The sequence below is a fragment of the Rattus rattus genome, chromosome 2 (assembly GCF_011064425.1).
Source record: "Rattus rattus isolate New Zealand chromosome 2, Rrattus_CSIRO_v1, whole genome shotgun sequence".
Taxonomy (NCBI): Eukaryota; Metazoa; Chordata; class Mammalia; order Rodentia; family Muridae; genus Rattus; species Rattus rattus.
Window position 1 is genome coordinate 87,014,611 of NC_046155.1, and position 144,179 is coordinate 87,158,789.

Genomic DNA, 144,179 nt, shown 5'->3' on the forward strand with positions numbered 1-144,179 from the left:
GGATTATCTTCAAATGAGTTCCCAGTAACATTTTTAGAAGCAAAATGTACTTCTGTCAGAAGACAGAATTTAAAAATAAATTATTCCAATATGAACTTTAAATAACATAACAGTTTAGAGACTTGATTCTGATAATACATGCCTATGAACTTAAACACACTTATATATTGTTTTCTGTAGGATAGAAAGCAACAGAATGAATACATTTCCATAGGATGTAAAACACATTTTAGAGAAATATACATATTGGATTATATAAATGCAAATTCAATAGATTATCAGTTAAAATTTTATTACTTAGTAATAGATGCTAGAACCAGTTTACAAATCATGTGGTTGTGGTAGCAAAAGTGACATGAAGGAACTCAACCCTCAAATGTTTAATAAATAAAGTGTAGTGATTCATTAAATATGGTACCTGCAGGGTCAAAAATACCAGTATTCCAATCCAACTTTAACTGCGGTCTTGTAGACAACCTAAATAACTAGGCAGGCAAGAAATTCTAGCATCACACTATATAGGAACCACTGTAGAAACTAACAGTTAACTGTGCACAAAGTTCAATGGCTCTAAAATATTGTATGGTCTTAAAGGATCAGTTGAGAAATCAGTTAACCATCTTGGTATCATTTTGGTTGCTTTGTATAACTTCAATAATTTTCCACAATTGCCGTACTCTAATGAGGTTATATAAACATAAATGTTGTCTTTTTCTTAGTAAATTATTTATATGTACTTTATGGAATTGTTTATTGAACTATTCATAGCATTTTAATGTAAAAATTAATATGAATTCCCATCATATACATTACTTCAAAATTCAGTCTTTCTGTGGGGCTGTAGTATTACTACATAGTGATGTGTCATCTCTGCCATTGTACCCTTGAAGCAGAAAGGTAGTAACAAAAATTGTCAGTTTTACTATAACCAGACACAAGAATACAAGACACCTAAGACACATATTTAAAGATAACTAATTATTTAGGCAATACCTTCAATGGGTTTTGTTTTCATTTGATTTTCCACTAAGGCAAAAGATAGTCATCTCCTTTTTCTTGGATTAAATTAAAATAAAATGGTGCTCATTTCATAAAAGGTAACATCAATATTAGGACAATGTTTTTTTTTCTGGCAAATCTATGCCACGTTTATAATAATTAATGTTTAAAATTATGTATCCTGAGCAAGAATAAAAATAACAGTTTTGACTAAAGAATAAAGTTCCTTCATTGTTAAACACTTTTAAAATGCAACCATGGAACAAAATCAGTAAGAACAGAATTCAGACTTCTGATGTCCACAGCAAACCTGAATACTTTCGGCAGAAATAAAACACTTAAGTAGATTATACACAACAGTAAAAAGCATCAGAAATTGATGCATCTGGGTTTTGTTAAGTATAACAAAGGTCCTCAGTCCTTCACGGATGAAGCTAGGAGAACCACATGGAACAGTATACTGCCACGAGCAGAAATCATTCAGAAAGGCCATGATAAATTCCTTTTTGGATTAAGCATAGAAGTTTGTTTCTTGCCCCATCCCACCCCCAAACAAAGACATAGAAGATATATTTGGAAATACCCGAGGTATCCTGTTTTCATAAAAGAATTATGGCCACTTTGAAAACCAAAGTCACTTGACTTTTCTGTGTTAGCCCTCCCTCCTTCCCTCCATCCCTCCCTCCCTCCCTTCCTCCCTCCCTCACCATGACAAACGAGAGCTCACTACCCAGCAAAGCAGCATTATGACACACTATTTACACACCAGTGAAGGCTTGGAGAAGGCTCTGCAGCATCACTCAACTGCAGAAAGCTCTAAGGTCAGTCTCTAGTCTGTAATCAAAGTGCTTAGGAGTGAGAACTACCAGGGTAGCAAGGATCCCCTCACAGTATTAAGGCCTGTCCACATGGGAATGGTCAGTTGAGAATCAGTACGGTGAGCATTAGGTAACGACCCTGGGAAGAGCACCCCAGGCTTCTTCAGCATGAGTTTTCTTTTCATTCAAACATTTGTTCTTCCTCTTCATCTGCTTCTTCAATGACCTGAATCTCATCTGCCTGAGGTAAGGAGGCATTATCCACCTGCAGTTTGTTCCCCTCAGCTTTACATTTTTCTTCCTCTTCTATGATTTCCTTCCAGATCTTGTGGTTTTCAGTGAGGTGGTGCATTAGTTGGCAAAATATTCGCCGCCTGCCTTTCCTTCTTTGTGGTTCTGTGAAATATAAAATAAACATTTATACCAAAGCAAATAAAACCCAATCACTCATTCAATAAATGGCTAAGTACCCATTACATAAGCTCTAAGGTTATAAATGTGGACATTTATAAGAAAAAATTATCCACACTATGGAAATCACATCCTAACAGAACAACATAGACAAAGCTATGAGTGATAGGGGTTGTCTTGGATAGAAACAACATAGAGACAAGGAAAGAGAATACTGGGTTGGAAGAGAAGCTGAAATTTAAGAGGAAAATCATAATAATCCAAAGTTTAAAACTCGTTTGTAATGTCTCAATGTAGTAAATTAAATGTAATTACCAGTATTTGGGGAGTATTATTTTGAAAAGTCAGTCAACTGACCCCAAGTTGGCATAAGATTCTTCTCTGCCTTGCTAACCCCAAACACAGGCATTTGTGTCAGAAGTGTGTAAGGTACTTATACAAGTAGAGCCCCCTGAAGAATACTGGCTGGAGGACAGCATCAACAGAGAGGTACCTCCACTAAATAAAAACAAAATTCCCATTATGTTATAGTCTTGATTCCTAGTAGTCTTAGGAAAAAAAGTGTCTAGCTAGGTATAATTTAAACCTTACTTTAAAACAAAGAGGAAGTGGCATTTCATTAACAGTTTCAAAGACCAGATTTAATTTTTTCCACTTAATTTCATTGTCTTATTCAAAATATATGTTGCTCTGTAACTCATTCTTAATATCAAAACCTTAGTTCTTCTCTCAGGCCAAAGGCCCTATCCTCCTTTTCTCCACGCTATCTTGACTTCTTTCCTGAGTTCATGGGAGGGTGCTGGGAAGTCGTGCTCCCCAGGTGTTTGGATGTTTGAAGAGGGTGAGATGAGGAGTCTAACTGCTAGGACTCACTTGAGAGATGCTCAGATGAGCATTCACTGGAGGACAGCATCTTAGAAAATGCTCCTTTCATTAAATAAGTTTCCACTGTATTATAGTAAACCTTACTCTTCAACCTGAACACTTAGATAGGAGTTACTCTACATATCTGTACCTAAGATGTAAAAATCTAAATACAAATTAAGTGAACATTTGTAATTAGTAGCAATAATCAAAACAGTTGCCTTACTAGGATTTAGATTGTCTTCTGTTTCTTCATCATCTGAATCTAACTCATCATCATCATCATCATCATCATCATCATCATCATCATCATCATCATCATCATCACTTTCTGTATCATCACCCTCTTCCGCTTCTATCCACTGACCAGGCAGCAAGCCAGCAGCATCATAGGAGTTGCACAGGGGACCCACAATGTGGGTGATAAATGATTCTTGGAGTTTTGCTAGTTGAGGAGAAGAACGATCCATGAAGGGACTAATAGGTAGACCCAGGGTTGCTTCTTCATCTCCCTGAGAATTTCAAAAAGAAAAAATGCATTTATAGCTACTAAAAATATAACCATTAAGTTTTACTGTTAATATTATCTTGAGGGTTTTTTCTTTTTATTTATTTTTTGTGTTTTGAGAAAAGAACCTCTCTACATAGGCCTGACTACCCAGGAACTCGCTCTGTAGAGCAGGCTGGTCTTAAATTGACAAGAGATCCACCTGCCTCTGCCTCCTGAGTCTTGGGATTAAAGGTGTATGCCATCACACCTGGTATCTTGAGGTTTTTAAAAACAGAGTCTACATCAAAATAGTCTTTACACAAAACATTAATGGCTCAGTGATTACTGTTAGGATGGAGTGTAGCTTGATGGTAGTGTAGTCAGCTGGTGTTCCTGAGACCTCCATCAGCTACTAGCAGAGGGGGAAAAAAAATCACCTTGTCTTTTCTTCATTTGAGAAATCTTAAAAATTAATTCTCATATTTGTTTATATGAACTAGTACAGTTGATATTTACTGAACATGAAAGATATATTTTAAGGTAAATAGTAATAATTTTACTCTCAATCTACAACATTCTATATATCAACATTGTTTATAATTAATAAACTAATGCTAAATTATTTGATTTGGAGTAACCAATGACAGTTTAAGGTAACATGTAAATGCATTTTCTATTCTAATTCTCAGTGATAACAGGTTACACAGTATGGTATTTTGTAACTCCAAGGGTGCCAAAGACAATGTACCTTTATAATAAACCATGGGGTAAATATGCATGGCCTGACAAGCTCACCTTCATTAGTGCTATTTTCTAAGACAGAGGAATTTTAACGTTGTAAGCATTTGAGTATTCATGGCTATTAGGGCCAAGGATTCCAAAGGAATATAGTATAGTGTGTGGTATTTGATATTTTAAAGATAATGAAATTTGGTTTGTAGGATAATCAGCTGTCTTCAACACTATGGGGAACCACCCTCAAAATGGTACAGACTCTGCAAATGGGTAGGAATCTTTGAAAGCCAAGGTTTTAAAAGATATAAAAGAACAGTATAATTATAACTCATCTTAGAAAGCCACTTGCAACTTCTGAACTCACGTCTATCCTTTCATTTATTTTCTGTCAGCACTCCTGCTCCCACAGATGCTTCTAATGCAAGGACAGTCTTTCTATAACAAACTTGAAAATGTCTTTTAATGATTATGTTCTGACAAGACCATAAAATTCCTTAAAAACTACTTCATTTGGTCCTTCCCACTTCTTACCAGAAGCTGAAGATGTGAGAAGCTGCACTTCAGCATCTTTACAACCGTGTTTAAGGACTTCCTTCAGTAGCTTCCTGTTTGGACTCTCATTTTGGGGTGTTACAGAACCTTCAATGTCTCTTATTCTGTAGTCATCATATTGCTGGCCACTGGGAGTCTGACCATGTTCCAATACTGGCAACATAAATTGCACTTGGGAGTTTGGGGTTTTTTATTTGTTTATTGTTTTTGTTTTTTGTTTCTTTTTAGTTTGGTTGGGGGTGGAAGGGTGGGAGGATAGACCTGGGAGGAAGGAGAAGCAAGTGTGATAGGATTCACTGTATGAAATCATCCCTAATATTATGTTGGGGACAAAAACTACTTCGTTTGGAAATCACCTCTTTTTGAAAGTGACCTTGAAGACCAAAGTCTATCCTTATTTATCCTGCCAAAAGTTTAATCAACTCATTTCAGACAAGTAATAAGCTATGTATTTTTGTTTGCTACTTTAAATGTTAAGCACCAGTGGTTAGAGAGATGGTTCAGTGGTTAAAAGCACTGGCTGGTCTTTCAGAGGACCCGAGTTCAATTCACAGAACCCACATGGCGGCTTACAACTGCCTGTAATTCCATTTCCAGTGGATATAAAGCCCTCTTCTGACCATTACAAGCACCAGGCACATACATGGTGCACAGACAAACACATGCAGGCAAAACATCCATACACATAAAATAAATTAAAAAAAATATTAACAGCAAAGATAGAACTGAGAAAACACTAAGAGCTAGGGTCCACATAACATCGAGCCCCTTTCAGGGCAACTCTTATGCTTCCTGTAGCAATGGAGGCCCCAAAGGGCTTCTTCATATGGCAGCTCTTCAAAAGCCTGACAGTCTCATGTTTCATCTTACCTGCTCATAAAACTCATTCACAATGCCTTCTGTCCATCTCAAATGGAGATCCCGATCTTTTGCTGGGCCGTTGATATCTGCTAATTTGATGCACACCTGGCAGACTAAGAGTCGATCGTTTTCACTGCTCCATTCTATACCGTTACTATTTACATCATTGGCCTATTTTGGACAAACAGAATTGTTTTAGGTACTGAGGACACAGAGTTGCTAATATTTGTTTGTTTTTAGCAACTGCCTTAAAATTGTTTTCTGTCAAAAGGACAGGGAGAAATTTCAATAGCTGCTTCCTTAAAATCAGAATATACTATAAATATGGACCTATGTGGTAAAATGCCCTACTGAAGTAATAATAAGATTTTCTTTCAAAGGCAGCATAGCTTCTTATTTTAAAAAAGCCAACTTTGGTTTCATTATTTGTGATTATCACAGAGAATAATAATGTATATGTAGGTATGTATGTATATATAAATGTAATATATATTAAATATATGTACATATAAATCATAAGAATTATAACTAATTCTACCTAAAAGAAAGGGCACATCAAAGAGATAAGGAAAAAAATCTGTTCTAGCAGCAACAGGTGGTAATACAGTTCAAAGACACAAGTCTTAGAAGCTCAACTCATAGTCTAAATCTGAATTCACAAGGATATTAACTTAGCATTTAACCTATTCAAGGCCATCTCTTTTTCTATAAATAATTGGTGGTAATCTTGTCATACACCTCTATAAAGATAAATCAGTGCCTGGTTGATAATAAAGGCTAATTCATAAATATTAATTAGCATTATTTAAGTAAATGAAAATATCATTATTAGTTGGGCACATTTAGTATACTTTTTACTTCATCTTGGAGGAATCAGCACTTCCTATCAGCCAGAAATAAAGACTCGGTATAATTCTTTCAAGAAAGTAAAGCAATGATCCTCAATTTTTTTCTATTCCATGGGACACAATGCCATTATCATTGTTGTCAGAGCAGATTAGTGATTCTAGACTCCACAGTGAATATGAATTCTCTAGGTGAAGGGGCCCTGAGCCGATCGTCCCCATCCCACAGCACAGAGACTAAATACATATGGCAGTTTTAATAGATATTTGGGGATGAGAAATGTTTTGTCACACAGAAGAGACACTGCTCTTCTGCCATGTCAGCAGCAGAAAATTACTAATACAAAGGTGTGAAAGTTGTGGCAAAGAAGACATAAAATGACATCTTAGAAACACAATTTTAATTTAATAAAATGTCTCACTTGACACTGAGACTCAAATTTTGCTATAAACACTTTGGATATAATTATTTGGTTTCTTGCTATTTGAAATAAAAAGCCACATTAAAATACATCTCCCTATCAAAAGAATGCATAGCAAGCAACAGTATTTTAAGACATATTGACATAATAATAAAGTTTATTTAAACTAGTATATTATTTAATATCAGCTATTTATTCTTACTTCATATATTATGTAATTCCAACTTAACATTAAAAACCACTTTTCATCTATAACACTAACAACAATTTTCCTTTTTAAAATCAGGCACTAGTTTATATAACAAACCTTGGCATTAAATTCAGCAAGGAAATCAAAATGTTTTTTGAGATCTGTAGCAAGGATTGCTTCTATGACTAAAAATCGAAAACGCTTGAATTCCATGTGATCAAGGTTAAGGAGGAAGTTGTATTCTGGGCGAGAAAGATACAGATTCCACGCTGATGCGGCATGATGATTTTCTAGAACAGATCTGTCATTGTATAAAACTGCCTAAAGAGAATAAAGAAAAATGAGACATGCATCTCACACTGGAACTTTAATCACACACAGTCAGAAACAATTCGGAACACTGAATACCTACTACAAAATGAGGCACAGTAACAGGATTTTAATATCTATGATGAAAGGTTGTTAATATTTTAGAGACATAGACCAAAGTGCAAAGAGGCTAAGGACACCTTTCCTTCTGATGTGCACATCTAAAATAAAATATTTGTCTTCAAACACTCTGCTATACCATGATGCCTCCCAAATGATTAAATGAATAAAAGGTATTTTTGAAGTAAATATTCAAGTTGTAAAGTTTCTAATAAAAAATTTATTGGGATACAGAACAGGGTTAGGGTACAGCTCTGTTCTGCAGCAGTATAGAGTTAACTAAAGAAGAAATGGTGCCCCAGGTAAGCCAGAGACCCGCGTGTCTGAGGACACAGTCTATATTCCCATCCTGACAGTGCCTGAGTGGTAAGAGATAAATAAGCATGTAACAGGTACCATCACAAATCTCTCGAATTCAACAGTATGAGCTTGCTTTTCTCTACCTCATACCAGTGCAAGGCCCTGAGAGGCATTCAGAACCGGTAGAACTTAGAGTTTATGTTTCTACCAGCTCTAAAACTAAACATTTTCAAAATTACTAAAGAAGCAGTAACTAAATTCTTTTAAAAAAATTCCATATCAAGTTGTGTCAAAAGGCAGGGATTAAGAAGCAGAAACAAAACTCTGTTCTTGTTTTCCTGATCCTTACTGCCTAGTGGGAAAGGAAGGCAGAAAACCAGGGGAAGCAGTATTAGGCAAAACACATGTGAGTTTGATTCCTATAACTGTGATCTGAAAACTAGAGCCTAGACGTGAGCATGCCTGCACGCCGCCATTAGACCCGTATGTATATAGAGTCCTCCTACTAGAAACTTCAAATACACAGGAAAAAAATAAGAACAGGTTGTGGCAGGCCTGAGTCAACTGTTGTGTTGTAAACAGCCTTTCTCTGGGGTCACACTGACTGCTGAGTCTCTGAAGGAGAAGAAACTGCAAGAATATGAATGGGGTGGGTGGAGGTCTGTTCCCTAGCTGAGTGCCACGTACTACACGTCTATACTGAGACCTACTTTCCTCTGAAGTACTGATGCCTATACTAGTAACTCATCCTCTCCAGGAAGCTTCCTCCAATTAAGAGATGACTCCTCTGCCTGGAGGAAAATGCAGGACTTAAGTACTGGGCTTGCCTTTGAAAAGGCCTGTTGGTTGCCAGTTCTTCTTTTTTTTCACACGCTAGTTTCCTTAACACAGGAGTTTGCTTTATTACCCACTCCTCACCATGAGTTACATCCATACAGGCCCAAAAGCAATGTGACCCACTGACGTAAATGGAAACTTTTAAAATGATGAGCCAAATAAACCATTCCTTTTAAAATGATGATTGCTTTAGGTATTTCATCAGAGTAACAAATTTTTTTTTAGAAACATCCTTTTTATATTAAGTTGTCTCTTTTTACCCTTAATATCACAAATTTTTGTTCCAGTGAAAAACTTTGTGTTATACATACTTATTAATGTAAATGGGTAAACATGTGCCTGCAAATGCATGTGAAAGCCAGAGGTTGATAGTGTCTTTTCTTGATCACTTTCTATCTTTATTTTTGTTGGCAGTCCCTCAGTGAACACTCTAAAGCTCACTGTTTGGATAGACCAGCTAGTCAATGGACTTCAGGGACACCCCACTTCGCAATCCCTTGCCCAGTTCTGGGGTTATAAGAACATGGTCACTGTTGTCCAGCTTTTTAACATGAGTTCTAGGGATCTTAGTTCCTCGTGCTTTGGACACAGACACTTTTAAGACGTAAGCCCTCTTCCAGCCCCAGAGGGATGAACTTCTATCTTCATTCACACAGCTCAGGAACACGTGTGAAACCAGAAATCAAATACAAACCTCCTGGTATCAGATCTAGTGCTTTTTTCAAAGAATTATGATTTAGCAAATAAGTAAGTCAATCAAAGTGATGTGAAGGTTAGAATGGCCTCTGAATCTGTAGAATGAGACTGCAAATATGTAACCGTGGGCAGGTAGTTTCTCCCAAATATCACAATGTGCGCAAATCTTATATTCATATTCTCTCTCTCTCTCTCTCTCTCTCTCTCTCTCTCTCTCTCTCTCTCTCTCTCTCTGTGTGTGTGTGTGTGTGTGTGTGTGTTTCTCTCTCTATCTCTAACACATACACTTCGACTTGAGATTAAAAGAATTTTTCTTCTGCATTTATAACAGATGGCCTAATTGAACAAGACAGAAAGAGGAACAGAAAGTGGCTACCAATGATAAAAGGAACTAAAGTTAACACTGAATACTAAAGTGAAGAGAGATGAATTCATCAGAAACAGTAGCAAGTCTCTATGTAAGGCATACAGTTAGAAACATACATATCACACTGCAGCAGTCTGCAATACAAATATCTCAAACCACATTAAATTCTTCTACAAACTATGTTTAGTTACACGGTCTCATGTTTAAAACTACGGCAGTTAAAGTATTCATGCTGGGAACTCATTCTACTTTATTTAGATTGTGATATGACCCTAAAAGAGTTTGATACTTTATCAGCTATATTCCTTCCATATAAAATACTATACCAAAATAAATTATTGTCTATCTTTGATCACATTTGTATTTACATATTTGTTTGTGTGAGATGAGGATACATTTGCATACCATGACACATGTGTGAAGGTCTGAGGACTGCTTTTAGTAACCAGTTCTCTCTTTCTATCAAGTAGGCCTCAGAGATTAAACTCAGGTTGTCATGCTTGGAGTGAGGTGCCTCTACCTGGTAAGGCGTCTCACCACCCCAAGAAAAGAAACTGTTAGTACACTAACATGTTCACAGCTAAAGAACAGAAGGTAAAGATATTAAGATAAATCATAGGAGAAAACCAAAAAGAATAAACCATTAAGGCTTTCTTAAGCTATTAAAACTTTTATCTATGCTATAGACCCAGTTAGAAAGAACAAAGATCCAATCAGAGTTTTAGATAAAAGACAAAAATATTTCAATCAAGATCTAGAATTCATGAAACATGGAGTTATTCTTTTTATAGCTGAAGAAACTAATTTTTTAAAATTTCCTTTGCATTCATCATCATGTGCTTTCATCAGTTAAGCACAATGAAGGGTTTACAGAAAACATGACTCACAAGAAAGACAGACTGATATGGCATGGGTTATAAACAACTTTTGGAATTATTCTTAAGCTTCTGAAAAATTCTTTACTACCTGAGGTGCATTTGTAGCCACTAGGAATGCATTTGTTCTTCCTGGGTGATCATAATCGTGCATGGCAGCTGCCACATATAAAGCCATCAGTTCTAATGCAGGAATGTTTGAAGACAGGCAGCCATAACTCTTATCTGGAATACAGCAACTCTTCGAAGAAAGGTAAGCAATCTGTCCAGAACTAAGTCTAGCATCTGAATCTGTGTGGCAATAAAGAGTAAACAAACATTAGCATGTAACTTCCTGACAATTATGCTAAGAATGGAGTTTCTCCTAAGTAGCACCAGTATTAATTTATGGAAGTGGACTCAAAGGACTTAAGAATATACTTTCCCATTGTTTATCTTGCAGGACACTGGAGAATTCTGGCACCAGGTTGATGCTTTTCAGACTAATAAATTCACAAAAACTTTAAGTTTATAATTTTCTAAACGTTTGCTTTTAAGGGTTAAACAGAGTAATCATACAAAATACTAGCACCAAGAAGAGGAAGTCGACAAAGTCCTGCCTATAACCAAGAAGCTACTTGTAAATGAAACCTCCTGGGAAAGGGAAAATCAATTTTCTCCAATGGTGTATAAGTAAGTATGCCAATCACACTCCAGAACAGGCCCTATGCCCAAGGGTAGTTAACTAAAACTAAAACAGACTAGTGTGTGTGTGTGTGTGTGTGTGTGTGTGTGTGTGTGTGTGTGTGTGTGTGTGTGTGTGTGTGTGTTGTCTTGTTACCTTTGACTAATTTTCTTTTTTCAAAGTTTGTTTTGATTTTCCTTTTGTTGTTTTTTTCTTGTTTTTAGAGAGAGAAAGAAAAGAGAAAGAGGGAAAGAAGGAACAGGTAGTTGGGTAGGTAGGGAGGTGAGGAGGATTTGGGAGGAAGGGGGAGAGGGCAAAGAATATGATCAAAATATATTGAATGAAAAACTAAGTATACATAGTAGATATAGAAAAGGATCTAAATGGATAAAACTTAGGAATAAAATTTGATTTAGAAACAATATGAACATGAGGAAATTTAATGTGTCACCAAACTAAGCTCTTCAATAGAAATGCTACTTTTCAAAATTCATCCAGAAGAACTGCTTCACTTTCTGTACTGACTACAATTTCTCTTCCCCTTCCTCTCCCTCCTATGATGCTCTTTACAGTGGAACAAAACAAAAAATATGAGCATATGAAGGCCTGAAAAACTGAGAACTACTTGGGTACCACTCCTCAGTTTCCTTCTGATACAAACAGTGTGTTCTTCCTTCTCCGTGATTCTAGTTCCTAATACCTCACTATATCTTTATATTAGCTAAGACTAAATGGTCAAACTATCATTGTTGCTAAAGAGACTGGAAGAAATGACAGAATGTAAAAGGAGTTATAGCAGGCAGCATATAAAATGCAAGGTAAGAAATATGAGATGTCCTCAGTTGTGCTCATCAGTTAGAAATATGCCTTGTCAAAGTCCAAATGATTTCTTCATCATAATTTGAGTCAATATATCACAAGGATTTTTTAACATGATGACTTTAAAGTATAAATGATAGTTTAATTTTATTCATTATTTTGTTAATTATTTTCATATTCAATATATATTTTCAATTATATTGCATTTTAGAAAACTGTACTTTTAACACTCCTTACAACAATTGTTTAAAACAGTTAAATATACAGACAGGGATTATGTAGGCAAACTGTTACAAGCAAAACTTTAATTATGAATATCATGGTCAATACCTTGAATATTTCCGTGTTATAGCCACCGTGGATTTCCCCTTAAATTACAAACTAAATTTTAAAATTCAAGGACAGCAAAATATACCCCTATTAAACTAAAAAAAATTAGTTAAGAATAGTGATACAGGCCTATACATGCCAGCACTTTAAAGTTCAAGTAATAAATAAATCTTATTATTTTGGGTAATAAGATACTGTGTTAAACAAATAAACAAAACAAACAACAAAAATTTAAAAATGAAACAAAACAAAAACTCAGTAATTACTTGAAACTTAGACAGTAGATTCTTGATAATAGCAGTACATATAGCAGAACATAAAGAAGGCAATGTTTTACAAATTGTTCTGCAGATTCAACACTATATATAATCAAAATCCAGGCTGACTTTTTTAACATAAAAATGTAAACTGAACATACAAGTAATGTATAAATACAAGAGACTGAATGGCCAAAATCACCTCAAAGGAAAAGAAAATAGAACATTACAACACTGAGAACTCATACTTCCTAATTTCAAAGCTTACTACACAGCTCAAGTGATAAAGACATGTGGTATTATTATAGACATAAACACAAATAAATGAAGTAAAACTGAAATTCCTGTCTGATGCTTCTGGTTGTTGATTTTCATTCAGGATGCCAAGAGACTACTGAGAAATGGCTATGCACTATGTATGACACTGGGGACTTTCTCACATGTTAACTCATGTTCACAGCATTTTTATAAGGTAAACTCACTGATATCATTGCATTTAGGAATCCACTATATTTAAAATGTTTGAAGAACTTTTTAGTAGATGCTACTAAGAACTCAGGATTGTAGCTCAGTAGAATGCTTGACTAGCACCCTCAAGGTCCTCAGTTCTTTTCCTGACAATACAAGAGAGGGGAAAGGGGAGAGGGAGGGAGGGAGGGAGGTAGTGAGGGTGGGAGGCAGGGAGGGAGGTAAGGAGAGAGGGAGGGAGGGAGGGAGAGAGAGAGAGGCTACTGAGACAACTGGATATTGACACATAAAATAATATTGTCCTCTTTGTTATACCACATCTCAGAATTACAAATAGATCACTAAGCTTAACTATAAGTAGTATGAAATGCGGGCTGGAGAGATGGCTCAGCGGTTAAGAGCACTCGACTACTCTTCCAGAGGTCCTGAGTTCAATTCCCAGCAACCACATGGTGGCTCACAACCATCTGTAAAGAGATCCAATGCCCTCTTCTGGTGTATCTGAAGACAGCTACAGTGTACTTATATATAATAAATGAATAAATCTTTAAAAAAAAGAATTATGAAATGCTTTAAAGAAAATATATACCCACATGATCTTAGGTTAAGGAAAGACTCCCCAAAATAAGACACAAAAAAGCATGAGCAAACCATAAGAAATTAGATGTATTTCGGGCATAGGAAAAAATACCATATATTGGTCACTGGCTCAGAAATCAAACCATATCTTATGTGACAGCCCTCTAATTCCAAAACAATGTTTATATCCAACAAGTGCCACATTGGAGTTTGTAATGTGCCATCACATCATTAACTCAGTCTGGCTGTGTGGTGGTATGATTTTGGAGAGATCAATAATTTCTATGGACATAGAAAAAGCCATCCTTAAGATGGCTTTTGTTTTATATAGGAAAATGAGTTATTTGACCTGGCGTAGTACTGTCTATAATAACATAATAAATAAAGCACCTAGCAAACTCATTAATGATGACAGTGAAGGCAACTCTGTATCTGAGGAAAGAATGCTTTGTCAGCCTGGTGCAGTAGTACACGACTTTAATCCCAGCACTTTGGAGGCAGAACCAGCCCAGTCAATAGAGAGTTCCAAGACTGACAGGGCAACAAAGAAACCCTGTCTCAAACACAAACAAAAAAAACAACAAAAGACTAATCAAAAAAAAAACAAAAAAAAACTAATCAAACAAACAAACAAGAATACTTTATCTTCCACAAAGAAAGAATCCACTTTAATAAACCTACCACTAGACATGGCTGGATCCCCCAGGGAATGGTGTCAAATTGAGGGCTTATCTTTGGTCTCTGCTATTAGCATGGTGAGTATTCAGCAGAGAACTGAGCCAAGCCAACGTCAATAAGAAAAAGCCCAGGACATTGAGGCTGTACACATACATGCTTTACTCTTACTATATCTGCTACTATATTCATAAGCCTACTGAATGAGAACTGGAGTACAAAAGGTGAGGGATTGATAATTAAAATGGGAAGACATTATTTTGTCCAGCTGATTACTGAAAACCTCCACAGCAAATAATGTTAGGTAATTTTGTCAATTTTCTCATGGAGAAGAGACAGTTTGCTACCTGCTCACATAGAAAGTCAATATCCCCCATTCAATACCTCCCCTACAATTCCTTGCTAATTTTCTAATCTTCTCTATCTAACAATGACTTCAGATCCTTTCTCTAAACTTTTCTTTTTATTGACCAAATGAACAAGAGTCTCTTCTTAATGCTGTATTCACTGGTAATTTTACTGTTCCCTACTATCCAATCAACAGACTCCCTTGTCTGAGCCTATAAAGTTAAACATATCTATTTTGAGAAAGCAGACAAAGATCCATCTGTAAGCCTAGCCTTTTGGCCCCCTTCAGTTTGCTGGTTCCAGCTTTCCTATGAGGCTATAAAAAGGTATAAAGAATGAAAGGACCAGAGAGTCCTAAGTAATTATCAGCACATCATTTAGTAACCTAGTTTCTATGGCCATTTTTCAAAATGCACCAGAATACAGTAATACTCTATGAACAAAAAGAGAAGAGCTATCTGAGGAAGACAGCTTGATTTTATCTAAAAAGTTATAGATTTATATATTATAATTCCCATTCAGTGCTCTACAGAGGCTCCATAAAAGAAACCTATCTGCAAAAGATGCCATGAGCACAGGTAGATTGGCCAGTCATCTTGAAATGCAACTTACACAAGTGGAAACCATTTCATGTAAGTCCTCATACTCTGGGTATCACATAAAATTCATCTCCTTAAGTGTTAAAGGACTGTGGTATTGGGATGGAATTAATATTCAGATGTGGTAACTTTGCCATCAGAACTCAAAGATCCTTCTAGGTACTGATTTTCAAATTCATCAGCTGTCCACTATTTTGCAGGCAAAATCTTAACTGAGTTTAGAGCCCTCCCTAGAAAACTCTGCTGAGTAGAGAGACAATTTCTCTCTTTCTCACCTCTGTCTCTGTCTCTCTCTCTTATCCTCTCTTGGTCAATCTGTCTTTCTAGCATCTGAACTAACCCTTATTGAGAATCTAAGATATTCATTGATTTATTTGACAGACAGACACACAGAGAGAGAGAGAGAGAGAGAGAGAGAGAGAGAGAGAGAGAGAGAGAGAGAGAGAATGTGTGTGTGTGTGTGTGTGTGTGTATGTGTGTGTATGTGTGTGTGTATGAATGTACTCACGAGTTCTGGCAAGGCCAAAAAAACCCCAAAAGGTGCCTTGGAGCTGGATTGTGAGCCCCCCAACAGGAGTGCTAAAAATGAACCTGAAGAACAGCAGGCACTCTTAACTGCGAGTTCTCCAGCACACATGCATGACTTCTTAGTCAGCAGGAGCTACTAAACATTATGTCCCCAGTGTTACAAGTAAGAATGTGTAACTCTGTATTCCACACAAAATCTACTCTGGTGTATATATTTTACTAGAGTATTTCATGACCATAAGTTCAAGTAAGAGACACAGGAACTTTATAATACATGAAGCTAATTTAAACAGTGATGGATAGTATTAACTTGTTGAAACACAATTTACAATGTTTGTAAATATTACATAAATACCCCTATGAAAATATTAACTGTATCCCTTTTGTTTGGTATTATTGTATATTTTAAATACACATAATAGACCTGAAACAAAAAGTATCAAAATATCCAAGATAATATCTATCTCAGTACACTGAGAAGAGAGGTAACATGCTACACACTGGATCATGATCTAGATCTTAAGATGTTAACAAGTTTAAAATTTTATATCATGTTAAGCATTGTAACTTACACAATCCTTTATGTGTACCAAAGCCTAATTAAAGAAATTTTTAGAGATTAGATGTACTTATATAAGACAACTTAATTTATTATTTCTAGTTACATAATTAAAATAAATATTTGTAGGAGGAAGTACCTGCTTTGGTTTCTGTTTCATGGTTATTATGGAGCTGCTGTAAGCCAGGAATTGGTCGTGTTGTCAAATACCAAACAGCATGTAGGACATCTGTGGCATGCACACGATTGTGATCTGAAGTTAACAAAATACTTGATTATAGCATCATTCTGTTTAGGTTTGGCATAAGACATTTGAAAGTGAAGAAAAATTTCTAGTTATACTATATCCCAACAAATAAGGTATTTCACATAATTTTATTTTAAGATATTCTGATATAGTAAAAGTACTCTTTTAATATAAAAAAGGTACTCTTTTCAAATAAAGTACAAAAACATAGTAAAGGCCCAAAGAATATACAGGAAGACAAAGATAACTGAAAGGTATTGAAAAATTATTGAGATCTCTGTTGTGATTATATTATAATGTGGTATCTGGATTATAGAGACACAATATAGAATAGTTTGGGTAACAGAAAAGATGACCCAATGGGTAAGAATGAAGATTTGAATTCAGATTCTGTACCCAAATGGAAAGCAGGGCATAATCATATATACACTGCAATCCCAGTGCTGGGAGGGGCTGCTGCAGGGGGACCTGAAACAAGAAGATAATTGGAGCTTCCCTGTCTGCAGCATAGATACAGGTTCAGTAAGAGACCCTGTGTCCAGGAGAGTGATCCTCAGTCATCCTCAGTCTCTCTTTGAGTACAACGGTGGTACACTTGTACACACATGCGCGCACGCGCGCACACACACACACACACACACACAAATATTTTGCTCACTGAAGAGTTATATAGTCTATATACCTATGTTTTGGGCCAAAAAGTGAGAAATACTAATTTCTTCGGTTTCCTATGAAGACAAATGGAAATGAAAGCTTGACACACTTTAAACTATAAAGTAGTATTATTATGCTAATTTAGGAATAATTTACATTTTATGTGTTCATAAGGAGGGAAACTACAGAAAGGTCTAACACATAAAAAATCATATATTTCATATTAGAAATTCAAATTATATTAGTATAAAAATTAAAAATCATTCAAAAAGTCATTATGAAATTTAAAATAGAAAATTGTGTGTAAGTGAACAATTTTCTGAAATTGTTGATTTAACATTCATAAATACAAGGCATACAAGTAAGTGATATACTGTACACACACACACACACACACACACACACACACACACACACACACACACATACATACATACACCGGGCTTGTTCAGTCAGTGAAGTGTTTATTTTGCAACCACAAAGACTTTTAATTTGAGCCCTAGAATTCAGATTAAAGAGAAGAAAAAAAAAAGCCAGGCCCAGTGGTGTATACTTGCAAATCCAATACTGGGACAGACAGGGACAGAAAAATCCTTGGGACTCACTGGCTAGCTAGACTGGCCTATTTGCTGAGCTCCAGGAAAAAGTAAACCTCAGTTAATTTGTCCTACATATGCATGTACACACCTATAACACAAGTGCACGTACATACATACACACAAAATAATAGGTACTACACTACATTTAAGTGAAGAAAACTGATAGATATATATTGAATTATGATCCATTTTATAAAAAGATTAATAAGGAAGGCTTGGAGGGCATATATCAAAATTAACAAGTCAGTTAATACCAACTAATAGGATATAAATATTCTTTTAAAATATCTATTTGAAAATTTCTCAAATGTGTATTTCTAAAATTATTTCAGGACTTATCTAAAAAGAAAGACAACAAGTTTTTAGAACTTAAACAGGTATGCAAATACTCACATGGAATATCTCGGTAGCCATTTTCTAGTGCATGAAAATAATTCATAAATTCTTGAGTGGGAATTTTAAATGTTTCCAATAAACCAGTATCTTGAAATAAAGTATACATAACCTAAGTGTAAAATAAAATGAAGTTCACTTTAAAAATCAGAATGTCTCTCTGTAGTTCAGTTTATGGTAATTTAGAAATATGACCATGCATGTATTTTATTTTTCTCATGGTATTGGGATTGAATTCCAGGCCTCCCAATGTTAGATAAGAAGTCTATTTACTGAGTTATGAGACCTTCTTGGTTTTTAGGGCAGAGTCTCTTTTAGTTGTCTAGGCTGGCCTTGAACTTGACATCCTCCTGCTTCAGCTTCTCAAATAACTGGGATTACAGACTATGGCGCCAAACCCACCATACTGATTTAATTTTACCTGTGTTTGGGAGGAGGGTATGTGTGCAGGTTCCTGAGGAGTTCAGAAAAGGTTGTGGGATTCCCTCAAGCTGATGTTACAGCAACTTCTGAGTCACCTGACATGGGCACTGGGATCTAAACTCAGGTCCTCTGGAAAAGCAGCAAGTGCTCATAATTCCTGAACCATCTCTCCAAATCTCTCAGTGTATTTCTTTAAGTTTGTTCATTATTAACTTCTCAAAAAATATTTTCCCAAAAAGTAACATTAAGTATCCCTTTATGTTTTGTATCTCATAGAAAAGACATTAAAAGAATTAATCAGATTCATATTTTAACTTTTATTTGCCTGATGTAACTGTTATCTTGGATGTTTACCACTGAATGAAGTTTCTAGTTCTGAACTCTGGCTGGCTGGTTCAAACTCTTCTCCAAGCTGACTGATTCACTCTGGCTTCTCTCAACTTCTCATTAAATTGCTCTGCTTGGCCTCAAACTAACTCTGGCAATTTGTTTTAGTCTTATGGCTCCCTCTTATTCTCTGGCCTCAGCTGCCTCACTGACTTGTACTGAACTGCATGAACTCACTAGCTGCATGAACTACACTCACCGCACTCCACTCACTGCACTGCACAAACTGCACCCACCACACTGCACTCATCTCACTCCACTCGGTGCACAGCACTCAGTGTACTGCACTCAGTGCACTCCACTGCACTTGCTACACTGCCCTCACTGCACCACACTCACTGTTCACCCTCACTGCATTGCACTCAATGCACTGTACTCACTACACTACACTACACTCACTGTACTGCATTAACTGACTGCACTGTGCTCACTACACTCACTCACAACTCACTGACAAAGTGACTGACCTGCACCAAACACAATTCCACTCAACTGAACTGAACTGACTCCCAATAGACTCAACTTCCAACTCACTGATGAACTCACTGAATGACCTTCACTGTCCCAGCACTGCTCTTAAATAGCTTTTCTCCTGAAAGTTGGCCATCATCTATCTCTGACTCATTCGTCACTTTGTCTGCCCTTCAATTAGACTGAAGGTGTATACTAAAGACATGTCTGCATTTCAGCCAGCTCGTACAGGCCAAGAAGTTCTTTGGATGTGATCAGAGCAGCCATGTTGCAGAATTAAAATTTTTCTATATAGGAAGGTCAATTGTTATACAGAATGATTAGGTAGAACTCTGACTCTTGGTCTATTTATGAAATGAACTAGTCACCCAAGCTCTAGGTAAGAAAGGTAAAAAAAATACTATTCACATTTTAGTAGTTAGAACTAAATCATCTTTCAGGTCCTTTCAAATCTCAAGAATCAAGAAAAAGTAAATCTTTATTATTATGTTAGCTGAGCTTAAATCTCATTAATATACTCGAATTAATGATTTTCATATATATTTATATATATATCAAATGTACTTTGTATATCAATAATAGCATAGAATATAAAACACGTTTATCATGTACATTTAACTGTATGTTTTCAAGGCTACTTGAAAGATAAATTTATTGACAATGCCATTTCTGAACTTGTACTTAAACCGGTAAAATTATTTAGATTTTACTTTTATCAATAGCTGAAAAAATATAGTACTAAAGTAGAGATATGAAGACAAACCTGACTGAGAATCCTTCCTGATTTTTCTCCCATTTTTTCTACAAGCTCAAAAATCTGAAAGTTCCAGTTGCTCATCTTTTCTATTAATGAATCATAATCTTCCACTAACATCGGGTCCAATAATACTTCCTGGTCAATCTGAACAAAGGAGAAAAAACAACTTTACTTTTTACAAATATTTCTTCTTCAGTGAACTTAAGCCATATATTGTCTTCAAACCAATACATCTAAAATATTATCATTTTAATATATAGTCAGTATAAAATTATTTTTAAAAAAATTAGTATTATGTGTGAGAGCATACATGTTTTTAAATCCATATCTAAATGAAAATGCTTAAGGCACTAACAGTAGTTAGCCATCATTTCTGTAGTGGTTTTCCCAAATATTCTTTTATCTTGTCTTCTATTTATTCTCTTTGTTAAATGCCATATAAAGACTTTAAACACTTATATATCATTAATATATAATTAAGCTTAGCTTCAAATGACTACATAAATCTAAAATCCATTATTTTCATCTTAAACATTATATGTACCAAAGCAAAAGGAAAAAAACCTAAGCTTATCTCAGAACAGTGGTACTTCTTACTAGAGTAGTAGCCCCAAATAAAGAATAGGATTTTTTTCCTACAAATTTCAATACTGAACTAGAGAAAAATGGTAATCATTCTGCTTTTAATATTTTGTGTGTTTGCATTCACACATGTGACAGTGTGTCTGTGAATGTCAAAGGATAATTTTTTGGTGTTATAGTTCTCTCCTTCCACCATGTGGACTCAGGGATCGAACTCAGATCACCAGGCTTGTCAGCAAGCACCTTTACCAACTGAGCAACTTGCTAGTCTGTTAAATAATTATTCTCTTCATTTTTAGTAACTATGTACATGTCTCTGCATTTTAAAAATATAATAACAGAATAAAATATATCTACTATAAAATTATATAAAATTTTCATAAAAACATAAATCTTTCTGTTCACTGGAATTGACTTAGATCTGTTATTAATAACCCAAGCACTATTCCATAAATTGTGATTTCTCAGTAAAAAAAATTAAAATTTCATTAAACTGGTAATTATGCTGTTTAACAATAATGAAGCAGTGCTAACTTGTGTCATACTTCACTCTAACATAATGATATTGAAAGTGTCTTTTACATTTGGTTGCTGGGCCTCTTCCATTAGGTGATTATCACCTTCCAAAAATAATTCCCTGCAGTCTTTCTTCACTGTCTCTTCTTCTTGAGTTTCCACAATGTTCAATCGTTCTTTTGAGAACACAGTGCTGTCTTCTTCACCTTTCAAAAATATATATAGTAATAAATAGAAATAAGATGTGCCTTAAACATGTAGCTTATTACAAAACCTGGTCGCTGATGTAAAACTGTTTTGATAGAGTGAACCATACTCCAGCTCAGGTTAAAGCATTTATTCACACCAGACTCTATCTTGCTGACTCTGTGTACTGGGGTCTTATGCTCAGACAACACAAACATTTCACATTTACGCATCGATGACAGGAAGGGGTAGATATCTCTATAAAAGTGAGAAACAAAAGGATAATCCCTATCAACACACTTCTTGCCAATTTAGTATAAATAATCCTCACATGAGATTATGAAACAAAACCTCTCAATTCATAATTATATGTGCACACAATTAAGAAATATGTAAAATTTCAACCACAAAATGACAAATTCTGAGTTATTTCTCTGTTTATTTGTTTAATAATATTCTTTTTTCAAGTTACATGGAAAAGCAGAGTAACACCAGTAGCCAAATAGTATTTATTCATATGTTTAAAACATTTTTTGTTTTATTTATAATACTCTAAACAGGAAATTTTCCTGTGAGAGATTCATACGCTAGTAAGCAACAAGAATAAATGTAATTACATACAATGTGAGTGAGTTTGTAAACACAAAAATGATCAATGAAGAAAGGCAGGGAGAAAGTCCACATCCTGCTATTCTCCTTATGAAATGTTCTTTTAAAAAGTCTCAAACCTGTTACTTCACCCAGTGAGCTGGCCACGCCTGTCACACAGCCTGGCCATCTGAGTTCAATCAGGCATACAAACCCATATACAGATGGAAAGAGAAAACCGACTCAGCGTTGTCTGATCCCCACATGCACACCATGGTATGAAGGGCCCCCCACCCTCAACCTGCCATCATTCACAAACACAATCCATTTTAAAAGTTTTATGATATGCATGAGTGGTATACACAAGCACTGAAAGACAGGGAAATCATTTACCTTAGGGGCACAGCTGCAAGGGTGCATAAAGGGAAATTTTAAGATAACATTTAGTTTCTAGATCTGGGTACAGATTGTACAATGTATAAAAATTCATCAAGCTTTAAACTTAGGTTCTGTATGTTCTTCAACAAACAGGATTTTAAAACCTTTGTTCTGTTTATTTACTGAGATGGCATCTCACTAAATTGCCCAGTCCCCTCGACAACCAATCCCCTCACCTCAACCACACAATAGGCCTGGCTAGATTTTTAAAAATAAACCTAGGCTTTTTGTTTGGTTTTTTTTGTGTGTATTGGAGGAAATGTCCTCTGTGTGTGTGTGTGTGTGTGTGTGTGTGTGTGTGTGTGTGTGTGTGTGTGTGTGTGTGTGTGCGCGCGCGCACATGCACATGCGTGCACATGTACACACATGGCCTAGCCTAGAACTGTAAATTTGTGGCTCAACCTGGGCCTTGAACTCACAGCAAGCCCCATGTTTCACTCTTCCAAGTGCTGCAGTTACAGACATGAGATAGTATGCTGCCTCTTCTGAGTTCTTGAGTGTCCTCACTAAGCAGGGCAGTGTCCCATGCCTATAATCCTAGCAACCAAGGAAGCTGATCACTAAGTAGAAGCCATCATGGACAACTTAAAGAGCTACTACTCATAAAGGTTAAAAAAAAAGATAATAAATGTAATTACTGACGTTAAACTTCAGAAGTAGGTTCAAAACCTGAGGTTTGTACTTAAACTCAGTGGCAAGAGTTCTCTTCACTAGAAAATGTTGACAGTAACTAAACCAACTTACTAGACCTTAAACATAAAATGTGATTTAAAGATTTAATCAATTCTTTGCCTAACGTACAGGAATTACAGCAAACATTAAGGTTAGAAAGTACTATTGTTTATAAATATTATTTTCCAAATAAAATACTCATTACTTCATTCAAAAAGTGCTTCTTTATCTGAAGCCCCACTTTCCAGTGAAAATAGAAGCCAGGGGCACGTGAGCCAGCCAGAGAAGGTTGTTAACAGACACTAGGAGATGAACTGGGATGGCAGAGTGAGAAGAGAAGACAGCTGGCGAGAGCTGAGCCAGGAGAGACTGAGCTGAGCAGAGAGGCTAGCACCACTGTCTACAGCGTGGGGCCACTAGTACTGGGAAAACTGGGAGAAGGGACTGTTTCAGCAGACTGTTGGAGAACTGAGGGAGGAATGGTGGGGAGAAAGCTTTGAAGGGGCTGGGCTGGAAAATGGGAGAAGGGCTGACCTGGAATTAAGAGAACTGGTTACTGTTTATAAGAAAAGGAGACATTAAAAGAAACATTCAAGAAAACAACACATATTTTACATCTCTCTGTTAACCTGTTGCCTCTAAAAGACAAAGGGTACAAGGGGCTATCTTCAGATGTCTATCTACTAGGTAGTCCACTAAGCTCCCAACTCATGGTTAAACACATACACCTGCTTAGACTCAGTGGGTCACAAAATACAGACATTACAACTGGGAAAGGGATCTATGTGGAGGAACAAGACGGATGAGAGGGGGTAAATGGGTGTAGGGTTAGTGTAATCTATTATGTATGTATATGAAACTGACAAAGGATAAATCTAATTTAAAAATCACTGATATTTCATGTGTATTACTGATTTTTTTTTAATGATTTAAACAAATGAAAATTCTGGGTCCTTTCTTGGCAAGAGTGCCTAACTTGGATTTTATGATGGATGCCTGTTGGCCTTCCCATAGACCAAATTTGTTGGTTAAAATCTGAAAGAGGAGGAAATGGAAACTTGCAGTCTGCAATGTCACTCCATATTCTCTTTGAGCAATCATGAGACTTCTTGAGAGTCAATGGTATTAATAAATAAGCTATTGTAATGCATTTTAGAAATCTGTGGGATAGAAGTGTTGTAATCCTCTTTAGAGAAGAAATTGCTTCATCTGTAACTGAACCGGTAATAGCCAAAAATTGGAAACAACTTACTAGATGTCCCCAAAATAGAAGAATGGATAAAGAAAATTTGGTACATTTACACAATATAGTATTACTCAGCCACTTTAAAAAAAAAAAAGGAAATCATGAAATTTGGAGGTAAATAGATGTAACTAGAAAAAAAAATCATCCTGAGTGAGACATCCTAGACCCAGAAAGACAAAAATGGTATATAAGGGCTGGGATTTAGCTCAGTGGTAGAGCGCTTGCCTAGCAAGCACAAGGCCCTGGGTTGGTCCCCAGCTCGAAAAAAAAAAAAAAAAAAAAAAAAAAAAAAAAAAAAAAAATGGTATATATTTGCTGATCTGTGGATATCAGCTGTTTTGACATGATAACCAAGCTATAATCCACAGAACCACAAAGGTTCTATGTAAAGGACTAAGGGGTACAGAGAGATCTCAATAGAGAAGGAAAATAGAATAGATAGTAATGAGTGGATGGGAGTTAAAACAGAAGGAACCAGTGGGGAGCTTGATGGGAGAGGTGGTGTGGAGAGATAAGAGGAGGGAGGGAATATGAGGAGAGACAGCTAAGATTAAGGACCATTTATGGAAACCAAATACAGTAGAAGCTTGCTTAGAACATATACATATATACATAAGTGAAATTGCCAAATAATGGGGAAGACAAAGTCCCAATCAGCCATTTCTTGTCACCAAGTGAAGTTTCCACTGCTGAGATTGCATTACATATAATTGCTGTTGGCCACAGGGGTCTCATGAGAATCCCCAAACATCCCAGGCCAAGACTATATATTTGCTCTCCAAATATTAACATAAGGCCCTATTGTTGTAGACAACACCTACACAATTCATTGAATATGGAGAAGTCAAGCCAGTGCCTTCATAGAGCCTTCAACCCCTATGAGTTGGCGTCTTTGTACAGGAAAGATTTTTGTGTGCTACCAAAGAACTGTAGAGAACATTAAGAGCTACAGAAAACTGTAAAAACCAATCCGGCCACACACCTTTGGATGGGCAATGGTGTTCTGCCTGCAAGGTATGCTACAGTGATCATGCCACAAGCTGTGGGAGTAACCAAACAATAACTGATTTGACTTAAAGCCCACTCCACTAGATGGAACCTATCCTCAAACTGCTTGGGGAACCAAGAACCAAGAACTAGATAGCCCAGGGAATTAGAGGAAAATCAAGAAGTACTCTTCTTTTCAAAAAAACTGTAGCAATAAGATGACTCCTAATTGCATTCTGTATATACAGATTAATGCCTTACTCAACCATCATCAGAGAAGCTTCTTCTTGTAACAGAAGGGACAAATACAGAGACCCACAGTCAGACATTATGCAAAGGGGGAGAGGTCTTGGAACACTCAGCCCTAAATGGATGTCTCCATCAAATCCCTTTCCTCAAGCAACCCCATAGAAGAGAAGGCAGAAGGAGTTTAAGAGCCAGAGGGACTGAACAAAACAAGACCATTTAAATAACATCATCAGAGCTCTTATGAACTCACAGCAATTGAGGCACCATGCATAGGACCTGCATGGATGTGCACCAGGCACTCTGAGGCCTCTGCGTATTTATTATGGATACCAGTTTAATGAGTTTGTCAGATTCCTGGGTCAGCTAAGAAGTGGGTCTCTGATTCTTGTGTCTTGTCCAACTCTGATGTGCTAGTTTTTGTTTTACCATATCATTATCATATATTATGATCTCTTAGACTTTTTTTAAATAATGAGAGACAGAAAAGGACTGAATCCAGATGGGAAGAAGGTGGGCAGCAACTGGGAGTAGTAGAGAAAGGGGAACCATAATCAGGATATATATTATTTGAGATTTTAAAAATCTTTTTAATAAAAGAATAAATAATTTTTAAGAATTTCAACTTACTCAGATAAAATTAAAAGTCCTCTAATCTCACAAAACATGAAAATTTACAGCATAAAATATTTAGCCATTTAAGTTCAAGATAAAAGAAATATATTTTTTAAGATTTATTTATTATATATAAGTACACTGTAGCTGTCTTCAGACACATCAGAAGAGGGCAACAGATCTCATTACAGATGGTTGTGAGCCACCATGTGGTTGCTGGGATTTGAACTCAGGACTTCTGGAAGGGCAGTCAGTGCTCTTAACCACTGAGCCATCTCTCTAGTGACTGGGTTTTTGACTGAGTTTCTAGAACATAAACCACCCCGTGCTCTGGTGGGAAACAGAAATTACTCTATATGTTGAATATAAAATTCATGAACATCTGAAGCCTGCTAACTACAGATATAATGCCATAATAAAGAAGAATTTCAAAAAAGTCAGCCTGGTAACACTTCACATGATTGCTGCCTACCCCGGTCACATGTACTCAAGTAGGAATCTATCCTCTAAGACCAATCATTCCACAGAACTATGAAAAATAGTAAAACAATTATTTCCTAAAAGCTGTATTAAGTGTAATTGCATGCATTTAAAACTCACCACATCAGATGAGGACACTATAGCAGAATATCTCATATTGGTGGCTTATGAACAACATTTTTTTTCTCACAGTGTAGAGGTAAGAGTGTCAGTGCAGTGGTATTCTGGTAAGGTTCTCAAGTTTCAGAAGGCCAGTTGCACACATAGTAGAAAAGAAAGCTACAAAATTCTAGTGAGCCCCCTCTAAAGGAAATAATCTCACATTCACGGTCTTATTACCTCCCAAGGGCCCCAACACATTCAGGTGTTAACACCTGAATTTGGGTGAATAAAAGAAAATTCAGCTTGTACTCAAGTATACAAATAAACATGTATAGTAAATGTAAGGTTACACAATGATCATGTTAACCTACTTTTAGAACATTCTCACCATCTACAAAACATCCCTCATGCATGTTTGTTGTTAATCTCCACCATGCTTTTAGATCCCAACTGTTCTGAGATTGCATTTATTGCCCTTTGAGAATTTCTTGTAGATGTAATAATATAGTATTTTATTATATGTTAATATTATGAATGTATAAAATGTAAATATTTTGAACCTGGCTTCTTTCACTTAATACAATATTATTTATGTTGTTGAACCATATATCAAAAGTCCATTACTGTAACTGCTAAACACAATTTACAGAAGTCATATACCTCTAGCGTTTATTGACTCAGAAGCTGGAGTTTGTACTGCTCCCCCGCCGGCACTATGACTAAGGATGCACTAAGTGTGTTTTCCTGGTATTCGCTGGACTGCAGTATTGCTGAGTCAGGTAAATCTACATGTACTGAACTAGGACCTTACTGGTGGTGGTAGGTAAGAGCTCTCCCACTGAGCTATATCCTCAGCCCCCTTTTTAAATTTTAAGGCAGAGGGCTAGAGAGATGGATCAGCAGTTAACAGTACTGACTATTCTTCCAGAGGAACTGGGTTCAATTTCTAGCACCCATACGGTGGCTCATGGTGGTTATCTGTAACAAAACTTCCAAGGAATCTAACGCCTCCTTCTGGCTTCCGTAGGCAATGAATGCACACAGTGCACAGACAGACAGACATGCAGGCAAAACATAGACACATACATAAATTTTTAAAAGTTGGAAGTTCAAACAGGTCTCATTAAGTTGCAGAGGATGCCTTGAGTATATTGTGTAACTAGGCTGGCCTTCACTCTGTTGCCCAAGTAGGCTGTGTACTTGCCTCCTGAGTAGCTATCAAAGCCTGCCCCAACAGGTTTAACTAATTTGCTTTTTCTCTCTATCACAGGTGGTAAAATTTGTACTTGAAAATGATTTTTTTCCAAAATCTCCTTTTTAAATAAAATTTAAGAACTCTAGGAATGTAGCTCAGTGGTAGAGTCCTTGTCAAGTATTCACAGGGCTCTCAGTTCAAATCATAGCAACATCAAAAATAAGTTAAATATAATAAAAAATTTAAAAAATATTAACTAGTCCTTTCCCATTATGAATGTTAGCTGTGAATATACCTTATATCAAGCTGAGGTACTATCTAGCTGTTACATGTTCTGATTTGGCCACAAACAAAATAGTTATTGCTTCTTTTCTCTTAAGACTATCATGTGGTTTGATGTATATTATTTATTAAACTTGTCCCATGATTCTTGCATTTTGGAATACCATGTGACCACAGGGGACTTTTTACATTTCTAAATTCAGTCTGCTCATATTTTGTTAAGAATACTTCTGTCTCTGCACTTAAACAGATATCAGCCTGCTGCCTGTTCTTGTGATGACTCTATGTGGGTGTAGCATTGGAGTAATGCAAGTCAAATGGGTAAGCTGCAATGTTGTACTGCCTTTGTTTTGGGAAACGTGTGTATAAAGGATTAGTCAGTCTTCTTTTAAACAACCCTATCTGGTGTAAATTATATAAACAAATATTTATTTTTAAAAACCTGTTAAGCGGTATACATTTAAAAGTGATTTTTATATTCTAGGAAGGATTGATAAGAGCCTATTTCTCTGTTACCCTTTTAGAGTTTATGCATTACATTTAACAAATTTTTTTAAATTATGGAATAGCTAAAATTTCATCAATAGCATTTCTTGTCTGAGGATATAAAACGCTTCATAATGACACTAATCATTTCTCTCAATACCATAAAACTGCACAATCCCTTTCAAACATAAATCATGTGGTACAGGTTTCAACATTACTAATTTCACTATTTATCAAAACTAGCCATAACCAAAGACTACGTTCATCTGTACAACACATTTCTTGCTCTTCAAAATATGCCCAGCACCTGTCACTTGTAAGTCATTCTTAGTAATTCCTGGAGAACAAGAGAATACCACTGTACTATTCAACGTGGAGAAGTGGGAGCTGTCATGTAATCAGTGTGGAGCATTCACTCAGCACATGTGACTCTCTTGAGTATCACCCCAGCACCACAGAAAAGAAAAACCCAGAAATGTACAACTAGGTAAATGGATGTTTAAAAAAGCACTGTAAAACTAACCTTGAACTCAAAATACATATAACTGACGCACTCTCACCTGATTTTTCATTGTGGTGGTCTGTACCATCAGGTTCACATGTTGAAACATACTTGAGTATTTGGTGTCCACAGCTTATAGAATAAAACAGATAAATATATATGATAAAGGAAGCTTTGTTTTATTTTACCTAAACCTAACTAGGAAATCTGCCTGATTTTTGAATGAGACCTCAACTGTAACACATCCTAAGACACAAATCTGTATGTACACCTGAATGATACCATCTAGGAAACTTCTGTGTCCTTCAAGGAAACAACATACTTTTGAAAGTCAGTAGTGGAGTCTAAGTTAAAATTAGAAACCTGCATGTCTATCAAAAACAAAATAAGAAGAACAAATCAACAAGGAACTGCAAAATAACCACGAAGTGGTGTATACTAAATAATTGTTTACTGAAACGATATGAGGAGTAAAATTCCATTGTATTTCACCTCAGATAGAGATTACTTATCTGGAAACTAATAGCACTGAGCTGAGAAAAACTTTATTTAAAACTACTATGTATATCAAGAGGATACAGTTTTAATCCATCCTCCACTTATAATTCAGAATCAGAAAACTGCTAATACCTTTAAGAGAACTTGTGTTCTAAAACAGAAACAAGGTGGGTGGCTCTGGTACTTACCTGCTACACAGACTGCTGTCAGAGTTCCTAAGGTACTGATGGAAATCTGCTGCACTGGATACACTGCCCAGTGATCTATGTAAAGTAACACTTGGCTTAGTAAGAAAATCACTGGTATCAGGAAATCCTATGGGTGATCGATTAGTTAGACAGCCAGCAGACACGGGTACATGACTTGAAGAATTCAGAAGACTGGGGCTGGGCAAAGCACCTAGAAATTAAGAGAGAGAATATATAAATATGTGAGGATTTATGAGTATGCATTCACTGTATGTGTTTTGAGTTTTCAAAAAGAGCCTCCTAAAAATGTTTTCAATTAAATAATAAGTTTGAATCTATTTGGGCTTTGATGCAGCAATCAGTTTAAGCAATCAGTGTACTTGTCATTATTGATCACTACTACGTGATTAGTGGCGATCAGCTTCTGGCCTAACCACACACAGTGGTAAACACTGAGTTCCTTTGAATGTCTGACTGCACAGCAGAGATGTTTTGAGTTCACATTCGTCTTGATCTTTTATATTTTATGAAAGGCCTATGATTTCAAGAAAAAAGAAAAACAGATCAGCTATCTTTTATATTCTATTAAAAAACTTTTTTGTCCACATGACAAAAAAGTAGTGAAATTTTTGCTTAATTCATAATACTCAATATTGAAAAACTAAAGTTCTTAACAACATAAGAAAAAACTAAAGTTCTTAACATTAAGAAAATTGATAAAACTACTCAAAAGGCTGGGGTGGAAGGAGCCCGAGGGTGCAGTCAGCCTGTACAACACTAAGACTTTTTTTTTTTTTTTTATTTAACTTGAATATTTCTTACATACATTTCGAGTGTTATTCCCTTTCCCGGTTTCCAGGCAAACATCCCCCTCCCCCCTCCCCTTCCTTATGGGTGTTCCCTTCCCACCCTCCCCATTGCCGCCCTCCCCCAACAGTCTAGTTCACTGGGGTTCAGTCTTAACAGGACCCAGGGCTTCCCCTTCCACTCGTGCTCTTACTAGGATATTCATTGCTACCTATGAGGTCCAGGGTCAGTCCATGTATAGTCTTTAGGTAGCAACACTAAGACTTTTTGTAAAACAGGATGATCTCTTACCAGCTCTTCTCAGACCTGCATGGTGCGTCAGCGACACAGATGATGACCTCTGCTTTGGAATTGTCATAAGATTTGAACTAAAAGGCCCATTTAGGTGGCATCCATGACTAAAAAAAGAAAAAGGAAAAATTTTTAGATCATAAAAAAAATTCCCTTCCTTTCTATTTTCTCTTAGCAAATCAATTAGCAAATTAGTACTTCTACACTCCAACATAGGACTTCTGCGTCAGACCTAGAGGAGATCCAGTAAAGCTTTTCTATTAAAAGGGCAAAATAATATATGCCTTATATGACTTTCCTGTTCATAATTTCTCAATGTTGCCACAGTAGCTAGGAAGCCTGTGAATAAACTGGTACAAGTGAGTTTCCTCATGGCGCTTTTCACAAAACATGATGGATCAGGTTCAGCCCAGCAGGCGTAGTTCATTTATCATTCTGAAGGTAAATTATCACCTGGAAGGCTTCTATAAACAGATTCTGGTTCCATCTCCAGTTTCCAGTTTGGTAAGTCTTGGATAGGCCAGGTTAATATGGTTTTCTAACAAGGTTTCAGATGATGCAGGTTTGCTGATCCAAAGTTCTCACTGAAAACCACTGGCCTAAGATAAAGCTTTTCTTATTTTCTGTTCTCCTTCCTCAGAAAAACTATCATTAACCTAGGTGTTTTATAGAATTGAAATATTTACTGTAGGTTCTAGGGCTTTCACTACCCATATGTTGCAAAGTATATGAAACACATGGTTGTTACATCTTCTTTAATTTATATATTTACTGGCCTACTCTCTTCTATGGATTGTCTCCAGACGTGACCTCAAACATATACTGTCACTCAAAATTCAATGATTTAGTGTCATATTAGACACAGTCCAAATGTTTGATATCCACAGGTCGCTAAAGGCCACAACCTCGACAGTGAGGTATAAAATACCTGTCTGCAGGCATGGATCCAGAGACTTGTATTAGAAAAGTGTGGTGGTCGTCTGTTTTACATATTCTTGGCTGTCTCAGTTATGGTTTCTATTGCTGTGATTAAATGCCATGAGCAAAAGCGACTTGGAGAGGAAAGGATTGATTTATACAGCTTATAATTATTAGGTCATACTCCATCACTGATGGAAGTCATAGAAGGAACTCAAGGCAGGAGCCTGGAGGCAGAGGCCTTGGAGGATCAGGGCTCAATGCCTGCCCTGCAGGGTTTTGCCAACTTATTGTCCCCAGGACCAATCAGACCAGGGGTGGCACTGTCCACCGTGATCTGGGCCCTCACACATTAATCAGTAATCAAGAAAATGCCCACCAGCTTTGCCTAAGATGCCTGATGGAACTGAGGTTCCTCTCCCAAGATGACCCCAAAAAAGCTTGTGTCAAAATTATATAAAACTAGACAACACATTATGTTGTCCCAACTATGTATAAAAAACATTTTGAAATTTATTATGGAGAAACTCCAGCTTCTGTATTCTAGAAAAATTATATATTTCACATTTAATATATATATTTAAAGGAGACACACATCATAAAACTGATTACTTTTTTGGCCAATTTTCTAAATCTTTGATGAAAAATATGAGTCTATCTGAATATGTTAACTGAGTCCAGAGAGTCTGTGTACATCATAAACGCTTCTCAATTGAAGGTGAACATTTATCTAGACCATTTTTTCTTATAATTATCTGAGGCAGCACACTTAGATACAAATGAGTGGAATTTAATATGGCAAACATTTTTAACTGAAAATATATTGCCATACTGAAAATGTGAAGAATAAAAACAAAAACTTAAACTCAATTAGGTATTTTCAAGATGATCCCTCCCTCCCTCCCTCCCTCCCTCCCTCCCTTCTTTCCTTCCTTCCTATGGCAAAGGCTCCTAAGTCTGTAGCTCACGTCCCCTTTCCTAGTTCCTACTGGTCTGTGTCATACCTTCTTTTTAAGAAAAACAACTATCATCATTATATTCAAGACAAAATTTTTACTGCTTCTCATTCTTCTGTTCTATAAAATATTCATACTTCACTCTACTGTTCTATATATTAAAGTTTTATGAGAAAGAAATTATTTTGATCAAACAACAAAATTCAAGTTAACAACCCATAAAAGAATGGAAATTATAATTATCTGAGTATATTTCACATATAAATCTTAACATAAAGTTTAACATATGAATAGCTATGTACCAATCCTGCCATCTACTGTTTCAAATGTGTAATTTTACACAGCTCAAATTAACAGTTTAGCTTGACACCTGCTCAGTAGTAAGACAGTGTGGCCTAACATGGAATTTCCATTCATTACACTTCTACTAACCTACATAACTGACTGAAAAGAAGTTTCTACCCCCCCCACACACACACACAAAATCATCAGTATTTTTCATGGCTTTCAAAAGATTTAAGAATCAAATCCTCTGTGTTTGGGGAAATGGTTATTTATTAATATTCATAAAATTTTAGTTCCTCTATTTTCCCAGCCTCATTTAACTGTGATTCCTGATTTGGCAGTATTTCATTTCAAGTTCTCAAGGGATTATAGAATGTGTGCATAGTCTTGTTTAAGTAGGCACAGAATTTGGAACATTCTTGCTACCTTAAACTAGCAACTATGGTAAGTCTAGAGTATATGATTTGTCTTTTACTACACAATGGATGAGTGACTACTTCCATAATCTGAAAGACGGCCCACCATAATAGCAGAAAGAGTGCCTAGCATGTGAGAGTGCTCTAGGTTTGAGTCTCTGCAAAAGAGGTTACAAAGATCCAAGAATACAGTACGCTAAGTTGACTTTAGTTGCCCTAAGCCAGTGGTTCTCAACCTGTGGGTCACAAACTTCTGGGAGTCAAATGATCCTTTCACAAAGGTCACCTAAGACCATCAGAAAACACCTTCACACTATGATTCATAACTGTAGCAAAACTATTATGAAGTAGCAACAAAAATAATGTTATGGTTGTGGGTGGGCAGGGGGTCAACACAACATGAGGAATGTATTAAAGGGTCACAGCATTAGGAACACTGAGAACTATTGAGAACTGAACCCATCTCGTGGCAATATATTTTCAGTTAAAAATGTTTGCCATATTAAATTCCACTCATTTGTATCTAAGTGCTGCCTCAGATAATTATAAGAAAAAATGGTCTAGATAAATGTTCACCTTCAATTGAGAAGAGTTTATGATGTACACAGACTCTCTGGACTCAGTTAACATATTCAGATAGACTCATATTTTTCATCAAAGATTTAGAAAATTGGCCAAAAAAGTAATCAGTTTTATGATGTGTGTCTCCTTTAAATATATATATTAAATGTGAAATATAATTTTTCTAGAATACAGAAGCTGGAGTTTCTCCATAATAAATTTCCAAATGTTCTTTATACATAGTTGGGACAACATAATGTGTTGTCTAGTTTTATATAATTTTGACACAAGCTGGGGTCATCTTGGGAGAGGAACCTCAGTTCCATCAGGCATCTTAGGCAAAGCTGGTGGGCATTTTCTTGATTACTGATTAATGTGTGAGGGCCCAGATCACGGTGGACAGTGCCACCCCTGGTCTGATTGGTCCTGGGGACAATAAGTTGGCAAAACCCTGCAGGGCAGGCATTGAGCCCTGATCCTCCAAGGCCTCTGCCTCCAGGCTCCTGCCTTGAGTTCCTTCTATGACTTCCATCAGTGATGGAGTATGACCTAATAATTATAAGCTGATATAAATCAACCCATCTCATGGACATGGTTTTAAAAGGTTCCAACATCCTCTGTACCCAGCTGACCTAAACTTTGATAAATTGTTACCTTATCTTTAATAGTTTCTTGATTATAACTACTATTGATAAGGTAGGCTACACAGGCTTAATAAAAACAAGAGGTAACCCAGAACTGTCTGCTCCCACCATGCATCTGAAAACCCACATGAAGACAGAAAAAGTAGTAACCCTATTCCAAAGAAGACTCCAACAATCTCTGGAATTCTCTGATTTTTTTTTCTTTACTCTGGAATAATACTTTGAACAATACTTCCTCAAATTAAACTTGCCCATCAAGCTAGCCATAGTGCTGCTCTGTCTTTAGAGGCCTGCATTCACCGCTCGAGTAGTATTTCTCCGCCTTATCGTTACCTTCCAATACTTTGTCATTGACAGAGACAAGAACTAAAACACTAGCTAGAGGTCTCAATATAGTCTCTGTATTTGAGGCCTTTTCAGACTTTACCACATTTAAGAATTACTACCTATGTTATCCTAAAAATTCTGCAACAGTTCTTTCTTGATTTTAAGACTATTTCAAACTTTGTCAAAATAAGAAAAGAGAGAAGGGATGTTTCATGTTGCAAAGGTAGTCAGCTTTACCTTGAAACACTGAGTTCTTGGTAAGGTCTTTTGCCACTGCTGCGATCCCACCGTGAGTGGTGCTCACTGGTCAGCAATGCTGACGCTCCTGAGCTCCTCCTCAGCTGTGCAGTTGGGAAACTGGGTTTACTACTCAACCCCTGTCAAATAATTCAAAACAGCTAAATTATCATCCTTTAATATGTTACATATACTGGCACATCAAAATCAATATAATGAGTACAGGTAAAACAAGCTTCACTCTGAAAACCATCCAACTTTATACTTCCATTTCCAAATTCCACATTTGATATTGTTAACTATTTATTTTTTCTTGATCAAAAAGCTCCTGAACTCTTATGACAAACTACACTTTTTAATTTTTACATTTTATTCATAGTATCAAAAGTGAAAAAAATCTTAAAAAATGGTCATGGAAAACTGACACTAAAAATCTACTTCAGAGTACAAGGTAGGGCCCAGGGCAGTCACAACTTTTTATATTTTCAGCAAAAGGTAAATAAGTACACGATAGCTAATGTGGAAAAACTCCAGGTTCTCAGTTACATTTAAAAATTAATGATTAAATTAAGTGCAGAGCATCTTAAATACTATTTTACTGTAATTTTTGAGTATATTCTCAATAGAGCTAAACATTTAAAGGAAATAATACTTTTCTTAAATTATTTTAAATAAATGTGCCCATTATATACATCTAATATAATGTCTACTTTATACATTTCCCCACTAGAGACACTACAATAATATCAGAAAGCTAAATACTCTGTTTTCACAACAACACTGATTCTGCAAAAGTTGGTGGTAAGTTAGATACACTATAACCCTTGTTTACTTTGACTTAGGTTCAAATAATCTTTCTTAGTTTGTAATGTATGTAAAGAACGTTTCTACTGAGTTATCTGTCCCCTGTTGCCTGCCTTTGGATCCCCTTCCCCTAGCTGGTCAGACTCGTAGAGCCTCAGTGTGAGAGAACATGCTTAGTACTGCTGGGGCTTGATGCACCAGGGCAGGCTGGTACCCATAGGGAACTTCCCCTTCTCTGAGGAGAAGGGGAGGAGTATTCGGGAGAGGAACTAGTGAGGTTAGGACTGGGGGGCGGGGGGCTTTGATCGGATATAAAGTGAATAAATAAATTAATGAAAAAAAGGAGTCATTTGTCCCTATCCCCATTCCTTTTACTCATTTTTTTCACAAATTCTGAGATTCTTTTCTGATTTAAAATAAATCTTTGTGTTTATATGCTTTTCCAAAATCAGAGACAAATTAGATATGAAATTCTAATACGGAGTTTAAAGAACACAAAGAAAAGGCAAGATTGTTACTTCCTGGTTTTTAAATGAATTACATCAGCAGATTCCAGCACTCTAAATTACTATAATTAACTACAAAGCTTAGGAAATGAGCTACTTAGACATTCTGCTTAATTAATACCATGTTTAAAGTGTTTTTTAAGTCTATAAGAAAACTTTTCTGTTCTAAATACAACAGCATAATAATGTTTTCAGTGGGGCTTTTTTTGATTACAATATTTTGTTTTCTTTTTTAAAGTTTTGGGCACAGTCTTAGTATGCAGCCCAGTCCTCAGTGTCCATCTCCCTAGTGCTGCAGTTCCAGGACACAATCCAGTTGCTAATGATTACAACTTTAAAGAACTACTCTATTTAAAAATCACTACCTTAGACAAATAAATGTGAGTGGGAAATGAAAAAGAAAAACATATTGGGTAAAAACTCAAGAATAACTTAAGAATTATTTTGTTAATTACTTTCATCCCTTTGGGGTGCTTGTAATTATGTGGTGTACTAAAAAAGTCACAGGAATATTGATCCATTGTGAACTGATCGCTAGTGAATATGGGCACTATTTGCTAGACGTTTTAAAAGCAGAAGCATCAACTAACTATCTATGACCCAGATGATAAAAAGTTTTAAAGTCTGTAACTGTCCTTGCTTAATTTTTCAACATTTATAAAGCCTAATATTGAGACCTGACAGAATCAAATTAACTCAAAAACTTCATATTTCCCTTTTCTAGATTCTGTATAAACTAGTACAATCTTTAAAAAATAACTTATTTGAATTTTATCTTTTCTTGGTTAAGTTTTTAGCAACTGAATTACAATAATCCCGAAAACATTTTTAGCTTTAAAGCTTATGATTTAAGATACTGGAGAGGTGTCACAATTTAACAATAGATAACAGCACAATAAACAAGCTAATAATATGTACCAAGTTAATATATCCTATATGTCTTAATTTCTAAAATAAGTCTTATTTTTAATTACAAGACAAAATTAACTCCATATCTAATTATGGAAAAGCCAGTGCTCACTGAGCTATAAAAATGCCAGGAAGTAAAAAGAATCAGGGTTTTAAATCTGTAAAAATCATTAAGTAATAATGATATATTATGATAGTAGCCATTGTTCTTGGTTCGACCAATGTAATTCCTGGAATCTACAAATGAAAAGAGATTATGATCTCTTTTATATAAGCCTAGAATTAAGTTCATTGCTGCTTTCTACTTCCTACTATAATGATTTCAAACCATTCTTAACATATAAATTGTTACTGCTAAATATAACAGTGATACTTGAAATAAAAAGTGCTAGAAGTGTACTTGAAATAAAAAGTGCCATATATGTAAGGCCCTGGGGTCAATCCTCAGCCCTGGGAAGAAATGACTGAAAAGTGAGTACAGAATTGCTATCATTCATAACTGTCCATAAAGCAGCATTATATAAAAGAAGCTGATCCCTGGAAAAGAAATGGTGTGTTATATAACACTTAGAGAAATATTTTAATAAAAATGAATCATTAAATAAGATAAATAAGGCTGGATGATTACTGTATTTTAACCTTGTGAAGTTTTCGATCGCCTTTCTCTACTGGATCTTCTACTTCAGAACAGGGATAAAATCCAGGAAATGGTGTGAAAGAATTAATCTTTGGCCTACAGGAACCTGAGAAAGCACCCATCAAGCTACTGATACTCCACAGAGAAGAAATGACTTGTGGGGGAAGGCTTGGGTCAATCAGAAGGTCTGACACCATATTGCGAGCTTCATTTAGCACTGAAAGATCAACTCCATTTCCACCTCCAGAATTCTAAAAAATAAAAAAAGGAAAAATATGTTATTTGTTACACAGAAAGTTTAACACTAGAAAGAAAACTCCAATAGTAGGCAGTCACAGGCCATCTCCTGCAGGTGGTGGCAGGCCTTAGACTAAGGTACTGCACAACATGTGTGCCTCACTGTGAATTTCCAGAGCACGGTGCTCTGTACGTGCTTCAGCAGTCAGTCCAAAGGGGCTGGAGGACAAAGCACGTCTACTGCTTGCTCTGCATCCACTTCTATTTCTCTCTGAACTATGAGTCTTTGCCCTTTCATGCTCTGAATACTTGGTTATGCTGTGTTGCCTTGAATGTATGCTGTAGTATTTAATTCAGCTTTTCCAGTTCTAGGCCAGAGTTGGTCTGACACCAACTACTCTCTCTTATTGGAAATAATTTGAGAGAGAGTATTACTGCTTTCCACAGAGAACTGGTTGAAATACTATCTTTCGACATATCAGAACTAAAAAAGATGTGAGCTCATGTTATGTAATTTCAATAAAATAAAGTATTAAGCACCTCTGAAATTATTATGTAAGAATGATCAGAGATGCCCTAAGACAGATTGGGAATGTTAATTCTTCGGTATGAGAAAATACTGTATGTGGGGTATATTTCCCTTCCCATAATCCTCCCATCTACCTTCCAGTGGTTCCCTTTATTCCCATGATAGTTGTGCTTCCACTTTATTTTTAATTAATTAATTAATTAATTCACTTTACATCCCAATATCAGCCCCCCTCCCAGTACCTCCTCACTCAGATCCTCTCCCCATTTTCTCCTCTTCATCTCAATAAGAGAGACTAGACTAGTTCAGTATTACACAGTAAGATATAAACATTTTAATAAAGAAAATTAAGCAACAAATATCTGTGTCATGATGAAAAACAGAAACAAAACCTCAGAGGGCGGAATGATGACTGCGCAGTTAAAGCACTGACGCTCTTCCAGAGGGGCTGCTTCACTTCCTAGCACCAGCATGGCGGCTCACAGCTGTCTCTAAGTCCAGACACCCACATGGCGGCTCACAGTCGTCTGTAAGTCCAGACACCCTCCTCTTGTCTTTGAAACATGCACAGGGTGCACAGGCATACATATACATATAGCAAGAACACAAATAAATAATAAAATAAAATAAAAACATTTAAATACAAAACAAAAATCATCCATTCAAAGGAGCATTCATTTTTTAAGTTGGTGTTGAGAGAACTAGTGTAATAAAGCTAATGATGACTCAAATTCCTGTAACAGATAATTAAATACTTATGGTCCCTCTCACTGGGAAAAAACATGTTTCAAAATGCCATATGAAATGCAAATTTATAGAGTAGATTATATATGTAAACATTAGTAATTCAAAAAGATCTACCAAAATGAAAAAATTATCAGTTAGTATAAAACACAATAGCATGTGTTTCTAAGTTATTTTTCTCTTTCTCCTCATATTCTTATTTTCATTTTCTGATAATGATATATAATGCTTACATGACAAATATGAACTTAACTTATCCCATCTCCATTTATACACACATGTATAAAGTGTGAAAACAAGGAACAGTTACTAGAAGTCAAGACAGGGATTCTCACTGGAGTACAGTGGGGTGAGGTTCTGAGGCCCCAGTAACGCTCTTTGCTTTCACATAGGTGCTAGTCAAACAGAAGGTTTAATCTGTGGAAATCCACTGAACTGTACAGTTTTCTGTACATATGTTAAAAATCTGTAAGAAGTATTTTTCAGAAATGAATTAGAGCATTTTGTTTCCCTAATAAAATGTTCTACCAGTTGATTCAGTGTTTCGTATATCACCTAAAATCAGTTTCTCTCCCTTTGTACATCAGTGTTCACACCAAAAAACAAACCAAAACCAATACATAAATAAATAATAAAAAATAAATTAACTCATCCTTATTAAAAAGATATTAGTTAATTTTGGTCCATGATTTTATTAAAAGTACTTTTACATAAAGTATAATTTTTTATTTTCTTTTTCTTTTATATTTAATAAACTTTTACAAATTTACTTCTATGAAGATTCTGGTTAACTTAGCTCAGATAAAGAGCATTTTATTATACAGAATCCTAATTTTGACAGGCATTGGTATTGTTCGTACTCACCTGGTAATGAGGTTTACACCACTGCTTCAAGTCCCAGTCCCAGAGAATCATCTGTAAAAGAGCACTGGGTTACAGACCATGAACAAACATGCAGAGGCAAGCTGCAGCTCTCCACCAAAGATCCTACGACAGCTTCGATATCAGAAATGGAATGGAGAGACAAGAATAAAAATAATCTGTTTATAGATTACTTCATTAATTTATATACTCTACAACTGAGCAATCTGAAAACTAAACCATTTTCAGAACAAAAGCACTACAGCAATTTATATTAACCTTCAAACATTTATTATTTGGCTGGAAAGATGGCTCAGAGGTTAGGGGCACTCGCTCCTCTCACAGATCAACCCAGAACCAAATCCCAGCACCCCCATCAGGCGGCTCACAACTGCCTGAAACTCCAATTCTAGGAGATCCAATGCTCAGCTCTGGACTCCATGGGCATTGCATGTACATGGCACACATAAAGACCAACACATTCACGTAAGTAAATATAAAAATATCATAAAAAAGGAAAAACAGATCCAACAGTGTTTCACTGAAAATGTAAGAAAAATTAACTGTAGACACACCACACCCACCCCAAAAGGGTCGTCATAATCTTAAGCTGGAGTCTGTATGTGGAGCTATTTCTTATACGGACAAACTTCCAGAATTTCTTGTGTCCTGGGCTAAATTGTATTTAAGGAAACTGTTTACAAGAATCAAAGTATACTCCTTTCAGTACATGGACAAGTAGTGCCTGCTTTTGTTTCTTTCAAGATGACTGGTATAACTCACAGCCCAGCCTTGCTTTCTCTGCTTCTTCCTAGAAGGCTTTCTGCCTACCTGGCTTGTGTAATACAGGAGTCTCTGCATTCAACAAACCAGGGTTAACCTGAAGTGACTGAGCTATCGTGGCCATGACAATCTATTTCTATGAACTGTTTTGAGTTAATAAGTAAGTTCTTCTTTTGGCTTAACTAATTCCTTATAAATGCCATTTTCTATAAGGCTTTGAACCCTAATATTGAATTGGCCTAATATTAAATTTTGTTTTAAATCCTAAAATGTTCTCTATACTTCACTACTTATATTGTTTCTTATCCTTGGGCTTTCAAAAATCTTTTTTAAGACTTGTTTTAATGACTGATTCGTGTTATATATCACTAAGGCCATTTTCTGCAGACATGGTCTCTTCTTTCTTGTTACATGTGGATGTATCCAGGTATATGTGGGAGGGGGTTGGCTTTAAGAATCCCCTTGTTTTGTTTGTTTTTGTTTTTTAAACACATCTTTGGTAGGCTATGATACGTCCAGTGGCCAAGCTTAAGTTCACAGTGTCTTCTGAGAAGCCAGGACAGGATCCTCATCCTTCTCATCCAAACTACCTTCTCAGGCGTTCGCCCAAAGGCATTCTACTATGCTCGCACACATGCCCTTCCTCCAGCCAAGGTATATTTTCCTGCTATCAAGCTTGGAATGGACAGTCGCAGGCTTATAGATGATAAAGCCCATCTTTGATCAGCTTCCAGATCTGCTGGTAGGGACCAGCAATGGCAATTTCACTAGTCTCACTGGGGTCCATCCAGACCTCCCTTTTGCCTCAGCAGAGACCATTTAAAAAAGCAAGCCTCTCCTGAAGCCTGAGCATACTCATGGCTGTAGTAGCAAAAATAAAATTATTTGGTCACTACTCCAACATTTACCTGATGGTTGGGAAAGCTATTTTTGTAAAGAAACAGAGTACCTGTGGTCTCTTACTTGATTACTTTTCTTTTAAATTTCTTAAAATATAAAAAAAATATGTTCAGAATCAGGCTGATAGTAGGATAGTCACAGTGGGCTATAATTTGGTGATTCATATTTTAGAAAGAACACCACCTCCAGTCACTAAAAGGTACTGTGGTATTGTTGCTATCCCCTCATCAACATCTTTCCAGAAAGTAAGTTCTGTTTCCTACTAAAGTCTATTTGTTTCCAAAGAAGATTCAAACCATACTATATCCACTATATGCCCAAAAGTGACTGTAGTGTAACAATAAACAAAGTTACTTTTTAATAGACAGGATCATTACATTTATACAATTGTTTTATATGGCCCTAAGTATAGCCTTGTTACAATCACTTCATGTTGTAACTTAATAAGCATGAAATCTGGATTGAAAAGACACAGAGGACCTCAACATTGCTAAGAGTCTCTTGTACTTCAGACTGCTCCGACCCACTCTTTGCATGCTGTCTGTATGGGACTGGCTCTGGAGGTTTAGATGCACTACATTAATTCTGTCCTTACTTTAGTATGACAAAGCTCCTTAACAATTGATGAGATCAACTAGTCACCATTCCTTTATAGTAGCACAATCACCTCTCATTATGACTTTTATAAACCTGGTGTTTTTCCCAAGTTTACCAATAAAAATTGCTATTTATTGACATTTATATTAATGTTCAGATCTAGTATTCTTGGTGGAGGTCTTCAATAAATCTTAATTAAAGGCCATATTACATAAATAGATATATGCTGTATATTTGTGGTATTAAAGGATCTAGGAAAGAAAGAGATCAATTGCAAAAAAGAAAAATATCTAAAAAGCTTCCTGGATTGAAGCAGAGAATTATAATGAAAATAGGTTGAAATGCATTGTAATGAAGTATCCCTGCTGCTTGCTTATTATAAGATTGATTCTGAGTTCAGACAAATCCAAAATAGCCTACTCAGAAGCCACTGTAATCCACAAAAAGGGATGAAATACTGTCTTTTGTAAGATATGATGGAGCTAGAAGACACCAATTAATCGAAACAAGCCTAACATAGAAAGACAAATGCCACATTCTCATTCATATGTGGAAGCTGAAAAAGTTATTTTGTAAAAACAGAATACAGAAAAAGAAAAGTGGGTTGGAGGAAGGACAGGGAGGAGTTAAACAAGGTATAAAATCACAGTTACTTAGGTGGAATGATTTTTAATGTTCTACAGAACGGAAAGTGGCTATATTTCTCACTCATTATATATTTATATATTTTGTAAGGACTAGAAAAGTTCAAACTTTTAACATAAATACTAATTAATTACCCTGATCTGGTAGGTAGAATTACCACTCTTCACAATTACATGTCAAATTGAAAGCTTTTTCAAGAACAAAGATTTCAGAATTGTGTTTCATTTGTGTGGGAGGTGGGTGAGTGCGTATATGCATGTCTCATTAGGGATGAGGAAGTAGGAAGACATCTTTCATGGGCTAGTGTTCTTTCTTTCCACTGTGGGTTCAGGGATTAAACCCAGATTGTCAGGCTTATATGCAATCACCTTTATCTCTTCATCCATCTCATCAGACTTTAGAAATTTGGCATTGGTCAGACGTTTTTATTGTCCTTTATAAAAGCTTAATCCATAGCAAATTTAGTGAAAATACCAAAGTTTGATCTTTTGCTATAATGTGACATCAGGAGATAAAAATAAGAATCAATGCAAAACAGTTTAGGACAGGAAAAGGCTAGATATAACACAAGTCATCAAAAATTGAAAAATGCATATTCATACATGCACTGAGAATTAATAAAATATAGCTACAACTATGTATGTGAATTGAGGAGACTTGAACAAGTCAGGAAAGTATAAATTTACTCGGATAAATGAAATATATAGTATTGAGGTGTACCTTTGGAAATATTATTATATGGGATACTGTACAGGCCTTTAAGATGGTGACTACCTTTTTAGAGAAGAGAAGCTATTCAGACTTATGGCAAACAGGAAACGTTAATTCTAACATTAACATTCAAGGTGGAAGGTAATGGGGATAGAAGTGGAGGTTGGCCTAAAGAGTTAGATCCTTGGCATTTTCCACTCCATATCAAAACCATGCCTTAAAAATAAAAGAATGTGTTCGGTCCCCAGCTCCGAAAAAAAGAACCAAAAAAAAAAATAAAATAAAATAAAAGAATGTGATAGTAGATCAATGATGCTTGTCTTTAGTCTTTATATTTTATGCATATTTTAAACACTTACTCTGCTTTGGCCAAAAAGAGATTAGAGAGACAAAGAAATAGAGATGGTTATTAGAGAACAAGCTTAAGAAATTATGACAGAAAGGCAAGAGTAAATGGATTCAGTATCAGACACTTTACATGGCACGTTCTGTGGCATTATTTGTACTTGATGGTAGAAGAAGTAACCAGACTAGACACAGAGGGGAGGCTAAAAGAGCAAACCATTTTTTGCAGTGCTAGGTAGAACCCACACTGCATGTATGCTGGGCAAGCACACATGAGTCACAGCCACAGACAAGGAAGGAACATCTGATGAAAGGGTCTCTAATGTGCCTGTAATATCAAATTATGTATGTGTAATTAATACATAATACATTTATAATGATGGAGAAAGTTTTAACTAGAAAACAGAAATAATATCAGTCAATACTTATCAAATTATGATCTTTGACTTACTTGTTGTTCCACGGTATCTAGAATACTTAGAAAGTAAAGAAAATACTGTATTTCGTAATTGTGAAATCTAAATTTAATTCTGAGTACCATATAAATTTCAGTATTATCATCTTAAAAGTTACTAACTTTATTTTAAAAAATGCTCCATAGTCCAAAGTCTGCTTATTTGACAAAAATACATATTAACTGAAGTATTTAGTATCATTCAAACATTATTAATATCTCCTAAATGTGTGCTCTTTCAATTGTGTTGCATTCTGTATCTCATGGAGAACTAATAAATGGCTCAAACTAAGTTTCCTAAAAAATATTAGCATTATAAAATGTAGTGACATAAATGTCCGGTCTAAATGGAGACTATCACAAATGATACAAATCTGCAGTGTGACAACACTATTAAACTCATGAAAGCACTTATGGAGGCAGAAGTGCCACTAGAATATGCCACGGCTCCTTTCAGAAAAGCTGAACTGTATTTTAACTGGCAATCCATTCCCCTATGTGCTTCTGAATGTTGTCTACTTTGAAACTTTGTCAAGTAATGATAGGAAAACAGAAACTTTTAAAGAAAACATTAAGACCTCTTTGATAAACTAACATTTTTTTCTAGAACAAGAAAATCTTTTCATAGATGAAACAAAGGACTTTTATTCTGAATTAAAAAAAAAACTATCAAGGCACCACTCATACTGTGAACCCCTCTCTGCCAAAGCATGTAAAGGATGAACCATTGCTGGTAGACTCAGACACTAGACACAAGGAGCAGCAACACTATGCTGAGAGAGAACAGATCAATTACAAAAATGTATAGATCGTTTCACAGCTCAAGACAACACAACACAGGAAAAGCACACAAGCAAAGGAGTGATTGTGCAGACACTGTACTTCTCTGCTGATGAAAATACTCAGATTCTAAGTATAAACCATCCCTTGGTAAAGTATAATCCACACACGGAACATCAGCAGCTAACTTTCTATATGTTTATCACAAAATATCCATGTTATAAAAGCTGGCTTGTTTCTCTTTAGTCATTGTTTTGTAAACTTTAGAATCGACTTGAATATGTGCACTGGAATCAGGACTGTTCCTAGACAGTCTCAGATATCTGAAAAGCAAACAGCTTTAGTAAGAAATAAACGTGCCACACCAACACATGCCTGCATGCTGCCTTTCCTTAGGTGAGCGTGAGACAGAGCCATGCAGAGCAGACCACGCCGGCCTCAACTTCTTGAGCTTCTGATCCTCCTTACTCCGCCTCTAAAGAGCTAAGATTATTACAGCCGTTCATCATGCCCAGCTACCCAAAGCTTTACTTGCAGAAAGCAACTGGTACTTAAAACATGATGAGCAAGATTCAATATAAACAGCACAAACGTAAATGCAATTTTCGCTATAGATTATTTTTTATTATTCTTTAGAAAATGGAGCAACCACTAAAATGTTTTTAAAAAATATGAAATAATTCTATTTCTCAACAGTTAAGTATGATGTGTCTCATCAAATTAATAACTAGAAACAGAGAGTAGACATTAGTGAAAATGTTTATAATTTCAATGTCTATGAATGTATAGAACCAACAGTAATAAATAATACATGCCTCCCCTTGTTTAATTGTGGTTTCATTTAAATGAAGCAGAAAGGGATTAAATGTAAACGAACCTAAAACATGTTATTTACTTCTCATAAATACCTATTACTACAAAAGAGATTGTTAAAACAAAAACTCTGTGTTTTTACTTTATGAAAGTAGTAAGAATTTATTTTTATAAATTTACCTAAAACTGGTGGGAGGTTACCAAACATGCAGAGTATACAATGCATGGCAAGTATAATTTAATATTTTCAAGTACTGGTCTAAGTATTCACTTCTCCTACATAATATGTAGTTCTTCTGAAATCTTGCTTCCAGGTAGACAGTCACTGCTCTGCATGAACACTGTCCGTGTCAGCCAAGCTGAGGCATCTAAACTTCAATTTCCATAGCACTAGAACAGCAAAGACAGACAAGTAAAGCTAATTGTAGATCACAATAAAAGCATCACGGTAACTATATAAAATAATTTTAAATATTTATATTTATGTCCCTCAAAATGCCAGTACTCATGCATTATCTGAAACGACTGAGTCTTTTCACAAACTATGAATACACATTGAGGCTAATTTTAAGAACACTACTGCTTTTTCTAGGTTACATATAAAAATGTATATTCTTTTAAAAATTTTTAGTTGGTTTGATAAAGTTGTACCCATGACTGCTTTTATTTAAATTCATCTTTTCTTTGTGGTTAAAAGTTGAATTCTGATAAAAGTTTCTGTTTGAATATGTTTATAAGTCTAACATGCTTTACAGAGTTCTACAAAACCACCAAAACCACAGTGAATCATCAGCAGTACAACCAGGAGATGTTATCAAGTTCAATTACGTCAATGAGGTTTTACTTCATTTTTCTCTATGCAGCCCAAAAGAAAAACATATATGCATCCTCAAAAACAGAACTGCAGTACTCATGTCAAGCTTAAAAGAATGTGCTGTGGGGTGTTCCCATGTGAACTGTGACCCATGCCGTGTTCTTATTTTTTGAGCTTCATGTTTTTCACATCTATGCTATTGAAACTGAACAAATTTCAGTACTTCCAATTTTTCTAATTCTGTGCCCAGCGGAGACAATCATTTAACTTGGTGTTTATTGAACATAAAAGCATAAAGTATAGACAAAATGTTAAACTACAGCTGTAGTTTATAATAGACTCTAATATATAAACAAAATTTGACCCCTATGAAACAAAAAAGAGCCCCATTCAGGAAATCTAAAACGGGGTAAAGGGGTCTGTGAGGGACTTAGAGGTAGGGAAGAGACTACTATTACACTACTTTTTTTCTATTATTCGTACTATTATGAATCAACTAATTAATCAACTAATAGAATCTATTATTAATCAACTAATAGAATGATGTTCATGACGGACTCTGACCACATGCTATAAAGCAATACAATGTTAGGCACTTAATATATATTGTCTCCTTTTAATATTTACTGTAATTATCCATATTCCTGAAATTCTGGGCCTTCTCCATTTCACATATGAAAAAGTATGCATGCCAAAATCATGCACAAAATCTAGCCACATTTTAGATTGAATTCTAGTACTTTAGGAATTGTTAGGCATTAGGAAATACCATCTTATTCTTACAGTTTACTGCTGTGTGCTGACAATGTGCCCACTGCTTGGGAAAGCATGTAAAAAGCCCAGCAATCTGACATGCTAGCCTCCTTTTCTGTGTGAGAAGAGGAGGCATGGAATGGTGCAGACTACTCTGCTTTGGCCTCCCAGGCCTAGTATTTGTTCTCCTTTGAACCATAGTGAAATCAAGCCCTGTATTCTGTGTCTGCTGAGCAACATTGCAGCTGACTTACATAGTAGGAGTCAACAGCAGGAAACCAGAGCTTATTCAGAGGTAAAGCTTAGGTTAATTCCTCTATGCAGCTTCCCTGGATCTGAATACCACTCCTCCAGCAACAACTTAGTCCTCCATAACTACAGGTTTTCACAGATGATTCTTCAAGCCATAGGTAAGTTGCTTTCTACTGTTACAAGTCTCTGGTCGTCTAGCCTTCTCTTAGCCATATTCTTAACTGTTTTCATTATCTAGAATATTTGTTATTAAAACATTATTATTTGAACCATCTTTGATGGAATTCAGTTTTATGCTGGGCACCAAAGTCATACAAGGTTATCATAACTAAGTTTTTTCCATCACTGCATAATGACAGAATATGAAGTTGGGTTTATTTCCTCTGACTTCAATTCATTTTCATTCATACTATGCTAAATAGGTAATGATGTTCTTTAAGTTATGCTTTTTAAAAATTAAGACCTTTAATTTTTTTAAATCATCCATCTAGACTTGTGACTTTTATAAATAAAGGCTGTTCTATGTATTCATACAATAATTCAGCCACTCTATTGTTAAAATCAGACTCTCTATAACATACATAGTTACAACATCCACTGATATCTGGCACCCACAGATTAAGGAAGCCACTGTAGCAACTCTGAACAATGCACACAACTAAAGATCTATAAACAGCTCAAACAGTCAAATAACACAAAGGAATTGCCTGCCCTGGGTATACTTAGTGCCTAACAAAATATACATAGCACATGTTTCTGTTCTGATTTCCTGAACCACTGGAAATCAAAACCACTGGACTTACTGGTAAAATAATCATATCCCTACAGAAGGGGAAATAACACCAAATACAAATGTGTCATCTGCTAGAAGTCCTTTCTCTTAGGAATTTTGCTGATGGTGTCTTGATATTTGTATCTTTTGATATGTGTAATCTCTACCCAAAAGCAGTACAAAAAAAAGACAGCACACTCCACTCCTCTGTGGGGGCAAATATCAGTAATTCCCTATAAGAATTCAACTGCAAACCTTTCACAGTCTGCCATCTTGAGCATAGGAATTATCAATGATAGTTACAACCCAGATACAGAAAGACTGCTAGGTTTCCATTTATAGACACAGGATAGAAAGAACTGTAGGTAATACCTAAATATTATTGAGGCCATAAATTTGAAAGAGAAAATACTGTGAACAGATATGCTAGTCAATTTTTTTTATGTCCTCAAATTTGAGTCTGATTTTTATTTTAAAAAGACTGAGTTCAAAGAAAAGAATTCAATCCAAGTCTGGCAACAATAGCATGTTCACTGTGCTTGGGGGTGCATGCGTGCACACACATGCACATGCACACACACCCAGAGAAGAGAGAGAGAGAGAGAGAGAGAGAGAGAGAGAGAGAGAGAGAGAGAGAGATGAGATGAGATTTATACAACATTAGTAATCATGAAATCACAGAATCAGCAATGTTGTTTATGATTATTATAATAAAATTTAGATAAATTAACCTGTTAAATGGATAAATAACTTTAAATTTCCTCTCTCCTTTCCCATTTCACTCTAATTCAATCAAGATTTGTCTTGTTTTTCTATTCCCACATTTATTTTTTGCATTTAACAATATATTAACCATATTTTTTACCTCACTTCACTTTCAACAACATGTAATTCTCCTTTTACAATTCTAGTCTCACTTTATACAATAACATCATTTTGCAAATAAATAACACTAAGACGAGAGAAACTGATCTTCCTTGTCTTCATAACTCTGTGTCTATCCTTACTTAAAAGAAAAATCTGTATATAGACAAACATTCAAGTAAATAAATGAACTATTTCTTCATAGGTCAGACAAACCTTCTACAAAGAAAAATATAAATATATAATTATATCAATTCACCTTCCTAACCAGTTACCTGATAAGTTTTCCAAGCCTATTTGGTATTTCTTGCATCCTATTCACACACACACACACACACACACACACACACACACACACACACACACACACACCCTTTTTCCCTTGGTTTTTTACTCTTTTTTTCCTATTTCTTTACTCTCATTAATTCTTCTATCCACTTAAAAAAAATACATATATCCCTTAAATTATAAAACTTTTTAAAAACTTCCAAATTTAATAAGAAAATAATAAGAAACTAGGCTGACCAAGTATGTTCTCAATATGCAGACTGTGGACCATAAAAAGTTGTGGGTGCTCAATGATTTTGTCAAATTTCCTAAAGAAATAAAAGGCATTTCTTCCAAAATGGACTATGTAGGAAAAATAGCAGAGTATATGTAAAACTGTTTTCTTAACACTTCATCTTATGGGAGTCTTCTCACTTAAACATCTACCCACTCCTTACAGGGCATTAACAATCCAAAGTATGAATGAACTGAAGTCCATGCTGAGAAACCATTTGAGTTTATTGGGCTACTTACAGAACATGAATAAGGGTTGCTTACAGAAGCAGGCTCAACCCCAAAGCATCACAAAGTTTTAACAGAGCATAAATTCCTACTTTTCCATAACTTCATGGATGGAGTCCCCATTTTCATAGTCTACTCTAGCAACCACAAGACCATGTGCAACTAGGGCAGAATGATAAATGAATGGGCAGGACAAGGAGGTACAGAAGGGAGCAGAAAGAATCCCAAGAGAGGATTCAATCATCTACTTGAACCCCTCCTTTCATGAAGTAACCTCAACAGACAACAAAATTAATAGTCACAGCTGTTTTGATGAAGATGATGGCTGACATACTCAGAGAAGAGTGGTCTGGAACACTTGTGAGAGTTTAAACAACTTCTCACAGCAAAAAATCTTGTTTTGCTAAGACGAATTTACTTTGCCATCAACTGTCTTTATTTTAGAACTCAATGTTAAATTTAAAAGATGTCTATTCAAAGTTTGGAGCAAAGACTGAAAGAATGGCCACCCCTGCCCAACATGTAGCCTGTTGATTATATACACACACACACACACACACACACACACACACACACACACACACACACACACACACACACATATATATATATATATATCCACCAATATATTATATATATATATATCCAAAGACTAGATTAAGATTGCATGCTAAGAAGGAACTGGATATAGACCTCTCCTGAGAGACACAGCCAGAACATGCCAAATACAGAGGCGAGAGCTAGCAGCAAACCACTGAACTGAGAACAGGGTCACCCACTGGAGGAGTTAGAGAAAAGATTGAAGAAGCTGAAGGGGCTTGCAACCACATAAGAACAACAACACCAACCAACCAGAGCTCCCAGGGATTAAACCACCATCCAAAGACTATGAACTGACCCATAGCTCCAGCTACATATGGAACAGAGGATGGCCTTATTAGACACCAATGAAAGGAAAAGCTCTCGATCCTACCAAGGCTGGACACTCCAGTGTAGGGGAATGTGGGGGGGCTGGTTGGGGAGGGGAAACGTCCTTTTAGAAGGGGAGGAGGATGGAATAGGGGACTTATGGCCAGGAAATCAGGAAGGGGAATAACATTTGAAATATAAATAAAAAATATCCAATAAAAATAAAGGTATACTAAAGAAATGTTCAACATCTTTAGTCATAAGGGAAATGCAAATCAAAACAACCCTGAGATTTCACCTCACACCAGTGAGAATGGCTAAGATCAAAAACTCAGGTGACAACAAATGCTGGCGAGGATGTGGAGAAAGAGGAACACTCCTCCATTGTTGGTGGGATTGCAGACTGGTACAACCACTCTGGAAATCAGTCTGGAGGTTCCTCAGAAAATTGGACATTACACTACCTGAGGACCCAGCTATACCTCTCTTGGGCATATACCCACAAGATGCCCCAACATATAAAAAGGACACGTGCTCCACTATGTTCATAGCAGCCTTATTTATAATAGCCAGAAGCTGGAAAGAACCCAGATGCCCTTCAACAGAGGAATGGATACAGAAAATGTGGTACATCTACACAATGGAATATTACTCAGCTATCAAAAACAATGCCTTTATGAAATTCATAGACAAATGGTTGGAACTGGAAAATATCATCCTGAGTGAGGTAACCCAATCACAGAAAAACACACATGGCATGCACTCATTGATAAGTGGCTATTAGCCCAAATGCTTGAATTACCCTAGATGCATAGAACACATGAAACTCAAGACGGATGATCAAAATGTGAATGCTTCACTCCTTCTTTAAAAGGGGAACAAGAATACCCTTGGCAGGGAAGAGAGAGGCAAAGATTAAAACGGAGACAGAAGAACGCCCATTCAGAGCCTGCCCCACATGTGGCCCATACATATACAGCCACCCAATTAGACAAGATGGATGAAGCAAAGAAGTGCAGGCCGACAGGAACCAGATGTAGATCTCTCCTGAGGGACACAGTCAGAATACAGCAAATACAGAGGTGAATGCCAGCAGCAAACCACTGAACTGAGAACAGGACCCCCATTGAAGGAATCAGAGAAAGAACTGGAAGAGCTTGAAGGGGCTCGAGACCCCTTATGAACAACAATGCCAAGCAACCAGAGCTTCCAGGGACTAAGCCACTACCCAAAGACTATACATGGACTGACCCTGGACTCTGACCTCATAGGTAGCAATGAATATCCTAGTAAGATCACCAGTGGAAGGGGAAGCCCTGGGTCCTGCTAAGACTGAACCCCAGTGAACCTGATTGTTGGGGGAGGGCGGCAATGGGGGAGGGTGGGAGGGGAACACCCATAAAGAAGGGGAGGGGGAGGGATTAGGGGGATGTTTGCCCGGAAACCGAGAAAGGGAATAACATTGGAAATGTAAATAAGAAATACTCAAGTTAATAAAAAAAAATAAATAAATAAAATAAATTTAAAAAAAGAAATATAAAAAAAATAAAGGTGTAAAAATGTTTTAAAAAGATGTCTATTAAACAAAATCAACACTAAAGCAACAAAGCTTTTATGCTAATTAACCAAGAAAAAACTTAAAAATCAAATTCTAACCAATTAATCTGTCAAAATAAAAATTTGACATTTTCATTTGAGATTTCTATTGGTCAAACAAAATTATTCAAGTGACCAGCAGTATCTATTTGACACTGATATTAGCTGAGTAAATACATTTTGTCATGGTAACCAAGCTTACATTTAAGCAAGCAAAGTTACTAGTTCCATAGCAACCTGACTTTAAAATGAAAATCAGTAATCTCTCTTTGCTTAGAAAGATCAAATTCTCCAAAGACTGTCTTGGTATCTAACAGTTATAAAGCAAAATATGCAAAAAGTTTTATATTTTACATAAGTAAAGACGCTTTTAAAAGAAGTCTTATAATTGCAGATAAATTTAACATCATCTTTCAAAAAATCTTAACAGAATAGAAAACCACTAAATGCTAATTTTCCATATGTAACAAAAGACTGGAATAGTAAAACCCTAGGAACTATTAATACTGGATTGATGGTTACTACAGTGTGGTTAAGACTCAGCTAAAGAAGGTGGCAAATCAAAATACTTCAAGTAACTTTTAACTAACACATCTAAATAGAAGCAACTCAAATTATTTATTTTTCCAAGCTGATCTTTCTGATAGTAGCATTCAAATAAAAATTAACATTTATAGCTCTAAATCACACTGAAAAAGAAAACCACCACATAGTTGTATTAAGGTATATCAATAATCAGTGAATTCTTTGATCTTTTTCTTCGAAACTATAGCTGGTCACTTATTAATAGATAAATCCATTGGAATGTTGTGTTCTGCTGAGATTAAAGAGTCTAGTGCAGTGGTAAAGTGTTCTATTTTTTTAAGCCATCGAACTGTTAGAAAGTAAATTCTTGGTTTTTGTTGTTATGTTGAGAGCCCACAAGGATAATTAAATAAACCCATGAATAGCATGCATTTAAATGCAGGCCATTTTTAAAACTCAACAAATATTAACACAAAACATAAACAAAGTCTGCAACCTTCATCCTGCAGGATAAGGTCTGTTTTGTTTCTACTGGGATCTTGAAAAGAAAACACCTAGTATGTAATAGCTGCTTAATAACTACTTATATAATAAATTAATTTATAATATATTTTCAATTAAGTAGTTTAAGATTTGATTAGAGTCTAATGTTATTATGGTAGCTAATAGTTATCAAGAGTCACTATATATCGTATTACTTCACTTAAAACTTGAGAATCAATATTATAGCTTTCCCTATTTTTTATAATAAATTACGCCTAAATGTCTTAGCAACTGTGTGACTTTATATAACAAGTAAATAAGGAGAACAATAATTTAAACAGATCTTGATAACTAAAAAACAATTCATCTTAATGACAAATTTACAACTCATATTTATGCCATATACAAATTTCCACTATATCAGCATCTTTCATTTTATAAAAAGATCAATTTTACAAAAATATTTCAGAAAAGAAATTTTCAAGGAACAAGTGACTGCAACATATCTTCCTAGCTTTTATGGTCAGTCTCCAACCAAATCAGAGTTCTTGCCTCTAAAACATCTGCTTCCGTTGTAACATCACACACAAAAGTGTACTGCCAATTTACAACACCGAGGACCAAATTACTTTCTACCAGATATCAGTGCAGAAAAGAACACACTGTCTCACATTCATTGTGCAGATGAACTGTGTTTTATGAAATGTAAAACACTACAAAAATGCTCAGAATATTGTTGCTAAGGCACTGACTTAAGTACATGTTGTCTAGATTCCTCACAATTAGAATGTGTTATTATTATAAGATATAAATAATCTTCCCTCCTAGGCTCCATCTGTCCTAAAGACTCATTCTACAAAAAAAAAAAAAAAAAAAAAAAAAATTCATTTCTCTACAATGTTAATCTTTTTGGACTGCTATAAAAGTAACTCGTCACCTGGATTTTGGAGGGTTTAGGATTATGTGACACAAGAAGACAAGACAGAAGAATGAAGTCAGGTTGCTGATAAAGGAGAACTAACCCCTTTTTAGCCAGCACGGGCTGTCAACAGCTGGATAGTCCAAGAAAAGCCGCACTTCCTACTGGTATGGCCCTCTGCCCTCTTACACCTTCCCTTTGTCTCTCCTCTTCAGGCCTTTAGTGGCAGGGATTATTTCCCATAGGTCTCCTCAGACTTGAAAATAGTTCTTTGTCACATGATCTTCAGTGACTAACTAGAGTATGGCCCCCAATGACATACACACAATTTTCTCATATTATTCTTGGCATTCAACTTAAGTATTTGTATATAAAGTGTACTAGAAAAGACACTAGACATAAAGTGAGAAATTTTTCATTCTGTTTCCAGTTGGACCAATAATAATGTTCTATTAAACTTAAAATTCTTTTTTTAGACTTTATTTATTTTATGTATGTGAGTACACCATCACTGTCCTCAGACACATCAGAGGAGGGCATCAGATCCCATTACAGATGGTTGTGACCCACCATGTGGTTGCTGGTTGAACTCAGGACCTCTGGAAGAGCAGTCAGTGCTCCTAACCACTGAGCCATCTCTCCAGCCCCTAAACTTAAAATTCTTAAGGAATGTGTTCTTGGTTAGAATAAATGATCATCTAAAACCAATTTAAGGAATTATGGGGATTTTTCAATTAATAGTTAAAACACTACCAACAGGAAATTTATTTCTAGTATTTGATAAGCACCGGCTCTCTAAAAAGCAAATGAAATTAATTTTAGTCCAGGACTGACAAAATGAATTATTTCCTTTCAGCTGGGTCTCACAATTCATGTTCTTCATCATAAAAGTCAACATGCAACTGTTCACATGCATATCCACTGACATTTCATGTGTTTCATTTTTAAAAATCTCCTTTCAGACAAGAGATGTTGTCAGACAAATATCCCACATGTAAATGGTCTCAACTGAATAGACTCTATGTTAGGGAAGTGCTAATAAACTTCTTGGACTCCTCCTGACACTTGCCTTTCAGCAAGTTGTTACACTGCAGATAATCAGTTGCAATTGAAGATTGTATGAAATCACTCAATACCACAGTTAAAATCAGAAATACGGCAAACTCTTTAATAAAGACCTAAAATAATAAATATAAATCAATATAAATATAATAGATCTAAAAAATGCATGTCCTACAAATTATGAAGGAATGTGATCTTGGTGATATGGGTTGTTGATCACACCATATGATACACACAGCCCGGTATTCCCTGTGGTTTGAGCATAAACTACCGTCAAGGCTACTCCACCACAGTACACCTTACCCTTCCATCTGCTTTGCTGTTAGTTTGCCACAGGTCAGACTACACGCATCCAAAGATGGCCTCAAATGTGCCTCTGCGTTCCCTGTGGTAAGACTGCAGATGTCAACACTTTGCCTAACTTTAAATTTTACATTTTAGGTGCTAATGAACTTTCTCCCCAAACAATATATACTACTTCACTGCCATCGTTTGCCTCCCAAACTGAAGATAGGATACAGTTGCTGAAGATACCACACATACACTTGGAACACAGAACTTGGAGGTATCAAGATGGAATCTTTTCTGAAGACGAGCTCACATAGTAGCCAACAGTACTCTGTAAGCTGTCTAGGAAGAAAAACAATCAGTAGTCCTACACACCTCTAAAGCCGATGGCTCACAACAATGACCAGCACGGCCAGACTCTCAAGGGTGCAGTGGTAGCACTAATATGCTGAGGTTAACCAACAGCAATCTAAATGTGCTTGAGGCTCACTCAATAAGAGGGAATTCGTGCCTAGTAGTGTAAACCTAGCCAATTACCCGTGTCTAGTTAAGTCATAAATCCTAAACCAAAGTTACTACTGCTAGTTTTCTAAACCAGCAAAATTCCCACACTCTAAACAACCTTTTACCCACTGATAATTTGCTGATAAATTACTCCTGTTCTAGAAAGCTTCTTTCTGCAGCTGATGAAGATCATCACAAAATCCACAACTGATTAAAATGTAAAAAGCAATTGTGGTTTTCCCAACCCCGATTGTTATGTCTAACCATACGACCCTTGTACCTAACATGGGGGGGGGCGCGCACGAGTAGGGGTTGGAAGCAGGAAGATTGTCAAACCAGAAACCCATAATGTTTGCTGTGAGATGGAAGTTGACAGGAAGAAATCTCAACAACATGGCTTCCCAAAGAAGATGTGAACAATGACACATCAACTGACATGCCATAGCTGAAGGCCATTAGTGGCTGCTAAGAGGAGAAAACAGCCATTTCTAGTAATGAGCCCCCTAAGAGTTTATCCTAGGTGGTCAGCCCTAACATACACATATATGTAAGCAACACCAAATGGCCTCAGGAGGTTTTACTTATACTACATATGTATATATAACAATAATAGTTAAAGATGTGATTTGAAAAGAAGTAAACCAGCACCAGAGAAGTTCAAGGGGAGGAAATATAATGTACGAAATTCTCAAAAATAATAAAAAACTTGATAGCTTAATAAAGAAAATAGCTAAGAAAGTATAAAATTAAGCAATAAAATAAAAACTAAAATTTTTTTTTATTAACTTGAGTATTTCTTATTTACATTTCCAGTGTTATTCCCTTTCTCGGTTTCTGGGCCAACATCCCCTTAACCCCGCCCCCTCCCCTTCTTCATGGGTGTTCCCCTCCCCATCCTCCCCCCAATTGCTGCCCTCCCCACAACAATCAGGTTCACTGGGGGGTTCAGTTATAGCAGGACCAAGGGCTTCCCCTTCCACTGGTGATCTTACTAGGATATTCATTGCTACCTATGAGGTCAGAGTCCAGTGTCAGTCCATGTATAGTCTTTGGGTAGTGGCTTAGTCCCTGGAAGCTCTGGTTGGTTGGCATTGTTGTTCATATGGGGTCTCGAGCTCCTTCAAGCTCTTCCAGTCCTTTCTCTGATTCCTTCAACGGGGGTTCCGTTCTCAGTTCAGTGGTTTGCTGCTGGCATTCGCCTCTGTATTTGCTGTATTCTGACTGTGTCTCTCAGGACAGATCCACATTCAGCTCCCATCTGCCTGCACTTCCCTGCTTCATCCATCCTGTCCAATTGGGTGGCTGTATATGTATGGGCCACATGTGGGGCAGGCTCTGAATGGGTGTTCCTTCTGCCTCTGTTTTAATCTTTGCCTCTCTATTCCCTGACAAGGGTATTCTTGTTCCCCTTTTAAAGAAGGAGTGAAGCATTCACATTTTGATCATCCATCTTGAGTTTCATGTGTCCTGTGCATCTAGGGTAATTCAAGCATTTGGGCTAATAGCCACTTATCAATGAGTGCATGCCATGTGTGTTTTTCTGTGATTGGGTTACCTCACTCAGGATGTTATTTTCCAGTTCCAACCATTTGCCTATGAATTTCATAAAGGCATTGTTTTTGATAGCTGAGTAATATTCCATTGTAAAAACTAAATTTTAACTTCTACAAATATCTATGCAATTCCAAAAAGAACTAACCCATGGAAAGTGGACCATATCTATGCCATGAAATATTTTCCTGAGTTTTTAGCTACCTGAGCATAGCAACATCGCATACTCGCATTATTTTACCTAACATCTTAGTTGTTTAGAAAAGTTTTTTTAACGTGTCTGCTATTTAATATAATCTAAACAGAACAGGAAGTTCCAAATACAAACTTCCACAATCAGTCTATCATGTTCAAAGATAAAAATAAATAAACCAGTGAGATTTCTGTTGGTGTGGAATAAACTGTTTCTATAAAAGTTCTGTTTTCTAACTTTAATCATCTAATACCACAAGTGCAGTTTAAGAAATCTCCAGTGTCCACTTCAGTTTCCAAGAAAAAGCAGTGATTAAGACCCTGCATACACTCTGCTTGCTGAAATATTTTGGCACTCTAGTTGATTGAAAATAGGACAGAGAGAGATGTATTCAACAGGAATACATGCAAACACCCCATAGAAACTTGCTTTAAACATCAGAAAATAAATCATGCATTTGTCTGTCCAATTGTGTGTGTGTGTGTGTGTATGTATGTATGTATATATATATATATATATGTATTAGAGCTATAACCCACACTATCTCCCATTTCTATATTTCAGTTTATCTTTAACAATAATGGATTTTGTATAGACATTATGATTTCACAATATCCAATCCTTTCTTATTCTCAAATATTTTCCTCCTCTTTATGTTTTCAATGCTTCTTCCTCTTGTATTTTCCCCTTTACATTCTGTGCTATTTCCTTATATTCTCATTTTCATATAAGAGAAAATTATTTTTAGAATATCCATTAAAGAAAAGTTCATTAACATGTTTTTAATTCTAAAATTGCTAAGAAGAAATGTCTATGTCTCCAAATAACCCAATAACATTTCACTTAAGCAAAAAATTAAGTTTATTTTTCCTCTGAGGCAGCAGCTGGTGGATGAGGGAAAGTGTTATGTTCCTGAGGAAAGACAATTATACTATACATCTCTCAAGCACCGCCACACCTTCATCCCTGAGCACCAAGTTATCATCCTATCACACAGCGGTACTGAGTCAGAATCACAAAGCAATGGGCAAATGAGAATATGAGAGAAAAGTCCCAGTGTGAAAGTCAGTATATTATACTAGACTATTAGACAACCTTTAGAAGAAAAAAAACAAAAAGAAGAATAGTGGAAGTTCAGCTCAGAGTTGAAACGGTCAAAAATAAAATGATCCTTAACAGTATTAATTTCAATATTTTCACAGCAACAGTCATGATTTCAACCTAATTTAGTAGCTAATGAAGAACATGGCTCATAGCTGACAGGGAGATATAAAAAAGCCTAAATGAAACAAATAAATGCTCCCAAAGAAGAAAACATCAGGGAAGGATGGATGGGAGGGAGGGCTTTGAGGAAATTAAGAGAAGCAATTTAATACATAACCAGAAAATACAAAAAAAGACCAATTCTCAAAATTACCTATCATTAGAAAAAATGTGAAAGATGACAAAATTGGCTTATATCAGAAGATAGTATACTAAAAGCAGAAGGAAAGCAAAACTCTTTAGAACCTTGACTAAAACACTCTTCTCAGGGGAGGCTGGAAATAAAGCTCAAAGCAGGAAGAGTCCAAGTCCCCAACAAATCACAGTCACAGGATACTGACAGAGCTAGCAATGAGGTTGCTAGTGTTTCGTGGCTCCCGCAACATATGTAGCAGAAGACTGCTTATCTGCATCAACGGGAAGGAAGACGCTTGGTCCTGTGGAGGTATGCTGCACCAGCAAAGTGGGATGCTAGAAGGGTGAGGCAGGAGTGAATGGGTGGGTGGGGAAGCACCCTCTTAGAGGCAAAGGGGAGGAAGGAGGGGGGAGGGTTTGCAGAGAGGAGACCAGTAATGGGGACATCTGAAATGTAAACAAATAAAATAATAAAAGAGAAAAAGAAAGAAAAGCACAAAATGGAGTAGCAATTAGTAGATACTTGTATCAACTCACTAAAAAGACAGTGATCTTTTCCTTTTTGACAAGAACAACTATCAGATATCATATCAGAAAAATGAAGTCTAAATTTCTCAAAGCAAGGCTGCTTAACATGGAGAAGGGGCCAATGTGACTACAGAGTGTATAGAGGCATTTGCCTTTATCTTGTCAGAAAACCTGATTTGGATCCCTAGGACTCGCATAATGAAAGACAAGAACTCAAGATAGCCCTCCCTCCACCTCTGTCTGTGTTTCTCTCTCTCTCTCTCTCTCTCTCTCTCTCTCTCTCTCTCTCTCTCTCTCTCTCTCTCTCTCACACACACACACACACACACACACACACACACACACACACGAGAAAGAGACAGAAACAGAGACAGAGTCAGAGACAGGCAGAATGCTACATGGATCTTGTTTAGCATGAAGCTAGCATATTTTAAGGCATCATCATTTTAGTATAAATATTTCAACAATGATAGAAACATTTTTGCCCCTTTAACTAGAATGCCACTGCTTTGGAAACTGTCCAAAACTATAATGAATGCTTTAAAAAAAAAAAAAACCAACTAGAAGGGCTGAAGAGATGGCTCAGCTGTCAAAAGTACCTGTTGCTCTTGCTGAGGACCTGGGTTTGGGTCTCAGCTCCCTTATCGAGTGGCTCACAACCACCTCTAACCTACCTCCAAGTGCCAGGGGATGTGTCTTCTCTAGCTCTCATGTGTCCTTGCACATGAACACACACACACAAACACAAACACATACACACACACAAACACACACACATACACACACACAAACACACAAACACACACACTTAAAAATAAAATCTATAAAAACAATAATTATTAGAATTATTAGATAAGAGTTCCCTTTGAAATAGCATTTGAAATTTTGAAATGGTTAAAGTTTGAATCTAATAGTCATTCTGTTTAGATCTGAATTAATATTACTTTATATGAAGCATATTGTAAAAATATAATTAATACCTGTTTACTTCAGGTCTGTTTGGAAATAAGTAATTAGTAATTTCATAAAACTAAAATATATTACATGCAAAGTCCCATTTAACATATATTAATTACATGAAAATTCAAAGAGCAAATGACTTCAAAATTACTTTGTACTGAAAAGCCTTTAGATTTCTGGGAACGATTTAAAATTACAGGAAAAAAGAGTTAGTGTTTTAATTTATGGATGCTGCCTCTTCAGGCCATCTGCCTCAAAGCAAAACAGCTGTCAATGATCAAACATGACCGTGTTTAACCTGAAACATAAACAGCCATGTATCCAGGAGAACAATTAATGAGCACAAAACAGTTATCCATTTAACAATTTCAAGAATGAGGCTCCAATGTGAAATACTATAATATATCCTAAAGTGATCCTCAGTATCATGAAATTTAATTTTAAGACACATAATCTATTCTTACAAGTATAATCTGGTGGTATATTAAAGAATTTAAGTTAAATAATTTGCTTATAATATTAATTTGCAATATGTTAAAAATCTCATAAAATGCTACTGTATGCACACTACCACTACTAGTAGACTTTGTTATACAAATCATATATTCAATGTTTCTTCTAAAATTTGTATACATCAAATAAAGGTACAAAATAAAAATCATGACCTTCCCTTTTGTCTCTTGGCAGAGCATTCTGTATGGACTGCTTCTGACTTTCCTAAATATAGCACGTACCCTTCTGACTTATAACTTGCATATTTGTAAGTTTTGATAACATTATTTTTCACAGTTTTGAGACATACAATTTGCATTATGTTGTATAAATCCATTCAAAAATGACAAATTGGCTGCTTTACACTTAGTTATATACCACTCCCTCTAAATCTAGTGGCTGCCCCCAGAGAAGCTAATGAAATTCTGTGAAGTTAAATCTTTGCAACATCAAATACAGTCCTCCAAATGCTAACACTGAGCATCTACCCATGCTCTTTCTAAGCACACTCAGGACTTTTCTGGGTCAAACACCACTCATTTATATATCTATATGAAGACTGACACTTTAAACAATGGCTGACAGAACCTAAAGCTCTTTAAAATGTCTCAAAAACATAGCATTGTTATTAAAACATCATTTCATATAAGGCAAGAATAAAAACACATGGATATGTTTTTGTAATCAACTTTTAAAATTTACTAGAAAGGGAATGGTTAAGACATTGTTTCCAAATTGCACTGATTTTGCGAAGGATCTAGATTCTGTCACTCCATATCCGTAAGTCATTTAGCATGCTGTTCACATTAAAGAGTATCAGCTTTGAGAAAGACTCCTTAAGGAAACTCAACAATTTCAGGGCAGCACTCTCTGCTGACAAGAAACAATTAAACAATTTTCCCAGCACTTCGGAAATAAATGTTTCAGTCCTGAGGAGAAGCTGTTGACAAAGTAACAAAGAAAGCAAGGCTAACAAGTGCTGAATATTCCCATTCTTTCCCTGACTCATTCAGATATCCATTCCCACAAAATCAAGAGAATCTAGAAAATGAACCCTCATTTTGCTCTAATTTCCTGCCAAACAAAAGATAAGCAGCAGTTGAATATACTGAGTATAGGTTGAGTACTCCGTATTCCCAAAAGTAGTGGAGATATTACTTCACATTACAATCAATGGCGTCTAAAGGTTGTTTTTCTCCTTACCCATCTGTTGTCATGTTGATAGCCACGCTGACATGTGTCGAATAAACCCTCAGTGTAATTTTGATTTACATTTCTGTGATACCTAAGATTGAACATATTTCCATATACTTACTTACTGGTGACTTGTATTTTTTTCTTTTGAGAACTGTGGGTTCAATAGCCCATTTATTGGTTGAAGACTAGCCTTTGGTGTTTAACTTCTGGACTTCATTACATATGCTAGATAGTAATCACCTGTCATCTGTATAATTGACAATGTTTTCTCATTCTGCAAGGTCTCGTTACCAAGAATTGTATGCTGCACTGTGTAGGAGTTTTAATATCATGTGATCCTACTTGTCAAATCTTGCTATTCCTTCCTCAGCTACCAGAATCCTTTCCATGGAGGATTTCCTCTTGTTTTGTCAATAAATTTTCGGTATCCTTGTCAGAATCCAGTGGTTGTGCACACATGAGTCCTCTTCTGAGTCCTCTGCCCTATTCCATTGGTCTACATGTTTGCTCTTCTGTCATGTTACCACCTTATTTTTGTTACTATGACTTAACAGTACAATCTGAAATCAGTTATCATGGTTTCTACAACTTTGCTTATTTTGCTCAAGATAGTTTTTGGCTATTGTATTAATTTTTTCTTTCTCCTTACTGATAGTCTCCATTTACCATATGCATTATTATTATTCTGATATCCTTGTGAATTAACTAAGTATATTTAAGCACTTGATAGTCTATAGCTATAAGTTTAATACTGTGCTTCTTCTTAGACATTGTTATTTCATTTGTTTTTGTGAATCAGCTCTGCTTTCTTTGCATGTCTCATACTTTGGTGTAACTGAACATTTTAATATAATGTGGCAGCTCTAGAGATTGGATTCTCTCCTTTCCTTAGTGTTTTGCTTCTGCTGCTGCTGCTGCTGCTGCTGCTGCTGCTGCTGCTGCTGCTGCTGCTGCTGCTGCTGCTGCTGTAAACTCATACTGTTCAAATAACTTGCCTTTTAAGGGCTAAATATTCATGAGCAGGACTTGAACCCATCTGACTTCAGGGTAGGTTTTCTAACTCCTATCATTGATATCTGTTTTAAACTTGAGCAGACAGAGTTCCTATCCTGTGTCTGCCCAGTGCTAATGTAAGAATGTCCCCACTATTAACACAGAGTTAATCAGATCTAGCTCTGAATGGCTTATACAGCTGTGTAGTCTTCATCCTGCTTTTATTAAAAAGTCCAATGTGGGAAAATAAGTTGTATCAAAACTTAATCAAAACAGCCAGTCCAGAATGTTATCATGATCACAAGAAAGTGATAGTGTCATGTTTCTCACATGTGCAGAAATTACGGCATATTAGATTAAGGTACTTCTAGAGCCCAAAGCATTGGTACTATCTATAAGCCCTTAGCCAAGTCAACCCATGCCCATTTATCTACCTTATCTACAGAAACGATGCTATATAAAAATAAAAATATATCAGCAAGGTGCTTGTTAAAAATATTCATAATAATCAGGAGAGGTGTGGCATATGCCTGCAATTCCAGCATGTGGGAAGCAGAAGATATTTAAAGATACCCAGGAAGTTCAAGGCCAGCTTTGGAGAACTACACAAAACACCACCTTTAAAAGAAAACTAAAGACCATGATAGTTTAATGTTTAGAAACTAACTACTGAAGCCCTTATAAAAATTAAATACCACAGAATACATTATAGTTAATCTGGTACATATAAAATAGACTTCCTAAAATTTTTCTATAGAATTATTTAAAAAATTGTCATGTGTTCATAACAATTGTCATTATTCCTGGTTTTGAAAATTTAGAAACGATAACTAATGGGAATATGACTCAGGATGAAATAGTATTTGTTAAAGAATTCCATTTATGTTTATGAGTGTTTTGACTGCATGTACATAAGAGCACCATATGCCACCAATATTCAAGAAAGTCAGGGAGGGTACTGGAGCCCCTTGGAACTGATGTTACAGGTGGGTACAGGCTCCTACTAGGTGCAGAGAACCAAAGCACAGTCCTCTTCAAAAGCAGTAATCTCTGAGCCATCATATCTCCAGCTACTAAATACTTTTGGCACTAAGTATAACTGACAATTCTTAAGAGTTCAGGAATTTAAGAATACAGTTAAATGGAACTAGTAGTTTTAAAACCTAATTTTACATGCTGACATGAGCCAGATATAGCTGTCTCCTGAGAGGCTCTGACAGAGCATGACCAATACCAAGACAAATGCTCAAAGCCAACCATTGAACTGAGAATGGGGTCCCCATTGGAGGAGTTAGAGAAAGGATAGAAGGAGCTGAAGGGGCTTGCAACCTTTTAAGAACAACAATACCAACCAACCAGAGCTCCCAGAGACTAAACCACTACCCAAAGACTATACATGGACAGACCCATGACTCCAGCTGCATATGTAGCAGAGGATGGCCTTGTTAGGAACCAATGGGAGGAAAAGCTCTTAGTCCTGCAAAGGCTGAACCCCACCCCCAGTGTAGGGTAATGTCAGGGTGGGTAGGCGGGAAGAGGTGGGTGGTTGGGTTGGGGAACACCCTCATAGAAGAAGGGGGAATGGGATAGGGAGTTTATGGACAGGAAACCAGAAAAGGGAATAACATTTGAAATGTAAATTTAAAAAACCCAATAAAAAAAACCCTAATTTTAAAAATACTCTGTAACAAATAAAGACTAACTTTGACACCCCTGAAAAATACTAATTTCAATTGCATAAAATGTAAACACTAACATGTAATTATTTATACATAGACAAAACTACATTTTTAGGAGAAAAGAATGTTTTTATAATTATATATATGTAATATGTGTATTCTCTATTAATGTTTTAAATACAAAATATGGCAAGGGAAAAGAAAGAAAATCCCTGAGTAGTTTTAAAAGTCCCTATTTTTTATCCTAGGAAATAACATAGAGAGCTTTCGTTGCTGTTATTTTCTTTTCCTGGATGATTGCCTGCAGATTTTCTAAAAGACAATAATGACAAACACGTGTTCAAGAAAACAGACATGCCACAAACTGAGGAAGGTCAGACTCATTACGTCAGAAATGAACTTTGTTCCACAATGGCACATTTCAAACATGAATACCATATTTCAGAAAACAATGGATGAGACAAATTTGTCACCCTATGTTTGACAGAAGGAGGCTAGAACAAAGTTTGACTTGGCTTCCACGATATTTAGAATCTTCTATGGCTAGCCAGCACAAATGATCCTCTCTCGATGCAGAGCACTGCCCAGTCCCTGTTGCCCCTGTTTGCTTCCCATGTTTCTTCCCTGGACTTGATTGTTATTTTCTATTTTCCCTACCCCCGCTATGCTTCAGACCTCTAAATGATTATCTTGGATGTTGCTTTGTCTAGCCAATGTGCTTGAAGACAAGTACATTCTTAATTTCTTGTTCCATTAATATTGCATCTTATAGTCTTCTTGCTATAATTGCCATGAGTTTAACTTTAATTTCAAGAACAAAAATTCTACATCATTCTCATAGAACCCATTATTTTTTAATGACTAACAAAGCTTGAAATCTAATGAATAAAAATTAAGATGTTTGAGCATTTCAGAAAAGAAATCCGAGTAACATTTTTCATATTATCATTTGATTAAGTAATAGACATACTAATAGTGAAAATATATGAGTTTCCTGAAACGAATTTCATACTAAACATTTTTAAATATTGTAAGAATATTAGGGGCAGGGAGATACTTTAGTATGTAAGGTAATTTGCCTTGCAAGCATGAAACCCTGAATAGTCCCCAGAATCCACGTAAAATAAAACTGGACATTGTGGCACATTCTGGGAACCCCAGAGCTAAGGAGGTGGGGAGAGGCAAATCCTTGGGGATGATGACTGACCAGCCAACCTAATCAACTTCATGAAGTGCAAGTCTGTGGGAGAACCTGTCTTGACTATAAAGTAAAAGACTCCTGAGGAATAATACCCAAGGTTTCCCTTGGGCTTTCACACACACACACACACACACACACACACACTCCACATCCATGTGCACTTGCATATACACAAACAATTGACAGATCAGACAAATACGATGGATAGATGGATAGATAGATAGATAGATAGATAGATATATAGATAGATAGATAGATAGATAGGGAGGGAGGGAGGGAGGGAGGGAGGGAGGGATGGATACAAACATAATTGTGTGCCTTATCATTGGGAAGAGGGCAAAGGATCAAATTTCATTATACTTGTATGACACAATGCACAAAATAAGTATTATGTTACCAACAATCTAAGATTAAGAAGCATGCTAGGAAGAAACAGAACTACAAAATGCTAACCTAAATGATATATCGCAGTGTTATCCTCCATGGTTCTCGCATAATGGCATTACCTTCCTCTCAATCAAAGTAACTATTCAAAAAACTGTACATTAAAAGAACGTAGGGGGTGGAAGAGAGCTAAGTGATTGAAGTATTCCCCCATTCTCCTGATTGTCTTGAGTCAAGCTTTAGCGCTCACCTTCCTAATTTTGTCTTCAACAATCCTACTTAAAACTGCAATGCCCCACTCTCTTTTAACCTTTGCTCCTTAATTGGGGGAGAGTTTTTGTTGTTGTTATTCATTTGTTGGTTTCTTTTTACTGTAGTTTCCCTTCCTCCTACCTCCCATTCCCTCTCCTCCATTTCCCTATGCACCTCCCCACCATCCACTTCTCTTCAGAAAAGTACAGACCTCCCATGGATATCAACCTGCCAAGGCATATGGAGTTGCAGTAAGATCAGGCACTTCCCTCTCCTGTTAGGGCTGCACGAGGCAACCCAGTAGGAGGAAAGGGTTCCAAAAGCAGGCACCAGAGTCAGAGACAGCCTCTGCACCCAATGTTAGGAGTTCCACAAGAAGACCAATGAATGTAAAACGATGGGGAAGGATATAACCAATGGTTATGATTTACTATATAAACAAAATTCCCCCCCAAAATTCTAAACATAAAACCCAAGGAATTCAAACATACTGGCCAAACATACTTAGCTATTCTTGTAAACAAGGCAAAATTAGGCACAAATGGAACAGAGTTATTCAAGCTTGGTGACAAATGTCTACTTGGTGATCCATCTCACTGAATACTTAGGATGAGGTAAAAAATAATTAGGCAAGCTATGTGTGTGTGTATGTGTGTGTGTGTGTGTGTGTGAGAGAGAGAGAGAGAGAGAGAGAGAGAGAGAGAGAGAGAGAGAGAGAGAGAGAGAGAGAGAGAGAGATCCTAGTACTTTGGAGGCTGAGACAGGAAAATCTTGAGTTGCAATGTGATTACAGGGCCAGCTTAAACTACCAAGTAAAACTGCACCACAAAAGAAAAATATCTACACTGAGAAAAAAAAAGAGTTAATTTTCTGGCTACTTTTAATGATCTAAATTCATCGATAAAAACAAAATTAATGTAAGGCATATTCAATATGGTTTAGTTCATATGTGGCTTTTGTCCATTTACAGCAGAAAAAACTCCAAGTGAAGGAGGTGCGTTATGAGGCTTGCTAGCAAAGGGAAAAGGAACAACACTGTCGTCAGTAACTGCCACAGCAACATCGCACAAGCAGTGAGGAGCCGTCAGCCACAATAGAAAGGCTCGATATGTATGAAACAGACAACACAGGACTATCAGGACAAGAAAAGGCCATTTTATACCCAAAATCTACTTGTGTAGTTACACAGAGATAACTATATCTCTTAGTTACACAAAATAACTATATTTTATAACTGATATAGCAGTAAAAATCAGATGTCACTTCCGAATATAAATCATTTATCCCACACTAGTTATACTAGACAAATGTTTCAACAGAACCTTTTTGCTTAAAATTGAAATAAAGAAAATTATAAAAAGTTTGGTGCTATTTAGTAGTTTTTTTCTGCAATCAGGAGGAATAAACAAGGTAGCCGTGGAAATGTGAGTTGTTTTCATTAGAGGAAAACACCTCACCATGGAGATCTGAGAGACAACTGGCCTAGTTCTACACAGGATAGAAGTTTATTGCTTTTGGCCAGAGGTCACTGGGAGCACAATGTAATCTTTGAAATGTTAAAAAATAAAAGTCAGTTAATCTCAGAAAGGAGCTATCACATACCACACATAACTATCATTTTACGTGAAATTCTTAAAACATTTAAGCATGAATTGATCAGTAACTATAATATTTCATTTGCTCACATCAGTCAATAATGTCATTATTGTTAGTGTTCTAAGATATATACAAGGGAAAATATGTCAAGCTAATATCAGATCTTGTCCAATCTATCAGAAACTATGACCAAAAAAGCAGAAAAGGTTCTCAAGCCCTGGAACACTTACAAAGGCAAATGAACTGAATGGGAGTAAAGATGAGGTTGTTGGTAAACAAAGCACAGTCTAGAGATATCCTATCATTACGTACATTTGAAAGATCTACTTTAAGTATTTTTAATTATTCTACAGCACTTTGGTAGATATGTCAATACATAGCTTAATACAATTGAGAAGACACACTAACTAGAGGCAATAAAATATTTTGAGTTTATGACGAGAGAACAAAATTTAAACACCTCAATTCAAAAAAAGACATTCTGCTATGACACAAGAGGGAAGAGGGGTGCTACTGGGGGTGAGGAGGACTGAGTGGGCAGGTGGGGAAGCACCCTCTCAGAGGCAGAGGAAAAGGTGGATGGGTGAAGAACTCAGGAGGGGTATGGGGAGGGACAATATTTTGAATGCAAATAAATAAAATAATTGAATAAAAAATATACTCTGAAAGGGCCCAAACTTGGGTATTAAATAGACGGTATTTTGTTTAATACTTGCCAAACTTTACATCTGTACAGTAAAAACAATAATCCTTACATCGCAAGGCTTCTATGAGAATGAACTAAAAATGTGTATAATGCCTACCACTGACCTGACTAGAACACAAAAGGCACTACGAAACACTGTAGCCTCTCCGTTTTCTCCCTGGGTCTTCTGCATTGCCTCAGACATTCGTTATACTGTCATCAAAAAAACAGACCTTTCAAAATTGTCACAGTAGAAATACTTTCATTAAGTTATGAGTAAATAATTTTCAGAAAAAGCATAAAATATGTTTATCCTATCACAGTTATAAAATAACTTCATAACACAATCAACCATAGACATTTTGGCCAATTATCTGAAATGAAGGAGTTTTAGTTTATAACTTAAAATTTTTAATTCTGACATTAAAATAACAAAGACTTAAAGCCACGAACTCTATTTGCAGCTTAAGTATTTTACTAACAAGAACTTTAAATACATATTATAATTCTTACTAATACACAAATTACAATTTCCTATAGTAGACAGAGCTCCAACAGAAACAGTGCTGGCACTCACTAATGATGCCTGGGAGCATGCTCTTCAGCCCTGTCAGATTGGAGTGCCATAGAACCAAGAGCGTGTTTAAGCAGGTAAACTGGTAGCCTGCTATGTCACTCTAGAAATGGTTAACCATATAAAGAATAACAAAACAAGAAATGGATGCGCTCATTGCTATGAGTGCAGATACATTAAAACTCAAATTCACTGCTTCACTCCTTCTTTAAAAGGGGAACAAGAATACCCTTGGCAGGAATAGAGAGGCAAAGATTAAAACAGAGACTGAAGGAACACCCATTCAGAGCCTGCCCCACATGTGGCCCATACATATACAGCCACCCAATTAGACAAGATGGATGAAGCAAAGAAGTGCAGGCCGACAGGAACCGGATGTAGATCTCTCCTGAGAGACACAGCCAGAATACAGCAAATACATAGGCAAACGCCAGCAGCAAACCACTGAACTGAGAACGGGACCCCCGTTGAAGGAATCAGAGAAAGAACTGGAAGAGCTTGAAGGGGCTCGAGACCCCATATGAACAACAATGCCAACCAACCAGAGCTTCCAGGGACTAAGCCACTACCCAAAGACTATACATAGACTGATCCTGGGCTCCAACCTCATAGGTAGCAATGAATATCCTAGTAAGATCACCAGTGGAAGGTGAAGCCCTTGGTCCTGCCAAGACTGAACCCCCAGTGAACGTGATTGTTGTGGGGAGGGCGGTAATGGGGGGAAGATGGGGAGGGGAACACCCATAGAGAAGAGAACAGGGAGGGGCTAGGGGGATGTTGGCAGGGAAACCGGGAAGGGGAATAACAATCGAAATGTAAATAAATACTCAAGTTAATATAGATTAAAAAAAAAGAAAAAGAAAAAGAAAGACAGACAAAGAAACAAAGTATAAGGAGAAAACTGGATGCTGTCCTCTTACTTCCAAATGTGCATTGTTGTATTATATGCCTATGGTGGGCCAGAACATATGGGTGGGTAGGCATGGGTATGTCACACATACAAATCAAACAACAAAGTTTAAACATTCCTCAGTGCACAGTGAATGTCATTACGTTATCTAATCACAATTATCACTATCACTGTCCCTCAAGTTTTCTCTGACAGCTATACAACATAGGAAAGCAGAAGCTCCAGCAGTCATCATGCAAAGAAACAGGAACCATTTGCTGAGGACTTTAACAAAACGAAAGAACCATAGTAGACAGAACATTTTAGAAAGAAGCTGATCTTTCTCTTCCTGAAAAAGGCATTAGGAATCAATCTTCCAGTTAATAGAGGATTAATAGACTTCACTTTAAGAGAGAAGACCACAGCAAGGATAGATGCATCCCAAGTTCAGGAGTACTCTAGAGAATACAAAAAAGAAAAAAAAAAAAAAAACAACAAACAAACAAACAAAACAAAACAAAAAAAAAACCTCTCTACTCACGAGAATGCACTTCCTCCTCCTCATCAGTAATCATTCAATTCTCTGTGTCATTTCCCAGAGTACCTAAATTTCTCAAAAAGATCCTCTCTTCCTCCTCTTCCCAGTGACTGTTCTGTCTACTCTGACCTGATTTCAATTGCAAAAACTCTGCTGAAATAACTTTTAAAGGACAAAAACAATCCTCACTTTGCAAAATCCTATAGCAATTTAAAAACTACCTCTACATCAGCTTCTCAACATTATCCAATCTAGGTTGTAGCCTCAAAACCTTTTCCCCCTGAGTTTTAAGTGATCTCTTGCTTCAGGGTTTCCCTCCTATTCCTCAAGTCCTCTTCCTCTGGTTTACAATAGAATAGTTGCCCAATACTTAAATCTGAGTCCCCTTTTGTGCTCTGGATATACTCTTCCTTGGCAAGTTCACCTATCTACTCATATGGTTTTAAGTGCCATCTCTATGATGTTGTCTTTAAATTTACATTTCAAGACTGAAAGCTCTTCTGTGTTACAAATATATATTCAGATAGCAAATATTTATTAAACATTCATTATGGTGCTAGGAATGCAGAAATAAGACAAAAATCTTTGCACCCAAGAGGGGTGAGAGGAAATAATAAATGCACAATAAGAGAAGGGGAATAACAATCGAAATATAAATAAGAAATACTCAAATTAAAAAAGAAATATAAAATGATAGTCAAGTATAGAAAGGGGAGCTCAAGGAAAACCTCTCTCGTAAGGTCCCAGTTTAACAGACTATTTAATGAGGACGTGAGTAATGTGACAATGTGAAGAGCACTCCAATGGAAGAAACAGCAAACACAGCTGGCCTGAAACCAGGAAGAATACTGACCCTGGAAGAGACAGCTGACAGTCCTCACCAGGCGATAAAGAGCACTCCAACACGAAGTCATGGCTTGAGCTATGCAAGAGCTTTCTAAGTATTTAAGATTTTACAGGAAACTGGAGGAGTTGAAAAGAGAAGTGAAACGATTAAGATTTGATTTTTAAAAGATGACTCTGGCTGCTATATGTGACAAGATTACAAGGAGATAATATTAATAGTAAAAAGAAGAGGTTGTTCTAATTGTCTAGCTAGGAGGAAATGGCGGCATGAACTAAAGATATAGTACAAATAATCAGAGTAATCGGATTGGTACACACATTAAGAGTAGACAGGTTGGTGCTATGGTTTGTAGTGCTCACGGGAGTGTACACCTGAGCAATCCTGGCACAACTGCATAAGGGTACCCAATCACTCTCTGACTGGACTGAGGTTATCTCTACTGGAGGAGGGTGGATGATAGGAATGGGAAGGAATTAAGAGGGAGGAGAAAAAAATAAGAAAGCATTACCAGTCACTTTGACAATCAGACATCTCCAAAGTAGACTGGCTAATGAAAAGTCCTTGGTTTTCCTTATTTCTCTTCTAATCTCCCCCTCTGGCTACCACAGGACCCTCTTCTGCTTCCTTCTGCATCTGTTCCATCTTAGTTAGTTAGCTAGTTAAATACTGCCCACTCTGCCACGGTACAGACTTTATGTGTGGAGCTCGAGGTGCCGGGAAAAAGTATGCCTGTGTTGAAGTTCTGCAGACTGAGTCACTGATTAGAAATTCATGATGGGAGAGAAACAGAATGATGCAGATCAAGAGGTGAAACTATTTTGAATTACCTTTAACGCCATAACTCCCATTTACTACCAACCTCTCTATCTGACCATTTTGTTGACTATTAGACAGATAAAGCTTTTGGCAAATGATGAGCTCCCATCAACCCAAAAGCTATGAATGCTGTAACATCTAAAACCTACAGAAGAAATTCCTGATCCTCTATAATATACCTACCTGATATCCCCACCAATATATGTGGCAAATACACTGATTTATGAGTTCTCTTTGTTCTGTGATTATAACTGTCTGTGTAACCTCTTCCAACACATACCTTGACACGTAGGGCAATTGGAATCCATGTTCCTGGAACATAGTTGCCCACATGTGGCTCAGAGTAGATCACCTCTCGTTTCCTTTGGACCAAGAGCTATGTTTTGTATTGATGAATGGATGTGTGAAGAGTGAAGAAATCTCCTACTATGTCCTTTGTAGGCAACGGTCTCTTCTGTCTGGCCAATTGGCATACAAATGCCTCTTTCTCCTCACCCTCTGTCATAAGGCATTCAATTACAATCTATTTTTATATATTTTGAACCTTTTTATCAACGACCTAGAGTTTAAGATCTTACATATTAGTACTTCTCAACATTTCAACTTGAATGTTTCAAAGGTTTATCAAGTTCAGCAAGTGTTAAGTAATCAGTGACCTTTACTACCAAACTTGTCTTCTTCCTGGTGTTTTGTGTCTTGACTAATGCCACCATAAATCCAGACAGACAAGTCAAAATTATTTTTGTCATTCCTGACAGAACCTTCTCTCATATACCTCTTTTTGATATTCAATCTTTCTTACCACCTCTGCCACTATCCAGCACTATCCAGATTTGTGGTAATTCTGGTATTTAACTCCTACCCCACACCCAAAAGGCTATATATACAGTAACGGAAACACCCTGAAGTGTTTTTCTTTGTCATCTTAACAAGAGATATCCTGTGTATTCAATAGTTCTGACTCTGGTGTGTGTGTGTGTGTATATATATATATATGTATGTATGTATATATGTATGTATGTATATATGTATATATGTATATATGTATATATGTATATTTTTTCATTCATATTCCATTATGCCTTTCTAGTCACTTTGTACTATATATATACATATATATTCATATTCCATTAAGCCTTTCTAGTCACTGTATACTATATATATATACATATATATATTCATACTCCATTATGCCTTTCTAGTCACTGTGTACTATATATATATACATATATATATATTCATATTCCATTATGCCTTTCTAGTCACTGTGTACTAAATGTTCTCAAAAAGCAGCCTGCCAGTTGGGCAGGGAGACCCAAGAATACAGCTTTCCTGAGTGTCTACCCATGCTGGTGTTTAGGACTTTTCAGTGACACAGCTGCCTAACACAAAAAGTATATTCTCTTACATACGCTACAGGGATCAGCTTCAGAAAAGAATATTAACACATATCAAATTTACAGTCTGTGGTAGTTTAAATAAGAATGGCATCCATAAGCTCATATATTTGAATACTTAATTATTAGGGAGTGTCTATACTTGAGAATAATTGATAAGTATAGGTTTGTTGGAGGTGTGGCCTGAGAAGAAATATGTCACTGAGGGGTGAGCATTGGGATTTCCAAAGTCCAAGCCAGACTCAGTGTCTTTCTCTTCCTGCTGCCTGCAGACCCAGATGTAAAACTCCCAACTGCTTCTCCAGCACCATGTCTGCCCACATGCCACCATGCTGCCTACCATGATAATAAACTAAACCTCTAAAACTGTGAGCAAGGCCCAGTTAAATGCTTTCTTTTACAAGAGTTGCCATGTCATGGTATCTCTTCCCAGCAACAGAACACTGTGATAGCTATTCTTGGTTGTCAACGTGACTATATCAGCAGTTAACTAAAACTTAATGACTGGCCACACCTATGAAGGGTTTTTTTTGTTTTTGTTTTTGTTTTTATTAACCTGAATATTTCTTATATACATTTCGAGTGTTATTCCTTTCCCGGTTTCCGGCAAACATCCCCTCCCCCCCCTTCCTTATGGGTGTTCCCCTCCCACCTCCCCCATTGCCGCCCCTCCCCAACAGTCTAGTTCATTGGGGTTCAGTCTTAGCAGGACCCAGGGCTTCCCCTTCCACTGGTGCTCTTTACTAGGATATTCATTGTTACCTATGAGGTCAGAGTCCAGTGTCAGTCCATGTATAGTCTTTAGGTAGTGGCTTAGTCCCTGGAAGCTCTGGTTGCTTGGCATTGTTGTACATATGGGGTCTCGAGCCCCTTCAAGCTTATGAAGGGTTTTTTAATTAATTAATTAAATTATTTGAAGTTGAAAGATCTACTTCTAATCCAAATCTTTAAGGTGGGAAAAATAACCTTTAATCCAGATCTTTTGAGGTAAAAAGATCCACCTGTAATCTGGACCACACCTTCTGCTGCCAGACTATATGAAAGACATGGAAGAAGGAAGCTCTTTCTCTTTGCCTGCTTGGTCTCACCCCTGATAGAAAGTCCATTCCTTCACTGGCATTAGTCTACTTTGGGATTCAGGCACATACTAAAGACAAGCTGAGACATCCAGCCTCATGAACTGAACTACTACTAGATTCTTGGACTCTCCATGCATTGGCATTCATTGTTGAACTAGCTGGACCACAGCTGTAAGCCATTCTAATACATGCGCTTCCCCTTCCCCGTGCGTGTGTGTGAGTGTGTGTGTGTGTGTGTGTGTGTGTGTGCACGTACGCCCGTGTGTAGTTCTGTTATTCTAGATAACCCTGACTAATACACAATCCTATCCTAACCTAATAAGGTTGTTCTAGTATGTTTTTAAAGGATCCAGTAAAGAAGTAGACATTATATTTTGCTAGTCTCTTCAATCTCCTTTAATCTCAAATATGTTTTTCAAAAAGACTTCACTGTAATTTAAACATGGACATTTTTTAACAATTAAGTCCTCAAGACTGAGGAATAGCTCAGTGGTAGTAAACAGTAATCAGAATGCAAAACAGTCTACATTCAATCCTTAGAGAGAGAGAGAGAGAGAGAGAGAGAGAGAGAGAGAGAGAGAGAGAGAGAGTGTGTGTTAAAAAACCAGGTGTTGTAAACAAGCCTGTAATCTCATAATCCAAGCCGTCATTAAGTTGATGTAAAAAGATCACAAGTTGGAAGCCAGCATGAACATAATGAATACAAAACTAGATTACACTAAATCATGAGATCCTTTCTGGGAATGACGAGAATAAACAGGGTTTCACTGAGTAGTTCAGCCTGGCCTTGTTTTCAATGTTTGGCAGAGACTGGCCTCTAGTTCCATACCATCTAGCTCTCTAACCCTCGAGTGCTGGAAGTTCCCAAAAAGATTGTATTCTTTGAGGAATTTCTAGATATGTAAAAATCATGTTTCATAGTGATTCTCTGGAAATTATTCAAATAACACACTTCCATATTATATATGGTATCTAATCCAAAAGTACAACTGATTTACCTATATGGAAGAAAGGTATAATTGACACTAGAGATGTAATGAATTTTCAACAAGGCACAAAAAAATGAAAATAGTGCAGATTAAAGCTGAAAAAAAAAGAAAAAAACTAACAGCTGATTTCCACAATGCATACCTCAGGTAATAAATACTGTCCTAAAGACTTTAAATGTTTCAACTTATATATAACCATTGTAACATAAATATTATTTTTATCTGCAAATTACAGGTGAACAAACAAAAGTTAAGTGACTAGCTCAATTTTGCCAGCTAAAAAGTGTAGCCAAGGTTCTACTGCAGGCAGTCTGGACCATCAATGGAACATCAAGATAAGAACCATGAACAATGTGAAGCGTGTTTTGTTTTGTTACTGGTACCAGTTTCATGGCTTAAAGTAATTTGAAAGAACTGGCTCCTTAAGGCCTGCCCAGCACTCCCTGCTCTAACACCTTAAGTGCTACAGTGCTAGGTAACGGATGAAACTTATCCAGGATAATATATATAAAGTAATTAACATGGGACATGGCCGGAGCCTCAATAGAAGCCATGACAATCATCATCATGGAAGTTGTTTTTAACAAGCCAACCAGAAATATAAACACTGAACAAACCAGAGAATTTCCAGGAGGAAAAAATAACATGGTCCTGAACTAGAAAATATCATCCTGAGTTAGGTAACCCAATCACAAAAGAACACACATGATATGCACTTACCGAGAAGTGGATATTAGCCCAAAAGCTCAGAATACCCAAGATACAATTGACAGACCACATGAAGCTCAGTGGTGCTGAGTCCACATGGGTGCTTCAGTCCTTCTTAAAAGGGGGAACAAAATATTCACAGGAGGAAATACAGAGACAAAGTGTAGAGCAGAGACTGAAGGAAAGGCCATGCAGAGACCGTCCCACCCGGGGGAATCCATCCCATATACTGTCACTAAACACAGTCACTATTGGGGATGCCAAGAGGTGCGTGCTGACAGGAGTCTGAAATAGCTGTCTCCTGAGAGGGTCTGCCAGAACCTGACAAATACAGAGGGGGATACTTGCAGCCAACCACTGGACTGAGAATGGGGTCCCCAGTGGAGGAGTTAGAAAAAGGACTGAGGTAACTGAGGGGGTTTGCAACCCCATAGGAAGAACAACAATATCAACCAACCAGGCTCCCCCCAGAGCTCCCAGGGACTAAATCACCAACCAAAGAGTACACATGGAGAAACCCATGGCTCCAGCTGCATATATAGCAGAGGATGGGCCTTGTAGGGCATCAAGGGCCCTTAGTCCGGTAAAGGCTTAATGCTGCAGTGTAGGGGAATGTCAGGGCAGAGAGGTAGGAGGGAGTGCGTCTGTAGGTGGGTGGGGAAGCACCCTCATGGAGGCAAGGGTTGGGGGATAGGATGGGGAGTTTCCGGAGGGGGAAACCAGGAAAGGAGATAACATTTGAAAAGTAAATAAGGAAAATATCCAATATGAAAAAAGAAAAAAAATATAGAGACAGTACCTGAAGAACTAAAAGAACAAGAAAAAAAGAAGGGAGGGGGCACTGTCGTATTGGATGAACTAAGGGAAAAAGGATACTTTTGAGGAAATTAAAGAGCGTACAAAAATCCTGAGTCCATACTATAAATACAGGCATTTTAAAATATTATGTTGATAGTTTAGTTTTCTTTAAAGGTTAGTTTTAAATTTTAATGGTCATTTATTTAGTGAGTATTTGTATTCTATGTTTCAGGAATGATATAAATAGTAATAATAACTTTTAAAATATTTTAAACCATTCCTCCAAAATTTTTAATTATTGACATTACCATAGTAAATGCATCTACCATTAAGATGCATTTACTCTGTTTTGTAGGCTCACTGCAGAATTTCACAGTAGAATAATGTTCCTGCTGGCTATAGTTAGGAAAAGGTCATGTCTTTATATTTACTTATCTGTTGCATGTATGCATATGTATGGATATGTGTGCTATGGCAGATGTATGCAGGTCAGAGGAAAACTTGGAGTTGGCTCTCTTTTCTTCCACCACATGGATTTTAGGAATCAAAAGTCCCTGGGACTTGTTAGCAAACACCTTATCCACTGAGTCATCTTCCTGGCATAAAAACAGTCATAATTTTTAAAGAGATCAGAAACATGAAGGCTAGGTGAGATAATAATAGATTAAGATCTCAAGAAGAAGAATTATATAGAGGTTAAGTAAAAACCACCTGGGACATATTCAAAATTGACAAAACAAGATGGAGAAACAAAATATAACCATAACACATGCTGTCCTCAAAACAACACAATATGAATAGAAAAAACATTGAGTGATACAATTGCCTATACAATAGTATATCCAACAATCAAAGTTTCAAATTGTTCTCCAATGTGAATAGAATATATACATAAATTAGCTAATTAGCCAAATATTTGTGCATAAATAAAGTCTCAAGAATTTTCAAATTATTGATAGCATGTTCTGTGACTTCAACAGTATTGACCCATAGGTAACAGGAAAACAATTTAAAAATCCCTCTGATATGCAGAAACTAAGCAACAGCCATAATAATCTATAAAGGAAGGAATCAGAATTCAAGAAACCATGTTGACCTGAATGAGAACAAAAATACAACATATTAAAATGAGGAATACAATTATTGTGCTTTTATGGCAGATAAAGATAAATGTTTGTTAGAAAACTTTGATACCATGCTCCTGATATATACTACCCTCAGTAAGTTGGTAGTCAGTTTGAGTATGCCTATGAATTTTATAGAACTGAGGCTGGAGAAATGGCTTAACAGTAAAAAAAAAAAAAACATTGGCTGCTCTTTTAGAAGATCCAGGTTTGATTCTAGGAACCCCTATTGTGGTCATATCTATCTATACCTCCAGTTCTAGAGCCCTCTTTTGGCTTCTGCAGAAAACAAGCATTCACATAGTATACAAATATGCATGCAGACAAAACATACACATGGAATAGTGAAAATATAATAAAAACATTTTGATAGAATTATGATATTATGTCATAATGATAGAATTCCCAGATTAATATGATATCCTATTCCTATATTGACCACCCTCTGACAACATATGCTCCTGTGAGTTCTGTTGATAAAAAAAAAAAAACAACCAAAAATAGCATTTGGAGCAGAGTTCACTGATGCTTTCTGGAAGCCATCCCACTATACGGAATGCCCCTCACCATAGAAAGCACAAGTTTTGCTACCGGTTGTACCACGGTGACATCACTATCAAAGAAAAAAATGTTGCTGTTACCAACAAGAAGACCATAAATACCTTGGAGTTTGCAGAATGGGACCCTACTGATTTCCAGGTTAGCATTAATTACCAGACTCCCAGCATGGTAACTGGTGAAGACCTCATCAACAAACAGCAACTATGTGCATGCTGGGAAACAGTCATTCCGGGACCTGAAATCTCATCTGGATGATCTAATTTACACCAGGGTGTCTGATATATGGATAAGGAGACAGATGAAGAAGAACTTCTGGGGCACATAGTTTTCAATACGATCTACTTAAATGCCAAGCTCACCATATTCAATATGCAGATGTATTTTCTACTAATGAGAAACTCCACTCCCAGTCCTTGGAGAGAATGACTACACATCCTTCAAAGCATGGACATCATCATCCACTCACAATGTCCTTAAGAACATACAACTTTAAAAAGTCATTCCAGGAAAAAAATAAACCCTTTTCTATAGATGCCCTAGAGTGAAGATTACATATATGCATAAAGTTTAAATGAATATACTGAATCTTTCTTTAAATGCAGCTTTGATGTTGTTCTTATAAATTATAGTAGGATTATAAATCTGCAATATTAGACTAATATATAGAAGCTTATGAATAGGACACGAACTTACATATTATGCTAATTAGGCAAAAACATGAGACTATCCATCTGAATAATAGCATTCCTAAGACGAATTTATTGAAGTAAAAGTCTACCTATTTAAACTGTGCAGTTTGATGAGTTGTGTGCATGGTATTTGAGACTGAGCCCAGGCCCTTAAATATGGCAGGGGAGCAGTTAGCCAATACACCTACCCACAGTCCTCTGTCTATTTTCATTTTGAGGCAGGGTCTCATTACATTTCCCAAGATGGTCTTCAACTTGTAATCATCTGCCTCTGTTTACTGAGTGATTGGGAAGGCTGGGCTTCATCATCAGGCCCAGATAGTTTGATGATTTTTGACAAATGTTATTGTTGTGTAACCACTACCAAAATTAAAGTATGTTCCTATTACCAAAAAAGCCTCTGCCATTAATTCTACTTACCAATAGCCATAGGCAACCATTTGACTCTTGATACTATGAATTTTCTAGAATCTTAATCTTACAAAAATGCATTAACTTTATTATGTGTGGTTTACAGCTTTTTATGGTCAAAAACAAAACAAAACAACACATGCACCCATGACCCATGCTACCAACATCTGTACTCAAATTCCTTTTACCAGGAGGAATATAACACAATTTACTTATCTGCTCATCCACATCATCATATAAGTGGTTCCCCATTCAAGGCTGTCACAAATAAAACTACTATAAACAAGAATGAACAAATTTCTGCAGAATGCAGGTTCATTTCTCCTGAGCAAAGTATCTAGGTGAGGACTCACTATCATACCAAACTGCCAAATATTTAAGTGGAAATATACTATTTTATCTATTTCTACATGCAGTATTCAAATCTATTTTTAACTAGATTACTTAATTCCTGTTTGAGTTGATTCCCATATTGAGCTGTAGCATTACTTATACATTTTGAATGTAAATCATTTCTCAGCCATGTGCATTCTGAATATTTGCACTTATACTAGGTGAAGTTTGCTTTTTCAACTTCCTAATGAAGAGTTCTAAAAATCAGATTCTTAACTATTAAGAAATCAGTTTTCAGGGGCTCAAGACACCATATGAAGGGGCTTGAGATCCCATATGAACAATGCCAACCAACCAGGGCTTCCAAGGACTAAGTCACTACCCAAAGACTATACGTGGACTGACCCTGGGCTCCAACCTCATAGGTAGCAATGAATAGCCTAGTAAGATCACCAGTGGAAGGGGAAGCCCTTGGTCCTGCCAAGACTGAACCCCCAGTGAACGTGATTGTTGTGGGGAGGGCGGTAATGGGGGGAAGATGGGGAGGGGAACACCCATAGAGAAGAGGAGGGGGAGGGGTTAGGGGGATGTTGGCCTGGAAACCAGGAAAGGGAACAATTGTAATGTAAATAAGAAATACCCAATTTAATAAAGATGGAGGGGGAAAAAAAGAAATCAGTTTTCTTCTTCTGTACTTGTGATTTTTGCGGGTCTATTTTCTCCTAGGTATTATACACAGGTACTTTTTGTTGCTGTTCTTTTAAATTCAGGATTATAAAGCACTTTGAGTTCAGATTTCTACACAGTATAAGGTAAATATGGGTGCTTCAATGTTTCCCACATATGACACACACTTAATCCAGTAAAAAGAATTTTGAAAGAATTCATTTCACTCTTGAATGACACTGTTATTTTCATTCTCTTTCTCTCTCATACACACACACACACACACACACACACACACACACACACACCACATAACCACGTATCACTAGTATCACTCATTGTTTCTTAAGGAAACCTCAAAATAAAGTAATATAATTCAAATTATATACTTCCATTGTCTTATGTATTGTAGGTCTTTTCCATTAAAATTATTAAATGAAAATTTTATATTCTTGAAAGGAAGATGACATGTACTAGGATTTGTAAAAGGATTTCACTGAGGCTGAAGCACAATGTTAATCTCTTTCTCAATCCCTGCTTACAATTTAGAATTATCAAGGCCAGTAAAGAAAATTGAGGCCTATATCCCCAGCCCAAATCAAGTACAGAATGCACTTTCATTAATAGCCGCAATTCAGAAATGCTGGTATAGACTTAAAATAAATTCTACCTATTAAAATTAAAGCTAATCTGAAGCTAAAAGTATGTTTTGTTATAGATATTGATAATATCTAACTGGAATCTAGAACATCTATTATAAAAATCAATTTCCACTTAAACCTATGATAAGTAAACTTCAGGTTAAATATCAAGCAACTTAGCAACTATGCCAAACTTCAAAAATAGGGACAAACCAAAAAAATTAAAAGTGTGGAATAAGGAAAAAAAAAAGGTGAGTGAGGGGAAGAGCCTCAAATTCTATGTTCAGCTAAACTAGCATTCAAAAGTAAATGTTGAAAAAGTTTTCAGGATCAGTCATTGGTCTCAACGGATAGTGCTTGCCATGCAAGTCTGAGTTTGAGCCAAACAAGCCAATGGGTATGCTCACACAAGCAAATGTGCATGCATGCACACACCACACATTCACACATATGTCCATACAATGACTTTTAAATGTTTTAAATTTTAAAAAGAAATCTTCAGACATAGACACTAAAAACCCTTACCACCAACAGACCTTAACTGAAAGAACTGCTTTTTTTTTATTTGAAAATAATTTTTTTTTATTAACTTGAGTATTTATTTACATTTTGAGTGTTATTCCCTTTCCCGGTTTCTAGGCAAACATCCCCCTAATGCCTCTCCCTCCCCTTCTTTATGGATGTTCCCCTCCCCATCCTCCCCCCATTGCCGCCCTTCCCCCAACAATCACGGAAAGAACTGCTTTTAATGTACCTTATGACATCACACAGAGAGAAGAACTAACTATAACACACAAAACACACACAGATCCAAAAGAGGCATTAAATCAAGCATTCAAAGACAGCTAATCTCAATGTTAGGGAGCAAAGAAAGACCTAACACTTCTTCAAAAGTCTGGCATTACCTTAACATCAAAAATGAATGACAGTAGACATTTTATAAAGTGAACATAATAGGTCAAGATGTCTTATGCAAATAGCTATAAATACTTGCAAACAAAACAGCAAAATAAAACAAAATAGACAATTTGATGTCAAAGTTCCCTAAAGTTTAATCAAATAAAATATTCTTGGTCTTTTTTTTAACCAGCTCAGGTGAACTTATATTAGCAGTCTACAAATTGTACATCTATCTGCTTTTCTTAATGTTTGAAACACTGTCCATTATAGCTTTTCTTGAGTTGTGAGAAGTAGTAATATCCAAACCAAAGCTAACTGAAACCACAATGCCTTTGGTAAGGGGAAAAAAATGATAGTAAGTCAATTTATTCCACAGAATCCTGCAAAGAGTCAGAAATTAGCACTACTAATTGGGTGTTAGAGTAAGACTTTCCCCCTAAAATCTGGACAATTTTGTTTTAAATCTGCATACTTATATGAGAGTCTGTTTCTCCACCATACTTAGTAGTATTTTCCTTAGACTAACAAAAGATCTTACTTTTAGTCTCCAAAAAACTTGAACTAGAGAATTATCAATATACCTCAGCAGTATAATGCTTACCTAGCAAGTACAAGTCCTTGAGTGTAATCCATGGTAGGAGTGGGCCATAAGAGGTGAGAGAGACCTAAAGAGTCTCCATATTAATATCAAATAGCAACCTGAGGCACAGTAGCACAATGGCCAAGCCACCATGTGGCAGCATAAAAAGATCAGAGCAGGAGCAACCCTTGGCCATCAAGAGGCAGATACTGATAGATAAATAGCCCTTTGCTCCTGTAGCTCAAGGAGACCATACTGAAGGATGGGAACTAGGATGGGAACATTCCATCTATGCTCTAATGCCAGTCAACAATCACATGTGCCTACTCAGTACTGGATATATGTCTCGTGTAACTAGAAAACTCTTTTTCTTATTCTAATTTTAACCACATGGAGCTACTAGTGCACAATGGACAGCACAGTGCTACAGAGTCTACAGGGTTCTTCAAAAGCACTGAGCCCCACATGCAATAACCTGCTCACCACACACTCTTGACTGTCTTCCCCCCTTCTCATCTCATACATCACGTTATAATTCATTGACATACCTCCCAACTAACCAAGGAGGATAACCTAAGGTCGGTTTGAGAAAATTAAGACTAAGAACCTGATAAAGTTTCTAACAAAAAGGCAAAAAGATCAAATGAACAGAAGAAGTTAATAATATGAGGAAAAGGGAGAAAACATCAATCAATGATTATCGAGATTCTTAGAAAGACAAAAATTGATGTTTCAGACTGGGGACATGACTCAGTGGATAAGATGCTTGCCAGTATTGGTACTAGAATTCAGATCCCCATCACCCCCATGAATGATAGATGGTTGTAGCTGTCCTCCAGCACATGGGCAGTAGGGGAATCCCTAGATCAAATAGGCTAGCAAGACTAACTGAGGTAGAGAACTCCAAGTTCAAGGAGAGATCCTGCTTTAGTAAATAAAATGAACAATGACTGAGGAAGACAGCCAGTGTCTACTTCTGACTTCCACATGTACAACATACAAACACAAATAAGACAAAGGGGGAAGGGATGTTGCTTGTCTATAATTAGCATGGATTTGATCCCTAGCACCACAAAAAACGTTAGTGTTTGGAGACACTGAATTCAAGAAACAACATGTATAATGTTAAAGTGAGAACAGCATTATCGTAACTCAGTGGTAGAACACTTACTTGTTTAGCTTACATAAAACCCTACATCCAATCCTAAGCACCACAAAGACAAAAATCAAAATAGAAATGGAGAAGAAGATATTGAGAAATTAAAACTAGAGTAACACATTTTTCCTAACTTAGTAGGAAGGATAAAAATAAAATAGAGATGGCTAGAAAAATAATACAAAAATCTAAGAGACTAACAGGGATATTTTTAAAATTAATAATCAATCTAGAAATTATAATGCCCAACCCACAGAAAGCCTAAAAGGGATCAACAGAAATTACCAACACATACACACACACACACACACACACACACACACACACACACACACACACACACACACACATGAATATTACCCCAAATTAAAATACAGTAATCTAAATAAAGAGACCCAGCAAATACCACCGTAGAGACTTTCAAAAAGTCACATTACCAAGGTAAAACATAACAAAATTTGTGACAATCAAAGGTAAAAGAAATCTTAAATATTTTCAAAGGAAAGTCAGAATGATTCTTGGCTAATAGTAATCTTAGATGACTAGAGGAAACGAGAACTATTTATTTCACTCGTAAACAGTATTTTATTTCCTTCCTTCCTTCCTTCCTTTCTTTTTTCCCTTCTTTCTTTCTTTCCTTCTTTCTTTCTTTCTAATTACTTTTATTACTTTACAGTCCAGCCATTACATCCCTCTGGGTCCACCCTCCCACAGTTCCTCATCCCATTCCTCCTACCACCTGTCTTCAAGAGGATGTACCCACCCCCATCCTCACCCTGACCCTCCCCCAGCAGGCCTTCCCACTCCCTGGGGCCTCAAATCTCTCCAGGGTTAGGTGCGGCTTCTCTCCCTAAGGTCAGACCAGGCTGCCCTCTGCTGTAAATTTGTCAGGGGCCTCAAACCATCTAATGTATGCTGCCTGGTTGGTGGCTCAGTATTAGAGATCTCAGGGGTCCAGGTTAGTTGAGACTGCTGGTCTTCCTACGGGGTAGTCTTCCTCCTCAGCTTCTTCCAACATTTCCCTAATTCAACCACAGGTGTCCCTGACTTCAGTCCAGTGGTTGGGTGTAAGTATCTGCGTTTGTCTCAGTCAGCTGTTTGTTGGGCCTCTTAGAGGACAGCCATGCTAGCCTCCTGTCTGTAATTACACCACAGCATCTTTAATAGTGTCAGGATCTGGAGCCTCCCCTTGAGATGGGTCCCAATTTGGGCCTGTCACTGGACATTCTTTCCCTCAGTCTCTTCTCTATTTTTGTCCCTGTAGTTCTTTTAGACAGGAACAATTCTGGGTCAGAGTTTTTGACTATGGGATGGCAACCCCATCCCTCCACTTGATGCCCTACTTTGGGGCATTTTATCTAAGGTCCCTCCCTTTGAATCCTGAGATTCTCTCAACTCCCAGGTCTCTGGTACATTCTAGAGGGCCCCACCAATTTCCATACCCATTCACCCCCAGGCTGCATATTTCAATTCATTCTGCTGGTCCTGAGGGCAATCAATATTTTTATAATCAAAAATATAAACACAGAAAATGGATATTAAATTTGCCTAATTAAAATTTAAAAAACTAGAAAAAGGCACCTTCCCAGAGTCTAGAAAGATGAGTTTGCCGACTCTCTCTTGCAAACAACCTCACTAAGCCCCCATCTGACTCTAGCCCAACATCATATGTCCTGACCTAGTCTGTTCACCCCTGCCTGAACTACACACAACCTCAGGGCTTCCACCAGGATCCTCCGTCCCATGCTGCAACCAATCTCTTGACCCACCCATGTCCTGCATATTATATTCTTCACCAAGGCCTAGCATAGCAGATATACCTGATCCTCCCATCTGTGTACCCTCAACACCCGGCTCAGCCCCAAACTCCAAAGTTAGACCTGGATGCACAGCCTGCATGGTATCCCAGACCCCTGTATCCAACTGACTTCATTCCACCTGAGCTATAGCCAACCTTCAGGCCCAAGCTCCAAGGCACAGCCTATGTTCTGCCCCAAACTTCTGTCCATTATCAGATACAAGGTAAATCTCACTGCAAAAATACAAACAACATAAAAGATCAAGACAGTATCTCCCCTACCAAATTATTCAGTCATATAGAAATGTTTACCAATGAGAACTACTTAGATGAACCATAAGACACAGAGTTTAATGAGTTTAAGAAGACACAAAGTGTTCAATGAACTAAAACAGGAAGAGTAAAAGGAGGGCTTGGAAGAGTTTAGTCTCAATTACTGTAAGAGAATTATATAAGCCAAGAAACAGATAGAAAACCTTACTACTTTAAATTAAGTACGTTTAAAAAGAAGAGAACAATATAGGGTACAGGAAGAGGAACTACAATTGACTGCTCTGGGGAGCAGGACCAGATAATAGGGAAGAACTAGGCATAGGATTGTGAGTTTTCATCTTTTACCTTTTAGTGTTGCTTGACTTTTAAATATGTTTGCATACTACATTAAAAATTCAAATTATAAAAATTAAGCATCAATTTTACATTTAAATTTTTCAAAATTTTAAACTATTTTTATTATAAAATAACAAAAAACTAGGTATTTATTGCTCACTAAATGCAATTATAAAAGTGCTAAAGAAATGGAATTAAAACTGTTCATTCACAGCCATAACAGGGGCTACAAGATGAATAACTCTTCTTATTTTGCCACTGAAATACGCAAACTGAAATTTGTGGAGAGTAAATCTCACATATAAAGAAAATTAAGCCCTGTTATGTTTTATAAAACTAACATTAAAAGTACTAACCATCACTTCAGTATAAGCAGTGAACAGGATGGTCACAGAGATCAGATTTGGGTCTGTTAACAAAATGATGAAACTGATTTTAACTGAGGAACGCTAAGCAGTAAAAGCAGTCCAAGTCCAAATTCTCCTCTGGGTGATACACAAGCACAACTGACAACTGACTAGTGTACAGCTAAGCACTTTTAGTTTCAGTTTCATAACAGTTTTCTTCCAACTGACCTTTTGCCCTCTCTGTCAGGTTCTCAAAAAATAACTAAAGCAAGATAAAATACAGAAAAGGAACACAATGACATCAGACATGAACAAGAGTAAGATGTGCTTGATGTTTGGAGACACTGCTGCAAACAGCTTCCCAAGCTTACTGCTGAATCTTAGAAACGAGAGCAGCAAGAAGAAACTTCAACCGAAATTTCAGGTTTTTTTCCAGAAAGTTTGTTAAGAAATAGCTTTCTTTTTTTAATTTTTTTATTAGATATATTTCTTTACTTACATTTCAAAGGGTTTACCCCTTCCCAGTTCCCTGTCCATAAGCCCCCATCCCCTCCCCCTCCCTCTCCCCTCCCCCCTCCCCCCCCCATATGGGTATTCCCCCTATACATCCCCTTTATTGCCCCCCCATATCCCCCTGCACTGGGGGTCCAACCTTGGCAGGACCAAGGGCTTCCCCTTCCCCTGATGCCCTAGCAAGGCTATTCTCTGCTACATATGCAGTTGGAGCCCTGAGTCAGTCCATTTATAGTCTTTAGGTAGTGGTTTAGTCCCTCGAAGCTCTGATTGGTTGGCATTGTTGTTCTTATGGGGTTGCAAGCTCCTTCAACTCTTTCAATACTTCCTCTAACTCAGCCCAAGGGGGTCCTATTCTCAGTTTGGTGGTTTGCTGCTAGCACTGACCTCTGTATTGGACATGCTCTGGATGTGCCTCTCAGGGGAGATCTATATCTGGTCCCTTTCAGCATGCATTTTCTAGCTTCATCAATCTAGTTTTTATGGATATATATATATATATGGGCCACATGTATGTCAGGCTCTGAATGGCCATTCCTTGAGTCGCTGCTCTAAACTTTGCTTCCATATTGCCTCCTATGGAAATTTTTCCCCTTTTAAGAAGGAGTGGGAACATCCACATTTTGGTCATCCTTCTTCTTGAGCTTCCTGTAGTCTGTGGATTGCATCTTGAGTAATTTGAGCTTTTTGGCTAATATCCACTTATCAATGAATGCATACCAAGTATGTTTTTCTGTGATTGAGTAACCTCATTCAGGATGATATTTTCTAGTTCATATCCATTTGCCTATGAATTTGATGAAATCATTGTTTTTGATAGCTGAGTAATATTCCATTGTGTAGATGTACCACATTTTTTGAATCCATTCCTATGTTGAAGGGCATCTGGGTTCTTTCCAGCTTCTGGCTATTATAAATAAGGCTGCTATAAGAAATAGCTTTCTTAAATATAAAGAAACTGTCAAGCCTTTTCTACAGAACAAGTCAAAGCATGACATATTTTTTAAGCAAAGAATTACAGATACCAGCTCGTGAGTAACTTTAAATCCAAATCTTTCTTTTCTCATACCTAGTTCTGATAGCTGGTAATACCATCTCATTGTCCATGTTTCACTGTCAAACTAAAAAAAAAAAATATATCAATCAGCTTTTCATATCTTTGGGTTTTAAAGTAATTTCTAGAGCAAAAATCCCAAAGTACCGAACCTCTGAAACTAAACTTGTTATTCAATACAAATAATTATAACGATTAACTAATATCTTATATAAAAATTAAATCTTTCTAATCCTAATTAATAACCTTGACAAACATTCAGATCAACACATTATAACCTACTAAACCTACAGAAGAATAAAAGAACTATGATCTTTACAACAAGAATTACAGGGAAGGAAAAAGACCTGGAATTTCATCTTAAGGTGATCACAGGTAATGCCTAGGCCTTTAAATTAACAGTATCACAATTACTGGCGATATATAAATTGGTAACAAATGCTCTCCTTCTCAGGAAGGTTACCCTGAGATAGCAATTCTAGAAAACAAACAACCACTTTCTCTAGCTCTAAAATTCTAAAAAATATTTTTTAGTTAACTTTTTTTTTTTTTTTTTTTTTTATTAACTTGAGTATTTCTTATTTACATTTCGATTGTTATTCCTTTCCCGTTTACGGGTCAACATCCCTAACCCCTCCCACTCCCTTCTATATGGGTGTTCCCTCCCCATCCTCCCCCCTATTACCGCCCCCCCCAACAATCACGCTCACTGGGGGTTCAGTCTTGGCAGGACCAAGGGCTTCCCCTTCCACTGGTGCCCTTACTAGGCTATTCATTGCCACCTATGAGGTTGGAGCCCAGGGTCAGTCCATGTATATAGTCTTTGGGTAGTGGCTTAGTCCCTGGAAGCTCTGGTTGCTTGGCATTGTTGTTCATATGGGGTCTTGAGCCCCTTCAAGCTCTTCCAGTTCTTTTCTCTGATTCCTTCAACGGAGTCCTGCTTCTCAGTTCAGTGGTTTGCTGCTGGCGTCGGCTATTTGCTGTATTCTGGCTGTGTCTCTCAGGAGAGATCTACATCTGTTTCCTGTCGGCCTGCACTTCTTTGCTTCATCCATCTTGTCTAATTGGGTGGCTCTATATGTATGGGCCACATGTGGGACAGGCTCTGAATGGGTGTTCCTTCTGCCTCTGTTTTAATCTTTGCCTCCCTATTCCCTGCCAAGGGTATTCTTGTTCCCCTTTTAAAGGAGTGAAGCATTCGCATTTTGATCGTCCGTCTTGAGTTTCATGTGTTCTATGCATCTAGGGTAATTCAAGCATTTGGGCTAATAGCCACTTATCAATGAGTGCATACCATGTGTGTTTTTCTGTGATTGGGTTACCTCACTCAGGATGATATTTTCCAGTTGCCTCCATTTGCCTATGAAAATTCTAAGATTTTAAAACAGAACTCTTTCAATTCAAAAGCATCCTCTTTGCTAACATTATTCACATAGGTTTCCATAAATAACACTTTATGATTTAAAAATGAGCACTGCAAAGGAGACAGACTTTCTAATAAGGTTTACTGGAAATGAGCCAAACTTAGTGATGCTTTCATATAAAGCAAATAAGATCATATTACAGACACAGTATAAATTATAATCATAGAGCAGCATTAAGACCTGCTGCAAAGTCATACAAGAGCCAAATAACTAGAATAATTCGTGAGTAATTCATTGTCTGAAAACTAGATTTAAAAGAAGAAATAATCACCAAACAAGAAACAGTTTCTCAAATATTTTGTGTCACTTAAACGTAACCAAAGGTAAAGCCGTTCCCATGAGAAGCACAGCTGCAACTTGTTTCTGTAAGAATGGTTCCGTTCCTGACGATTGTGGGAAGCTTCCCCTTATCCATGGGCCTGTCAGTGTAGAACGAATTGACTCCTTCATCCTATCATATCCTTTAAGAGTCAAGTTTGGAAATATTCTAACTTTTACAACTCCAGAAGTGTTGCCAAGACTATGTGGATTTGGGGATGGGGGGAAGAAGAATCCCAATAAATTTCAAGTATCTATTTGTTTCTCACAGAGAAATAAAACTTCGCTCTTGGAGTGGGCAGACTTTTTATTCGACAGAGCCAGCAGAGTCACCAAGCTTAGCTGGCTAAGCCACAGACAACCAAGAAACATTCCTCAACGCTCTTCTTAGCCTAGCTCAGAGACATCTGCTAAACGTTCCAAAGAACAACTTCCAATACTCCTTAAGACTCACACGACATAGCCACCTAGCCAATCAGTCTCTTCCAGCTACACTATGAAACACTGGCTTTGAAGTAAATCAGAATTAGGGGCTGGTCTCATCTGGTTTGATTTTGAGACAATAGGAAGCCCAGGTGGCTTCAGATCCAATATCCTCCTATCTTACATCTCTTGTGCTAGGATTATAGACCTGTGTCTAGTGGTTCTCAACTTCTCTAAGTTCCAGTTTCTCTAAGCTTCTCTAAGAAAAACATGACCCATTTTGGTAACTATTGCACCAATGTTAAGGGAGGGAACTGGATGGGAAAGGGGAGGGGAGGGGAGAGGGGAACATGATCTAGTATTAGGTGGTGGAAAGGACTGAAGCCCTGAGAGCCTGCAGAAAGAATGGAAACAGGCAACCTCTGGAGATAGAAGGTGGGGGGACCCTCCAGAATGTACCAGAGACCTGGGAGTTAAGAGAATTTCAGGATTCAAAGAAAGGGACCCTAGATGAAATGCCCTACAGAGGGGAGAGGGAACTTGTAGGGCCCTCCTCCAGTAGAAAAACAGGGCATCAAGTAAGGGATTGGGGTTGCCATCCCACAGCCAAAGTTCTGACCCATAATTGTTCCTGTCTGAAAGAAATGCAGGGATGGAAATGGAGAGGAGCCTGAGGAAAAGGAGGTCCAGCAACAGGACCAAAGTGGGATCCAGTTCAAGGGTAGGCCCCAAGGCCTGACATTATTATTTATGGAGCACTCACAAAAAGGGACCTATCATGACTGCCCTCCAAAAGACCCAACAAGTGGCTGAAAGAGTCAAATGCAGATATTTGCACCCAACAAATCGACAGAAGCTGCTGACCCCTCTGGTTGAATTAGGGAAAAACTGGAAGAAGCTGAGGTAGGAGGGCAACCCTGTAGGAGGACCAGCAGACTCAATTTAACCTGGACCTCCGAGATCTCTCAGACACTAGACCACCAACCAGGAAGCATACACTAGCTGATATGAGGCCCTCAACACATATACAGAAGAGGACTGCCAGGTCTGGATTCAGTCAGAGAAGATGTACCTAACCCTCAAGAGACTGGAGGCCCCAGGGAGTTTAGAGGTCTAGTGGGGGGTGAGGACATCTTCATGGAGACAGGGGGGTGGGGAGGAGGTATGGGATTGGGAACAGTCAGAGGGTGGACCAGGAGGGAAATAAAATCTGGAGATTAAAAAAAATAAAATAAAATAAAATAAAAGTAGCAGAAGTCAATCTTATATATGCCAACAATTTGAGACCAGAATGAACCAATTACACAGTATCAAACTTGGACATAAGAAAATTAGAGCCAGAATCTATTATGAGCACACATGAAAAATTTAAGAATCAAAATAGAAATTTAAGGAACAGTAATATATAAATAACATAACCAAGTAGAATATATTCCAGAAAAAAAACAAAAAGTTTGATTCAACATTCAAAAATAAAGGAACTCATCACATTAGCAAAATAAAGGAGAGAATTAAGATCTAGAATCATCTCTATCAATATGAGAAAAGCATGTGCAGATTTAACATTCATTATTCATTTATAAAAATTGTCAGTATCCCAAAAAGAACAAACTTTCCTTTTCTAATCGAATGTATCTATTGCCAACAATAGTAACACATAAACAATTTACAGCTAACACCAATCTCAACAGTAAAATACAGAACATTTCCCTTGTGGTTAGGAAGAAAGGGTGATTCAATAATGTCGCTTCTATTGAACACTAAACTATAGGTTCTAGCCAAGAAAATAGATCAGATTATGAGAAAGAACAAAGATTGGATACAAATAAGAAACACCACAGGGGTTGGGGATTTAGCTCTCAGTGGTAGAGCGCTTGCCTTAGGAAGCGCCAAGGCCCTGGGTTCGTCCCCAGTCCGAAAAAAAAAAGAACCAAAAAAAAAAAAAAAAAAAGAAACACCATTAACAGATAAATGAATACATAGCAAACCCAATGGAATCTACAAATAAAAAGCCATAAAGAATAAATTCATTTAGTAAGGTTTTTGAGGTTTATGACTTACCTATTATATTTCTATGTATAAACTATTAAAATATAAAATTTATGAAACATTATGTAACAGCAAAAGAAAATGCCAACAAATAAAACAGAAAAATGGTAAATAAAAGTAAAGTAAAAGCTATAAACTTACTATGAAGTTTACCGAGTCAAAGGCAGACATGTGATTAACTGCAATTTTCCATAGTCATAGCAGTTTACTAACTCAGAGATCACAGCTGAGAGCCCAGTTGTTTCACATCCATGGGCTATTTGACCAAAGTGTTTATATGTTCGGTATGCTGTGTGGTTCTGTCTCCTTATTTATTTAATTTGTATGACTTTGATGTTAGTGAAGTTTGAGTACATTTTACATGAGGTAATTTTCCATTTGAATATTCCTTTAAATATTTGCTGATTTAAATTGTTTTGGGCCTCCTGAATGTGTTAATAATAGGTCTTTACGCTTTTTCTTGACTCCATCTTCACGGTTGCAGCAGCAGCATCCACGGTAGCCAACATGCAGCTCTTTGTCCGTGCCCAGGAACTACACACCCTCGAAGTGACCGGCCAGGAGACGGTCACCCAGATCAAAGCTCATGTGGCCTCACTAGAAGGCATTGCCCTGGAAGATCAAGTCGTGCTTCTGGCAGGCTCGCCGCAAGAGGATGAGGCCACTCTAGGACAGTGTGGTATAGAGGCCCTGACCATGCTGGAGGTAGCTGGTCACATGCTAGGAGGTAAAGTTCATGGTTCTCTGGCTCGTGCTGGGAAAGTGAGAGGTCAGACTCCCAAGGTGGCCAAACAGGAAAAGAAGAAGAAGAAGACTGGTCAGGCCAAGAGGCAAATGCAGTACAAACAATGCTTTGTCAATGTCATGCCCACCTTTGGCAAGAAGAAGGGCCCCAATGCTAATTCCTAAGTCCTGTTGTGATCCTGCCACTTTGCCCAGAAAAAAAAAAATAATAGGTCTTTACATTCCTTATATATTCTATGTATAAAGCTTTTGTTGGAATGTCTTTTACTGATCTGTGACTTATCTTCACTTTGGCAGTATAAGTCCTTTAACTCTTTTCTTTAAAATTGCCATAAAATTGAAATTGAAAAAAAATTGAAAGTGTTTAATCTGTATTCATCAGAGAAATGCAAATGAAAACTACTCTCAGAGTCCATAGTGTGCAGAGATAATGGCAACTATCAAGAAAATATATGAAAGAATCCTTGTTCATTGTTGGTAAGTTTGTAAAGTATTGTAGTTACAAGAAACTAAAGTAACAGTGGGGATTAGGAAGATGGCTCAGTGGGTCAGTCCCTACCACACACAGTAAATGAATACATAACACATACATACATACATACATGCATACATACATACAGTGTAGTAGGCCACAATCCCAGAACTGACAAAGCAGACAGGAGGATCCCTGAGTCTGCTGCCCAGTCAACCTATCAGAATAGGTAAGCTTCAGGTTTAGTGAGACTCTTATCAAAAATAGCGGGTGAAACATCGACAGACAGGAACCTATACAAGTCATACCCTTCTAACAATCAGCTCTGTACAGGGCCTTATCACCGTTAATTTAATGACAATTAACAGATTCCAGGAGGTAGGGAGGCATAGAATTCTGTGGTATACTCTTAAATGAGTCCTACCAGATAGGTCCAAACTCAGGGTTGCACATATCTAGGTTAAACCCTGTGGACCACAAAACAAGCAAAATTAGGTAATAAATAAAGAGAAATGTTCCTTTTTTAATGGAGGGTAACAAGAAATGGTGGGAGTATACTAACTGTATGTGTATTATATAAATGTGTGAAACTTTCAATAAAGAAAATTTGTTCATAAAATATAAATACATAAACTAGAAAGTGGGAAAATAACTGGGGAAGACACACATTGATCTCTGGCCTCCATGCACACAGGAGTAGTGGCTAGAGGAATAAATAAATGTGAAAATTCAAAGAATTTCTGAGGCCAGAGAGATGTCTCAGCAGTTAAGAGCACTGACTGTTCTTCCTGAGGACCTAGGTTCAATTCCCAGCACCCACATGGCAGCTCACAACTGTCTATAACTCAAAGATCTGACACCCTCACACAAGCGTACATGTAGGCAAAATACCAATGCACATAAAATACAAATAAATTAAAAAAGAATTTCTTGAAAGCAAGCAAAAACAGAAAGTCAAATATTATACATATTACAAGTTGTGCGATATATATAGATATATGTGTGTATGTATATATGCATATATACATACATATATATAGAGAGAGAGAGAGCGTGCAATCATGAGTGACGAAATCACTGTCACTGAACCCCACTGCTCACTGCTATGCCTGTCTTTTCCACCTATATCATGATCCTGTTTCTTTTGCCTCCCTGTTCTAGTTTATATTTCTGCTTTACTTTAACCTATTTGAATATTATTATTTTTTCCTCCTATGCTGCTGGGATCTTTATCAGACTTGAATGTTCATCCACCTATTTTTGAAAAATATACATATAACGAAAACTTCACTGGACTTCATTTTTCCCTAGAACCACTCCTCTTGGAGTCTAAGCTACTTTCCTCAAAAAGTACATAACCATCATTTCTTGTTTCCAAATTTATGTTCAGTAGAGAAGGTCATCCACAACCTATAGTCACCAAGTCTACTGCCTTCCCTAGCTATCTCAATTACTGTGAAAACAAGACTATTCCTTCCTTCTGTGTACTGCTTTCTCCTAACTTCTTCGATTGGTTCTTTACAGGGTTTTTTCTTTACCTCATGTGTGGAATTTGGTGCTCAATTTCTAACAGCAAAACAAACAAATACTATGTTCCCAACCCCAGAATATATTGTTTAGACACATATCATTTTATATTATATACATATATTATATATTATAGATATATTGTATATCACATATCATATATTACATATGGCAAATATTATTGCTTAGGCTGTTTATTTTATTTCATGAAACACATTGAAGTCTATTAACATCACCTGCTTTCATAGAATTTGGAGGTATGCATGGTAAGATGGGTATTTAATAGAGGAGTAAATCATCCTGTTCTTGGTCGATACAAGGCATACACAAAAAATAATGCAGAGTGAAGGAAGTCATGCCCCAAATAGAGGCTGCTAGCATTCAGAGTTGTTAGTAAATGAGAAATCTGTTGATGCTATATAGACACTACCATACAAAATTTTATTTAAACTATGCAGGTGCTAATAAGTTTTAGAAACAAGAAAGCTAAGGTAAGTAAATATTGCTCCAATAAAGTTTAAGTGATTATATCTTAGTAAACACATTTTAGTTTGCAGAAAACATTTTTTCTAAATATATTGACCAAACGCAATATTTGTATGTTCCTCCTGGCATTCACTACCCTATCTAAAATACCACTCTCCACATCTCTCTGTTACTATTCATGCCTCCAAATTCTAGACTAAAGCTTATGTTTTCTTCCCCCAATTTGGAGGTAATTTTTTTATTGGAGCATCCAAACATACAAAAATATGTTGATCCTAGATATATGATTCTTGAATATTTTCATAGGCATATACTTATAGTTACCACCTAAGTCTAGAAATACCTAATTCCTAACACGTCAGAAGAAACTGTTATTCACTCTTAGTCATTACTGTCTAGATAGTTGTAACTATTTTGATTTCTGTGTTTCCCACTTTTTGAATTTCAGGAGTTGAATTATGTAATACATCATCTTTTAGATCTGTTGTTTTCTAAAAACAGTGTCTATAAAATGTGTTAACATTGTGTCACTAGTTCATCTTATTTCTCTGTGGCATTAATATGCCGCCTTCTTTATTCGTGCTTTAGTTTATGGACATTTGACGGGCTTTCATTTGCGGAGTCAGTAATAAATACAGCTACAATGAAGACTCATACAGCTGTTGGTATGACACACTCTACTTGGCTGAACTTGAGCATCGTAAGTTCAGAGAGACCACCTCACAGGAAAAAGTTACAAGTCAAAATTAGGTACAAGGGTAAAAGCACTCTACACTGAAGAAAGAGTCACAGCATCACAAAACATAAAATAGGATTTTTTATCAATATCCCCCAGACTCTTCTATTTATTGCCTCTACATTTTATTGGATTTTATTGCATACCTTTTGTGAGCACTCATTATCTGGTAAGACTATCACAGATATTCTATAAAAAATAAATTTTTAAAAAACATTAATTTTGGGGTTGGGGATTTAGCTCAGTGGTAGAGCGCTTGCCTAGCAAGCACAAGGCCCTGGGTTCAGTCCCCAGCTCCGACAAAAAGAAAAAAAAAAAAAACATTAACTTTAGAAAATACAGTTTGGAATACATACACACACATATAGAAATTTAGGGAAACTCAAATTGTCTCTTTACTTGTACGATAACAAACCAAAAGTTTTCCCAGACTGGCTTCTAGCTCGATTTCTTTCAAATTTGCCTCTACCACATTCTTCTAGTGCCAGACAATGCACAACAGCTTCATCACCATAAGACCTCTGGCCTTGCATCACTGCATCCTAACTATGAGCCAGCAGAGCAGGTACGAGAAGGTCTCCAGATGTCATGCTATGAAAACACTCTAAGATCAAAGGCTCAACACATAGGGCTCAGTGTTGTAATGGTGTGAAACGATAATGAATCCAAGAGAAACCATACTTTTGAGTCCTGAATTTTCACCATTATTCAAGCTGTAATACAGTTCTTTAAGATACACTTTCACAACAAAGGATAGCAGTAGTGAACTATAACTCCTAGTTGTCAGAATCAAAAACAAACAGCCACTGTACTGTTTGTACTAAAATTACTAGCTGTTTCAGGACATTGTTTTGTGGCTTCTTGTCTACGAAATGCCCACATGTGTCTCCTGAATTCACACAGCCAACGTTTTTTCGCCTTCAGTACAATATTCAATAAATTACAGAAGATACTGCATACTTTACCTTCAAACAGGCTTTATTGTTAGACGACTGTATCCAGCTGCAGGTTAATGGAGTGTTTAAGGCATACTTAAGGCTCAGCTGAACTATGATGGTTAAGCAGATTACAGTGCATTTTAACATATTTTTGACTTTGTGGCCTTGTGAGGATATTGCTCCATGGCTAGTGGAAATGTATATGTACTAGGAAATAGCAAGAGAAAAACATGTAAGTATGTGCCACCTAAATGAAGTGTAAACCCCAAACTCAACTTCCCTTCAGCTGGATTCCCAAACTGCCTAAAACTCACTCCAATATTACATGCCATGGAGATAAAAATTAAAATTATTTCAAATTCTTTTAAATTTTTTAATCTCACCCATTCTTAAATGTCAACCATAACTTTCCAAACAAACCATCTTTCCTTCTAGGATCTAGTGACTGTAGTACAACTTTACAGAAAAAAAGATGGCTAGCTTGTATTCTGCATCAATTCTAAGGCCAAAACCCTTGGGACACACAGCTGTCAATAAAGTATACTAAATAACAAGGTATATCTCTCGCCTCACACTATTTCCAACTGCTCATTGGCCTTTTCTACCTAGACAAGAAATAAAAAAAACAAAAACCAATCGTGTAACATTTGAAATACTCTCAACTTCACTTAAACGTTCAATGTTAAGTTTTAAATGAGCAGTTAATAATCATTAGGAAAGAGGGCACAAACTCAAGCCAAACTCAAATTATTCCATCTCTAAAATCTTAAACTTCTTCTTTAAAAATAAATCATATAGCTTATCAGTCATGTAGAACAAGTTTAACAATTTTTCCAGAATCATACTCAGTGCCCTACACAAAGATGCATCATTAGAAACACAGTCAAGGGGTTGGGGATTTAGCTCAGTGGTAGAGTGTTTGCCTAGCAAGCGCAAGGCCCTGGGTTCGGTCCCCAGCCCCGAAAAAAAAAAAAAAAAAAAAAAAAAAAGAAAGAAACACAGTCAACAGCCTACTGCTAGCTAGCAAAGAGGAACAGGAGTATGTTCTTGATAAAGAAATAAATAAAACTAAACATCAATACTAAACAATAAATAGGCCCGTATAACATAGCTTAAAGTGTGTATGGAGAAGATACTCAGACATACACAGTACATAGTCACGCAGACATGCTCCCCTGAAAGACCCCATTGTAAACACACAACCGAAGGAGTTCCCAATTAAACAAGACAAACTGCTGACACAGCGTCAGCACGGAGACACAGGTAGTGACGTACTTCTATTTGTTTCAGTTGCCAGGATTCAGAGTCCATTTTTCAATTAGCATGGAAGCATGCAACTCTGACTTCCTGAGGAAATCACATGTAAACAATCAATGGACTGCTTGAGACTGAAAAAGCAGTCACAAGTTTTAAAAAACATAATTTCTTGAAAATACTCATGTTTCCCTATAGTGAAAAACAAGTGAAAGTGAAATTTTTAATTTCTTTAAGAGAAAGAGCATATTTTTAAATATTTATTTATTTTATGTATATAGGTACACTGTAGCTGTCTTCAGACACACCAGAAGAGGGCATCAGATCTCATTACAGATGGTTGTGAGCCACCATGTGGCTGCTGGGACTTGAACTCAGAACCTCTGGAAGTCAGTGCTCTTAACCACTGAGCCATCTCTCCAGCACCATAAAGAGCATAATTTAGACACATACTTTCCAGTTATTTACATAGCAACAAAACTGAGTGCAGATTTTGGTAGAAATGTTTCTTATGAATTCTCATTAATATATTAAATTAATATATATTTAAAATTATAAATTTTGTATTATCTAATAAATTATATAGTAACTTGAAAAAATGCTGACTAGTAACTCTAAATAGCATATATCTTACCTTTCTAATCAGAATTTAAAGATACTAATAAACTGAACAGTAAATCCACCTGACCAGTGGAAAAAACAGGCAAAGTAAATGCTTATTAAACAAATGAAAGTAGAAAAAGTGGGAATTCCAGAGTTATGTTTTTCATAGCTCCTTAATCTCATCATAGTTCAATTTATGAATTGTAAATGTGGCTTTTAAGCTCAGTGGGTATAACATGAGACTCTTAATCTCAGAGTTGTGGGTTCAGGCCCCACGTTAGATGCCAAATATAAATGTAACCTTTATCTGCCTGATGTGATTGTCATCCCAGAGGCTTACTGCTGAATAAGCTCACCCTTTCTAGTTCCTTCTAAGCTCTAGCTGGCTGGTTCCACTCAGCTGATCTGGCTCAAACTCCTCTCCACGCTGAATGATTCAATCTGGCTTCTCTCAGTTCTCACTGAATTGTTCTGCTTGGCTTCAAACTAACTCTGGCAATCTGTTTTTGTCTTATAGCTACTTCTTATTCTCTGGCTTTAACTGCCTCAATTCCACTGCACTGCACTCACTGCCCTGACTCCCAACTGACTCACTCTCTCTCTCCCTGAGGTGCTCTTAAATAGCTTCTCTTTCCTGTGCTGTTCATGTGAGAGTTAGGCATATCCTACCTCTGATTCATTCTGTCAGATCTTTCTCTGATTCATCACTTTGTCTGTCCCTCAATTAGATGTCACTTTCAATCATGGCTGCTTCCTTCTACAAACTAATTTTTCCCTAAAGGTGTATGCTATAGGCATGCCTGTATTCCAGCCAGGGGAGGTAAAGGTGTTGTGGCGTATCTACATTCCAGCCAGATTGCAGAGACTTAGAAGGTCTCTGGATATGATCAGAGCACCCACGTTGCTATATTAAAATTCTTCTACAATGGATTAAGTTTGAGCATTCCTTCAGCAACTACTCTATATTCTTGAATCTATCCGGATATTCTTTTGCTGTTTCTGAGTACAGATACATAGATAAACTTGCCATGGAGTTAGATCCCAGGAAACATATCACGAGTTAAAATGCACTTTAATATTTGTAACTTACCAACCACCATTTTTCAGCACAGCCTATTCATTTACACACCTGTTAGCAAAAAGGATATCTGGGAGATATTTTGGTTGGATTTAATAAAAGTATCATGTTACCAGAGGAATCAATAGAACATTCTAAGCTTACATATGGGGATTTTTATTTTCTTAATTACTTATTATATATGTAAGAGTACAGGTTCTCATGTACCATGTGCACATGTGATGCTCAAAGGATAACTTTCAGAAAGGTTCTCACTTTGTACAATTTTAAGTCCACATATGTTCTTTTAAGGCATGGGCTCCAGACACAGAATCCTTGTCCAGAATTGCACATGAGCCATCCCCAAGTTAGGCCCAACTTTAAAAATCCTTATGAAGTTGACAAAAACAACTAACCAGTACAAACACCAACTGTACTGTTGTACTGTTGTACTGTTGATCACAAGTATCAACTTTGTGATACTTACAATGATAATAGTAATAAATTAGGAAGAATAAGACTTTTAACCTATCCTTAAAAAACCATAAATCTGGTGTTGGGGATTTAGCTCAGTGGTAGAGCGCTTGCCTAGAAAGCACAAGGCCCTGTTGGTCCTCAGCTCCGAAAAAAAAAAAAAAAAAAAAAAACACAAATCTAACGGTGACAATAGTTGCATACCTAACTAAAACTGCAAAGGAAAACTATTTTTAAGCACTATTTTTAAAATGCACAATATTTCACAAGAACGGTCTATCTACATATTGATATACAGAGAAAAAGGTAGAAAAGAAAAATTACCTGAGATAGTTCAAGCCACTTATCTCTCACTTGGACAACTGCAACAGTCTCCTATCTTGCCACTTTCATTATAGCTGCTCTCTGTCAACAGCCCATAAATATGCCAGAACAGCTTTTCTAAAATATAAATTGTATCATAAATGGTCTTGTGACTTCTCATTAGGATTCAATTAAAATGAAATTCAAATACTAACATGGTCTACAAGGCACTCTGAGATTCACTCTTACCTCTCCTGCGCTCCCTAGACACTCACATTTTCTTTCTAACACCAAAGCATGCCAAGCTATTTCCCCCATGAAGCCTTTGCCTTTGCTAGTCTTCTGCCCAGCTGGGTGTTTCCCCCACGTGACAGTTCCTGATCAGCATTCATGTGTCAGTTAAAACACCACCCCTTCAGAGAGGCTTTCCCTGACAGTTACACTTGAAAACAACACACCTATACCTCCACACGTCCAGGCCTTAGTGTTTCTTTGTCCACTATTATGCTCTATTTTCTCCATGCATCACAGTAGCCAAACTGCCTCAAGTTATCTCACTGTGCTTTTCCCAGAGTTTTTAACATGCTACTAAAGCAGAAACTTACATGGAAGAAAGCTTGGCACATTTCCCATGCACAATAAAAACTGTTAAACACAGAAAGATAGACATAGATATTATTCCAGAACTTGGTGGGTAGAGGCAAGAGGACCAGAAATGCAAGATCATCCTTGGCTACATTATCAAGTTCAAGGCCAGTCTAGACTACATAAACTCTATCTCAAAAAACAAATAAAAGAAAGATGACATTTAAACTGTATTGTTGGGAGAAGGTCAGGAATAGTTTATCAGGAAGTACAAGGAGAAATAAGGAAAAGGAAATCAAACACGATCCATAAGCTTCAATTTTCATAGACTTGGAGAATAAAGTGATAGACTGTTATAGTTGGGTGGTTATCTCAAGATTTTTGCCAGGAGCTGGAGATATGGGTCAGCAGTTAAGAGCACTGGCTACTCTTCCAGAGGACTAAGGTTCAACTCCCAACATCACATAACTTCAGTCCCAGAGGATCTGACATTTGTCTAATTCCTGTCCATTTGAAGCATGTATACACCTTAAAACATTATTTAGTCTTCCCTTGAACATTTCCTAATGCCCAAATCATTACCTGATAAGCTAACCTACTCCAATTCTAGCTACCTGCCTGTAATTCAAAAAACAAACTTTAAAAATAATCATATAAATAACACAGAAAAATAATATAAGATAGCATTGTAGATAGAATTCAGTAGTTCTACTTCTGAGAATATTCCCTAAAGAACTGATGACAAAAACCCAAGCAACCACATTTAAAAACACTGTATTATTCACAATAACTAGAAGGTGTAAGCATGATAGTCTAGTACATACCCCCAAATGAATTTATTAAATAAAGTAGACATACATTTGGAATATTATTTAGTCTCATAAAGGAAATTTTAAGACATGTTGCAACATATATATACTTAAATCATTATGCTAAGTGAAATAGCCAGTCACAAATGGACAACTATTATTCACTAAATTTATCTGAAGTTCCTAGAGTAATCAAATCCAGAGATATCAAGGAAAATGGTGGTTGCTGGGGACCTGAGAAAATAAAGGACCAGAAAGCTATTAGTTTAGCAGGTAGGGGATACTACTCAGTTTTGGAAGGTAAAAATCATTCTATAGATAAATGGTGGTTGATGCCTACACAGCTAAGTGAATGCACTTACTGTGAATGAATTGCACACACGCACACAAATAACTGATTATAAAAGCATGTATATGTGACTTCAAACTAAGTTTAAAAATGAATACATGTTTGTACAGAGACACACACAATTGAAGCCATCTTGTGATTATATATCTTCAGAGGAAACTTATTTAACCCTTCTTGATTCCCTTGTGCCAAAATCAAGCTAGGAATCCAATCTTGATGACCATATTTAATTTATATACATTTACACTGGAACGAGTAACAATTTTTAATTATTATTTTTTCTTTTTTTTTTACACTCCAGATTTTATACCCCTCCCAGTCCACCCTCTGACTGTTCCATATCCTATACCTCCTCTCCAACCCCCCCCCTGCAGTCCCCATCTCCAAAAGGATGTCCCTACTCCACCCACCCCACCAGACCTCTAAACTACAAGTAACATTTTTAAAGGTTTTAGCTTTTTACAGAGGTTTTTCTACTGGATTTCTCCCTTTCAGCAGACCTAAGCTCTGTATTCTAGCAGAGCACACATAGCAAAAGTTAACATCTAAGGTCTTTGAAGATGGTAGAAACTCTTCAAGTGAAAGCTGACTTCAATGTCTGATAACCTCAAAGGCTTCCTACTTTGATTTATTTGGGGATAACTTAAGTCTTATGGATTTTGTTTTTGTTTTTTTCATTTTGGTAGGGCTAGAGTGCAAACCGGGAGCTCACGTATAGAAGGCAGTTGCTCTACAATTAAGTCATATATCCCGTCCTAGTATTTTCTTATCATGCCACTGAAGTTGTACAAATTTTTACCAAAAGTATTTTTAAATGTTTGACCTCTAGTTTATGTCAACTGATAGTTTTTTAATGTGTGCTTGTGTGTATGTACAGGGGTACAGGTGTGTGCTGTGCAAACACCAGAGTACAACCTCTGCTGTCTCAAAAACATCATCCACTTCCTACTTTATATGGCGTCTTGTTACCTTGAAGTTCACCCAGTCATCAGTCAGGCTAGATTGGCTGAACAGAAAAGCCCTAGGGATCCTCCTGCCTTCACATCCATAGCAATGGTATCATAAACATTCATGTCCATAATCAGGCTCTTTAAATGAGTTCTGGATATGAAACCCAAGTCCTAATGCTCTTGCAGCAAGCACTTTAATGACTAAGCTATCTCTCCAGTCTCTTCAACTTACAGGGCCCAATACTTGCTTAGTTCACAGCATTGTTAAGCACTTAGTGCTTAGTGATAGTTGTTCTATCATATTATAATAATCTCTTCTCTAAGCCTGGGTAAAATTTATTGCTTCTATTATTGTTATAATATTGCTATGATATATTATATTATTAACATATTAAAATATATGTAATAATGTTATTAATATAATATTGTTATAATATTATCACATCATTATTGATGTTAGCATTTCTTTTTTTGGTCACTTTTCTTTCTTTTTTTTTAATTGATATTTTTTATTCACATTTCAAATGTTATTCCCTTTCCTGGTTTCCCATCCATAAGCCCTGTATTCCACCTACTCTCCCCCTTCTTCTGTGAGGATATTCCCCCTCCTCAGCCACCCATCTTCTGGTCCTGATATTCCCCTACACTGGGGGTCCAGCCTTGGCAGGACCAAGGGTTTCTCCTCCTATTGGTGCCCAACAAGGCCATCCTCTGCTACATATGCAGCTGGAGCCATGAGTCTGTCCACGTGTACTCTTTGGGTAGTGGTTTAGTCCCTAGGAGTTCTGGTTAGTTGGTACTGTTGTTCTTATGGGATTGCAAACCCCTTTAGCTCCTTCAAACCTTTCTCTAACTCCTCCAATGAGGACCCCGTTTTCAGTTCAATGGTTTGTTGCTAGCATTCGCCTCTGTATTTGTCATGCTCTGGTTGGGCCTCTCAGAAGACAGCTATATCAGGCTCCTATCAGCATGTACTTCTTGGCTTCATCAATATTGTCTAGGTTTGGCAGCTGTGTGTGTGTGTGCATACATATATATGTATATATATACATATATATATACATATGTGTATATATGGGGGGGGCTGTATCCCCAGGTGGGGCAGGCCATTCCTTCAGTCTCTGCTCCAAACTTTGTTTCCATATCTCCTCCTATGAATATTTGTATTCCCTTTTTTAAGAAAGGACTGAAGCATCTGCACTTTGGTCATCCGTCTTGAGCTTCATGTGGTCTATGGATTGTATCTTGGGTAATCTGTGCTTTTGGGCTAATATCCACTTATCAGTGAGTGCATATCATGTGTGTGTGATTTGTTTTTGGTTGTTTGGGATTTTTTGTGTGATTGGATTTCCTCACTCAGGATGACATTTTCTAGTTCCATCCATTTGCCTATGAATTTCATGAAATCATAACTTTTGGTTCCTGAGTAGTACTCCATTGTATAGATATACCACATTTTCTGTATCCACATTTTATTTTTCTATTATTACATTGTTAATTGTCCTTAGCACTTCTGGTGGAGAACTTAAGTATCTATTTTGGTTGTTAGTTTTGACTAGCTACTGAATAAACAACATTCTTACCTGATTTCCTAAGGGTCTACCTTATATGACTTTTCAGAATCTAGGTTGATGAAAAAAATTCACCTATTTTTATATTTAGAATGGAGACTTTTAAAACTTCCTTGTAAAAGCATAATACAAATTTTAATTCACTTATATTTGCATTATATCAAGTATCTTCCTTTGAAATTTAAGCTCAATTGTTGCATACGTCCTGAAGGCTTTCTAATTTGTGCAGAGGGTTGGATGTCCCTTGCATGACAGTCTCATGATACCTAGCTCATACCTATTACATCAGTTACCATAGCAAATTGTAACTTTTATATATCTTTTATTATTAGCATGTTATCTCCTTGAAATACTTTGTACTCATCATTTTAGAATCTTCAAGGCTTGACTTATCCAAAATGTCAAGTCATAAATATGTTATAAAGCAGTCTTTGGAAGGAACCAAGCCTGGAGGTATCTTGATCTTCATCTTCTAGCCTCAAGAAATGTTAGGTCTATTTAAATTCTTAAAATCAAGTGTATGGTGCTTCATTGCTACAGCTCTAGCAAACTAGTTCGTTCCAGTAACAAAATAAACTAGAAGACATGAACAAGGCAACTGTATCACAGCTATACAGGAAGAAAATCTGGCCGACTACATGTCTCACTGACCTAACTGGAGAGGTTGGCAGGGATTCACTACTTTCCAAGGAAATCTGCCCTTTGCCTTCTCCAGCTTCTTTCCCGGCTAGCTTTCCCTGGCTTGTGACTCTTAAAACATCAGAGCTAACAGAGGCAGATTAGCTGAAACCTAACCCCAGCGCCATGTCCACTGCCCCGTCTCCTCTGACCTCTTCCATCTCTACTCTCCTTTGTAAGGACCGCGTGCTTACAGTGGGCCAACTCTGCTATGTATATAAGGAAACAGAAGCTCGAAGGGTTAGAACACAGGTATCTTTGGGATACTATTATCCTGCTTACAGAGTAAAGCTGAATGAACACACCGTGCAACCCACAAATTCTACTACATCTATATGCATATATTTTTAACAGGAGATATTAACAAGAATTTTCATAAAATCACTATTCATAATAGCAAAAAACTTTAAAACACCCAAGAGTCTATAAACGATAAAATAGATAAATTTACTATGTCCTGAAAATGAAATAATGTACAATACTGAAAAATAAACTACAACTATCCACTTCAACATGAACATATCTCAGAAATTGCCAAGCACAATGCAAGGTTAAAGATAAATGCATGTAGTCTGTTTCTATTTATCTAAAGTTAAAAAGCAAGCAAAATTACTGATATTATTTAGATGCACATTCATAAAGGGTTATAAAGTTAAGCAAGGGAGTGAACAGAATGTGAGTAATGCCTGAGGGAGAAAAATTTGATGAAAGAGAAGATGGGGAACAAAGAGCTTTCAAAGGAACCAAGCAACAACTATATTATCTGTCTGGTCGGGTCTGGTCTGGTTTCCCTTAAACCATTTAAATATACAGATATATAGAGTCCTTTGTGAAAGACATTTCTCCTTTAAAATTTCAATTATAATTAAATACATTTAAGATGTGCTGAATGTGAGTTGTATGAAATGTGTGATAAAGAACTAGCCAAACATATAGGTGATCAAAGAAAAGAAACCTATAAAGATGGAGAATACCTCCGAAAAATTAATGCTGGTAAGGAAGTTCTAGATTACAGAAAGAAGTATAAAAAAATTACTGGGAGAAACAGACTCTGACCCAAGGTCTACCAGAATAACTGGCTTCTAACCAACATCTCAGTTAGCCTAGATCTGCTTGTGCGTAGCAAGGGAACGCCAGCTGTGTTATAAACTGTCAGAACTGCCCACAGACAGACTCCAGCTCCACAAAGCTTTGTTGAGCTATCGCCGTTGATCAGTTTGTTTTGTTTAAATGAAATGCCTCTGGCACAGCAGGCTGGTCAGTTCGCTTCTATTCTTTCTACTCTCTTCATCTCCCCTCTTTTTCCAAGACATAGTACAAAGCTGGCCTTGATGGCACCTGAGCCTGAGACTAGCTGCATCCTCACAAGTCAGATACATAACATAAATTTCATCTTCAATATTATCATGGACTCTGATTTTCAAGACCCCACCTAATTCTCCCTCCCATCTCTCCCATTAGTTCTCCTCACATTGTATAACTAAGGACATTGCTCTTTATCACATGATAGAAACTACCTGGAGAAGTAAATACAGCAACTTTAGAAAACTGTTGACTACAGGTAGATGGGCTCTTTGTGGAAAGTATAGGTGGAGTAGAAATAAGACTTAAGTTCTAGGCCTCATTTTCACAGTTATCTTACAGCATTACTTGAACCCAATCTTTTCATTCTTCTAAGATTCAGTTCCTCACCTTAGGTAATAAGATTCCAACTAAACTCTAAATTTCTCCTATGCCATCTATACTAACATTTACACTAAAATAAGCTTTTCAGCATGTGCAGATTCTCCCTGCTCTGGAAGGGATGCAGAAAGCCTAGAGTGTGTGCTAGGGAAATAGGCTGACCCAATGAAAAGGAAAGGGGGAAGAAAATTACTTCACTGGGGAAGTCAGCCTCAGAACAATGAAAACAAACTTCACAGCTTTACTTGTGAGTGCCTTTCACTCATTGTGAAAACATGTTACAGAAATGTTACTATCCAATAAAATTAAAATATTCTGTCACATAGCCAACTTTTATTCTTAAATGTGATCAACTCTGCAACAGTAGAGATCTATTCTCCACTTACATATATAGTACTAGTTATCTCTCCAAATATTTTAATCCTATGTATTTCTAAAAGGAGAACTCAACTATTATGATTTGTGAAGGCAGAGGGAAAAGGTACACAGGGAGGGCAATCCATAAATACTAAAAGTTGAATAATAAATTCATAATAATAAATTTAAAACAAAAATGAAAAGGATTACAAGCAGCTTACAAAGGTCTTTGTAAGCAGCAACCAAGGGCATGAGCTTTAGCTTAGGTTTGATAAAAGCCACCGAGTATTTAACAGAATGAGGAGCCTAGCCAACTCTGTTTTCTTGACAGATACCTGGTGGTAGCATACACCCTACAGAAACAAAGAAAAACTGTTATGTAGGCTGTTATTACTAACAAATTTCAACCAAAGACTAAAATGCTCACTAAAGCTATGAAATAAATTTCAAAACTATTACAATATTATTTTTAAAAACTGGGGTTGCCTTGCAAATTACTTGAGGGCATTAAATAATCACACTTTAAAATCTCTTTTTTTTAAAGTCTTCACATTACATATGTGCACTTTTTTTCAAATAAAATTAACACTTTAAATAGTATTTATGATCATGAAGGCCACAGGAGTTTTAAATATTTACCTAACCATTTAGAAAGCACTTGGTATTCTAGGTATAGAAAAATAACATACCAACTTCCGTTTTTCCAAACCTCACATGTAAGTAATCACACAGGTAATGACAGTGTTGCAAAGCTAACCGGTACACTGTAAAATATACAGTAGAAATGGAATAGAAATATAGTATAATTCTGTCGTAGCTTTCATAGACAATTGATTTTTTTTAACTTCCTCTTAATTCCAGGCTGCTCCTGCCACACTGTAAACTTACTGCTTCTTTCATTAGCCCAAAACAAAACAAAAAAATTCAGAAAGAATTAGATTTTTTTTTCTTTTTTTCTTTTTTTCTTTTTTTTTTTCCAGAGCTGAGGACCGAACCCAGGGCCTTGCGCTTGCTAGGCAAGCGCTCTACCACTGAGTTAAATCCCCAACCCCAGGAATTAGATTTTAATCTTAAATTCCTAGGTATGTTTTGAAAAGAAGGCCTTAATTAACTGACATATATACAATATTTAATTATTATAAATATAACATATAAATATTTTATAATCATGACATTATTTTAGTATGTTACCTAATACAATATTTTAAAAGTCAAAAATTACTCTAACTCTATTCTCATGTAAAAAAGAACATTTATGTTGATTTGCATATTCAAGTATTTTCAAAGATGTTAAGACATTTAAATTCCATAAAATATTTCAACAATTTTATCACAAGAACAAATCCACTTTTTTTTTTCTTTTCTTTTTTTCGGAGCTGGGGACCGAACCCAGGGCCTTGGGCTTGCTAGGCAAGCGCTCTACCACTGAGCTAAATCCCCAACCCTGCAAATCCACTTTTTTAAAATAATATTTTCTTCAAAAAATTGTAAGTAAGTTCATTTTCCCCAATCATACTCTGAAAAAATGCATAGGATAGCAGCAGTAATCTTCAACATTAAAATAAAACTATTAATGAATAAATTATTCATTTGTGCCTCCATGATGCATTTCTTTATATACTAAAGGAAGCATAAAATTGCTGAATGAAATCAGTTACAAGTACATAGACACAGAGGAGTTCACCGATGTGTCCAAAGTTAAACATGTAGGCCAAGATTTGATCCTTTAAGCTCTCTGCCTCTGAATCCATAGGAGTTTCTCTTAGGTCAAGTTTGACCTAAAGTCTTGTCACTTGTAAATGTTTTTACAATTATCATATACAACACTTCAACAATTAGAAGGCCACTTAATCTTCTATTTCCATAAAAGAACTGATTTCTTAACTTTCTAAGATAATACCCATCTTTTCTAACATAGTACAAATCTTCTGTGTTAAATTACAACAAACAGCATCAACAAAAAAATTCTTGTACTATACTCTTTGCTGAGTTAAATATATCTTTACCTAGAAATGCCCAAATGGTGTCATTTCAGAGCACTAAACAGTAAATAACTGTGTACAGGCCTCTGAACTATTAGCATATACTTTAAGATGCTCAAGTGTTTCTAACTGAAGAGTAGAATCTGAGTAAGGATTTTCTATTCTAGGAAAATATGCTGCTGCTGTCTTTACAAACATAAATTGTATTTTCTTCCAGTACAAATAAGTGACATTACCTGGAATAATACTGCACTTAAAGTGCTTTGATAGCAAGAAAAAGGAAAAGTTGCAAGGAAAAAAGATAGCAAGGAAAAGTTGCTTTGATAGCAAGAAAACCTCACTAGGAAAAGAAGACTAGAATTTTTCAATTTACAATAGAACAGACCTAACTGTTCATAACTAATTAATAGATTGCAACCAAAATATTTAAATTGTAATGCTTCCCTGAAAACCCTCTACAAAGTCAGCAAAATGATGCTAAAGGGCTTTCCCAATATTAAAAATGCAATCTAGTCACATAAAATTGACTTTTATTCCAATCTATGAAAATAGCTGATACCAGCTGATAGCAAATCTTCTATTAACAAGTTTTCACTTGATAGACATTTTTGTAAACATTGTCTATTACTGCTGGCAGTAAACTGGGTAGGGGGTGTAACTGTAACTGGTTTGTTTGTTTTTTTCTAGCATCTGGCCAAATAATAAGGGAGCATAAGAATGGCCTCTAAAGCAGGGCAAAGTGGTACATTCAAGAGCAGGAGACAGGAAGACCCTCCAGGTCAAGGCCCACCCAAGATAGCCAGACAAGAATACACAGCAAGACCCTGTCTCAAAAGAGAAAAGAAAAATAGCAGGAAAATGTTTTCTCGTGAGTATATACTTCATACTACTATATACAGATAAGTGTTTAGTAGGCCATAAAAATCAATGTAGTGAGTCACAGATTATTTTGAAGGGAACACAAGAGACAGAGAGACCAGTGCCTCAAAAGTGTTAAGGACAAGAAACTTTTGTTTCCTGTCTTCTGGGTCACATTATGAAAAAATATCACTAATCAGCAAAATCTTACACCTAAGGATATACAATCCTCCACAAAGTTCCTACAGTTACCCTCTAAGTTGCAAAGAACACATCTCTGTGAACTGAAAACTCTACTCAGACCCTAACACTGCCACTTTTTTGGCCCTAGATCCTCTGTCTGCCTGAACACGTGCATGTCTAAACCAATGTTAATGTTACCCAACCAAACACAGTTCGTGGAAAAGATCTGACATGGGGTCTGCACTCGGTAAATGCTCAATATACCAGCTATACTTTAAAGGATCTCTTGGTGGTACAGACCAGGTGGACTTCCCAATGCAATCCAGATACAAGTTCATTCCCTTGAGATGATTTCAATGCCTTCAAAAACAAAATATGAAAGCCTGTGGGGGTTGATGGAGGAAATGTTTTGGGCATCTTTCCACACATTACTAAGTTTAAAGGTTAAATTGCTAAAACTTTCTCCTAATTATGCAAGAAATACACAGCCCATGAGTTAGTCTGTAAAAACATTTTTAATTATATTGATGTATACTGCTGTCTATTCATCTAAACCAAGTCTCAATTCCAAAGCTCATTTCTGTTCTTTAAATTGTGAAAATACTCATTTGTCCTCCCACATCACCACTCCTGAGGAGCCTGTGCTGTTGAAAAATCTGCATGCACACTCATATTCTAAAGGCGGCTTGTCAACTCCAGTCAGGCATCCTCATTTTAATAGCAAAAAATTTGTACCAAAATGCTATTTGTAGGAGCTTAGTATGTCCAAAGTGGGAGCAGTCAATCTATTAAACCTCAAGTCGGTCACCTCATTCTTGAAAACTCTCCTCCTGCATAAGCCGAGTCAGAGGGTGAATGATTTCCTTTCCACTCATGGTAAAAGGCCACTGGTTTCTGCTTTTTTGGAAGAGTCCCTTGTCCTGGGGCAGCCTTTCCAGCCAGAACACAGGTTCCTGCCCCTTGCTTTCCGCAGAGAGAGCCCAGGTTCTTTAGCAGCTGCGCTCCTGCTCCGGAGACAACGCAAGCGGTCCACCCCACGCTCCTCTCGTCCACCCCGCTCTCCTCTTACCAGACCCATGCCCGCCCAAGAACCCTACCTGTTCTCGAGAAATACAAGGCAACGACGGTCTCCTGAACATCTTGCCACTGCCATAGTAACCGGCCGCGCTTTCTCCCAGCGACACGCAGCTGGACCTCCTCCGGGGTCTGATCACAGGCACTTTTTCATCCGCGGCACTCGCCGAGCGCTGGGTAGGTGAGGCTCCCCGGACGTGAAAGAAGTGGTCCAAGCCCAGGGCTAGCAGGCATCCCGCGCCCCCGACCAGGCACGACAGCAGAGGCCTGAGCGCGGGCGGCAGAGCCCCGAGGCCGGAGAAGGACACCCACCACACCAGGCCGGCGAAGAGCAGCACCAGGACGCCGTGCCGCAGCCTCACGCGGGGCGCGAGCGTCAGCAGCCCCACGCAGCTCAGCACCAGGCAGAGCCGGCCGGCCGCCGCCGCCGCCGGCTCCCCGCGCAGCCACGACCACCACTGCCACGCCGCGAAGTCGCCCAGGTAGCAGCAGGCGGGCAGCGCCAGCAGCCACCAGGAGCCGGCGCCGCGGCCCGGGCCGCGCTGCGCGCGCGTCAGGAAGCAGGTGAGGAAGAAGAAGGCACAGGCGATGCTGAAGAGCGGGCTGAGGCTGAGCGAGCAAGCGCTCAGCAGCGTCCGAAGCCCGGTCGCCGCGGCCGCCCAGCGCTCGGGCCCCGCGCCCAGCAGCGCGGCCAGGACAAAGGCGGCCAGAGCGGCGAGCGAGAGGCGTGCCCCGGCGCGGAGCGAGGCCGCCGGCGGCTCCACGTTGCAGAAGCGGCAGAGGTGGAAGAAGAAGCTGCGCGGAGGGTCCTGCCGCAGCGGGCTCACGCAGCTCTTCACGTAGCCGTTGCGCAGGCTCTCGGGGGGCGAGGCGGCTGCGACCGCGGCCGGCGGCGGCGGCGGCGGCGGCGGTGGCGGCGACCTCATGGCTGGCGCGTCCGCCGCGCTCGTCCTTCCTCTTCATAGCCCCGGGCCGCCGGGGAGGCCGCTGGCGCTCGCCGACCCCGTGCCCTCCCCGTTCCGGGCGCCCCGAGCTTCGCAGAGCGGTCACGGCTGCGCCTGCCGCCGCCGCCGCCCCGGATCCCCGGCGCGCGGGCTGAGGGGCGGCGGCGCCCGCCTCATGCCCGCAGTGGAGAGCGGCGAGAGGGGATTCTCGGTATCCCAGGGCCGGCTGCCGCGGACGCCTTTTCCCTTTCCCCTCAGGCACGGCTCGGGACGGGAGACGGCTGCGTCGCCTCCCAGCTCCCGCGCGCTGCAACAGTTACCTCACGGCCGCAGCCTGGTCCGTTGGGCGCGCGAACGGGCGCTCCTCCCCCGCGGCTGCCCCTGCCGGGCGCGCGCCCCGCCGGCGGCCCCGCGCGCTCCTGTGACTGGGCTTGACGCCTCTCGGGCGGCAGCCGCCCGCGTCAGGATGCGCATCCGGGACCCCGCGGGTGAGCGCGTGCCCGCGGCCCGTTTGGTCCCTCCAGTGAGACAGCCATCGCGTCTGGCTGCTAGACTCGGACCCCTCCGGGAGCGCCCTGTGGCCACGGAGAGCTCGACTGCTGAAGTTGGATGACGAACCCCCGGACTGCCACAGAGCGATGAGCTCTGGACCCCAAGGGCAGTGCCTAGTGAGGTGAGAGTGGGCTCATGGTGTGCCCTCAGACTGTGTGAATGGAGATGTGACGGGGGAGGCTCAGTCAACACTGAGGCCAGACCAAAAAGAAGAAACTCAACACTATCAATCACATCTGGCTTCCAAGGCAAGGTAGATTTGGGGCCCAGCAGCAGGCCTGGAATCCCTTCAGGGTTTCAAGAGGGGATGGCCCCTGGAGAGTGCACTCTGATGGCAAGCATGTCTCCCTGAATTCCTTTTCAGTGAGGCTAAGAACTAATATCCAGCACTGTGTTTGGCATCCTTGCCAGACATGCGCTGCTTCACACCCCTGTCACTCCACCACAGCATAGACTTGCTGTCCCAAAAGTTCTTTCCAAGTGAGAGAATTTTTCTGTGCAACAGTGTTCTGGGGGGAGAGGAGGGAAGGGAGTCCCATAGTCTTAATACCACTCATCAACTTGAATGGTGTTGGCCCTGAAAGAAGCCAATTATATATTTTCTGGGAAAGACCTGTGAAACTGGTGACACTGGAGAAGACAACAGTAGAAGTGATATTAGCAAAGACAGACTTAAAAGTTGAAGAAAAGAATTTTGCTAAACGAAGGGGATTGCCCTGGAATCCAACGTAATAACTGCCTTAGAAAGTGTAAACTGTTTCCCTCTGCCGAAACTCCCCTTCAACCTCATGACAGACCTGCTTTTCTTAAAAAGCTAATTCCACATTTTTCCAGGGAGATGAGAAACCTTACTGTGTGGTAAATCCCACAAACAGGCCTATTTTTCACCAATTAAGCTCAGCCCACAGCCATGACCTAAAGCAGACCATTTTTATATATAGTTATAATTCACACACATAATAGAAATCACTGAAGAATTAACACAAGAATTTGACAAATGTGGGGAAAGACCAGAATTTCCTTGTTTTTTTTTAATGTGTTGGATAAAGAAAAAATATTTAATAGAGTGTTCTAATGGTTACCCAAATGTCTTAAATGATAAAAATTCATTTCCGCTAGACATGAAAAGTGGAAACTCACTTTAGCTAAATCCCATACACAGAAATCATCACACATGCACACGCACACACACACACACACACACACACACATACACACATGCATACATGCATAATCAACTGAAGATTAAATAGGAAACTTAGCCTACATATTTAGAGTTTGTATAGAACGGCATGACAAAACAAACATCACCATTACTAAAATACCCATTTAGGTAATTGTTTTAAAATAATAACTTATAAAACAAGTTCAAGTTACTCTATTGCTATTTTTAAATCTGAGTGTGTCATCTGAGATAAAATAGACATTTTAATGAAAGGATTGGTGGACTAGACACCATTCCTTGAGTTGAATTCCAACCAGATATTTATTCCCTGATAGTAAGCAAGTCATGGCTTTTGAAGATTGATTGATTGATTGATTGATTGATTTAATATAAGTACACTGTAGCTGTCTTCAGACACACCAGAAGAGGGCATCAGATCTCATTACAAATGGTTGTGAGCCACCATGTGGGTGCTGGGATTTGAACTCAGAACCTCTGGAAGAGCAGTCAGTGCTCTTAACCACTGAGCCATCTCTCCAGCCCTAAGTCGTAGCTTTTAAAAAACTCATTCTTTCCCATTGTAAAGAGAATCAATGAAACTTAATGACTTTTAAAGTCTTCTGGCTTTAAAAAACTACAATGTCTATATGCCAAAACCATGGAGGTATCTTTAAGGTTCTTCTTTCAAATTGATACAAACAACTTGTATTATTTGCGCCCACACACTCAAATTAACCACATTTTCATTTTTTGATAAATGAAGATGTCTATACAAACGGCTATTGCCTGGAAAATAGAAGTCAAAGCCACTTTCACAAAACTGCTTTACTTTGCAATTTTTTAAACATATTTTATCTGTCATCAAAATCTTTGTAGGTCTAAAAGCCCAAACACCCATAGATGGAGCACATCCCTCTGTATACCAACCCAGAACCTGAGAATTCTAAAATAAAATGTAAGGATTGTGACAAGACGATCAGAAGTTTACTTAACAAAAAGAATGAGCTAGCTATGTTTATAATAACTCCCTTCTATATTTATAGTCTTTGTCAAAGATTACTGGGCTGCATTTCTTAGAGGTTAAATTAATTATTCTACCAAATTTAAACAACTAATAGATTTCCTTAGTTCTCGTCTTTAAGTTCAAGAATATATGACTGTTAGATGTTGTGACAGAGACCTGATATACACACCAACTTCTCTTAGCAATCTCTATCCAGGCCCTGTTTTATCCAGATTAGCCTTGATCAACTATCTTCTCTTTTCAGTTTGATCAATGACATGGAAGCCTGGTGCTTACTGCTCATCTCCCAAGTCATTCTGAAGCAATGCATCCCCCTATGTATTATTTTTTTTAATAATGGGGCCTTTGTCAAGTTCCAAATACCCAGAGTTGCCATGTGTGGTTTAATATGAAGGGTAAGAATTTTGTTCAGTATCCCTTAAAGGAGAACCTACTCCAATAAGCCACTAATATTTCCATTAACTCTGGAGGAACCTGTCCTGATGTTTTCATTCTCAGGGCCTAAAAATGACCCTAAAAACTAGTTTAGTGACTAAGAACACTTTTATCATTGACAGATTGTTAGCTTACTACAGCCATTGTTTCCCTACAAGCACCATTTGAAACATTACAGCACTAGGGTCTACCTCACGGGTAAAATGCCTTCTGCATCTGAACTCTCTAGTGCTAGTCATTAATACATCAGAAATGGTTCTTAGTAAAGACAAAAGACAAAGAGATCTTGCATGGGTCTCAACCATTTTCCCTTCCATCATATCTTCTAGTTACTAATTCCCCACCACTTTGTCTTGGATTTTTAACTGGTTTTTTTTTTGGGGGGGGGGATAGAATTTTTTCCTAACTCTTAAATCCAAAAGTAAAGAAAATCCATTTCTAGAGCAATATTCTCAAAAATTACTTCTGAAAATCAAATTGTTTTCAACAAATCTTGGCTACTGCACCTATTCCTCCTTACAGTTATGGAAACTTATACGTAGAATAGAATAGGACATAAAACTGAACAAGGTATGAGACTCTCATTTTTATTGTCAAACAAAAGACAACTGAGAATCTGACAACTATGAGAAGTTGGGCATGGTGATACATGACGGTTATCCCAGCATTCAGGAGGCAGGGGCATGAGGAGTCCTAGGGCACCCTAGGCTACATAGGAAGACCCTAGTGTATCACCAAAACAAGGGAAAGGAAGGGGGAAAGTGGGAGGAATGGGAAAACAGAAGACAAGGAGAGAATGATGGAAGAGGCTGTGAAATAGTAAGAGGCCTTAGAGTATTTGAGAATCATGGTTGAAAATGATAACGTACAATAGGAACAGTATTAAAGACCCTGACACTATTGCTGATGCCAAGAAGTGCTTGCTGGCAGAGTGTCCCCCAAAGCTCCCAGGGACTAAAACCACCAATCAGAGTACACATGAAGGGATCCATGGCTCCAGCTACATAAGTAGCAGGGGATTGCTTTATCTGTCATCAGTGGATAGGGAGGCCTTTGGTCCTGTGGAGGCTCAATGCCCCAGCATAGGGGGTTCCTACAGTATTGAGGCAGGAGTGAGTGGGCAGGTGGAGGAGAACCCTCATAGAGGCAAAGGGGAAGGGGGATGAGACGGGTGCATCACAGAGGGGAGACTGGGAAGGGGGACAATATTTGAAATATAAAGAAAACAACCAATAAAAGTATTTTAAATAACTAGTAAGTATTATATCTCTCTGGGAAAATGTGGAATTAGAAAAAAATGTTATGCAAATGATAGGCTGCTTTTTGTTTTGTTTTGGTTTGGTTTGGTTTGGTTTTGTGTTTTTGTTTTTGTTTTTGTCTCTGTACAGAGCCCTGGCTATCCTGGAGCTCTGTAGACCAGGCTAGCCCTGAACTCACAGAGATCCAACTGCCTCTGCCTCCTGAGTGCTAGGATTAAAGAAGTGTCATTACAACCAGGCTTTGGCCGCCCTTTTTTCAAGTATAAGTATCCAGACCACTCAGTAGATCCTTAGCAATACTGAGCTAAACCAATCTATGAAACCCTGGTTAGAAATTAAGTAAGACATCTAGAATAGGCCACCATAAAAAGGAATGGTTTTTTAAATCCTGAATGTTCTTCCTAAATGTAACCTCACAGAATTTTGTGAAACACAGTCCTTATTTCTTAGGGGGGGAAAAAAAGACACAAACCAATCTGGCACATTTAAGTATCAAAGAAATCTTCAGGAATAAGTAAATTAACCAGTGCCATGGATGTTCCTAATTTCTAATATTAAGATTTTTCCTGTAAGGTTTTTGAAAAAGTGAGAAATTCAACATTTACTAACTTACATTAAAACATAAAAACTAATTTTTCTCCAGTATAGAAAAGATGATTTTGTTTTAAATATTCAGGCAACTCTGTAGCCTAAAGGGGTTTAAAATATCTGTTTTCCTTTCAGCTAATATCCTTCTCAGAATGGAGCATGACTTTTACTTTTTCCTTTATTTTTTAATGTGTCTGTGTATGAGCTATGCATATGTGCATATATGCATGTTTACATGTGTGGGGCATATAATATGTAGGGGTACATATATGTATATACATGTGGAGGACCATGGTTTACTACCTTATTCGCTGAGGCTGCATCTCTAGCTTATCCGAGATCTCACCAATTCTAATCCCCTGGCCATCTTGCTCCCAGGATGCCATCTGCAGCTTCCTATTGCTAGAATTACAGGTGGAATACCAGGCCTACTGGACATTTAAAGATCTAAACCATGTTCCTCAGACAGCAACTACTTTATCCATTGCCCAGCTCCTTACTCACGCTCAATCCATAAAGTATCTATTTGCAGAATAATTACTAGACTATATTCAAAACTAGACTATAAACAGTTTTTCTTAGCTTCCTGAGAGTTACAGCTATCTCTAGGAAAAAGGGAATATGCATATTAACTATTTAAAAGTGCAACATACCACATTAGTTAAAAGTATTCACAACTATTAAGGGAAAAAATCATTCTCTTGAGAATGCCCCCACTATGTGTCTCCCATGCTATCAGTACCTCTCCTCTATGATAGTTCTCTCCCTACTCTTTTCATCTCTGTACTAAGTCCTTCACTTTTTTCACTGTTCCATGAACATTTACCATCCCATCGCTAATAGCTGCACTTTATCAAGTGCCTGCTCCCTGATACCAAAGATGCTGTAATGATAATGATCCATAGTCAGGTGGAACATAGAAGAATAAAGATGACTAGAAAAGATGATAGGAACAGGAGGGGATGGAGCAAGTGAAGGAAATCACAGAAATCACCTAGGTGATGTAGGGGAGAAAAGACAATCTGGACAAAGGAGCAAGCAAGTACAAAATCCTGTACTGACGTAACCCTAGTATATTTGACTAACTCTAAATATGCCATACTTATAAGGTATATGGTGGCCAAAAAATAAAAAATATGTATTAGTTATGAGAGGCATAGAGATGATGCTATTGCTACATGGAACTGGAGTTAACAGTACTACTTGTTAAATAGTTATGCTGTTGCTGCACATAATTACCTGAGTATATGTAAATATACTCTTCAAGTACAAGAGTTCTTTTATTCAAACTTAGCAACTTAGCTCAATCTCCTGACCAGCTCTCTTCACCCTGTAGCAAGTGATCAGACATTTCCCAAGTTAGGTTTCCCAAATCTGTTTACAAATCGGACTTCCAGTTGCATGTTGTGATGTTGTTTTTGTTCTGTTTTGCTTTTTTGCTTCATCAGAGAATTTTAATAGAAATCTCTCACATGATTTAAACAAAAAACAAGATTCCATATTTTTATAAATACTTTTAACATCCATTTTCACAAAATTTAGAACACTTTTTAATTTTGCAAAAATACACTTTATTTTTAGTATGAAACAAATTCTTCTGAGAAATGTAGATGGGTTTTTTAAATTTAATTCAAATGATGATGCCTAGATTTCTAATATTTGAATTTTTCTAATTCTCAGAACAACAATTATATCTATGCCAAAAATTCACTGCTATGAGTTTTAAAGCTATAACATAAATCTCTTAACTATTCATGTGAAATTTCCTGGACTACTGTTGTTGTTGTTGTTGTTGTAGTTGTTGTTGTTGTTGTTTTACACCCAAAAGCTCAGCCTTGAACAATAAACAACAATACAAACTCTTTCCAAGTTTTCCTATTCCCTCCTTAGACAAGCATAGTTTCTTCAGCTCTGGCCACACCAGCAAATCTGAAGGATCACAGGCACGATGGTGGCGGCCTACCGTTGACACTGAACTTGTGGTTAATTGTGGAGTTCTGCCACAAAACCACCTCACTGCCACAAGCTGGATACTTGCCCAGGAGAGTGACAAACTGCCAGGCAGAGCAATCTCTGGGAGGCAGCAAGAGCAAAATGCTTTGGACACCAGACAGCAGTCATTTCTGGATCCCAAACAGAGCTATTTGCAAGTCAGCTTGTTCTGTTAAACCTGCTTAAAGTTTATTCATGCTGTTTTTGAAGAGAAACTCAAGAGAATTTACAAATAAATTCTTAGATACATTACTAGTATCGTTAGTAAATTAAATTCTTTTATAAATTTAATGGGATGGATTGAAAATAAAATTAAAATTATATTACTCTGAACTGATAAATGAAACACCTACACATGATCATATGCAAATAATGTATTTTGTGTGTGTGTGTATTTTGTGTGTTTCTCCCTCCTGATCTCTGAGATTACATGTGTATAACACCTCTACCCTGCTATCCTAGGCCTGTGGAAATTTATACTATAAAAAATATGTTGATTTAGAGTCTATTCAAGATAACAGAAGGAAACAAAAAAATTTGATATTAACAACCCATTTTGTCTATAATAACATTAAACATTCTAAAGACAAGGAAACATTTGTGTTTTTCAGAAGTTTATTAATTCATTTAGCATGTACCAGGCACTATTTAGACACTAAAGTTACAAATCTATTTAAACAACTGCTTCCCTCAGTTTAGTAGAAGGGAAAATATGTAAACAAGTGCAGCGTAGTGTGAAATGCTCTGAGTTCTTAGCTAGTACAGCGTGGAACAAAGAGGAGTTCTCAGACAAAAAGAGATAACCTGATTACTGAGGAATAAATAAAGGCTTCCCAATTGTATAAGAAGAAAGACAAGAATCCAGACAAAGAGCAGGATGTGCAGGACCATGAGAGCTGTCACAGGAAATTATGGAACTGTAGGCAGATTGGTATGATTTGGGATAGAAGAAAAGTGGATGTGGGAAGAAAAAAACGCAAAATAGAAATATGGAGGCCAAATGTGGGAAACCCTTTGGGTCACTGAGAAGTCTGAACAACGTGATTGTGTGGATAGTAAAGACCTGTTGAAGGTTCTAAAGCAGAAGTGAGGCATGATCTGTTTTAATTGTGCATTTAAAAATCAGTACCAGTACCGCATAAGAATAGTTTAGAAGAATGTGAGACCAAAGTCAAGAGAACCATTTAAGAAATAGTAAGTCTGATCAATTCCAAATTATTCAAATGGGTACTGTAAACTAGAAAATACTGAGAACTAGAAAATATCCTGAGTGAGGTAACCTAAACACAAAAGAACACACATGGTATGTACTCATTGACAAGTAGATATTAGTCCAAAAGCTCAGAATACTCCTGATATAACCTACAAACCATATGGAGCTTATGAAGAAGGAAGACCAAGGTGTGGATGCTTCAGTCCTACATAGAAGGGGGAACAAAATAATCATAGGAGGTAGAAAAAGGGAGGGATTTGGTAGGGAGAGGGAGGAAGGGGAAAATGGGGGAAGGATCAGGTATTGGAAGGGACAGAAAAGAAGTACAGAGAATCAGGAAATACATATTTCAAGTAGAAATATGTAGCAGTGGGGAATGAGGAACTGGGGTAACCACTAGAAAGTTCCAGGACCCAACCAGGATAACTTCAGCTAAAATATGCAACAAAGGGAAGATAGAACCTGTAGAGACCACCTCCAGGAGATAGGCACGGCCTCCAATTGAGGGATGGGGCCATCCACCCATCTCAAAATTGTTAACCCAGAAATGTTACTGTCCAAAGGAAAGACAAGGACAAAAAATTGAACAGAGACTGATGGAAAGGCCATCCAGAGACTGCCTCACCTAGGGATCCATCCCATCTGTAGACACCAAACCCTGACACTGTTGCTGATGCCAAGAAGCACTTGCTGACAGGAGCATAGTTTGACTGTTCCTGAGAGGCTCTGCCAGCACCTGACCAATTCAGATGTAGATATAGCCAACCATCTGACTGCCACCCAGGACCGCAATGGAAGAGCTAGGGGAAGGACTGAAAGGAGCTGAAGGGCATTACAACCCAATAGGAAGAACAATATCAACTAACAGGACCACCCAGAGCGCCCAGAAACTAAACCACCAACCAAAAAGTACACATGGAGAGATCCATGGCTCCAGATACATATGTAGCAGAAGATGGCCTTATGTGACATCAGTGGAAGGGGAGGCCCTTAGTCCTGTGGTGGCCTGATGCCCCAGCTTGGGGGATGCTAGAGCAGTGAGGGGGAATGGTTGAGTGGGTGGCATCCTCATAGAGGCAAAGGGGAGGGAAGAGAGGGCAGATGAGATGGGGGGTGGGGGTTGTGGAGGGATAACCAGAAAGGCGGATATCATTTGAAATGTAAATAAATAAAACAATTAATATTTTTTTAAAAAGTTCCCTTGGTCTAGTCTAGGTGACTAGAATAATTTTAAAGGAATTGATGAGGATTAAAATAATTAGAGGATTAACTTAACAGTAAAGATTGCAGGTTTCATTTTAAGCATTTTAAGCAAGTTAAAAACAAAGAAAATGTTTCTGCTTCAGATATATAAATCTGAAACTCAAAAGCAATTTGTATTGGTGAGGCAGACTGGAACCCGATAGTATATAGGTAGAATGGATGAAGCATAGATCAGTTTTGTTTTGTTTTGTTTAACCCTGAGTAACACCAACAAAAAAGGATGTGGAACAAAAGGATGACTATGGAGGAAAAAACTCTAAAAAGAGAACCAGGGGATAAAAAGTACTGCAAATCAGCATGAGGAAGGTTTGAAAGAGAGAAAAAGATGAGGACAGGAAAGGATCCACCAGAAACTATTATGTGAATCAGCACTTGCATTTGTACAGGATGAGGCATTGGCACTGACTGAAGGAAAGGATGAATACCTATGTTGGCATTAACCGAAAATAAGAAAGTTTAATTCTAAGCAGTTACCCTGGAGATAACATTTTTAGTAATGTTGTTGTTGTTGTTGTTGTTGTTGTTGTTGTTGTTGTTGTTGTTAGTTTTAGCCTCACAAACATAATTTAGTTGGCTTAGTGATGTAATACTAAGTTGATACATCTCTGGTTTTCAGCTATACAATGAAAATTTTGCTAATCATGGTAGCACACACCACATACATTAAATCTCAGTTACTGATGAGGCTAAATCAGGAGTGCTACAAGCTCAAGACCAGACTGGTCAACTGAGAGAGACTCTGCTCAAAAAAATATTTTTCAGAAAGTTTGAGGGTACAAGTAAGTGGTATAATATTGCCTCATATGCACGGGGCCCTGAGTTCAATCCCAAAACCAATAATGAGCTTGACAGATTTTTCCAAATGGTATAGCTACAGTCTTTAATGCATTTTTATAAGTAAACTCTATAACACTAATTTTATAGTCATATTCACATCTTACAATGGCAGAGAACAAAATAGGAAAAAAGTGAGACTACAGTCTTCATAATACAAAGTCAAATAGAAATCCCCAACAGATCAGAAAATTTTTCAATTGGACAATTATCTATCTAGCTTCAAAGAGTCAGGCAATATGAGTCTGATTTTTTTTATGTACCTCTTTGAAGTCAATAACATGTCTCCATTTTTTTTAGAAGACTCAGATGAGACCATTTAGTCTTACTCAATGATCTTTGCTTAAAAACACTATATTTTCATCAACTCTGGTAAAAGCCAGCAGACAACTAGCTCTACTAATTAAAAGAAAAATATATGTTTGTACATTTAGAGAATTTTTTAATGTTTGGTTGGATGTTTCAGACAAAACCAAGGGTCTTTTATGTCCTTTTCCTACTAAATAACCAGGATTAGCTGTAGTGCTTCAGTTTTAACCTAGCATCAGTCTTCACTCAAATTATGCTTGGAGTCTTACCAGCAACAACTCTCTAGCATGGTTTGGTGCTTTGGAAACTATATTAAATATAAGTGCAAACTGAAAAATAACAAGAACTCTTACATAAATTCAAGATTTTAATACAGTATTTGGGGGATGTTTAATCATGTTTGAAAGGATGGTTAACATCTACTATAATATGAACAAGACTTTAAACAAATCAAAAATACATCACAGGAATGGGTGGCAACCCCCTTTTTTTTACAGGTGAAAAGGTTTACATCAGATTTCCCCCCCATAATAACCTCTCAAATGTGGTCAGTACCAGAAACCCACTCTCTTTAAACAAATACTAGCCAACTAGGAAACCAGGTTTTATTGTGCTATAAAATAGACCAGACATTTCTAAACCTTTGTAGGAATGATCCTGACTAAATTTCTACTAAAAATAGTTTCAAAATAAATGGTGGGCTCCAAGTTTCTGTAACAATTAAAATTCTTTCATCCTTCCTCAGTCTTGCTCTCAAATTCTATTCTACTAGAACCACCTTTCAGAAAGTGTCCCCAGCCACATATTCATAATAAGAATAAAGTTTACAGTCCTTTTGTTTTCCAAGATATAAGAATGGAGAAAAGTGTTAATTTCCATCCCCTACATACATTCACATTTATCAAAATTCTGTTTTCAATTCTCTAGCATACTATTAGCCCCTAATTCTGAACTTCTTTTTATCATCATGGTCATAAAATTCTCCAGTTTATCAAATACAACATCACGTTGGAAAAATTGAAGGAAACAAATATTTGCTAATTTGGCTTGTTCTGGACATTCTCACAGAATGTGTGGCATGCACAGTACTATAATGTTATATATGTATGTATTTGTTGGGATGAGATCAGCTATAAATGGCCACATACAAAAATATAATACAAAATGTATTGCCCTGAAAGACAGCCAGATTTCACTGAGCGTCAGAAAGGGTTACATGAATTAAGTCTTGGTGGTAGAGCACCGGACAGGCATGTATGAGACTCCTGCACACACATTTAAAAGGAATTCCTTCTGTTTTGAAGGAATGAATATAATTTAGAAAAAAGAGAAAACGGTGTAAATTTGAAGAAAATATTCTTGAAATTGTTTTTTCAATATAAAGTTGGAAAATGATAAAAATAACAATTAATAACAATTAATAATTAATAACAATTAGTCCCCTAACCCACTTACTGATTTCAACAATATGCAGGTGATAATCTTTATCTTATATATGAGGAAACTGAGGAACACAGAAAAGTGATTTGGCAAAAAACGCACTACTAATAATGAACTGATCCAAGATTAAACCTGTCATGTGACTCCAGAGCTCCTATGTGTATTCTATTATATCAATAATGATTAACATTAGTGTGTAAATCACCCAGATAATATGTACCCATATGATAACATATTCAGATTTCTAAACTTTAACACAAAAGATTCTGACTCACAAACTAAAGATGGGAAGAGAAACATGCATCGCTACCATGCCTCAAGAATCCCTGAACAGAAGATCTAGGGGCCACAAAGTCCTGAGGTAGACCAGCAGTTCTAAATAGAACCTAATACTCAATGATGCATATTATGGGACTGAATTGTTACCCCTATCATGACTGTATTTACAAATGGGCCCTTTAATGAGATAAAGGTTAAATGAAGTTATAAGGGCAGGACCCTGATCTGATATGATTGGATGAGATCTTTATAAGAGGAGGAGGCATTAGGTATGCCCACTCCCAGAGAAAAGGTATATGAGGTTGTAAAATGGCAGCCAACCTTCTCAAGCCTCATAACAAACAAAACCTTGATTTTGGAATTTCAAAACTGTGAGAAAATTAATATCTGTTGTTTAGCCATACCGTCTGTCTCATTTTGTCATGACAGTACTGGCAGAATAATACCCTAAGCCCAGTTAAATTTCTGTTTATCCTAAATAATACATACCTGCCATACATCAGAAACTATCTCAAAAAGATTCCAAATTATCATATCATAAAAATCCACAGACTTTGTATAGCATTTTATAATTCACAAAGCCTCCTCCAATGATCTTCTGCACTTGAACTTTGTAACAGCTGATGGGTTACCCAAAATTCAATGAAGCAATACAATTTGTCCAGATTTCTTAAATGTTGTAGAAGTGAGTTAAGAACTTCTGACCCCATATCTTAATCTTATTGTCCTACCTCACACACATACACACATCATGCACTATGATTGACATAGGAAAGGCTCACACAGTTTAGCTATAAGTTAACATAATATATAATAATGCATGGGATATATCTATATACCAATAACAAAGATGAGATCTCAATACTACATAAGATTTCTAATGCTCATTTCTCATCTTAAACAACTGACTGAGCAATAATATGCAGGGATGGTTCAATATATGGAAATCCATCAATGTAATCCACTATGTAAACAAATCAAAGGAAAAAGGCACAAGATCATCTCATTAGATGCTGAGAAAGGATTTGACAAAATTCAACAACCCATAATGTTAAAAGTCTTTGAAAGTTCAGTAATTCAAGGTTCATACCTAAACATAGTAAAAGTAATATACAGCAAGCCAGTAGCTAACATTAAACTATGTGGAGAGAAACTTGAAGCAATACCACTAAAATCAGGGACTAGACAAGGCTGCCCACTTTCTCCCTACTTATTGAATATAGTACTCGAAGTCCTAGCCAGAGTAGTCAGACAACAAAAGGAGGTCAAAGGGATACAAATTGAATAGGAAGAAGTCAAAATATCACTATTTGCAGATGACATGATAATATATATATATATATATATATCTCCACAAAAGTTCCACCAGAGAACTACTAAGCTTAATAAACAACTTCAGCAAAGTGGCTAGGTATAAAATTAACTCAAACAAATGAGTAGCCTTACTCTACTTAGAATTAACAGGCTGAGAAAGAAATTATGAAAATGATCCCCTTCACAATAATCACAAATAATATAAAATAGCTTGATGTGACTCTAACAAACAAAGTGAAAAATCTGTATGATAAGAACTTGAGCTCACTGCCCGGACAGGTGGGCACTCCTGAGACTGCAGAGCGGGAGAGATCACCAATACTGCCCACTCCTGCCCACATCCCTATCCCAAGAGGAAACTGTATAGGGCCTCTGGGAACCAGAAGATAGGGGCAATCAAGCTGCAGGTCCCCTGCAGTCCAGACACCACCGGGATCTGAAGAGACCCAATCAAAAACTCCTGTGGGAGGGAGAGGCAAACCTTCAGAGGGGCAGACAGCCAGGGAAGCCAGAAGAGACTACACTCTGACCACATTTCTGACTCAAGAGGAAAACAATTAACGAGATCTGGGACCCTGGTGCGTGGGGGGTGGGGGGGAGGTGGTGCAGGCCCTACTGTTGCCGCCCTCACAGAGAGCTCAAAAGCAGCAGCCCAGGAGCCACTTCAGCCACAGGACCACAGGTAAGACCAACTTTCCTACTCCAAGCGACCTGCCTGGTGGACTCAGGACACAGGCCCACAGGAACAGCTTAAGACCAGTAGACAAGAAAGACTACACGCCCAAAAGCAGAACACTCTGTTCCCATAACTGGCTGAAAGAAAACAGGAAAACAGGTCTACAGCACACCTGACACACAGGCCTGTAGGACGATCTAGCCACTGTCAGAAATAGCAGAACAAGGTAACACCAGAGACAACCTGATGGCGAGAGGCAAGCACAGGAACCCAAGCAACAGAAACCAAGACTACATGGCATCAATGGAGCCCAATTCTCCCACCAAACACTGAATATCCAAACTCACCACAAAAGCAAGATCTAGATTTACAATCACATTTGATCATGATAATGGAGGACTTGAAGAAAGACATAAATAACTCCCTTAGAGAAACGGAGGAAAACATAAATAAACAAGTAGAAGCCTATAGAAAGGAATCACAAAAATCCCTGAAAGAATTCCAGGAAAACACAATCAAACAGGTGAAGGAATTAAAAATGGAAATAGAAGCAATAAAGAAAGCACAAAGGGAGACAACCCTGGACATAGAAAACCAAAGGAAGAGACAAAGACCTGTAGATACAAGCATCACCAACAGAATACAAGAGATAGAAGAGAGAATCTCAGGAGCAGAAGATTCCAAACAAATCATTGACTCAACTGTCAAAGATAATGTAAAGCGGAAAAAGCTACTGGTCCAAAACATACAGGAAATCCAGGACTCAATGAGAAGATCAAACCTAAGGATAATAGGTAGTGAAGAGAGTGAAGACTCCCAGCTCAAAAGATCAGTAAATACCTTCAACAAAATCATAGAAGAAAACTTCCCTAACCTAAAGAAATAGATGCCCATAAACATACAAGAAGCCTACAGAATTCCAAATAGATTGGACCAGAAAAGAAACTCCTCCCGTCACATAGTAGTCAAAACACCAAATGCACAAAACAAAGAAAAAATATTAAAAGCAGTAAGGGAAAAAGGTCAAGTAACATATAAAGGCAGACCTATCAGAATCACACCAGACTTCTCACCAGAGACTATGAAAGCCAGAAGATCCTGGACAGATGTCATACACACCCTAAGAGAACACAAATCCAGCAAAACTCTCAATTAACATAGATGGAGAAACCAAGATATTCCATGACAAAACCAAATATATACAATATCTTTCTACAAATCCAGCCCTACAAAGGATAATAAATGGCAAAGCCCAACATAAGGAGGCAAACTACACCCTAGAAAAAGGAAGAAACTAATCATCTTGGCAACAAAACAAAGAGAAGAAAAGCACACAAACATAATCTCACATCCAAATACAAATATAACAAGAAGCAACAATCACTATTCCTTAATATCTCTCAACATCAATGGACTCAACTCCCCAATAAAAACACATAGATTAACAAACTGGATATGCAATGAGGACCCTGCATTCTGCTGCCTACAGGAAACACACCTCAGAGACAAACACAGACACTACCTCAGAGTGAAAGGCTGGAAAACAACTTTCCAAGCAAATGGTCTGAAGAAACAAGCTGGATTAGCCATTCTAATATCGAATAAAATCGATTTACAACTAAAAGTAATCATAAAAGATAAGGAAGGACACTTCATATTCATCAAAGAAAAAAATCCAACAAGATGAACTCTCAATCCTAAATATCTATGCTCCAAATACAAGGGCACCTACATACATGAAAGAAACCTTACTAAATCTCAAAGCACACATTGGACCTCACACAATAATAGTAGGAAATTTCAACACCCCCAATTGACAGATCATGGATACAGAAATTAAACAGAGACATACACAGACTAAGAGAAGTCATGAATCAAATGGACTTAACAGATATATATAGAACATTCTATCCTAAAACAAAAGGATATACCTTCTTCTCACCACCTCATGGTACTTTCTCCAAAATTGACCATATAATTGGTCATAAAACAGGCCTCAATAGATACAAAAAGACAAATAATCCCATGCGTCCTATCAGACCACCACGGACTAAAGCTTGTCTTCAACAACAATAAAGGAAGAACGCCCACATATACATGGAAATTGAACAATGCTCAACTTAATGATAACCTTGTCAAAGAAGAAATAAAGAAAGAAACTAAAGACTTCTTAGAATTTAATGAAAATGAAGGTACAACATACCCAAACTTATGGGACACAATGAAAGCTGTGCTAAGAGGAAAACTCATAGCTCTGAGTGCCTGCAGAAAGAAATAGGAGAGAGCATATATCAGCAGCTTGACAGCACACCTAAAAGCTGTAGAAGAAAAAGAAGAAAATACACACAGGAGGAGTAGAAGGCAGGAAATAATCAAACTCAGAGCTGAAATCAACTAAGTAGAAACAAAAAGGACCATACAAAGTGTCAACAGAACCAAAAGTTGGTTCTTTGAGAAAGTCAACAAGATAGATAAACCCTAAGCCAGACTAACAAGAGGACACAGAGAGTGTGTCCAAATTAATAAAATCAGAAATGAAAAGGGAGACATAACTACAGAATCAGAGGAAATTCGAAAAATCATCACCTCCTACTACAAAAACCTATATTCAACAAAACTTGATAATATGCAGGAAATAGACAATTTCCTAGACAGATACCAGGTACCGAAGTTAAATTAGGAACAGACAAACCATTTAAACAACCCCATAACTCCTAAAGAAATAGAAGTCATCATCAAAAGTCTCCCAACCAAAGAGACCCCAGGTTCAAATAGATTCAGTGCAGAATTCTATCAGACCTTCATAGAAGACCTCATGCCAGTACTATCCAAACTATTCCACAAAATTAAAACAGACGGAGCACTACCGAATTCCTTCTATGAAGCCACAATTACTCTTATACCTAAACCACACAAAGACTCAACAAAGAAAGAGAACTTCAGACCAATTTCCCCTATGAATATCGACGCAAAAATACTCAATAAAATTCTGGCAAACCGAATCCAAGAGCACATCAAAACAATCATCCACCATGATCAAATAGGCTTCATCCCAGGCATGCAGGGATGGTTTAATATACGGAAAACCATCAACGTGATCCATTATATAAACAAACTGAAAGAACAAAACCACATGATCATTTCATTAGATGCTGAGAAAGCATTTGACAAAATTCAACACCCCTTCATGATAAAAGTCCTGGAAAGAATAGGAATTCAAGGCCCATACCTAAACATACTAAAAGCCATATACAGCAAACCAGTTGCTAACATTAAACTAAATGGAGAGAAACTTGAAGCAATCCCACTAAAATCAGGGACTAGACAAGGCTGCCCACTCTCTCCCTACTTATTCAATATATTCTTGAAGTTCTAGCCAGAGCAATCAGACAACAAAAGGAGATCAAGGGAATACAGATTGGAAAAGAAGAAGTCAAAATATCACTATTTGCAGACGATATGATAGTATATTTAAGCAATCCCAAAAGTTCCACCAGAGAACTATTAAACCTGATAAACACCTTCAGCAAAGTGGCTGTGTATAAAATTAACTGAAATAAATCAGTAGCCTTCCTCTACACAAAAGAGAAACAAGCCGAGAAAGAAATTAGGGAAACGACACCCTTCATAATAGTCCCAAATAATATAAAATACCTCGGTGTGACTTTAACCAAGCAAGTAAAAGATCTGTATGATAAGAACTTCAAGCCTCTGAAGAATGAAATTGAATAAGACCTGAGAAGATGGAAAGATTTCCCATGCTCATGGATTGGCAGGATTAATATAGTAAAAATGGCCATTTTACCAAAAGCGATCTACAGATTCAATGCAATCCCCATCAAAATACCAATCCAATTCTTCAGAGAGGTAGACAGAACAATTTGCAAATTCATCTGGAATAACAAAAAACCCAGGATAGCTAAAACTATCCTCAACAATAAAAGGACTTCCGGGGAATCACTATCCCTGAACTTAAGCAGTATTACAGAGCAATAGTGATAAAAACTGCATGGTATTGGTACAGAGACAGACAGACCAGTGGAATAGAATTGAAGACCCAGAAATGAACCCACATACTTATGGTCACTTGATTTTTGACAAAGGAGCCAAAACCATCCAATGGAAAAAAGATAGCATTTTCAGCAAATGGTGCTGGTTCAACTGGAGGTCAACATGTAGAAGAATGCAGATCAATCCATGCTTATCACCCTGTACAAAGCTTAAGTCCAAGTGGATCAAGGACCTCCACATCAAACCAGATACACTCACACTAATAGAAGAAAAAGTGGGGAAGTAGCTCGAACACATGGGCACTGGAGAAAATGTCCTGAACAAAACACCAATGGATTATGCTCTAAGATCAAGAATCGACTAATGGGATCTCATAAAACTGCAAAGCTTCTGTAAGGCAAAGGACACTGTGGTTAGGACAAAACGGCAACCAACAGATTGGGAAAAGATCTTTACCAATCCTACAACAGATAGAGGACTTATATCCAAAATATACAAGAACTCAAGAAGTTAGACTTCAGGGAGACAAATAACCCTATTAAAAAATGGGGTTCAGAGCTAAACAAAGAATTCACAGCTGAGGAATGCCAAATGGCTGAGAAACACCTAAAGAAATGTTCAACATCTTTAGTCATAAGAGAAATGCAAATCAAAACAACCCTGAGATTCTACCTCACACCAGTCAGAATGGCTAAAATCAAAAATTCAGGGGACAGCAAACTCCTCCATTGTTGGTGGGATTGCAGACTGGTACAACCATTCTGGAAATCAGTCTGGAGGTTCCTCAGAAAATTGGACATTGAACTAACTGAGGACCCAGCTATACCTCTCTTGGGCATATACCCACAAGATGCCCCAACATATAACAAAGACACGTGCTCCACTATGTTCATAGCAGTCTTATTTATAATAGCCAGAAGCTGGAAAGAACCCAGATGCCCTTCAACAGAGGAATGGATACAGAAAATGTGGTACATCTACACAATGGAATATTACTCAGCTATCAAAAACAATGACTTTATGAAATCCATAGGCAAATGGTCAGAACTGGAAAATATCATCCTGAATGAGATAACCCAATCACCGAAAAACACACATGGTATGCACTACACATGGTATGCACTCATTGATAAGTGGCTATTAGCCCAAATGCTTGAATTACCCTAGATGCACAGAACACATGAAACTCAAGAAGGATGACTACAATGTGAATGCTTCACTCCTTTTAAAGGGGAATAAGAATATCCTGGGGAGAGAATAGGAAGGCAAAATTTAGAACAGAGGCAGAAGGAACACCCATTCAGAGCCTGCCCCATATGTGGCCCATACATATACAGCCAACAAATTAGATAAGATGGATGAAGCAAAGAAGTGCAGGCCGACAGGAACCGGATGTAGATCTCTCCTGAGAGACAAAGCCAGAATACAGCAAATACATAGGTGAATGCCATCATTAAACCACTGAACTGACTATGCTACCCCCGTTGAAGGAATCAGAGAAAGGACTGAAAGAGCTTGAAGGGGCTTTGAGACCCCATATGAACAACAATGCCAACCAACTAGAGCTTCCAGGGACTAAGCCACTACCCAAAGACTATACATGGACTGACCCTGGACTCCGACCTCATAGGTAGCAAGGAATAGCCTAGTAAGATCACCAGTGGAAGGGGAAGCTCTTGGCCCTGCCAAGACTGAACCCCCAGTGAACGTGATTGTTGGGGGGAGGGCAGTAATGGGGGGAGGATGGGGAGGGGAACACCCATAGAGAAGGGGAGGGGGAGGGGCTAGGGGGATGTTGGCCCAGAAACTGGGAGGGAGAATAACAATCAAAATGTAAATAAGAAATACTCAAGTTAATAAAGATGGAAAAAAAACCTTGAATCTCTGAAGAAATAAATTGAGGAAGATCTCAGAAGATGGAAAGAGCTCCCATGCTCATGGATTGGCAGGATTAATATTGTAAAAAAGGCTATCTTGCCAAAAGCAAGCTATAGATTCAATGCAATCCCCATCAAAATTCCAACTAAGTTTTTCATATAATTAGAAAGAGCAATTTGGGGGTTGGGGATTTAGCTCAGTGGTAGAGCGCTTGCCTAGAAAGCGCAAGGCCCTGGGTTCAGTCCCCAGCTCCAAAAAAAAAAAGGAAAAAAAAAAAAAAAAAGAAAGAGCAATTTGTAAATTCATTTAGAATAACAAAAAGGGCAGGATAGCAAAAACTATCCTCAATAATAAAGGAACTTCTTGGGGAATCACCATCCCTGCCCTCAAGCTGCATTACAGAGCAATAGTGATTAAAAAAAAAAAAACTCTATGGTATTGGTACAGAGAAAAGCAGGTAGATCACTGGAATAGAATTGAAGACCCAGAAATGAACCCACACACGCATGGTCACTGGATCTTTGACAAAGGAGCTAAAACCATCCAATGGAAAAAAGATAGCACTTTCAACAAATGGTGCTGATTCAACTGGAGGTCAGCATGTAGAAGAATGCAAATAGCCCCATTCTTATTACCCTGTACAAAGCTCAAGTCCAAGTGGATCAAGGACCTCCACATCAAACCAGATACACTCACACTAATAGAAGAAAAAGTGGGGAAGAGCCTCAAACACATGGGCACTGGGGAAAATTTCCTGAACAGAACACCAATGGCTTATGCTCTAAGATCAAGAATCAACAAATGGGACCTCATAAAATTGCAAAACTTCTGTAAGGCAAAGAACACTGTTATTAGAACAAAACAGCCACCAACAGATGGGGAAAAGATCCTACCAGTCCTACATCCGATAGAGGGCTAATATCCAAAATATACAAAGAACTCAAGAAGTTAGGGTACAGAGAGTCAAATAATCATATTAAAAATGGGGTACAAAGCTAAACAAAGAATTCTCAACTGAGGAATATTGAATGGCCGAGAAGTACCTAAAGAAATGTTCAACATCCTTAGTCATCAGGGAAAGGCAAATCAAAACAACCCTGAGATTCCACCTCTCACCAGTCAGAATGGCTAAGATCAAAAACTCAGGTGACAACACATGCTGGCATGGATGTGGAGAAAGAGAAACGTTCCTCCATTGTTGGTAGGATTACAAGCTGATACAACCACTCTGGAAATCAGTCTGGAGGTTCCTCAGAAAATTGGACATAGTACTACCTGAGGACCCAGCTATACCATTCCTGGACACATACCTAAAAGATGCTCCAACATACAACAAAGACACATGCTCCACTATGTTCATAGCAGCCTTATTTATAATAGCCAGAAGCTGGAAAGAACTCAGATGCCCTTCAACAGAGGAATGCATACAGAAAATGTGGTACATCTACATAATGGTGTACTACTGAGCTATCAAAAACAATGACTTCTAATGACAGTATCTTTTGATTTACAAAGGCTTTGCAGTTTTATGAGGTCCCATTTGTCGAATCTTGATCTTAGAGCATGAGCCATTGGTGTTTTGTTCAGGAAATTTTCCCCAGTGCCCATGTGTTTGAGACTCTTCCCCACTTTTTCTTCTATTAGTTTGAATGTATCTGGTTTGATTGGGAAAAGATCTTTATCAATCCTACATCTGATAGAGGGCTAATATCCAAAATAGACAAAGAAGTCAGACTCCAGAGAGCCAAATCACCTTATTAAAAAAATGGGGTACAGAACTAAACAAAAAAATTCTCAGCTGAGGATTATCGAGTGGCTGAGAAGTAACTAAAGAAATGTTCAATATCCTTAGTCATTAGGGAAAGGCAAATCAAAACAACCCTGAGATTCTACCTCACACCAGTCAGAATGGCTAAGATCAAAAACTCAGGTGACAGCAGATGCTGGTGAGGATGTGGAGAAAGAGGAACATTCCTCTATTGTTGGTGGGATTGCAAACTGGTACAACCACTCTGGAAATCAGTCTGGAGGTTCCTCAGAAAATTGGACATTACACTACCTGAGGACCCAGATATACCTCTCTTGGGCATATACCCAAAAGATACTCCAACATACAACAAAGACACATGTTCCACTATGTTCATAGCAGCTTTATTTATAATAGTCAGAGGCTGAAAAGAACCCAGATGCCCTTCAACTGAGGAATGGATTCAAAAAATGTGGTAAATCTACACAATGGAGTACTATTTAGCTATCAACAACAATGACTTCATGAAATTCTTAGACAAATGGAATGAACTAGAAAATATCATCCTGAGTGAGGTTATTCAATCACAGAAAAACACACATGGTATGCACTCATTGATAAGTAGATATTAGCCAAAAAGCTCAAATTACCCAAGATACAATCTACAGACTACAATAAGCTCAAGAAAAAGGATGAGCAAAATACAGATGCTCCCACTCCTTAAAAGGGGGAAACATATTCATAGGAGGGGATATGGAAGCAAAGTTTAGAGCAATGACTCAAGGAATGGCCATTCATAGCCTGACACACATGTGGCCCATATATATACAGCCACCAAAACTAGAGTATTTTGATGAAGCTAAAAATTGCATGCTGAAAGGGACTGGATATAGATCTCTCCTGAGAGACACATCCAGAGACATCCAATACAGAGGTCAATGCTAGCAGCAAATCACCGAACTGAGAATAGGACCCCTTTAGGGGGAATTAGAGGAAGTATTGAAAGAGTTAAAGGAGCTTGAAACCCCATAAAAACAACAATTCCAACCAACCAGATCTTCCAGGGACTAAACCACAACCAAAAGACTATACATGGACTGACCCAGGGCTCCAACCGCATATGTAGCAGAGAATAGCCTTGTTGGGGGCACCAGTGGAAGAGAAAGCCCTTGGTCCTGCCAAGGTTGGACCCCCCAGTGCAGGGGAATATGGGGGAGGGCAATAAGGGGGATGTATAGGGGAAATACCCATATGGGGAAGGGGGAGGGGAGGGAATGGGGACTTATGGACAGGAAACCTAGAAGGGGAATAACCTTTGAAATGTAAGTAAAGAAATATATAATAAAAAATTAAAAATAAAAATGACTTCATAAAACTCATAGGCAAATAGATGAAACTAGAAAATATCATCCTGAGTGAGGTAACCCAATCGCAAAATAACGCAGATGGTATGCACTCACTGATAAGTGAATATTGGCCCAAAAGTTCGAATTACCCAAGACACAATCCACAGACCATATCAAGCTCAAGAAGAAGGATGACCAAAGTGTGGATGCTTTAGTCCTTAGAAGGAGGAACAAAAATATTCATAGGAGATATGGAGACTAAGTTTGGAGCAGAGACTGAAGGAATGACCATCCAGAGACTGCTCCACCTGGGGATCCAGCCCATATACATACAGCTACCAAACCCAGACATTGGAAGAGTTAGAGAAAGGATTGGAGGAGCTGAAAGAGTTTTCAACCCTTTAAGAACAGCAATACCAACCAACCAGTGCTTCCAGGAATTAAACTACCATCCAAAAGTACACATGGACAAACCCATGTCTCCAGCTGCATATGTAGCAGAGGATGGCCTTGTTGGGCACCAAAGGGAAGAGAAGCCTTTGGTTCTGTCAAGACTGCACCCCCCTATTGTAGCGCGATTATCAGGGCGGGGAGGCAGGAAGGGGTAAGGGGTAAATGGGGGAAAAGCATAACATTTGAATGTAAATTTAAAAAATCCAAAAATAAAAAAGCCTTTAATATACTAGCCCCTTCCTATAAGTCAGCATATTGTTATAATCAATGTAACCTGTCAGGAGACTTGTCTTTACTATCCAGATCTCTTTAGAGTTCTTTAAGACAGCAGAATTAACATAGGCCTGAGTGCTTTTGTGAGACTCACAGAAATGTGAGCTGCTTCTAAGTCTCCTGTTATAATAGAAAAGAACACGCCATATCAGTTGCCACAGACTATGTGCCTGAGGCCTTATTCATCTGCTTTATCTGTTACACAATGTCCAGCAAACAGCTGCCATGGAGCTACTAAATGCTTGACATTGAACCCTAAAAGTCAAAGAAGATACCCATATTAAGTATGTTTTATCTGGAGCACATAGTCCCTAACATTTAACAACCATATTGCTTTGTAAGTGAGTTAAAGAATAAAGTATGAAGTTCAGGGAGATGCTTACTTATGTAGGGAGATTTAGGTGACCGGCCTCCAGTTTTCAGAGTTATTTTGAGCATTAAGCAAGCATTAATTGAGAGTGTTCACAGTGGTGGCTGACACATTTTTAAAAACCCAGTAAACCTTATCAATTATATTTTCCAAGTCACGGAACCACCAGATATGATAATGAGATGGTACTTTAGGTTAACTCCTTTAACTCCTTAGGCTAAAAGAATTGTGAAAGATATGTATTGCCCTTTAAAGTAAAAATACTCAGAATGTTCTTCTAGATAGCATGAGGCTTCCAAAAAAAAAAAAAACTAAAAAGAAAATTAATGGTAAAGCTAGAAAGAAATAATTACTTATAGAAACAGACATTTATCTTAATGAGGCAAACTGGTGGTTGCCATGAACAAATCAATTCATAACTAGCTTTGCTGTTTTTACAATGATTTTATAACATTTCCAAATTTAAATTATTGGTAAGTTCTTTTTAACAATAATAAAGTTAAATACAGTTTTGAAATACCCACTAGGCATCCCACAGAGTAATGTTTTCTGCCATTACTATGTTAAATGCCCATTTCTATATAAAAATAAATAAACCAGCACTTAACAGACTAAGGCATAATAATAACAAATTCTAATATCGAATAATATTGAATCAAAATCCTTGCTCCACAGTGTGGCCATTAATTCCAGCTCTCAGGAGGCAGAGGTAGGCAGGTATCTTTACTTTCAGACCATCTTGGTCTATAGGGTGAATTACAGAACTGCTATGGCTACACAGAGAATTCCTGTCTCTCCCTACTCCCTAAAAAATTCCATCTCTAATGAATACGTTCACAATGTTTTTTCTGGCATGGTCAGTGTAAAAGCCAGTACAAGAAAATTAAAAGGTATTATATATGGTGCTAGGACACATGCATGTCTAGTCCTCATTAAGATGACTCATTAAGGCTTCATTACTCTTGTATGCTCTGACTTGAGAGGACTCAGTGTTTCTGTCCTCTGCATTAGTTTAGTGGTCAGATTTTAAATTATTTTGATAACTCTCAGGGAACTGCCAGGTCTCATAAAACTTTCTCAGTAATTGTCACAGGGAGCTATGAAATAAACCCAGTCTCTAAGAAGAAATCCACATTTGCTAATTTTAAGGAAGCCAAAGAAAGAATTGTTGGTCAAGATGTAAATATGATTTTTCATTAATGTGTGTACGCTGACTTTCCAGTGCCCACTCATATCAATATGCCATCTCACAACTAGACTTATATGACCTCCAAACTTGGGAAATTGCTCTACTCCTCTGTTGCCAGTACTTCTTTTATTACAGAGCTTTCAAGAACAGAATCAACAGATTGAATTTATTCCACCAGTGAGTCAGTTGCTTATTAGCACTTTTGACATCCAGATGGTCTGAGACAAAGGCAAAAAAAAGGGTAACTCCCAAGTGTAGCTAGTGGAAACTCTTTTGCTGAGCGACTCTAGTCTACTGGGCTGTGTTCCAGGGCATGGGTTTCTTTCATAACAGCACTGCTGTGGCCTTTTCTATAACATTTGTAAGTCAATTCACCTGAGAGGCCAAGAGTTAAACTGGCTGAACAGTCTGAACTGCAAAAGTTGGAAGTGAATCCGAATGGACCAATAGCCTGGCTCTATTTCATGAATAAACAGAGGCATTTAAGTTTGGGACCCTGTAAAGTTCAGTCAATATTAATTATAGAGGAAATCCTGCTTGTTTTTTCTGTTGTATTTGTTTTTTTAAAAACTAAAGAGTTTTTAGTGTGTTACAATGCTAAAAACACTCTTTAGAACATGAATACACAATGTTTGCAACCTCTAGGATTAAGGATTGTAACTCAGTGCTAAAATATATTTAAAAAATGTACATGGATCTAGGTTCAATCCTTAACATCCAAATATTTTTAAAGAACCCTATATCATTCACGTATAAAATTTAAAATGCTATTATTTAAAAATGAAAAAGCAGGACTGGAGAGATGGTTCAATGCTTAAAAGCACTGGCTGCTCTTCTAGAAGACCTGGGTTCAATTTCCAGCAACCACATGGCAGCTCACAACTGTCTGTAACCAGACATACATGCAAGCAAAACACCAATGTACATAAACTAAAAATAAATTATTAAAAAAACAGAAAATACTAAACTAGAATCTGATTCCCTGTATTTACCTTATAATGCTTATTAAAGTAAGTGATTCTATCAAAACCCTTAAGTTCTGTGTATATGGCGTAAGTTTCCTGTGGTAGTCATTGCCTAACACGGTCTAAAAACCTCTAGTGCTTGCATGTCTAGGGTCATCAGACAGGGTTCCACCAGTCAGGACTGCACTATCCTATTTTGTTTGCTGGATTTCACAGTTTTCTCCCTTATGGTCTCATCCCCACATGCCCAAGAGAAAAAATATTATATAAGACATTTTTAAAACACATAAATTTAATATTGTTTTGTTCAGGGTTTTACTGTTTGCTGTTTGTTGTTCTCTGTGTATTTGCCTTTGGCTGAAGCCTGAGGTGCTACAAATCTCAGAGAAGAATTAGCTCCCTTTTCTGCTATACTCTTCTAACCTTTTATGTAAAATTATGTGACAATATATTTTACCATCATAGTTTTGCTCACTTTAAATATTTCTCCCTGGTTTAAAGACACAGCTTATGCCATATTCATCTCTTTACAGGATTTCTAATATAGAGCTTAATATTAATATGCTTAATAAATATTAATTTTATTTGTTAATAAGACTTAATAAATATTAGTTGAATTAATTAATGAGTAATCTCCTTAGAAGCAGAAACATGCTCATATAGCAAAAATACTAATCAGAAAATTATTATTCTAGTAACTTAAAGGTTGCTCATGTAAGATCCTGTGTTTTAAACTCAAATCCAATGAAAAGACCATATAAACTTTGAAGTCCTTCATAAAGTTGACCAAATGCCACTGTTGCTTATTACTTAGTAGACTATAGCAAATAGTTTCTCAATCTGAGAATCAACAGTCTGTAACAAACACATGCACACACACACACACACACACACACACACACACACACACACACTCACACACACTCACACACAGAACCATGGAAGGAATAGGAAATAGAAGGATGTTAGCAGAAAACTGTCCTCATTTTGGAAAATTAGCTTTCTTAAATACTTGTTTCTGTGTTTCAATGTATAGCTATTCACTTATAGATTCAGGATTTGGACAATTTCATATACTATTCCCAGAAATATACACTGCGAGCTATAAAACATACAGGTTTCAATGGGTAAAGAAAAATGTGTTACATTTGAATAACTATTGAGAGACTAAAATAGCTGACGCAGTTTGAAGTGACCATTGGTAATAAGCTTCAGTAGTTCTGGAAGACGCAATAGAAAAAAAGAGCAATTTGACAAGCTACTGTGGTTCAAATAGATGTTAGAGGTAGCCAAAGTTCAGAAATTATGTCAGTGAGGCTGAATTCCATTAAGTCAATCAGTAACTAAGGAAATAGTTAAATGAGATACAATCGCAAACTAGAAAAACAGGAAAAATTAAAGAAGTAAGAAGAATAATCATATTTCTGGATAGTCACATGCTATCAGACAGTATAATCTGATGTCTGGAAGATAAGGCAGGCATATTTCAAAAATGGAAAAGAAAGCCATGGTCTAGGGCGTGAGTAATAACATAATAAGCACTGAAATGGGCATCAGTCTGAGAAGCAGATGACGTCCTCACAGATAAAATGACCTAAAAACAGCCAGAACATAGTTCCTTTGCTGCGAGCATAACCTGACCAGTGCTGCATGACTAATAAGATACAAAGTGGGTTTCCAAGACCAGTTGCATCAAAGCCATGTACTACTGCATACAGTGTTTTCTGCATGTACTACTTTCTGCCAGATGAAGATAATTCAAGGTACACATTAATCTGTCATTAAGCTCTTTAGCTGAAGATGATTCCTCCTCCATCCCATTCTGCATATCCCTCTTTGCTCTGGCCTCTGCATACTCTAACATGTTACAGAACCCACCTAGAAAGAAAGGACACAGCCTCCTGCATAGCAACAGCGCCCTTTACTCTGGATCCAGACCTAACTTCAGGGAAGTTAACGGGAGAAATAGAAAAGCCACAATATTTGGAATAAACTAATTACAATTAAAGAGATATATAAAGGGCACCGCAATGTAAGCCAGTCATCGTAGTAAACGGATGGCATGCTCATAAGAAATTATTTAAAGAGTTTAGTAAGAGATTAATTGACAAAGGTGTACACAGTTGGAGATTTTGAAGGACCTCTTGACCCCTGCAGGCCTAG

At 37.4% G+C, this 144,179-nt stretch overlaps 2 protein-coding genes across 2 annotated transcripts; one reads left to right on the forward strand and one right to left on the reverse strand.

The window, feature by feature from the left end:
- Positions 1-1,705: 1,705 nt before the first annotated feature.
- Positions 1,706-120,850, reverse strand: Pde3b (phosphodiesterase 3B). Its single transcript, XM_032895065.1, is given in 19 exon segments — positions 1,706-2,213; positions 3,319-3,604; positions 5,740-5,901; positions 7,305-7,508; positions 10,783-10,982; positions 16,657-16,770; positions 18,411-18,522; positions 20,455-20,592; positions 21,613-21,752; positions 29,630-29,703; positions 30,258-30,468; positions 31,356-31,462; positions 35,700-35,839; positions 38,558-38,806; positions 40,930-40,980; positions 114,521-115,439; positions 115,441-115,731; positions 115,762-116,106; positions 120,768-120,850. Coding segments are annotated over 19 exon segments (4,041 nt in total). The 3' UTR covers positions 1,706-1,998.
- Positions 95,317-95,746, forward strand: LOC116891631 (ubiquitin-like protein FUBI). Its single transcript, XM_032892844.1, has one exon. It carries the CDS (start codon positions 95,332-95,334, stop codon positions 95,731-95,733), a length of 402 nt encoding a protein of 133 aa, XP_032748735.1. The 5' UTR covers positions 95,317-95,331; the 3' UTR covers positions 95,734-95,746.
- Positions 120,851-144,179: the final 23,329 nt, after the last annotated feature.

Coding starts and splice junctions, on each gene's coding strand:
- LOC116891631 (XM_032892844.1), top strand. CDS start 95,332: ATGCAGCTCTTTGTCCGTGCCCAGGAACTACACACCCTCGAAGTGACC.